Raw genomic sequence first — 144,179 nt, 5'->3', positions numbered from 1 at the left:
TTCCCTGATTCATTGATTGATTGATTGCAGCCTTGAGTGGGCAGTTTTGAACTGGCATGTTGACCTGGCAAAAGAATCTTTTTGCAGGTCCAAATATTCATCTTTTAAACATCTTTGTCACCCCTAGGGTAGGCCCTACACAGGCCGGAGTGCAGGGTGTAGCGTGTTTAAAATCCAAGACATGTAATTTTTAAATTTTACATGTGCTGGAAGTGAAAAACTCTTTTGTTTTACACTACTGTGAGGCCTACCTGTACGTAGGATAACATTGAAATTACCTTATGTTATTGAATACGCTGTAACTTTCAATTGGGAGCAGGTAGACAGATCGAGTTTGGTGCAAGGTACACCTTCCTGACATAAACAATCATTCATGGCTATTTGCTGTTTCTATGTGTGCTGCACAATGCAGCACACATAGAAGCAGCAAGAGGGAGGGACATTATTTAATTTCTTCTCATTGTACCATGTCAACACACATCTCTAAAAAGGATACCTGTGATCTGGTTTGAATTTGATACAGCCAAACTGATATAAACAAACAATATGACCTTTATAGCACCTGGCAAAATACTTTCTCAATAGCAATTGAAGCAAATATGACACAAATTCCTCATGCTGTATTAAGTTGCAGTCAAGGCTCGGTCAGTTTCAGAGGAAAAGACATGCTCAGTTGGGGTTACATTTATCCCTGTCGTTGTGCATGTCAGCAGACTTCAAACGCCAAGTAGTGATCATTCTATCAGCTGCCTTCATTGATTTATTTAGGTCATGCGCTTTGGTATAGGGAATTTCATTTTATCCTGCTTCTGAAATAAAATGTGGAGCTATTGGTCTAATGAACAATGTGCACAGGCAGTGTGATCCTGGCATTGGATCAATCTTCCCTAAATGAATCTTGAAGGCTTTCCTGATTATATTAATGCAACACTGAGCGGTCCATCACAGCGTCATAGTCCATCACAGCAAACAGTCATTAAGTGAGTGACAAATCAGTCATATTGTGTGCCTTATACTTATGCAGCAGATGCTCTAGCCACATGGAAACAGGGCTTATTGTGAATGCAATCTTGTTGTCATGCATTGGGTGCATTCAGGCTGCTAACTAATTTAAAATACTGCTTGTCTTAATTGTGAGAGCCTCGGGTGTGGTGTTGTATGCAATGATGTGTTTATGAAGAGAGGGGTGTTTTTTCTTAGTTGCTAGAAAGGCCTTGACTTAACCTTTACAAAATCTGGAAAAAAAAACTTGGGTTGAGGTATTTTTAGCCTGGCACCTTTACCACCAAACCAGTCCCACTAGTATGTCAAAAATCTAAATCCAACACAAGAAGGCACATTCTTATTTATACTCTTTGCTTAATACTTTTACTTTTGGCCAGCTGGCTGTACTTTTAAACCAAATATAGATGTATTACAAAAAGTAGGAATACAGTTCTAATAATTGAATAAAAGTTTCAAGTCAAACTCTGAACTGATGAGAAAATCACTGTCTGGCACGAAGTCTGAAATACAAATGCTGTGCACTGCTAGCCATCGAATAACAAGACTCTAGAGACACTATGAACCCATTTGGAAGTCATCAAGAACTAGTCTGACTCTATGTAGGCGTTGATTGTGGGATACTGCTCAGGATGTGCGTGTAATACATTACATAGCCAGTAAGATGTATGTTGAAGAAGGCACGGCAAGAGCTGACTCCCTACCATAGAGCCAATGCCTGTTCTCAAAGCTCCTTTCACCCAATGTATATGTTGTGTACCTAAACCCCACAGCCCTCATGCTAGTACAAGCACTGAAATAGTGACGTTTGTCAGTTCATCACATCTGGTGTACAAGGTTTTGGAGTGATATTAAAATATTATGCTCATGTCTGAGATATTTGTGCTTTATTCAAATTGCTGCACTTACTTGTGTGAGAGTTACACTTTGATGTTTGTTTTTGAATATGTTAATAAGAGAAAACAATTAGTCAATAAACGAACATTTGTTTATTGAATTATGTCTTAACCATATATATTGGTGACAGCACAATATACAGCGACAACCACACAGGCACCAGATGCAAACACTTGTTCATGTAATCATGTCTAGTTTAACAAAAAGGAGTGATAATTTGAAGAAATGCGCAAACATTGGCGCATTTTGAATCTGGGTGACGAGAAGATTCCCCCTCCCCTGTTCTCTTTCAAGAGAGGGACCAGTCTAAGGGACAATCTCATACACACACGACCTAAAGTCAAAGCCAACAGCAAAACACCAACACTGTGGGACTTGCCACCGGTACAAGGCCATTACCCTTGCGGTTCTTGTTCGGTATGCTCACAGACTGAACCCACCAAATCGGTAGACATTGGTTCCTCAAAACCCTGGATTTTGCGAAAACACACCAACTGTAATTCAGAGAAAGTCATCTATCTGATTACATGTCCTTGCTCACTTAAATATGTAGGGATGACCACACGGAAAATTAAAGTGAGAATCAGTGAACACAAGAGCACCATTAGGCGTAAACAACAAGCCACCAGAATGACTAACCATTTTGTGACACTAAATCACAAGCCAGAAGATCTGAAATGGCTCATTTTGGAACAACCATTTATTCCTCCACATGTTACAGATGTCACCAGGTTCCTTTTTCTTAAGGAACAAAAATGGGTATTTAAACTCAAAAGTGACTGCCATGGGCTAAATGACGATATTCCATGGTCTTCGCTTTAAGAGAAATCAAGTCTTTCTTCTCAAATATCCATACATAACGACAGTCTGTATCATCAGGTATTCATTAATGTATGCTGAGTGGTATGCTAAGCGCACTGATACTGATTACATGTGACTCCTACATCACCCGTAATTATATGAGGAACAATGACCAGATTGCGTGCCGAATTAAAATATCACAAACTGAGGGCTAAGATCGCCTCCCGAATTAAGACATCACATACTGGGGGTAATTAATAATATTAAGTGGAATATCTATTGGAAACAAACTCCGCAAATGATTCTGAGATTTAGAAGTAGGATTACTTCGATCACAACTAGATCTAGACAGACCACGCAAATCTGTCCTGGATTCCGGTTTGGTTGTGTGGAAAGACTACATTTCCCAGACTCACTAACGTGACGGCATGACGAAATCCATCCGCGTCCTAAGACCGACGCGCACTTGGTATCCTGGGCAACCAAGATCATTCTTTACTTAAACTAAGAGCTCACAACACGCCGGTTACCTCCCCTTCTAGCTCAGCTTCGACAAGAGGTACCGACGGAAAGGTGAGCAGAATTATTACCATTCTACCTTACTCTTATGTTTGGGAACATGAGTTTAGAGGGATACATTAATTCTTTTCCTTTTTGACTGAAACGGGGTGTAAAAATGAACCCTTTTTAAACGCATTCGAACGCCTTTACCAAATAGTACCTCTGGTTTTGTAATTTGCAGACTTACTCCTACTAACAGATTACCAATCTTTACTAACTTTGGTAATCAAACTGAGTTCAGTTCAGGGTTTTAACCAATTTTCCCACAATCAAAAGGCTTACGGTGAACCTCCAGCTATTTTTAGAATTCACGCGGTGTGGGTGACAGCGGTTTTTCTACACAATAACCCAGTAAGCGGGTTTTTGATAATGTTGAACCCTCTTATTATTTTACAGAGCGGTGCCTCCATAACCTGAGCAGTTGCCAGGTGAGGCGAGGAGCACACCCACTACTAATTGTGTAAGTGCCGAGAATTTTTTCTAAAATGTACTAATTTAGACAGACTTATTGCAGTCAAGATACATTTATGAGTATTAGCATACTAGATATATCTCTCTGGATGCATTGTTTTTGACCTCACAAGATCATGATGTTATTGGTTATGCTGTGTTGTGTTTTCATTTTGTCTTTATCCGTGCAGGTCAATGAAGTAAAATTACTCCCCACGGAGCCTCTTGGCCCATTAACTGGGTTCAGGTTGTATATATAAAATCTTTTTGTCACTTTGGCACTAATCACTCATGCAGTAGCTTCTTTGGTCCTGACGAAAGCTTGGATGAACCCCATCCGATAGCTGAAACATGTAGACCATTTCTAGCACAGTTATTTGTTGAAACTGTTGTAGCACTGTTTTTATCTATTGTCATCAAGGTAGCGTTATAATAAAGTCTATTTTGTGCCCTGATAGACAATTTTTAAACAGCACTTGCTCACTAGCACCTTTCACTAGCACTGCAGCCATCATCCTCAACTACCATTATAACACCCTGCCTTCATCAACAAAAATAACACGATACCATTTAGAGGTCTGGGACATTTATGAGACCAATATCTACAATTTCTAAGTAGAAGATGGTTCTCAACTAAGTCCCGGTTTTCCCAGATGATGAAGCGAACCACATCTTGTGGATGATGGGAACCATATTCATATATATATACACATACATATGAATTCGCAGCTTCATTTCACTCAGCATTACCCTCACATTTGTGTTTAGGTCTTCAACGTCACCAGACTCATAGTTTTCTTTGTGTATTATAATATTGATTTGGGGATTTTGAAACTATTAGAGTCTTTAAACCTTATCCCTTTGACCCCTACTCGTCACTGAGATACTTTAATATAATGATTCCAAACTGCATACATATTACATTTTACAATAAAAATTAACATAGGTTTTCTGAGTCAGTTGTGTATTAATGCCCCTTTCCTGTGCCCTATGTCTATTTGCAGGCCCACTCTGTCATTGCCTTCTATATTGCCTTCAATCTGTGGTTCAGCATTATAAAAAGCAGGTTACATCCGATTGCCACTTTGTGCAACATGCAGCACAATAGGATTGATGCACCAGATCTTTTCTGGTGAATACAGAAGGTTCCCACCCAACACATTTACACACAGAAATAAACATTTTAGAAGTCCATAAGTCCTTTCAATGGCGTTCTTTGTTTTTATATGAGCTCTTTTATCATTCTCCTCTGTGTTGTTATTGTGTTCTTGTTCACCTGCTACATGTTTATCATGATGTGTGCAATGGTGATGCCCTGTAGGAAATATGAGTCAAGTGAGGACCAATCAAAATTGTTGCAGCAGTGTGTGATGATTAAGGGCCTGATTTAAATTCTGGTGGACGGAGTATTCTCCCTTGGCCTGGCGGAGGGCTTTACGTTCACCAGGCCAAGAATACTCCTTCAGCCATGTTTAGTAAAAGTAATGCTCCCCTCGCCATGGGAGGCTTTTACCATAGAAGGGGGAACATTAGAATGGTTTTACTTTTCCTTACCCTCAGTTTTTACCTGGCAGAAGGAACAGTAAAATATGACTACATGTCCATCCATCTAAATTGGGAGGACAGACATGTAAGTATTTCTCTAATGGCCCTGACTCCCCAGGGCAGTCAGAGGGGATTAATCACGGCAGAGACAGAGTAGTCTCCACCATGACTAAACTAATGGTCATCCCGCATGTAAATGAGAAAAGTCGACCACTTTTATTGGTGGGGAGGGAAAACCGTCTCCATTGTAACAGACTAATCGCTACACTAATATGTAAACTAGGCCTCAAGTCTCCATCACAAATCGTTTGGACATTCAAAGAGTATGTACCGCTTCTGTGCAAAATGTTTGATCCTTTGCTTTTGGAGAGATAATATGCATGCACATCTAATCAATAATGCCAACCACATGAAAAAATGAAGCTACAGCATAGAAATCAATTTTATGAGGAGTCAACATCACTATGCCTTTAAGAAATTGAAGATAGTGAAACGTGACTTGTAACATGGCTTTGAGCACTTTCTTTTAGATCCTGGAAAAAGTTGGTTTAGAAGTTCAAGCAGAGACAGCAACAGTCCCTTGAAAGGAGTCAGCCATGCAGAAAAGAAGCGCACCCAATAGCTTGACTAATGGGGATACTGCCATATAAATTCTTATTCATGCCTTCATTTTGTATTGCTCTATTACAGAATGCGTTTCATGAGCTGGGTGTCATCGGCATAGGAAAGGATGTGTGTCCTAATGATCTTGGCCAGGGGGGTAAAGTATGTGTTAAAGAGGGTGGGGCTGAGGGATGATCCTTGAGGTATGGCGCAGATGATCTTCTCGGGTTCAGAGGTGAACTGTGTGAGATGGATTCTCTGGGTTCTGCCAATGAGGTATGAGACGATTCATTTGAGAATGTGTCCCTGGATTCCGATGTGATGGAGTCTGTTGATCAAGATGTGGTCGGAGACAGTGTCAAAGCAGCTGATAGGTCCAGGAGGATGAGGGCTGCCATTTCGCTTTAGTCAAGGAGGGCCTTGATGTTGTCAGTGGCTGCATTCAAACCAATCTGAGTGCTTTGGTTGGCTTGGAATCTGGATTGAGAGGGGTCCAGGAGGTTGTTATGTTCCAGTTGTTTGGTATTTGCTGGTTGATTGCCTTTTCAAGAACCTTCGCTGAAAAGGGGAGCAAAGAAATGGGTTGGTAGTTCTTAGTTTCACCTGGGCCAGCGGATGCTTTCTTCAGAAGGGGTCTTTCTTCTGCATGTTTCCAGTCCTCAGGGATGGAGGCAGAGGTGATAGAGATGTTCAGGACTTTCTTGAACTCGTCAGCAATCATCTTGCTCCCGAGGTAGAAGACTAGGTGGGGACACGGGTCTGTGGGCACTCCTGAGTGCATGGCGTTCATGATGGAGATTGTGGCTAGGGTTGTGAGAGGGTCCAGTGGGGGAGCATGTGTTCGGGTTTGGTGTTCATGGGCTAGAGCAGGCTGATGCTGTCGGTGGCGGGGGGTTGGGCTTCGAAGGTTTTGTAGATAACTGATATCTTCTCATGAAAGAAGTTCGCACGGGTGTCACACAGTTCTTGGGAGGGGGTGATGATGTTTTCAGCAGCTGATGGCTTGGAGAACTCCTTCATGATGGTGAAAAGCTCCTTGGTACAGTTTGTGCTGGCTTCTATGCAGTTTGTGAGTGTGTTCTTCTTTGTTTCTTTCAGTAAGCGGTGAAACTGGTTCAGTGCTATCTTGAAGACGGTGAAGTCTCCTGTTTGTTTGCTGGTGTGCTACTTCCTTTCAAGTTGCTGGCAGTGGCGTTTGGTGGACTTCAGTTCTGCTATAAACCTGTTGGCTCTTCTGGTGGATCCTTTGGTTTTGAATGAGGTGGCGGAGGCAACTGTTTCAGTTCATTCTGAGATCCACTGGGACAAATTCCTTGCAACCTCATCTGGGTTGGATGTTATGTCTGGGCGGTGGGAGTTGAGAGCGTTGTTCCACTGGTCTTCTGTAACCTTGTTCCAGTCTCTGAGCCTGCAGTTGTGGGGCACTGTGCCCGTGTTGGTTGGCCCTGAAATTCTGAAGTGGGCACTGTAGCGACCGGTCCAGGTGAGTTGTTTGAAGTGGCTATACTTGACTCTGTTGCTGGACATAAAAATGGGGACGAGCGTGTGTCCAGTGATGTGGGTGGGGTCGGTGACCGGTTGCATGAGGCCAATGTTGTTCATGCTTTCTAGGAGGTCGGTTGTGTTGGTGTTGCTGTAGTTGTCGAGGTGGAAGTTGAGATCCCCCAGGATGAGGTAGTGCTCAAACTTGAAGGCGATGGGATCGATGAGGTCAGGGATGACATTGCAGAAGCTGGGGCGTAGTTTATGAAGCTGTCAGTCCAATATTTCCAATAATTTAAATACTATGTTAAAAAGACTGCTGTAACAAAAGAGGTTCTGAAGCATAAATTATTTACAGTTACCCTAGCAGCTGTTAAACCATTCATAATTCGACAACCTTTTGAAAAAAGGGTGCGCCATAAAGCATTGCCTGGTATGTATTGGCGAATGACAAAACTTAAATATATCTGTAATAAACAAACACACCGAGATGGCTACTATGTATGCTAAAGTATGCTCACTCAACAGAAGTCAGACTATCATTTTAAAGCCTCCTGAAAGTTGGAGCCTACCCATTTTTCTGACTTGAAATTGTATTGTATTGTATTGTAATTGCATTTATATAGCGCTTACTACCCCTGACGAGGCGTTGAAGTGCATTTTCAGTGAGTAGCACGCTACTCCAGGACCCATAGAGGATTAATGTTGAATTAGTATAGTGAAACAGGCAAGTAAATTTTAAGTAGTGGATAGGTTAGTCAGTTATTTGGATGCAGAAGGATAGAAGAGGAAAAAAAAGGTTTGTATTTATGTAACGCTTGTTACCCCTAATGGGGTGTTGAAGCACGCTACTCCGGAAAGGATTAGTGCTGAATTAGTATGGTGAAATATGAAAATAATTTGAGTGGTGGATAGTAGTCAGTTATTTGGAGTGAGAAGGGTAGCGGAGGGATAAAAGGGAAGAAAGGTTTGCATTCATGTAGCACCTGTAATCCCTGATGAGTGTTGAAGTGCTTTTCTGGCGAGTAGGACGCTACTCCGGTACCCATAAAGGATTATTAGTGTTGAAAATTAGGATAGTGAAGTATGAAGTAATTTGAGTGGTGGATATGTTATTCAGTTATTTAGATAGAGAAGGGTAGGTTGCGGGATAGAGGAGGGAAAGAGGTTTGTGTTTATATAGCGCTTGCTACCCCTTGATGAGGTTTTGAAGCGCTTTATTGGCGAGTAGCACGCTACTCTGGAACCCATAAGGATTACTGTTGAATTAGTATGGCGAAACATGAAAGTAATTTGAGTGGTTTATATGTTAGTCAGTTATTTGGATTGAGAAGGGTTGGGGAAGGGTAGAAAAGGGAAAAAGGTTTGCATTTAAATACCGCTGGTAACCCTGATGGGGTGTTGAAACGCTTCATTGGCGAGCAGCACGCTACTCTGGAACCCATAAAGGGTTAGTGGTGAATTAGTATAGTGGAATATGGGGCCTGATTCACAGAACTAACTTAAGACAAAATCCTAAACTTACTACCATTTTGGTATTCACAGAAGGCACTTACTCCTTTTGGTATTCACAGAAGTTATGAGTCCTAACTTTAGGACTCCTAAATGCCTTCTGTGCATACCGAAAGCGTTAAAGTTAGGGTTTTCTCAGTTTAGGAGTAGTAAATTTAGGACTCCTAACTTTAGGACTCCTAAATGCCTTCTGTGAATACCGAAATTCTTAAAGTTAAGATTCTTCTCAGTTTAGGAGTAGTAAAGTCAGGACTCCTAACTTTAGGACTCCTAAATGCCTTCTGTGAATACAGAAGGTCTTAAAGTTAGGATTTTTCTCAGTTTAGGAGTAGTAAAGTTAGGACTCCTAACTTTAGAACTCCTGAATGCCTTCTGTGAATACCGAAAGTCTTAAAGTTAGGATTTTTCTCAGTTTAGCAGTAGTAAAGTTAGGACTCCTAACTTTAGGACTCCTAAATGCCTTCTGCGAATACCGAAAATCTTAAAGTTAGGATTTTAATCAGTTTAGGAGTAGTAAAGTTAGCACTCCTAACTTTAGGACTCCTAAATTCCTTTTGCGAATACCGAAAGTCTAAAAGTTAGGATTTTTCTCAGTTTAAGATTAGTAAAGTTAAGACTCCTAACTTTAGGACTCCTAAATGCCTTCTGTGAATATCGAAAGTCTTAAAGTTAGGATTTTTCTCACTTTAGGAGTAGTAAAGTTTCTGTGCCTGCCTGGTGGTGTTTCCTTGCCGCTTGCTATACCACATCCAACTAGACATTCTGGCAAGTATCCCTGGTGGGACCAGGGTCCCAGGGGCAACGCTACCACCGTCGCGCCTTCCACGCTGGTCCCTAACCCCCAGAGTACACCGCTGTTTTTGCCGTTCCCCGCAGCTGCTGCGAGTGAAGAGGAAGCCGGGCCAATGCGCTCATAGCGCAGCCTCTCCCACCATGACACGGGACGCGTGCGGGACGCAGCCCGGACGAAGCCTGGACCAAGGGCGGGCCCGTCTGTGCCCGTCAGGGGCCGGAGGAGGCCGTGCTGGGCCACCCCCTTTGGCTATGGTTTTCTGTTTTCCTCTTTTTTTGCAGCTGTAGGACATAACTGAAGTATTGGCCCGGGACATTGACTTTGACCTCCCCGTGGCGGCCCTCTTGGAGAAGTTTATAGGTGTAGTATTTTATTGTGAGGGCAGCATTATTTAAACGGGCTTCCTTATGCTCTCTCTGTTGCATGTAACGATCTTTTAAGGTTGTTAGTGTTTTTATTCTTTTAATTAGTGAACCAGGTGCTGTGTTGATACTTCTGCCTCTATTTTTGGGGGTTCATTTGGGTATTGCATAATGGGGAGGCAGAAGACCGAAGTTAGCCAAGAAGCGTTAAAACCTGTAACTAGGGCTAATGCTTCAACTATGGATGCTTTCTTAACGAGAGCTGCCTCAGTTATAGATAAAGAGATCGAATTAGTGAACAGGCGTCTCTCTAGATCCCCCTTACACGGTCTAACTTCCCATATGGTTGGTTTTATCAGCCCCCCCAGGGAAGCTGTTATTGAAACTCCTAGTTTACCCTTGTCTTTTGTGTTGGGTGCTGACTCACAGCCCGATGAAGCTTCATCTCCCTTGCAAGGAATTTCTGGGGTGTTCCCACGTGGGTCACTTTGCCCTGTTATCACTATTGCTGATAAGGAGAATGGTGCTTCTATACATACGATAGGGATTGGTGGCTTTAACAATCATAAGTCCCAGGAAGTTCATACCAATGTCGGCCCCCCTCAACAATCTAGGGTGGCCCAAAGGTCATCTGGGAGTACAAAAAGAAAAACGAAGCCCTTCGGAAGTCAAGCTAAAAAAAACAAACCAAACATATCCTCCAGGATCTTGGTATCTGCCCCGCCAGTAGCAAATACAGTCCAACCGGCCATGATGGAAGATTTTATAGCAACTATGAGTTGCATGTTGGATACAAAGCTGAGTCCTATCTTGGATAGGCTAAACTCTATAGAGAAAGCTCTAGCAGAACATAAAAGGTCTGCACCACCCACTCAAATTCCTCAATCCTGATAACACGGCCCCAGGAACCACGCGTATGCCTGGGCTTGTTCTATCATCCTGGCCGGCCAGTGGAGTCCAGCCCTGTGGCAAAAACGTGGGCTCTAAAGTCCCAGGGGGGCTGGTTGATATTTCAAGAGAAAGACAGGTCCCCAATGTGCCCACATCTATTCATCCCCAGGGTCTGGCTTCCCAAAGTTCAGGAATCCCACCAGAAGAGAGACAGGGTCATCTAACAAATGCTGTACAAAATCTAGAGGTTATTAATCTCCCACCCCAATCTACACCCCGTGTGATAATTTTGGGTAATGTTCCTCCACTCTCACAAGGGTCCAATGAGGATTTCACTCAACTCAAAAACAAGGTTACCCACTGGTTGTCGAAAAACACCTCTTTGGGCCCAATGGTGGCACGTAATATCATCATGGTGCGTCGTGTGGGGTGGATAGAGAGTTCAAGGAAATCTGGAGGGGTGACTGTATCGTTGTGAACTTTAATAGCCCTTCCCTTGTGGATAGAATTTTCCAGGAGGCTCACCACACCCACACACAACGTGCTTCTGGTATTCAGGTTCTCCCACTGGTTTTTTTCTATAAGGCTGACTATACAAAGCGCTCAAACAAAAGTACTTCACGTGATAGGTGGTTTCAAAAACCCCGTGAGGTTATGGGTGGGAGTCCCCTGTTATCTCAGGGGGATTATCCACGATCGATTGGGTACCAGCCTGTCACTCGGCTAGAGCTATCCAACAGATTTTCAGCTCTATCTAGGTTGGACGAGTGCGACTGACTAACTGTGAACTCAGAGTCCGTTGGTGAGTTATCACATCAACAGGGGTCCTCTTGCGTTCCCATGGGAGATGTTGTGCCCAGTGCTATGGAGAGTTCTGGGAAGTCCAGCACTCAGCAGCAGCTGCTTTTACCAGTTTTAGATCAAGGGAAGAGTGCAAGTGCAGATCTGTACAATGTTCTGTCATGGAACATAGCAGGACTGACGGGAACATTTCAGGACCCTATTTGGATGCAGTTCATCAGACAATTCCCTGTGATTTGTCTCTAGGAGACTTGATTTGTGAACTGTAATATGTTCTTGGAGGGCTATAAAGCCTTCTTTGTTTCCGTATCTCCGTCCCCATGTGGTAGAGCTAGGGGTGGGCTGGTGATCTATATATCGTTGGCTGTGCCCTGTAGGTTACAGCAACTCTCTACTGATAATAAGGATTTTCAAGTAATTGTCCTAAGATGAAATAACAACAGTATGGGCATTATTAATTTTTATAATGCAATAAGTGTGCAGGGGGAGTGCAAGATCGCCCAGTTGGGTTGTCTTAAAAGACAGTCCTGCGGCCCTGTTGCACATAAGTTTATGGTGGCGGGGGATTTTAATATTCACCCCTGTGGAGATCGTAAATCCAGAAGCATGGCTGAGTTGGGATGTGCCAGGATGCGGGGTTTCCATTTTGAGCATTCTGTCCAGGGATATGATTTAAACAACTTGCTTAATTAATTTGATCTGCTTTCATCTGCCCCCGTTAGCAAACAGCCCGTCCCTTCTTTTAAAGGATGTAGTAGCGGTTCTTTTATTGATCATATTCTGATCTCCACTGGTCTTCAGTCCTGCTTCCGCGGGTTTAAAATTATGGATAGTATATTTAGTGACCATAACCCTGTCTGTATGCACCTGGAAGTAAGGCTGCTGTCAACATTAGCTAGGGTGACAGTCCCAGGCACGTTGAGACCCGTGGAGGGAAGTTGCCGCTTAAAATGGTCGCAGATATCTCCAGACTCATTTTTTGGCAAAGTTCAAGGGTCTTGTGCATCAGAATTAGCCTATTGTGTGTCATCTGATTCTAATCCGGGGAAGTCCTTAAGGCTTTTGATGGCATTATCACCAAGGTATGGTCTCTTCTAAACATTCCCTCAAACAAGACGGTGTCATCGGACCCCAGATGGTTCAACCCACTATGTTCTAAGGCAGCGAGACAATTAAAAGATGCCCTAAAAGCCACTCCGAGAAACCAACCTTTGATTTGCGTCCATCGTCTCGAATACAAACGAGCATTGGCCACCCGTAAGAGTGAATTGAAGGAGGAAAGGTGGAGAGACCTTCTGGAGGCAAGCAACTTTGGGAATAGTGCAAGGTCTTGGGGCATTATTAACCGACCTCTATTTGAAAGGGCGGGGGATGGAGAAGTAGGCACTAATATAACTGAGGACGAATGGGTGTTTTACTTTCAATCCACCTTCGCCTGTCCCATGGCTCACCACCATCTCCTTGGTAGGGCCAACACCAACGATCCTGTAATGTTTGAACAGAAAGAGGTGAAGAAGGGTATTTTAGGGCTGACATGTAACAAGGCCCCAGGCCCGGATGGTATTCCCCTGGATCTTTTCAAATCAAACCCACTCCTATGGGCTCCGGTCCTGATGGCAGTGCTTAATGCGGCAGCCAGGATCGGTCGCCAAGTCTCCTGGGGCACCTCGACCATTGTGCCGCTCTTCAAGAAGGGCGATCGAGATAGCACCTTGTGTTATCGCCCGATCTCCCTTCTTGATTCCGTGGTTAAGGTTGTGGGTGGGGTGTTATTGGGAAGATTATCCTCCTGGGCGGCAGAGAATCAAATCATCTCTGACATACAATACGGGTTTCGCCCAGGGCGGTCTACCCTGGCCAATTTCTTAACCTGTATATGATCCTGGGGAAGTATACAATCGCCCGCCAAGGTACAATCTACATGGCCTTCATGGACCTTTCCTCCACTTTTGACTGTGTCAATCGGGGAAAATTGTGGCAATCCATGAGGGCCATGGGGGTGGAGGATAACTTGGTTGACTTCCTGGAGGATCTACATAGGGACACCAAGACCAATATTAGATTTGCCAAGGATCTTCGTGTATCCAGGGATTTTAAAATAGAGAGGGGGGTTAGGCAGGGATGCATCCTGGCCCCCTTCTTATTCAATCTATATATCAACGATCTGGAAAATACCTTGTTAAAAACAGGGGTCGATTTCCCTTACGTGGGGCGACAGGGTATGCCCGTCCTGCTATATGCGGACGACGCGGTCCTCGTCGCTAGGACGGCAAGGGGACTCCAGACCCTGCTTGATACATTCCGAAGATTTATGGAAGATCGTGACCTTGCAATTAATAACTCCTAATCTTATATTTTGCAGCTCCGGATCCGCCCGAAGAAACAGTACCTTTTCAAAGTGGGTAATGAGAATGTTCCGGTGACCACGATATTTTTTTACCTGGATGTCTTGGTGGATGACCGGATAAACTGGGGGGCCCTGATCTAGAGGGAAAAAGGGGAGTTTATAACGGCAAATGCCGCAATCTTCAACTTTGCGGGGAAGATGGGTAGGCGCTCAATCGCGGCAATGTTGAAGATATATCAGGCCAAAAGTGTTGCCATTGCTAGTTATGGGAGTGAAATTTGGGGCTATGTAGCAACTGATGCTTTGCAGGTGGCGGAGAATATTTTTTTTAAACGCATTTTAGGAGTGCCCAGCGGAACATCAAATTTGGTAGTTCATGAGGAGCTGAGGGTGCCTTATTTAGGGGATACTCTGGCTATGCGCCCCTTGTTGTTCTGGCTTAATTGCTGGTTAAATAAAGATCTAGCTCTTAACCATCAGATTTTAAGAGAGAACATGAGCCTTGATCATATGACACGCATTCCATGGTTAAACAATATTAAGGGATGCTGTGAAGAGCTGGGACGGCCGGACCTGTTTTTAAAGCCTGATTCGATTACCCTGAAGGATGTGGAATTTGTAAAGAGAACTTTCACTACCTTAAAAAAGTTTGGTAGAGATGACATCGCCATCCATTGAGCCCTATCTTTTGTGGCCACTTTCATCTCATGAGCGTTTTTTATTGATCAGGTTTCGTTTAGACTATTTTCATTTGATGCTTGCCGTCCCTAAAGGGAGCTGCAGAAGTCAGGTGTTAGCATCCTGTTGCTGCAATGGAGTGTCTCCTCAGGATCTGCTACACTTCATGTTTTTTCGCAGATATTTTTTAACACCTCTTTTAAAGAAGCTGAATTTTATCCAGGTCTGCCCAGCCCTTTTTTATCTACAATTGTTGAAACCAGAATGTGTATCTTTTATAGTAGGTTTTTTTAAATCGTCATTGCGATCCAGGATTTGTACAGAGAGCTAGTAAACCCCTATCATTGGTAGGAACTCCTTTTTGTGTGCTTTCTCCGTCCGATCAGTCTTTTGTACCAGATGTATATATTGCTGTTTTTAACAGGCTTTTTATTTATTTTTATTGTTATTCATTGTATGTTTTAACTGTTTTATGGATTTATGTAACTTTTATGGTTTTAATTCTAAAACCGAATAAAGTATATTTGATTGATTGATTGAGTAGTAAAGCTAACTTTACTACTCCTAAACTGAGAAAAATCCTAACTTTAAGACTTTCAGTATTCACAGAAGGCATTTGGGAGTCCGAAAGTTAGGAGTCTTAACTTTACTACTCCTAAACTGAGAAAAATCTTACCTTTAAGACTTTCAGTATTCACAGAAGGCATTTAGGAGTCCTAAAGTTAGGAGTCCTAACTTTACTACTCTTAAACTGTGAAGAATCTTAACTTTAAGACTTTCGGTATTCACAGAAGGCATTTAGGAGTCCTAAAGTTAGGACTCCTAACTTCTGTGACTACCGAAATGAGTAAGTGCCTTCTGTGAATACCAAAATGAGTAAGTGCCTTCTGAGAATACCAAAATGGTAGTAAGTTTAGGATTTTGTCTTATGTTAGTTCTGTGAATAGGGGCCCACGGAAATTGAGAAGTGAACATGTTAGTCTTTTATTTTGATTGAAAAGGATAGTGGAGGGACAGAACAGTGAGATTTCTTTTTTTTCTCTTTTTTTATTTGAGGTCATAGTAGTAGGAGGAGGCTTTTGGATGAGTAAAAAGAGGTTTTTTGAGGGGAAGAGTCAAAGGGGAGAGTTTATAAATGTTTGTTTTGGGGGATCGGTATAGTAAAAAGAGGTGTCAGATGATGCAAGGAGGGGAAGAGTAGGAGAGAGTCTAGAAAGGTTTATTTTGGGGATCATAGTAGTGGTATTGGGTTTGGGATAAATGAGAGAGTGGATGTAGATGATATATTGATAGATGTATAGGGTAAGAGATAGGGTAGTGCATTGGAAAGAGTAGTAGAAAAAAGTTTGAGATGAGCAGAAGGTTGGGCCAGAGGATATATTGAGAGAAGTATAGGCTGAGAAATATAGTAGTGCATTTCAAATGCTAAATTAGAAGAAAGTGATAAATATATAGATCTATAAGTACATTGAAAGTTTATAGATGCATAAAGGAGGTAAGTATATATAGATTAAAGATATTGATAGAGGTACAGGATGTGAAATAGGGTAGTGCATTGGATATGCTTTGTCAGGAGAAAGGTAACAGACACACAGATCCAAGTACATGGAAGGTACAGAGATCCACAATGGAAGTAAGTACATATAGACCAAAGATGAATTTTTATTTATTTATTTACAACAACATAATTATTCTACATGTTTATACAAAGCAATACAAAAAGATAGGTACATATCTTTAGTGAAAATAAATGCTTATATACAGAGGAATATGCTGTAAATTTCTGTTTGCGTATGGTGCTTATGTGGGGAAGAGCCAATTCTTGAGTAGTTTTCTGAAGATAAGGTGGTTGTCGGTGGATCTTATGTTGGGGGTAAAGAGTTCCATAGTTTGGCTGCTTGAACAGAGAAGGATGTGCCACCCATGGTTTTTTTCTTGTATCTTGGGATTTTGAGGCGAGATGCCACTTTAGAGCGTAGGTTCCTTTGTTGAATGCGTTTGGTGATTTTATTCCTGATGAAGAGCGGTCCCATTCCATGTATTGCTTTGTGGGTGATACAAAGTAGCTTGAACATGGATCTTCTGGCAACCGGTAACCTATGCAGGGCTTTCAAGGCAGGTGAGATGTGGTCTAGCGGTTTTATATGCAAGAGTAGTCTGGAAGCCGAGTTTCAAATCTGTTGTAGTCTTTTCATAGTCGTTAAAGGTGATCCTTGGTAGAGGCTATTGGTCTAATCAAGTTTGGACAGAACAAGGGAGATGGTAGCTTGGACCTTGTGTGGAAATCCCAAATGAGGGAAAATTCGTTGCAGCGTTTTTATAGTGACAAAGCTTGATCTTGCTAGTTTGTCCACTTGGGCATTCATCGACAGCTTGGAGTCTATAGTCATTCCGAGGTTTCTTTCTGCCTTCGATAATTTAGGTGGTGATCCCAGTTCATCAGGCCAGGCGGCAAGCGGGTTGTAATGTTTCCAATTGCCACACGTGAGTTTTTCCATTTTTGAAGCATTCAATTTGAGATGGCTTCAAGTCATCCACTGATCCACGGCTCTGAGACAACTGAAAATTGGGGATTTTTCAATGTCTTTGGGGAATTCCAGTTGAAGGAGTATTTGCGTGTCATCTGCATAGTTATAGCACCTGAGGTGAAATTGATTGATCAGTACCGGTAATGACTTCATGTAGATGTTGAAAAGCATGGGCGAGATGATGGAACCTTGAGGGACCCCAGCTTTTGTGGAGTATGGTTTGGATGAGAAAGGTGGGGTATGGATGACATTAGCTCTGTTTCAAAGGTAGGACGTGATCCAGTCTAGAGCAGTTCCCTCTATGCCGGCTTAATAGAGTCTTTGTTTCAGAGTGTCATGGTCAACCGTTTCAAAGGCAGCCGAGAGGTCCAAGAGGAGTAGCGCAGCAACCCCACTGCGGTCAAATGTATTCTTCAGGTCATCCCAGATGGCAAGGAGGGCAGATTCAGTGCCACTTCCCTGATGGAATTCTGTTTGAAAATCTGAGAGTATGTCATTATCTTCAATGAAATGTGACATCTGGGCGAACGCTGCTCTTTCTATCAGTTTGCACAGGAAAGGTCCATTTGTAATGGGTCTGTAGTTGTCAGGGTTCAGAGGGTCCAAGTTTGTTTTCTTAAGTAAAGGGCATATGTGTGATTTTTTTTAGATCTTCTGGAAATATTCCGGTAGTTAAGGAATCATTTATGATTCTTCTTACTGGAGTGGCAGCAGAGGTTGTTAAAAGAATTGTCTTGAAAGTTTGTGGTGGACAGGGGTCAGAGGGGCTGCCGGCAGGCCTGCTTGCTTTGACCAGGTCCATAAATTCATTGTGTGAGATGTGTTGGAAGGAACGGAGAGGCTGTGTTAAAGTATTCTTGGATTGTTGTTTTGTACAGGGGTTAATGCTGGTGCTTTGTTTCTGTCTTGAGTACGAGTCTAATGTGTCTGCTTTGTCTGTGTATTGATTTGCCAGTTTGTCTGTGAAATCTTGAGTAACAGGATGAGTTCCTTCTAGGCAATTTGGTTTGCAAAATTAATTGAGTATTTTATAGAATTCTTTATTTGCACATTTAGCATTTTGAATTCTGTCTGAATAGTACCTTTTCTTAGCTTTTTTGATAGCTGACTTGTATAATCTGTTAATTTTTTGTAGGTGAAGTTTGTCTTGTTTGGCGTTTGTTTTGAGCCAGGTACCTTGCAGCTTTCTAATTTGTTGTTTTATGTCTTTTATTTCTAAGTTTCTCTTTTGTGCTGTTGTGTGGTTTTGAGTGCTATCAGGATGTCAACAGCTTCCTGTAGCCACTCATATAGATTTTGAACGAAGTTATTGTTTCCAGATTTTTACTTGATGTTAGTTGTGTTTGCAAGTGTTCCAAATTGAGTTTGTTCTATGCCCAATAGATGGATGGATGTAAGCTAGTTTTAGGTAAGTCCCTTAGTGTTGTTTTATGTTGGAAAGCAAGCAAGTGGTGGTCTGACCATGTGACTGGAGTTATAGTTTGAAAGGTAACTAGTTCAGTATTAGCAAAAATGACATCTAGGATATTTCCAACGATGTGTGTGGGTTTGTGGACAATCTGATGCAGGTTCAGTGCCTCTAGGCCAGTGATTATTGTTTTTGGACGGGTCATATTGGGTATGTCAAACCAAACGTTGAAGTCCCCCATATAGCATAAGTTTGAGTGCATTGTTATAAGGTTTGAAACTGTGTCTAGAAGTGCGTTTAGGAATGTCGCCTTGCTAGGTAGAGGTCTGTAGAGGAGCAGGAAGTTATAGGATGCAGACGGTGTAGTATTGCATCTTGTTATGTAAATGTAAATGTAAAGGTACTTATAGAGCGCACTGTCACCAGACGGCCACCTTGCGGTGTCACCTTTTTGCGGTTTCCTGGCACTGATACTCATACCGCTGTGGAACCCCTCCTGGCTTTCCCTGTGAATTGTCCACTCCTGGGCACCCCCAGGGTGAAGCCAGGCATCCTTAGCGCTGTGGGGGCCGGTGTGGAGGCTAAGCAAGCTATTGCCCAGAGTTGCAGCGTGGGGCCCATGATTAGAAGAGGCACCGAGGCGAGAATAGACAGGTCCGAGGAAATTGAGCCCGAGCCCCGCCGAGGCGGGAATCGAACCCTGGTCCCTGGCCAGAACTCTGCTTCAGGGTCTGCCGCTCTAACCATTGAGCCACACTCCTCCTTGTTAGAAGAGCCTCACAATTCTTTATGGAGATGTCGTCAACTTTAGTGATATGTAATGTTTGCCTGAACACAACAGCTAGACCACCTCCTTTTTTGCCTATACGATTTTGGGTGATCGTTTCATAGCCTAGAGGAATGGCTTCATGCAGGACTGGAGCCATATCATCTCCCAACCATGATTCAGTTATGAATAGTATGTCTGGTTTTGCATCTGTGAGAAGGTCGTAGATGTGATGTTTGTTTTTAGAGAGGGATCGAGCATTTATTAGTAGACCGTTTAGAGAATGGCCTTTGGTGATAGTGAGACTTTGTTTTGTAGTAGAGTGAACAGTATTGTGTGTGTTTGAAGCCAGTGTGTTTTTAGTGCTGGCATTAGCTGTGTTAGGATAGCAATCATGTAGCTGTTCTGTATCATCTTCATCATCCAGCATGCTAAGAAGGCATTTTGATGGGTCTGCGGTATATGTAGTGTCGACTGTGTTTGAGAGTGAGTTGGTGTGCTCTGTTGTTTTCGCGGTGTAACATTGTTGTGCAGTAGACATGGGGAAGCAAAGTTGTGAGGTGTGGCACGTCGCTTATGTTGTTTGCGTGTGTTTATTGCGTAAGGTGTATGAGTCAGGGGTGGAGGTCCAGCATGTGGGTCATGTAGTAAGGTTCTAAATTGTCCAATGGATGAGAGGCGGTTAGAAGAGAGTTGCTGTGTTGCTGTATCTGTGTTAGGTGTGGTGGAAGAAAGTAAGCTTGGCATTGGAGTTTGTTCCTTTGTGTGGTTTGAAAGGTGGGTGTATGTTTGTATTTTGTGATGTTGAGCTTTGAAGATCTTGTTGTGCTGGTGTGTGTGATATGTTTTGTTTTTGAGGAGTAGTGAAAAGGGGTGCTGGTGTATTTGTTTCATGCAATTGATTTGGTTGTATAGTATTGTTTGTGAGAGGAGGTTGTAAGGTAGAGGGGGTGGTGATGTGTTTATGAGTAGAGTGTATGTTGTGTTTAGGAGGGAATGAAGTAGAGGTAAGTGTGTTTGTCTTAGACTGGTTTGTTGCATGAGTTAAAAAGTGTGGTGGTGTGCAGTGTGTGTGTTGTGCGTTAATGTTATTATGGTAGTAGGGAGAGGAAGGTGTTGATTGGACAAATGATGGAAGGATGAATATATGTTAGTGATACAAGGTGGTCTGTTAGGTGTAATTAGAGCAGGAAGCGTGTGTCTGGATGGGATAAAGTTATGTATGGTGTTGAATGGGGTTGTGTTAGTGATGAATGGATTGCTTAGTGAAATGCACTAATTTCATTTTTTGTTTGTGTAAGAGATATGTGTTTAAGCATTGTAACTCCAGTAGAGGAAAGAGAAACTCAGTGTAAAATGAAATTCAAATAATCTATTGGTTTTTCCAACTGCCCAATTTTCTAGCATTAATACCAAATGATGATCTCTAGTTAGTAGCTTCAACATGTCATCTACTGTGAGTAGCTCATTTCAGATTGTGGCATTCCAGTTTATCTGAGCTCCTTCGCTCACTGGCAACGTTAATGACTGCCCTAGTACCTCACGACTTATGTCTCCACTCTCCACCCTTGTTTCCAATCACAAAACCTGAAACTGTAAGACAACCAACAGAAGACGAACAGGCTTCCCTCAGTCAATTATCAACTACGCACTCCCATTACTTACTATCGAGAACATTAAAAAATTACCTTACACTATGCTTTCCACACCTGCTGTTCAGAGCAGAATAACTGCAATAAATAACATCCCCTACTTCAAATCGTATAAACCTAACCCAAAACTGCTCATGCAACCCTCACTCTAATGCAGTTTTGAAACTCTTCTCCTTTGTACTCCCTATACCCTGATTGAAATACAGTGGAAAGTTTAGTCCTTTCCCACAAAGCTGAACCTGAACTACTCACAAATCATCATGCCATCAAACACATCTTTTGAACTTCTGACTACCTTCCCAAACACTCGCCTAAGAATAACTTTCCATTTATGGAGTAGATCAAAATGATAACCAAGCAAATATCACTATCATGCTTTAGTATCTTTCTAGAAGACTTCCATCTAGACCTGGTTAAACCTGGTCCCCAACCCATCTGCAGGTTTGCCAATCTATCACATTATTTAATGTACCACAATATTGCCCCTTACTAATATGGCAGGCGAATCAATTGACATTTAATTTTACGTCCTTTTTATTATTAGGGTCAACTTGAAACAACAATTCACTTGACATTATAATCTTCACTTAATTCCAACCAGCCTTTCGCTAAAATGGAAAAGAATGATCAAAATGTATTGGTCATACCAATAGCGGACCACCTCTTCACTCAGGAACGAGGAAACCAACAGTGAAAACCACACAAAACCCACACAATATAAGATAAGGCTGTGGAATTTGGTTTAACCATATTTGCTAAATAATATGGTATAATTCGATTTCTCATTAAACATGACTACAACAAACATCAAAATCTAGTACATGGTACAGTGATGTTACCTTAAGCATGGTATATATGGTGTTCTATACCCATAAAAGACTATGAAACTGAGTTGCTCTTGCACACATATAGCACCAATATATATGTTTTTAAGTATCTTTTGCTACTTTTCTGTCTCAACTCTTGCTGGTGCTCCTGTCTGGTGCTCTATTCCCTCAAGTGATTAGCTCCAGCTCCTCTTTGGCACTTATGCTAGGAGGTTGGGGCAGATGAGAGCATATAGGGGGCTATCCATATTACATAAGGTGCCCCGGGGGTGAAACGGGCGTTTGCGCCAGCTTTGCACACCCCTGGGGCACTTTGGTATTGTAGAAGGGGGCGCAGAGGCTTGTGCGTCCCCTTCTATAATACTGATAGCACTGGTGCACTAAATGCGCCAGCGCTACCTTCAGAGGGTGCTCCCTCATTTGCATAGGGGAGTGCCCTATGCAAATGAGTACATTCCTTTGACTCTGCACCCGCGCCATATTACAGACATGGACTTAGTGTCAACTAAGCCCTCAGGAGGCGCACTAACAGTGCACCATTAAAAAGGTGGCGCACTGTCAGTCAGCCTCCTGACAGCAGCCCTCTGCAGGGGGTAAACGGGGCCCCATGGACCTCCCAGTAATCCCCTTGCAGGTGCAAGAGGATCTCTAATCCCACCTGTACAGTGTAAGGGGATCTCTAATCCCCTTGCACTGAAAATACTTGGGTCAGCCATAGGTGGGACTTCTAGTTTTGGGAAAATTAATTGTTCAAAATTGGTTTACATTGCAGCTGTCCATAGGTGTCTTTTTGAAGTGAAGTTTATTGAGTGAACATATTAGATGAAGCTATTTCAGTGTTCTGTGTCCTGTGGAGAACCCTAAAAAGAAATGTGTCAGTGTTCGAAACGCGGCAACAGCTTCTTTCTCGGACAAAGATGTGTTCAATAAATGTGTAACCACTGTTGCTCAAAATTAAGTATTTTTAAAAAGTTTTCATAAGAATATTGCTTATGAGCCCAGTAAGGTCACTATTTGACCATTGCTCCTGCCAACACTATTGTATCTTCCTCATTTAGGTAGCCATCGGGGCACCATGGTATTTGTGCAGTTTGAACTGTACAGAACCTGAAGTTAAAAAATATTTTTGTTATGTAGTGTACATGTATTACATATATGTGATGTAATTTGTATGTTTGTCCATATACTTTTGTATTTTGAAATTTTGTGATCCTTGTGTATGTTAAAAAGTAATGAAATTAAAAAATTAATCAAGTTTTCACCCCAAAATTTAAAAAACAAACTTTTTCCAAAATAAAAAATAGATTTTTCTGAATAATATTCAAATGATCATAGTAATTGGGTTATGTGATCATAAGATGAATGGGTGATTGAATGAAAATCAGTATTGGCATTTTTTATGAAGCTTTGTATTTATAGCCCAACCTTACTGATTGTAGGCCAAACCCTTTCTTGGTACGAAATTTATATATTCAGCATGGTAGAAAAACCAAACATGAATCCAGAAAGAATTAACAAGCCCAAAATATGGCTTCTGACGGCTATATAATCAAGCATCAGCAGCTTTTGATTGTATTTCTCTTGTTTCGTTGAGTTAATTTCATTCTTAAAAAGATGGAAAATTTCACATCTGCAGCACTGTGTAGATAATCCATAGGAAGAGACAATGATGTTCAACAAGTCTTGCATCAGAAAAGTTAGGTATGGTGGATAATTACAATAATCCTGGTACTCGCCAACAGTAGATGATTGAAAACCAGGTTGTGATCAAAGATTGAAAATGTTAAAAATACCGATGAATATTGCATAGGAGGTAGAGTCAAAGGTGCATCTGCTGGAATTGTGAAGCTACATGGAATTCCATCTGAAAATTATGAGATTGTCGGTTCCACACAAGATGGCACATATGTCAGCAAAAATTAAGAATTGTGATGATGGGCAATTGTGCTGCAGTACCCAGCACTCAACAGGAAGCACTGCTTGTTGTTCCAATGGAATATTCAAACTGACATACTGAAAACAGTTCAGTCATTGAAACATAGCACCTACTTGAGGAAGGTGAAGTTTGTGACTCCCAGGTGGATTTAGCTAAACCAGCAGCTCTCCTGCAACATAGCATGCAATAGCTTGAGGCACTGAAATGTGGTTGGATATGATGCATTGCTGGTCCTGTTGATCTTATTCACTTCAGCCAGACATAAATAAAAATTGTGTACCACACAATGAGAATGATAGAGCGCCACGTTATTCTGAAATTTGTAGGGGTGCATCATATTCATTGTTAGTCCGCCCCCACATATTATTCGAATTAGTTTACAGGTGGCATAGAAATTGTATTATTAGAATCGTTTAACATAGAGGTGATTAGAAATTTAACCATGCTTTTCATAAAGAATAATGTCGTAGAGCATTGCAAATGTATTTTAGTAAATGCATAATGTTTGATTTTTAATGTAATGCAACGTGTTGGGTTAAACATGTGCCATGTTAAAGTTGCACGTGTAGTCTGCTTATTCACGCATAAAAAGAATAATGAACTAATGCTTAAAGGGTGATTTAGGAGTGTGTTTAACGGTGCAAAGGCCTGATCGCATATACGTTTAAAGAGAAAGGCCTGTTCATTTCTTATGTTACCTAACTGTAGGAGAGTGGAATCTGACTAATGGTTGCCCCCAACTCTTTGCCTGGTATTTAAGTGGTTTTTGACTAGTCTGGCTGGGATCCTGCTATCTAGGACCCCAGCCTATCTGCTTTCTCCCTAAAACTGTTGTGAGTACTCTGGGTACAAACCTAATTGGATGCTGGGCATGCCCTACCAGTCCCTGGTAGATGGTACCCTAGGTACCCAGGGCATGGGTCCCCCAGTAGGCCTACCAGGGCTGCAGCACTTATTGTGCCACCCTGGGACAGCCACCCAAACTGACACCACCAGGCCACTACTGTAGCCTGGGTAAGGTGGTGCTAACACCCCTTACAGGGATGTAGGTACCCTATGTCCCATACCATACAACACATATACTCTCATAGGTCACCCCTATGGCAGGCCCTGGTAATCCTACAGGGCTGGGTGCTGAGGTATGTGTGAGGGGGGACCCCTACGTGAGTAGGACCGCTCTGCAACCTTTGTAAAATCGTTACTGGGTTGTTTGTAGTGTAGCCATACCATATACTCTTAACCGCATTATAAGTTATTGCGTCATCGCTGTAACTTAGGAATGGCTACACAGAACCATATCGTGTTTGGTGTCAAACATGAAGGAATCATACCCCCAGTCCAGCCATGGGCATGGGGGCACGATTCCCCCTTGCTAGGAGGGTGATATGGGAAAAGCGGTAGAATTTGGAAACCAATTTAAAAGTGCACATGTACCACAAAATGGCTACTGTTCGCCACCTACACGACTCTGGCTGGCTGTTGCTGGGGAAAACCCCAGCCTCGCCATCTGGACAATAGGGCTCCTGTGGCAGGGAGGTGCCAGCACCTCCCCAGACAGGATATGTGGATTGGAACAGGGTGGGTGCACCAAAAGTCCATTCAGAGTTGCACGTAGGCAGCTGCAGAGCCCCAATTCTGCATACACCGCCTGGAACCGGTTCAGGGGCATCCTGCCCCTCGCCCAGGCGGGAAACACACAAAGGGGAGTGGGTGTAGCCACCCTTTCCCGCCTCTACTCTGATTGGTAGGCTCTATTTTGGACCATCCCCTAATCTTGGGGATATATGGGAATAACTTTGCCCTAGAGCCTTAGATTCGTACAGGACTTCACAGAACTGACCTTCGACGAGCTGCTGCCCAGCTGACTGAAGAAATCTCCCTTGGGATAAAGGAGTTATCCCCCTGCTTGGCAGGCACCTAAAAGACTACAAGATACCCGGTTGGAACTTCGTTGCTCTCACGACCTTCGACGCCTTCCAGCAACCTCGAGGTGGGTCTCCAGTGCATCCCAGCGTCCTGTGAGTGTGCCCAGCAAGTCTGAGCACCCTGGACCACGTGGGTGTCGAGATCCCCGCATACCCCGAGACACCGGCCACCTCTTGTCCAGCACACGACCCCGACCAGTGGGGAAGTTGTGCTTTGGCCAATTCTTGAGCCAACCTTCAAGCAGCATTTGTGCCGACTCTCAGCTCCCTGGCCCGCTCCGGTGGCCCGTGGGAGCCCTTTTACGCACTCCATTTTGCTGCCTTCCACGGTCCCTTGTCTCTCGACTTGTGGGCCCTGACGGAGGACAATCTTCTTTTATAAGAGTTCCCCTGGTTGCTCCAGGCCTGCTCTACGCTCCCTGCAAAGGAGAGCACCCTCAGACCTCGTGGGTCTGCACCAGCAGCTGCTTTGTTCATCTTGCGTGGGTTGCGGTTGCCAATGCTTAGTGGATCCAATCGGGACACTAACACCGCAGCGACCCTCAGCCGACGTGGGACAGTCGCCCTCCAGAAGCTGGCCTTCCTTGAAGCCTCCCGGAGCCCGTGACTGCAGAGCCCAGCTGTACCTTCCACACCTGAAGCACCCGACATCCACGAGCTCCTTCCTGTGAGCTCCCTGGTTACTATGCTGTGACCCAGACTCTGTCCCCTCTGCTTTCAGGTTCATCTTTGTCTTGTCTTCAACTTTAATCTTCACGACTTCAGCGACACTTCCAGCTAGCAGCAGTTTGGACTCCTTTTCCATAGAAAATCAGCCCGCGACCCGACACCAGAATCGACCTATGCACCCGGCTTCCCTGGGGCAGGTAACAGTGGTACTTCGGTACTTCCGTGGTGGTGGGCTCTCCAAAGCCTTAAGTCTCAAGCCTTAACTTTGTACTGTTGTTAGAAGTGTCCTTAAACCTTAATTATTCAACCGCGACATTCTCCATAGGCTAACATTGCGATCCTGATAGCAACTTCTCGCACTGCACACGCCTCCCGTGGGTCCCCTTCCTCTTAACTGTGGGTGGATTCTTAAGGGGCCAGCGATCCTGAATGCCCTAGGCATTGCCTGTAGAATTGTCGTGGTTCTTATACCACTATTTTAGTATATGGTTTGGTCCCCCCCTGGGGCCCATTGATTTCTGTGCTATTTATTGTGTTTAGAAATGCTTGTTTGAATTGTAACTTTGCCACTAGCCACATAAAGTGACTGTGGGATTCTGTCTAGAATAAATACATATATTTTATATATATACCTGTGTGGGCTACTCTTTCATTTGGTTATTCAAGAGGTTATTATGGTAAAACAATAAGCTTAACACTCCTTCAAGACTTAGCCTGAAGGCTGCTCTCCACAGCTACCACTAGGATAGCTTTCTTTAAAGGTTGTCTTAAACCTATCATCAATAGGAGTCGAATTGGACTGGTGCAAGGTGTCCCTATAACTAGGAACAGCATATGCCAGGCCAACTTCTCACATTGGTGTGCAGCGGTTGGATTCAAGCTTGCCATTGTTTTACCAGATAACAAATTGAATTTCTAAAGTGAAAGCCACAAGGTACCAAAGGTACATATAAATTCAAGCTAGAATACAATAAGTTCTACTGAACTTGGAGTTGTGTGTAGAGGGTCTAGCACACCTTGACTACAACTCAAGAGAGGGTTCAGTAGGCCACACTTAGTGTAGGTAGATACATCACTACACTAAACATGTCTTCAGGTGGCACTAAGGCTATGGAAGGACCCCAGAGGGTCCCTATAGATAAGTATGATAATTTCACCTTTGCAGAGCTCAGGGAAATGTGCACCCTTAGGGGACTGAAGACAGAAAGAGGTGCCAACACAAAACGTCTCAAGGAGATCCTGCTCATAGCAGACTTTATGGAGTCCATAGGATCCAGAGGGACGGACAGAGTGGGTGGGCACCCCTCAGAAGAGGACACTCCCATAGTGGAATCTGATGGGGAACAGGAAGAGGATGAAAATCCTGACCTGGAAGAAACAGACCACTCACAGCATGGAGGTGATGGCCCAAGAGGCACTCCCTCCACCCTTAAAAGGAGAGTGGTGGATCCAAGAAGGAACAGATCCCCCTCAGTGGGATCCAACCATTCTAGGAGATCCAAAGGGTCCTCTGCCTCTTCTCAGAGAAGAGAAACCTCTCATGAGAGGAAATGCAGACTGATCAAATTTGAGCAGGCTAAGCTTGAGCTTAAAAGAGAACAGTTAGCATTGGACAGGGAAACCCTGGAGCTTCAGAAAGCTTCAAAGAAATGGGGTCTAGAGATCCCTGGTGGCAGTGATGAAACCCCTAGAGTTAGAGAGAGAGTCCCTGACAATAGGAACCTCCACAAGATTGTGCCCCCCTATCAGAATGGGGATGATATCCACAAATGGATATCTGCTCTTGAAAGGGCCTGTAGAGTACAGAGGGTCCCTGTAGAGCAGTGGGCAGCAATCCTGTGGCTCTCCTTTTCAGATAAAGGTAGAGACAAGCTCCTCTCTGTAAGAGAAGAGGATGCTGATGATTATTACATCTTGAAAGCTGCTTTAATAGATGGGTTTGGCTTAACCACTGATCAATACAGACTTAAGTTCAGAGACACCCAGAAAGCACAGAATCAAGATTGGGTAGACTTTGTGGATTGTGCAACCAAGGCACTGGAAGGTTGGTTAAATGGCAGTAAAGTTAATGATTATCAAGGATTGTATAATCTCATTATGAGGGAGCAGATTCTTAATAATTGTCAGAACCAACTTTTACACCAGCACCTGGTGGACTCTGATCTGACCTCTCCCCAAGAATTGGGAAAGAAGGCAGACAAATGGGTCAGAACCAGGATTAGGCCTAAGAACCAAGTTGGTGACCAGAAGAAGGATTCCACTAAGCCCAAAGAGAAAGGTGGGGATGATAAACAAGAAAAGTCCTCTGAAGGGCCCCAACAACCCAGTGCTGGGGGTGGGTCCCAAAATACTTCCTCTAATAACAAGAAACCATATTGCCATGTGTGTAAGAAACCTGGCCACTGGAAAACTGACTCCAGCTGTCCAAAGAATGGCAATAAAGAGAATGTCCCTCCAAAACCAGCTCCAACACCTCCTGTTACTACTAGTAGTAATCCCCCAGGTGGTGGGAGTGCACCCAAAAACTTAGTTGGGTTCTCTTTGGGGACACCAGTGGACTCTGGCCTAGCCAGGTCCCCTGCATTAGCAACTATGGTCTGTGATGGTGGCATGGGGTTTGCCAACTTTACCATGAGTCCCAGTATTCTGGGCAGGTACAGACAAGAACCAATAATCAATGGTCAGAAGGCTGTGGCCTATAAGGACACAGGGGCCAGTGTCACCATGGTGACCAAGAGGCTAGTGCCCCTAGATCAGCTTTTACCTGGGTTTAGCTACCAGGTGACCAACATAGATGGAATCAGGACAGATCATCCCATGGCAGTGATAAATCTCAGCTGGGGAGGGGTCACTGGCCCCAAGAGAGTGGCAGTGTCCCCAAACTTGCCTGTAGATTGTCTACTGGGGAATGATCTAGAAATCTCAGCCTGGGCTGAGGTTGACCACAAGGCCCATTTGAAAATGGTAGGAATCCCTGAGAGAGTGGATGAGACCCTGGGGGCCTCACCCCCACCCCAGGAGAAGATAGAAAGAGTGAAGCCTGAAACTATGGATCACTCTACCCAAACAGAGAGCATAGGGGAAGAGGAACAGTCCTCCCCCCACCAGACTACAGGTAAGGGTCAAGTTTCTCAGGGAACTGATCCTGCCCCTTGTGAAGTAACTGCCCCAGAAGTGGACAGGCCTGACCTGCCCACCTCTCTGATGGCAGGGGATCCTTCCAAGGTGGTACCCAGTCTGGAGCAGGTATCCTGCCCCTCTCTACCCTGCCTCAGTCAGCCCAGGGCTGCAGAGGTCAGGGAGGTCAGTGGACCCTTATTGGGCCCCTGCCCAGAGGAACCCCCTCATCAACAGATTAGGGACACCCAGCAGAGTAGTTTCAGCCAGGTGAATATTCCTCTACAAACTGAGGGATCCCCCTTACCCCTAGGTATAGGCACCCCTCAAATGGATGTTGTTGAGCACAGGGAAACCTGGGGCCTAGCTGCCCCAAACCTTCCAGTGCCCTCCACTATTCCAGCCATAGGGATCCAACCCCCAGCTGTAGGCAGCCAGAGGTTGACCCTTAGGGCCAGATGTGACACAGTCATGGGCAGAAAGGCTTCCATAGTGGCCAGTGATCTGAGGAGGTTGAGACCAACCCAAGTAGGGTCTCACTTCCAGACTCAGACACCCCACCAGCCCACCTCTGACCCAAAAACCAATACAGGTAATTTCCCTAGACTTTGGAGAAACTCTAGAACCCCTTGGGGTAGGATTTCCCAAGTGGACCATGACACAGGGAGCAACCATGTTAGTACAGGTTCTTCCTTATATGGCCACTCAGGAAATAAAGGCTTATCTGGACAAGGTTTGCCTTATCTCCTTTCGTTTGGGGGGGGGTTATGTAGGAGAGTGGAATCTGACTAATGGTTGCCCCCAACTTTTTGCCTGGTATTTAAGTGGTTTTTGACTAGTCTGGCTGGGATCCTGCTATCTAGGACCCCAGCCTATCTGCTTTCTCCCTAAAACTGTTGTGAGTACTCTAGGTACAAACCTAATTGGATGCTGGGCATGCCCTACCAGTCCCTGGTAGATGGTACCCTAGGTACCCAGGGCATGGGTCCCCCAGTAGGCCTACCAGGGCTGCAGCACTTATTGTGCCACCCTGGGACAGCCACCCAAACTGACACCACCAGGCCACTACTGTAGCCTGGGTAAGGTGGTGCTAACACCCCTTACAGGGATGTAGGTACCCTATGTCCCATACCATACAACGCATATACTCTCATAGGTCACCCCTATGGCAGGCCCTGGTAATCCTACAGGGCTGGGTGCTGAGGTATGTGTGAGGGGGGACCCCTACGTGAGTAGGACCGCTCTGCAACCTTCGTAAAATCGTTACTGGGTTGTTTGTAGTGTAGCCATACCATATACTCTTAACCGCATTATAAGTTATTGCGTCATCGCTGTAACTTAGGAATGGCTACACAGAACCATATCGTGTTTGGTGTCAAACATGAAGGAATCATACCCCCAGTCCAGCCATGGGCATGGGGGCACGATTCCCCCTTGCTAGGAGGGTGATATGGGAAAAGCGGTAGAATTTGGAAACCAATTTAAAAGTGCACATGTACCACAAAATGGCTACTGTTCGCCACCTACACGACTCTGGCTGGCTGTTGCTGGGGAAAACCCCAGCCTCGCCATCTGGACAATAGGGCTCCTGTGGCAGGGAGGTGCCAGCACCTCCCCAGACAGGATATGTGGATTGGAACAGGGTGGGTGCACCAAAAGTCCATTCAGAGTTGCACGTAGGCAGCTGCAGAGCCCCAATTCTGCATACACCGCCTGGAACCGGTTCAGGGGCATCCTGCCCCTCGCCCAGGCGGGAAACACACAAAGGGGAGTGGGTGTAGCCACCCTTTCCCGCCTCTACTCTGATTGGTAGGCTCTATTTTGGACCATCCCCTAATCTTGGGGATATATGGGAATAACTTTGCCCTAGAGCCTTAGATTCGTACAGGACTTCACAGAACTGACCTTCGACGAGCTGCTGCCCAGCTGACTGAAGAAATCTCCCTTGGGATAAAGGAGTTATCCCCCTGCTTGGCAGGCACCTAAAAGACTACAAGATACCCGGTTGGAACTTCGTTGCTCTCACGACCTTCGACGCCTTCCAGCAACCTCGAGGTGGGTCTCCAGTGCATCCCAGCGTCCTGTGAGTGTGCCCAGCAAGTCTGAGCACCCTGGACCACGTGGGTGTCGAGATCCCCGCATACCCCGAGACACCGGCCACCTCTTGTCCAGCACACGACCCCGACCAGTGGGGAAGTTGTGCTTTGGCCCATTCTTGAGCCAACCTTCAAGCAGCATTTGTGCCAACTCTCAGCTCCCTGGCCCGCTCCGGTGGCCCGTGGGAGCCCTTTTACGCACTCCATTTTGCTGCCTTCCGCGGTCCCTTGTCTCTCGACTTGTGGGCCCTGACGGAGGACAATCTTCTTTTCTAAGAGTTCCCCTGGTTGCTCCAGGCCTGCTCTACGCTCCCTGCAAAGGAGAGCACCCTCAGACCTCGTGGGTCTGCACCAGCAGCTGCTTTGTTCATCTTGCGTGGGTTGCGGTTGCCAATGCTTAGTGGATCCAATCGGGACACTAACACCGCAGCGACCCTCAGCCGACGTGGGACAGTCGCCCTCCAGAAGCTGGCCTTCCTTGAAGCCTCCCGGAGCCCGTGACTGCAGAGCCCAGCTGTACCTTCCACACCTGAAGCACCCGACATCCACGAGCTCCTTCCTGTCAGCTCCCTGGTCACTATGCTGTGACCCAGACTCTGTCCCCTCTGCTTTCAGGTTCATCTTTGTCTTGTCTTCAACTTTAATCTTCACGACTTCAGCGACACTTCCAGCTAGCAGCAGTTTGGACTCCTTTTCCATAGAAAATCAGCCCCGCGACCCGACACCAGAATCGACCTATGCACCCGGCTTCCCTGGGGCAGGTAACAGTGGTACTTCGGTACTTCCGTGGTGGTGGGCTCTCCAAAGCCTTAAGTCTCAAGCCTTAACTTTGTACTGTTGTTAGAAGTGTCCTTAAACCTTAATTATTCAACCGCGACATTCTCCATAGGCTAACATTGCGATCCTGATAGCAACTTCTCGCACTGCACACGCCTCCCGTGGGTCCCCTTCCTCTTAACTGTGGGTGGATTCTTAAGGGGCCAGCGATCCTGAATGCCCTAGGCATTGCCTGTAGAATTGTCGTGGTTCTTATACCACTATTTTAGTATATGGTTTGGTCCCCCCCTGGGGCCCATTGATTTCTGTGCTATTTATTGTGTTTAGAAATGCTTGTTTGAATTGTAACTTTGCCACTAGCCACATAAAGTGACTGTGGGATTCTGTCTAGAATAAATACATATATTTTATATATATACCTGTGTGGGCTACTCTTTCATTTGGTTATTCAAGAGGTTATTATGGTAAAACAATAAGCTTAACACTCCTTCAAGACTTAGCCTGAAGGCTGCTCTCCACAGCTACCACTAGGATAGCTTTCTTTAAAGGTTGTCTTAAACCTATCATCAATAGGAGTCGAATTGGACTGGTGCAAGGTGTCCCTATAACTAGGAACAGCATATGCCAGGCCAACTTCTCACACTAACGTTATAGGCCGAAAATGATTTCCCTTGGTATAGGCTTTGGGTTTCAGGAGAATGGAAAATCTTAGAGAAGTGAAAAGTTTTTCGTTCCCATGTTTCTGTTGCAGACGCAAAGACATTTAGCTCGTTAGAGAGACTAGGTCTTTATTTTAGGAGTTAGGATGGTACGAGAAGCCAACAGGGGAGTGCATCGGAATTTACAGATGATACTTTCAGCGGAGAAGATGCCTAGGACCCAAGGTCAAGCTAACCGTCGTTGGATGGAGTACAAGTTTCACTGGGAAAAGTACTAGAAGAAGACCTGGCTGAAGAGGTGTGCCGAAGGGCGTGTTCTACGTTTTTGGGATTTTGTATTAGGGACAGTGCCCCGAGGGTTGAGGAGTTGAGGTTTAGATTGGAAGCTAGAAGGAGCATCTTAGAACGAGCTCTGACTAAGTGAATGTACTTCTAAGGAAGTCTTTACTTCTGGCACCTTTTTACTCTCTTGCTTGGGAGGGAAATGCTAAGTAGGGACGTCACCTTAGAGATAGAGTAGGGATAGACTAACTATTTTCTTTTAGGCTAATGATTCCTAATGTAGACATTGGACTAACCATTGCATTTCTTATGCTCCTGGAATTCGTTATGAGACTCTTACGTAGACTTGCGTTTGTTTTAGTGCCCATTTATCTGCTTCACCATGTGCTAAGGTGTCTGTATGTGCAGTTATTTTTGGTTGTAATAAAATCTTACAAATTTTAGCGGTGCGGCGGATAGCAGCAGTTCGTGGAGGAGTGAGTATGAATAGGGTGAGATGTTTTGTCGATTGCGGTGTTGATTTGAATGTGTGATGTCTTGCGGAGTTGGAGAGAGTGTTGAGTGATTGTGAGATCAGGCTGTAAGCGCGCGCAGCCCGGGAAAATCTTAGGCTCAACGAGTAGCTTAAGTGATTGTGGTGTAGAAGACACCCAAGGTAGATTTTGTTGTTCACCGAAAGGGGATTGTGAGACGTCCCAGACCGAGATAAGGGGAGTGAATGTGTGAGTGCGTGAGTAACCGACGCTGGTCGTGGGTTGTTGTATGTGGAACATTGAGTGATTGAAACCTATCAGTTGAGGCGATTGTCCGTCGTTTCGTGGACAGACAGTTGCCAGTTGAGGTCGACAATTTCAAGAGACTGTCGGAGGCAGTCAGAGAAGTGATTGTCCGGTCGTTTCGTGGACAGATAATTACTTCAGCGTGTGAATGGGACGAATGCAAGGGTGAGACGTGAATTGTGAAGGAGGGGAACTGCTGCGAGCGTAGGAAGCGTGACGTCAGAAGGTGTCGCGCTACGATAGGTCAGTTGGTGTGAGTCGCACTGCTATTGGTGGATTGATATCAGGAAGTGAACGAAAACATTGTGCGCGATCAAAAATTTGTTCATCATGAAATGTTTTAAGATTTTCTGAGAATTATGTAGAGGTGACAAGCATGTGGTTACTCGAGGGGGAGAAGAAGCCCCTCCCGAGGATACTCCGGCGCATTAAATGGAAAGAAATGTGGGATTGCATACTATAATTTGGCTTGAAAATTGGCATAAAATGACTCATGGTGAGGGAGAACTTGCTTTTCCACAATATGGTACCTTTAGGTTGGAGGTGTTGTATCAGCTGAAATCTGTAATGTCTTCGATACGACCTTTGCCGAAACCAACTTAGTTTGAGGCGTTGCATGCATGGATTAGAGCAGCGCATGACAGGAAAAGAGATCGAAGTCAAGAAAGGGTGAAGAAGTCAAGTAAGGCATTCCAGGATGCAAGGTGGGATGCACAAGAGAAGAGGTGGAGAGTAGAAACAATAGAGGGAGACAGGTTGTACCCGCTACTGGAAAAGACAGACAGCGCTAAGGCAAAGAGTGTGGATGACGATGACAGTGATACAGATGACAGTCTAGTAGAGAGGTTGTTGTCTGAGAGACCACCTCCATACAATCCAGATTCTTATGAAGGGCAATCGGCTCAAGCGGAAGGAACTAGTGGATTACAGACGCAGTCAGAGGTGAGAGTAGAAGGGAAGATCTCGACAGGAACTGAGGGCACGAAAAATCAGTCCGTAGTAAACACAGAGGTTGGGAGAGGTGTGAGGTTACCGGATTCTTTAAAGGTACTGGTTACCATTGGACCCATTGTCTCAGTTTACGACCCAGATCAAGAGAGAGTTGGTAGTCTAGCACAGTCAGCTGTAGGATCAAGGAGTGTGGTTGAGGGAAATGGATCAGTGAATGGGATGGAGCAGACTCCAAAACCTATAGAATGGAGCACGCCTCTGCCAGCCACCGCAAACTCCTCTAGGGGACAGGTGGATGCGAGGTCAGTGAGACCGAGGTCTTTGGTTGAATCAAGATCAGATTTGCGGATGTGGGCACCGCCGGTGAGGAATCAGAATCAGAGTGAGAGAACTGTAGAAAGTGAGCAAGGCAATTTAGGAAATCGTTCCGGTTCTAGGAGTATGACAGAAGGGTTTGGACCTCGAGAACAGGACTGCGAGTATGATGAACCGAATGGGGCAGCTTGTCGAGAAATACTGAAGGGAGCTCTGAAAGGGAGAATGCTAGATGTGGTAAGGTTGAAAGCTGAAGTAGACGAAATATTAAGTGGAAATCTGCCGCGTGAAAGGGTATACTTGTGATAGAGCGTTACAGATGCGAAAATTGTAGGGGTGCACCATATTTCTCGTTAGACAGCACCCGCATATAAAGGAACATGTTATTTGAGAATAATAGAAATGTATTAAAATGAAATAGTAAAGTAGAAATGTAACAGGCCTCGAGAGAAGAGAAAGGCCATTAGTTATTCTGAAACGTAGTGAAACATGTGATGCTTAGTATAAAAATGTTGTGCATAAAGAGACATTAAGTCATGTTATAAGGATAAAGAAGGTAACTAATTTCATCAGTAGATGAATATGTAGGTTGTGATAATGGTAGTATGTTTAGTTTGAGGCCTAAACGGTGTATGTAAAGAGAAGGCCTTCGTTTATATTAGCCATGTTTTATTGAGGCGGCAGGATTTTAGCAAAGCTCGAAATATAGTGACTTGTGAAATCTCATGATGTTAGGGGTTTTTCCTATTCAGCATTCGGCGGCAGGTACAAGGCCATGTAGCTCGTTAGTAGAAAGAGTCTTTGTTCGATGGAAAGGAGAAAGAAGGAGTAGACCTGAAGGGAGTGGATCGGAATGTAAAATTGCAACTCCTGGTACAGAGAAGGCCTGGGACCCAAGGTCGAATTTGTGAAAGAAAGAAGAGTCGATCCAAATGGAATTATACTGAAAGAAGAACCTGCCTGAAGGGGTGTGTTGAAGGGCGTATACAGTATTTTGGGGTTATTGTATTAGGGACAGAGCCCCGTGGGTTGAGCAGACGAGACGTAGGAGAGGGACGGATAGGAGCAAAATAGATCGAGCTCTCAAATGGTGAAGACTTCTCAGGAAGTTTCACTGCTGACACCTTTTATGAGATCCTTACCTGGAAGGGAATGCTAAGTAGGTATGTCACCTTAGAGTAGAGTAGGGATAGAATTGATTTGATTGATGACTTTAAACTTTGATATTACGATTGCCATAGGGTATTTGATGCTCTTGGAAGCTGTAATTCTGTTTATCTTTAGTCGCATGCGAATGCTTCGCAGACTAGCTTTTGTATTAATCCCCATATATCTTTTGTGTTTGGTATTGAGGTGCCTATATATTCAGATGTTCTTGCTGATAATAAAAGGTCAACCTCCCAGATTATGAGTCCTCATTTCTGAGAATGTCCAATTGTGGTAGATACGACCTGATAATTGTGTTTCTTCCCTCTACGCTATTCTGCAAGTAAAAAGATCCTGGCGACCTGAGTAGGTTCTTGTAGATAATTAGATGAGGTCAAGAACCGGCGTTATCAGTTTGTAGCAAACGAGGATGGTTTCTTACTGATAGCGAGGGAAGACTAAGAATAGGATAAGTGATCCTTGAGGCCCATCCATGATAAGTGAGGTTGAATCATCGGAGGGAGAACGGCAGACGATCTGGCGGACGGACGTGGATGGAGAATAACAGTGCGGCAGCAAGCAGAAGCTCGAAGAGTGAGTATGAACAGGATACGATGTTGTAGATTGCGGTGTTGTATTGGATGAGATGTTTTGCGGAGTTGGTGTGAATGTTGTGTGAGTGCGAGATCAGGCTGTGCGCGCGCACAGCCCGGGAAAGTCTTAGGCGATGAGAAGCCTGAGCAAGAGGGTGTAGAAGACACCCCTGGTAGATTTTGTTGACCACCGATCGTGAGGTACCATCGATCAATTGGACCGAGATAGGGGGAACGAATGCATGAGTGCGTGGCAACCTAACGCTGGTCGTGGGTTGTAGTATGTGGAATTGAGTATTTGAAACCTATCAGAGGCGATCTGTCTGCCTGAAAGGGACAGACAGTAACCAACCGAGGTCGACAATTTCGAAAGACTGTGGACGGACAGTCAGAGGCTGTGGACGGACAGCCAGAGGAGTAACTTGTTTGAGATCAAACGGTTGTTTAAACTGTTTGGGATCAAAACGGTTATTTCAGCGTGTGAATGGGACGAATGTAAGGGTGAGACGAGCGGTGAGAAGGAGGGGAACTGCTGCGAGTGGAGAAATCGTGACGTCAGAAGGTGTCGCGCTGCGATAGGCTGGTTGGTGTAGTTCGCGCTGCCATTGGCGAACGAAAGTCAGGAAGTAAACGGAGGTTGCGTGCGTTTAGCTCTTGGTCAAAATGAAATGTTTTAAAGTTTTCAGAGAATTGTGTCGAGGGTATGAACCTGTGGTTACGCGAGAGGGTGCGGAGGCCCCTCCGGAAGACTCGCCAGCACATTACATGGCAAGAAAAGTAGGGTTACATACTATAGTGTGGATTGAGAATTGGCACAAAGTGACTCAGGGTGAAGGAGAGTTAGCATTCCCACGATATGGTTCATTCAGACTAGCAGTGTTGTATCAGCTAAAGACTGTGATGGCCGCTTTACGGCCTCTGCCAAGGCCCACACAATTTGAAGCACTACATGCGTGGATTAGAGCAGCGCACGATAAAGAGAGAGGCAGGGGTCAAAAAAGGGTGAAAAGGTCGGTTCAGGCGTTCCATGATGCTAGATGGGATGCTGCGGAAAAGAGGTGGAGAAGACAGGCAATAGAGGGACATAAACTATATCCCTTAATAGAGACGACAGGAAAACCAAAAGAAAAGACAGTAGATGGAGAGGAAGACAGTGATACGGATGATAGCCTGGTAGAAAGGTTGTTATCCGAGAGACCACCTCCATACAATCCAGATGCCTCAGAAGGCAGTGAGACGAAAGAAGAAGAATGTAGGGGAACAGTACCTAGATCAGAAGTAAGAGTAAAAGGAACAATTTCTATGGGAACCGAGAATATCAGGTATTAGTCAGTAGGCAGCACGGAGGTGGAGAGAGGAGTGAGGTTACCAGATGCGCTGAAAATACCTGTTATCATCGGACCCATTGAGTCGATGTATGAGCTCAAGCCAGAAATGGCAGGGAGTTCAGAACGATCGGAGAGTAGAGCAATGGTGGAGACAGAGGAAAGTGGCTCGGTGAGGAGAGTGGAATGGGCTCCGAGTCCTATAGAATGGAGCACGCCGATGCCAGCTACAGCAGACTCCTCAGAAGGACAGGGAGAATCGAGACCTAGACCGAAATCTTTAATAGAGTCCAGATCAGATTTGAGAATGTGGGCAGCACCAGTGAGAACCCAAAGTCAGGGTGTCCTAGACGCAGAAAGGGATCGAGGGTCGGTTGTAAATCGCTCGATTCCTATGGGAAGATCAGAGGGTGTTCGGGATGCAGAGAGGGATCGAGGGTCGGTAGTAAATCGCTCGATTCATATGGGCAGAACAGGAGAGAGTGGGTCACAAGAAAGAGAATGCGAATACAGCGACAGGGACGGTACAGCATGCCGAGAAGTTCTGAGGGGAGTATTGAGAGGGAGAATGTTGGATATTGTAAGGCTGAAGGCGGAATTGGAAGAGATAATAAGTGGAAATCTACCTCTAGAAAGGATACTGACTTACGAATCAGATGAGTTACTCTTTGTAGCGAAAGATGTGACTCGCAAGGCACGCACAGCTCATGAGAAATTGGCAGAACTAGCAAAAAGATATGGGATAGATCTGTCAAAAACTAAAACGTTGCAAGGTGATCACCGGCTACAGTATAGCGATCAGGAATTGGAAGACAAGAGAATCATGGGATTAAGAACCCATGTTAAAGATTTGATAATAGCGATGCGGGCATGGTTAATGCTCGATAGATGGGAGGAAAGATGGTCCAAAAAGAAAAGTTCTAGAGGAGTAGTGGGAGAGACGCCACCACCGGGAGGAGGTGCGATGGCAATAGGGAGTTTCCCTTTAAGGGAGGTACAGAATGGAGGATATGTACATGTACCCTGGAGTAGAGGTGATTTGGCTGCGTTCACAAATGATTTTCCCCGGCTAAGGGAAAAGCCTGTAGAGTGGTACAAGCAAGTAGACCGCTTTGTCAAAATTTCGAAGGTATTGTGGATTGATTTGAATACCTTGTTTGACATAGTGATCCCGGGGGATCTGTGGACGGCGTGTAAAGTTGCGATTGAATGGCCCGCCTCAGAGCCCGACAGAGATTTGCTTACGCATGGCCCGTCGCCTTTAGTGATGAAAAAGTATGAACAGGTAATCACTTGGTTGAAATCGAAGGTCTCACCACAAGATACCGATTGGGTAAAGATAGATAGAACTGTACAAGAGCCCAAGGAGACAGTGCATGAATTTTACGAGAGACTTTTGCAAGCTTTTAAACAGTACAGTGGTTTGGAGGCGTTGGACACCAAGGACATGGGGCAGTTTGTGTCCAAGTTTGTGTTGGGATTGAGGCCAGAGGTTAGCCTAATGATACAGCAACATTTGATTTGTTGGCAGAACAAGCCAGTGGATGAGATTCTCCGATATGCTAGGTATTGTAGTGATGAAATTGAGTCTAAGCATAAGAAATTGAAAGATAACCTGTTATTGGTACAGATGCAGACTGCAGTGCAGGGACAGTCTACTGGAGGAACGTTGGGAAGAAGACAGGGAAATTACCAAGGAGGAGCTCAGAATGCTCAGGGACAGTTGAGGCCGAGAGGAGTAGATCCTAAGACTGGGATGGATGTGACAATACTGAAAAAGACCACAGCTTGTCACCTTTGCCATCAGATTGGACACTGGAGACGCGAGTGCCCGTATAATCCATTAAATCAGATACAGCAGGAAGAAGAGTTGACTCATGTTCCAGAGGCAGATACACTCCCTGTAGTGACGCAACCTAGAATGACAAAAGGGGGGACGAATGTTCCGCAGGTACAAGTTCCCCGACCGCCTAGGATACAGAATACGCAGCAGGGAGCTCGGACGTATGTACAGATGCCTCTATTCGAAGTGAAGGGGGAAGATGATTCCGATCCAGCAACAAGATCTTACTGGGGAGGAGATGATGACTGTGCTCTCAGGGCAGTTCTAGAAGTAGAACAAAGGGGGCCATTTGTAGAAGCAGAAGTTGACGGCCACCCTACGACCTTTTTGGTTGACACGGGGGCTACCCGGTCGACTGTAAGGTCTGCAGTTATCCCGTATCTACCCCTTTCTGGCCAAACAATCCAAGTTGTTGGAGTAGCAAACAGGCAATTGACTAGTCCACTGACGGAACCAATCCCGATTAGGATTGGGAACTTCAGTGATAGGCATCAGTTTGTAGTGTGCGATTCTAGCCCAGTTTGCTTGCTGGGAAGAGACTTATTGTGCAAACTCAATTGTACCATTTATTGCACACCGAATGGGGTGGAAGTACAGACAAGAGATGATGATGCGACCTTTAAGGTTGCGAATCAGCTTTGGTGCGTGGAAATGTATCCCGCACTTACAGTGGAGGAACTCCCATGGGATCTGAGGGAGTCTGTGGCAGTTGATGTATGGGATCTTAGTGGGGAAGAGATCGGACTAGTTAAGGGTATAGATCCAGTGAAGATAAGAGTCAAGGCGAATGTAGAATACCCGAGAACTCCCCAGTACAAATTGTCACCGGATACGATTGAGGGCATCAGACCTGTAATTGATTCTATGCTGAGGCAAGGAATCCTGAGAGAGATCAGGGGTAGTCCGTGCAATTCACCCATAATGGGATTGCAGAAGCCCAGTGGGAAATTCAGGATTGTGCAAGATTTGCGAAGAATTAACGAGATTGTTATCCCGTGTTGTCCTGTGGTACCGAATCCGTCCGTGATCCTGTTCCAAATCCCATGTGATGCGGAATGGTTCACCGTGATTGACTTGTGTCAAGCATTTTTCTCGATTCCTCTACATGAGGAGAGCCAATTTCTTTTTGCATTCAGGCTGGAAAGTCGTGTGTTAACATGGTGTCGTATCCCACAGGGGAACACTGAGAGCCCATCTATTTTCAATCAGATTTTGAAAAAGAATCTTGAAGGTTTAGTGCTCCCCCAGGAGTCTGTTCTCGTCCAGTACATAGATGATTTGCTAGTGGCGTCAAAAACTGAGGACGCCTGCAGGATTGATACAGTAGCACTGTTGAATTTCCTGGGAGAGAATGGCCATAAGGTGTCCCCAAATAAATTACAGTACTGTCTGAGTGAGGTACAGTGTTTGGGACATCGGATCGAGAAGGGTAAAAGGAAAATATCACCAGATCGCATAGAAGCGATTTTGAGAATGCCCGTTCCTACGACTCAGAGGGCAGTTCGAATGTTCTTGGGAATGGTTGGCTACTGTCGCCAATGGATCCCAAACTTCTCCTTTGAGGCAAAGCCCTTACAGAGGCTGACGCACAAAGATGTGAGTGATCCGGTACCATGGGATGAAGATTGTTTAAAAGCATTTCTGAAATTAAGAGAAGCCTTGTGCTGTGCACCAGCATTGGGAATGCCTGATTATAAGAAGGCATTCGCATTGTTTTGCTGTGAGAAAGAAGGTTGTGCATTGGCAGTGTTAACCCAGGTCCATGGGAATGTCCGTAGACCAGTTGCCTATTTTTCGGCTACACTAGATCCAGTAGCCTCTGCGTTGCCCGGATGTCTCAGATCCGTTGCTGCAACAGGTGTCAGTATCGAGAGATGTGAGAGCATTGTAATGGGTCATTCGCTTACTGTGCATGTGCCACATTCTGTTGAATTGTTGATGACCAGGACTAAGACACAACACCTCACGAATAACAGATTGACACGTTATGAACAAGTCATACTAGCTGCTGAAAATGTAACGTTGAAGAGGTGTTCTGTTTTAAATCCTGCTACACTGTTGCCAATACCGAACATTGATGATGAAGATTGTGAGGATCATGATTGCCTCGATGTGACTGAATTGTGCACCAAACCCAGACCTGATATTGTAGATGAACCACTTTCTGAGCCTGATGAGATATTCTTTGTAGACGGTTCATGCCTAAGAGACAATATGGGTCAGTTGAGAGCAGCCTTTGCTGTCTGTACCATCACTGGGGTGGTCGAAGCTGCTTGTTTAGAAGGAGTATACTCTGCACAGGTGGCTGAGCTAATTGCTTTGACTCGTGCCTGTGTGGCCGCTAACCAAATTCGTATAACGATTTATACGGACAGTCAGTACGGGTTTGGTGTCGTTCACGACTTCGGACAGTTATGGTCCCAGAGGGGGTTCATGACATCATCTGGGTCTCCCATTAGAAATGGAGACTATGTGAGACAATTGCTGGAGGCTTTGCAAGGCCCCGATGAAATTGCAGTAGTGAAATGTGCAGCTCATACGAGAGGAAATGATTTTGTATCCCTTGGAAATAGCTATGCCGATGAGGTAGCCCGATTTTGTGCAGAACAAGGGTACAGTTTTACAGAGCGACACATGAGGGGAATTGAGGAGACTACTGATCTCAGTATGATGTTGGCAATGGCCGATACTTGGGAAGAGTTAAAACAGTTGCAGGACGAGGTGTCTGATGAAGAACGAGATGGTTGGGTACGCGCTGGATGTGAAAAGGGAGATGTGGATGTTTGGGTTCCAACGGATGGAAGAGCGGTGTTGCCAGAATGTTTGTTAAACCCAATGGCACGACTGATACATGGTGCTGTGCATCTTGGCAGGGACGCAATGGTGCGAGTGTTCCGCCAGACGTGGTACAATACGAAGTTTCGGGCAGCAGCCGAAGCTGTATGCCAGAGATGTGTCACCTGTCAACAAATGAATGTGGGGAAGAGGACAGCTGTGACGATGAGTCACATAGGGAGGTCAGGGGGCCCTTTCAACAGGATGCAGTTGGATTTCATAGAGATGCCAAAGTGTAATGGGTTGAGATACATATTAGTCGTAGTGTGTGTCTTTTCAAGATGGGTGGAGGCTTACCCTACACGAAGGTGTGATACTCTAACTGTAGCTAAATTGCTGTTGAGAGAGCTCATCCCGAGGTTCGGGGTTCCGACCTCTTTGGAATCAGACAGAGGAACGCATTTCCACAGTGAATTAATGAAATTGCTTTGTGCTGCCCTGAACATAGATCAAAGGTTACATTGCAGTTATAGACCAGAGGCTTCTGGGATTGTTGAGCAGGTAAATGGGACATTGAAGGCTCGCATGGCAAAGGTGTGTTCCTCTACTCCCCTGAAGTGGCCAGATGCTTTACCCTTGGTGTTGATGAGTCTCCGTAGTGTGCCAGATAGGAGGACTGGACTGTCTCCCCACGAAATATTAATGGGGAGAGCAATGCGTGTGCCAGCAATACCAGCTTCGGCATTGATTAATATCACTGATGATGTTATTCTGGACTATTGTAAAGGCCTGGCTGACGTGGTTCATTCTGTGTCTCGGCAGGTGCAGGCGGTAGCGGTTCCAGCTGCAAGTGACCTGTGCCACGACTTGTGCCCAGGTGACTGGGTATTAGTCAGGAAGCACGCGAGGAAGAGTTGCTTGGATGTTCGCTGGAGGGGACCCTACCAGATCATTTTAGTCACCAACACTGCAGTGAAGTGTGGGGGACTACCGAACTGGGTGCACGCCTCCCATACCCGTAGAGTTCCAGCACCCTTGGAAGATACAGCCCCTCTGGTAAACGAAAATCCAGCTGAGGTGGCAGGGCCATCTGAGAGGGCAAGTCAAGCTGTAAGGGTGGCTGAAGCAGCTGGTTGTGCACTGGAACAAGCTGAAAGCGAAGGAGAGAGAAACTCCGAATCAGAACTAGAAGCGGAGGAAGGTGCATTTGACAGAGTGGAGCCAAATCCTCCTGGAGAAAGAGACAGTGCACAGGGTATCCGAAGGGAGAGCAGAGGTGTCGCAGAAGCAGAAAGAGTTTGGCCCGTGAGTTTGAGACGGGAAAATTCAAGAGAGACACCGAGAAGAGATCTTGCCCCAGTGTCGGAGGAGCAGGAGTCGGAGCAGAGTGAGGAGGAACAAGATCCGGAGGCTCCGAGGAGATCGAGGAGCGCCAGAGTACCGTGTCACAGGTACGCTTCACCTGAGTGGACATACGTGGCAACGAATGCCAGAACAGATGAGTACAGGGAGGCTGAGATCGATCACGCTTGTCAGCGGTCCTCCGAATCTGAGGGTGGATGTGGTGCTGAAAGTCCCAGGATTGGAGATCGAGGGTATTTTGACTCTCTACATTCCAGACCCACCACTCCTGAGTAGCATTCGTAGTCTGATTTTGGATACATTGGCTTTCCCGCATTTTGCAATAATACCTTCTCCCCAAGAACTGGGAGCTCTTAAATTTGAAATCTTGGAAGGGGTCCTGGAGCTGTTGGGACCTGCAATTATTGTGGATTAAAGTTGGACTTTCATAAAAGAAGCTGAAGAAAGGGAGCCTTTGTAGATCCGAAAGAAATAGAGACTGAACATTAAAGAAGAACACATTTGCGAGAAGAAGAAATTGTTGCCATAAAGAGATTAATCTGAATGAGAAGGAGACTCACACTCATGTCTATAGACATTGTATTAGGCTCTGAACGTAAGGGAAGGATGGCAGAGATTAGAAGTACACACCGGAGGGCAAAGATAGTGATAGGTACACTTTTAGGAGTAGTCATAGCTGTTATTTTTGCAGTGGTCATATCTTCGTATGTAGTGGCCTACCGAGAAGAGGGGAAGATGTTGGGAACACCTACACCTGATACCACCAGTACTGAGGAAGACATCTCGTTAGATAAGAGGGAGATGATGATAGAAGAAAGTCGTAGGCTACACATGGATTTGTCGAAAGGTGACTTCAAGCTCAATGCATATGCGAAACTGTTGTATGAGTACGTTGGTGCGATGGATGCGAAAGATTGCTATGTGTGCATGCAGTTGCCTGCTTCTGTGGAGGAGGGTATCAGATACCATCACCTTCCATTGACTTATGGAATCTCTTGCAGTTTATTGCTTAGCCTGTTTTACGAAAGGAAACAGTTCGAGTACTATTTCTCAAATTATGATACAGTACTTCCTGACGTACCAGCATTCAAGAATTTGAATAAATATGATTATTATAAGTCGCAAGATAGACTGCAGACTTATTTTATCCCGACTCAAAGTTTGGATACTGCTTATGCACATAGAAACAATCTGACATGCTCGGTGTCGGATATTGAAAAGAAATTTATTGAACAAGTAGAGGACAGATATAGAAAATTAACCCAAGATAAGGATGGGAGAAAGAAATCAACTGATTGGACAGATGAAGAGAGGCTACATAAGTCAAGGGGAAGTTATGGACCCATAGCTTTAGACGAGGTACAGAGAGGAAATCTATGTATTGCTCGTCCACAGTCGAGTAAGGATAAAATCTGGGTGGGACATAGTACCTGTGCCCATACATTTACTATAGAAGATTCAGCTAGAAACTTTTTGCAGAGTAAGGTACAGGTTATCCCAACGGTGTATTATGTGTGTGGAAAGAATGCATACGTGAGGTTGCCTGAGCAGTGGTACGGAGTGTGTTATTTGGCTGTGATTTTCCCAAAGATATACCATGCCGAGGATTTGAAGTTGCTAGAGACTGGACAACACCCCAGAGTACGCAGAGATGTTAGTGCAGGAGCGGTGATTGGTGATATCTTTGGAGCAATCATACCTGGTCTGGGTGTGATTTTAAATGATGTGAAAATACGAAAATTAGCAACTGTGGTTGATGAATTGTCGATGAATACGGCAAAATCATTGTTGCTGGTGGATGGAGAGATGTTATCGATTAGGACAATGGTTTTACAAAACCGTCTTGCCTTAGACGTGCTATTAGCCAAAGAGGGCGGAGTCTGCAAGACTTTGAAGGTCCAGGAATGTTGCACTTATATTCCAGACAACAGCAAAGAGCTGAGGAAATATATAGTCAATATTACCACACTTCATGAAGAAGCTGCAGTATTGGCAGAAGAGAATGTGTGGGAAAAGATTGGAAAAGGATTTGGACATGTGGGAAGTTGGTTTGGTGAGTTGGGAAGTGGAATTCTTGGATATGTGCTGAAGCCAATTTTGATTGTGGTGGTTTGTGTGGTCTGTTTGTGGGGACTCGTGAGAGCCCACAAGTGGTACCGAGGGAACAAAGCCGAGAGGATTCTCAGGGGATATGAACAACGAGTGGCATTTATGCAAGATAATCAGTACCAAGAGTTGAAAAGAATGGAGGGTTTCAGACACCATGGAATGGTTACCACTTCTGTATAGATAGATTTGTGTGATGACAAGCTGTCATCAAAGGGGGGAACTGATAGAGCGTTACAGATGCGAAAATTGTAGGGGTGCACCATATTTCTCGTTAGACAGCACCCGCATATAAAGGAACATGTTATTTGAGAATAATAGAAATGTATTAAAATGAAATAGTAAAGTAGAAATGTAACAGGCCTCGAGAGAAGAGAAAGGCCATTAGTTATTCTGAAACGTAGTGAAACATGTGATGCTTAGTATAAAAATGTCGTGCATAAAGAGACATTAAGTCATGTTATAAGGATAAAGAAGGTAACTAATTTCATCAGTAGATGAATATGTAGGTTGTGATAATGGTAGTATGTTTAGTTTGAGGCCTAAACGGTGTATGTAAAGAGAAGGCCTTCGTTTATAGTAGCCATGTTTTATTGAGGCGGCAGGATTTTAGCAAAGCTCGAAATATAGTGAATTGTGAAATCTCATGATGTTAGGGGTTTTTCCTATTCAGCATTCGGCGGCAGGTACAAGGCCATGTAGCTCGTTAGTAGAAAGAGTCTTTGTTCGATGGAAAGGAGAAAGAAGGAGTAGACCTGAAGGGAGTGGATCGGAATGTAAAATTGCAACTCCTGGTACAGAGAAGGCCTGGGACCCAAGGTCGAATTCGTGAAAGAAAGAAGAGTCGATCCAAATGGAATTATACTGAAAGAAGAACCTGCCTGAAGGGGTGTGTTGAAGGGCGTATACAGTATTTTGGGGTTTTTGTATTAGGGACAGAGCCCCGTGGGTTGAGCAGACGAGACGTAGGAGAGGGACGGATAGGAGCAAAATAGATCGAGCTCTCAAATGGTGAAGACTTCTCAGGAAGTTTCACTGCTGACACCTTTTATGAGATCCTTACCTGGAAGGGAATGCTAAGTAGGTATGTCACCTTAGAGTAGAGTAGGGATAGAATTGATTTGATTGATGACTTTAAACTTTGATATTACGATTGCCATAGGGTATTTGATGCTCTTGGAAGCTGTAATTCTGTTTATCTTTAGTCGCATGCGAATGCTTCGCAGACTAGCTTTTGTATTAATCCCCATATATCTTTTGTGTTTGGTATTGAGGTGCCTATATATTCAGATGTTCTTGCTGATAATAAAAGGTCAACCTCCCAGATTATGAGTCTTCATTTCTGAGAATGTCCAATTGTGGTAGATACGACCTGATAATTGTGTTTCTTCCCTCTACGCTATTCTGCAAGTAAAAAGATCCTGGCGACCTGAGTAGGTTCTTGTAGATAATTAGATGAGGTCAAGAACCGGCGTTATCACTTGTATGAGCAAGATGAGTTACTTTTTGTAGCGAAAGATGTGACTCATAAGGCAAGAACTGCGCATGAGAAATTGTCAGAATTGGCCAAAAGGTATGATGTGGATCTGTCCAAAACAAAGTAATTGCAGGGAAGCCATAGGTTGCAGTATAGCGACCAAGAATTGGAAGAGAAGAGAGTCATGGGATTGAGGTCCCATATCAAGCATTTGATTATAGCAATGCGTGCATGGATCATGCTTGTCAAATGGGAAGAAAGGTGGTCTAAGAAGAAGAGTTCTAAAAGGATGAAAGGTGAAACGCCACCTCCAGGTGGGGGGATGGTGGATGTAGGAAATTTCCCTTTACGAGAGGTACAGAATGGAGGGTACGTGCATGTGCCTTGGAGTAGGGGTGATTTGGCTGCATTTACGAATGACTTCCCCCGCTTGCGGGAGAAGCCCGTTGAGTGGCATAAGCAGGTTGATTGGTTTGTCAAGATCTCAAAAGTATTGTGGATTGACTTGAATACATTGTTTGACATTGTGGTTTCAGGTGATTTATGGTCTGCATGTAAAATTGCGGTTGAATGGCCAACTTCAGAGCACGAAAGAGATCCTGTTTCGAATGGTCCGTCACCCATAGTCATGAAGAAGTGATCACATGGCTAAAGTCAAAAATTTTACCTCAGGATATTGATTGGGTTAAGATAGATCGGACAGTCCAAGAACCAAAAGAGACAGTGCATGAGTATTATGAAAGGCTCTTATAGGCCTTTAAACAGTACAGTGGAGTGGATGCCTTATAGACTAAAGACATGTGACAGTTTGTTTCAAAGTTTGTGTTGGGGTTGAGACCGGATGTTAGCCTTATGATTCAGCAACATCTGATTTGTTGGCAGAATAAGCCTGCAGATGAGATCTTACGGTATGCTAGGTACTGTAGTGATGAGATAGAATCGAAGCACAGGAAATTGAAAGATAAGTTGATGCTTGTCCAGATGCAAACGGTTCAAGCTCAGTCTAGTGGAGGGACGTTAGGAAGGAAGCAGGGAAATAACCAAGGAGGAAATCAGAATGCCCAGAATCAGGGAAGACCAAAGTCAGTTGATCCTAAGACAGGGATGGATGTGGCGACATTGAAAAAGACCACTGCGTTTCATCTTTGTCACCAGGTTGGACATTGGAAACGTGAGTGTCCCTTGAACCCAATAAATCAGGTGCAGCAAGAAGTAGAGATAACTCAGGTACCTGTACCTGAGGTAGTTCCCACAGTGACTAGACCTAGGATGGTGAAAGGGGGGACTAGTAGTCCGCAGTTGCAAGTTCCTCAGCCACCTAGGGTTCAAAACGTTAAGCAGGGAGTCCGAACTTATCAACAGATGCCCTTGTTCGAAGGGTGTGAGGAGTTCGGTCCAGACCCGTTGGCATGATGGTGCCTGAGGGGGGAGGAAGACTGCACACTTGGAGCAGTCTTGGAGGTAGACCAGAGGGGACCATTTGTAGAAGCAGATGTTGATGGTCACCCTACCACCTTTTTGGTTGACACTGGTGCTTCCCGGTCTACTGTAAGATCAGCAGTAGTCCCCAACCTACCCCTCTCGGGACAATCGATCCAAATTGTTGGCGTAGCAAATAAGAGAATGAATAGCCCATTGACAGAGACAATTCCTGTGAGAATAGGAATATTCCGAGATCGACACCAGTTCGTGGTGTGTGACTCGAGTCCAGTTTGCCTGCTAGGGAGAGATCTGTTGTGCAAGTTGAATTGCACCATCTATTGCACACCAAAGGAAGTTGAAGTACAGACAAGAGATGATGACGCAACCTTTAAGGTTGCAAATCAGCATGTGTGCATAGAAATGTACACAGCGCTGACAGTGGAGGAACTTCCACTTGACTTGAGGGATTCTGTGTCACTTGATGTGTGGGACTTCAGTGGAGAAGAGATCGGATTGATCAAAGGTGTAGAGCCAGAAAAGATACAGGTCAATCTGAACGTGGAATATCCTAGGACACCCCAGTATAACTTGTCACCTGAGACTATTACAGTGATCAAGCCTGTAATTGAGTCTATGATCAAGCAGGGAATTCTGAAAAAGATCATGGGTAGCCCATGTAATTCACCTATCATGGGACTACAGAAACCAAGTGGGAAATTCAGGATCGTACAAGACCTGCGAAAGGTCAATGCAATAGTTATTCCATGTTGTCCAGTGGTACCGAATCCATCTGTGATGCTGTTTCAAATTCCATGTGAAGTTGAGTGGTTTATCGTGATTGATCTGAGCCAAGCATTCTTCTCGATCCCACTCCATAACGAAAACCAATTTCTTTTTGCTTTCCGGCTGGAGAACTGTATGTTAACGTGGTGTCGTATCCCACAGGGGTATACAGAGAGTCCATTGATCTTTAATCAGATCCTGAAGAAGAATCTTGAAGGTCTTGTGTTGTGCAGAACTATGTCCTGGTGCAATACATTGACGATTTGCTCGATGCTTCAGAAACAGAAGATGCTTGTAGAATTGATACCATTGCTTTACTGAATCATTTGGCTGAGAATGGAAACAAGGTGTCCCCGAATAAACTGCAGTACTGTCTGAGTGAAGTGCAGTATTTCGGTCACAGAATTGAGAAGGGCAGGAGAAAGGTGTCACCAGATCGCATTGAGGCTAGTATGAACATGCCTGTGCCCACCACTCAGATAGAAGTCAGAATGTTTTTGGAGATGGTTGGTTACTGTCGCCAATGGATTCCCAACTTCTCCTTTGAAGCGAAGCCTTTGCAACGGCTGACGCGCAAGAATGTGAGTGATCCGGTACCATGGGACAATGGCTGTTTGATGTCATTTTTGAGGCTGAGAGAAGCCCTGTGTCGCGCTCCAGCTTTGGGGATGCCTGATTACAACAAGGCATTTACATTGTTCTGTTGCGAGAGAGAAGGTTGTGCATTGTCAGTTCTGAATCATGGAGGTGTCCGTAGACCAGTTGCCTATTTTTCAGCTACATTAGATCCAGTCTTTTCTGCGTTTCCCGGATGTCTTAAATCTGTTGCTGCAACAGGTGTCAGTATTGAAAGATGCGAGAGTGTTGTAATGGGACATCCACTTACAGTTTATGTCCCACATTCTGTTGAACTGCTGATGACGAGGACCAAAACACAGCACCTCAGGAACAACAGGTTAACACGTTATGAGCAAGTTATACTTGCTGCTGAAAATGTGACTTTGAAGAGGTGTTCTGTTTTGAATCCTGCAACATTGATGCCTATTCCAAATGCAGATGGTGAAGATTGTGAGGATCATGATTGTCTCGATGTGACTGAACCATGCACCAAACCGAGACCAGACATTGTTAACGAACCGCTCCCTGACCCTGATGAAATTTTCTTTGTGGACGGTTCATGTCTAAGAGACGATGTTGGTCGATTAAGAGCAGCATTTGCTGTATGTACCATCACAGGAGTGGTTGAAGCTGCTTGTTTAGAGGGAGTACACTCCGCACATGTAGCTGAAATCATTGCTTTGACCCGTGCCTGTTTGGCTGCTGATCAGATTCGGATAACGATCTACACTGACAGTCAGTACGGGTTTGGTGTGGTTCACGACTTCGGGCAGTTATGGTCACAGAGAGGGTTCATGACATCTTCTGGTTCGCCCATTAGAAATGGGGAATATGTGAGACAGTTGTTGGAAGCGTTACAATGTCCGAAGGAAATTGCAGTTGTCAAATGTTCAGCACACAGTAAAGGGAGTGATTTTGTTTCCCTGGGAAATAATTATGCGGATGTAGTTGCCTGGTTTTGTGCAGAACAAGGATGCATATTTACAGGAGGGTACACTGGAGAAAGCCAAGAAAGAACCGAGCTCAGAATGATGTTAGCCATTGCCGATACTTAGGAGGAACTAAAACGATTGCAGGATGAGGTTCCTGATCAAGAACGAGATAGCTGGATACGAGCGGGATATGAGAAGGGAGATGTGGATGTGTGGGTTTCGAGTGATGGACGAGCTGTGCTACTGGAAAATCTGTTAAACCCAATGGCAAGATTGATACATGGTGCAGTACATCTTGGTAGAGACGTAATGGTGCGAGTGTTCAGACAGACATGGTACAATCCGAAGTTTCGTGCGGTTGCTGAAGCTGTATGTCAGAGGTGTGTTACATGTCAGCAGATGAATGCAGGAAAGAAAACTGCCATAACTTTGAGTCACATTGGGAGGTCAGGAGGGCCTTTCAATAGGATGCAGTTGGACTTTATCGAGATGCCGAAGTGTAATGGGTTGAGATGCATCTTAGTTGTGATATGAGTCTTTTCAAGATGGGTGGAGGCTTACCCATCACGTAGGTGCGACACACTCACTGTAGCTAGGCTGTTGTTGAGGGAACTTATCCCTAGGTTCGGATTTACGACCTCTTTGGAGTCGGACAGAGGGATACACTTCCACAGTGAGATCATGAAATTGCTCTGTGCTGCCTTGAATGTGGACCAGAGATTGCATTGCAGTTATCGACCAGAGGCTTCTGGGATTGTGGAACAAGTTAATGGGACTTTGAAAGCGCGGATGGCCAAAGTGTGTTTTTCTACATCCCTGAAATGGCCTGACGCACTGCCCTTGGTCCTCATGAGCCTTCGCAGTGTTCCTGATAGGAGAAATGGGTTGTCACCTCACGAGATCCTGATGGGGAGGGCAATGCGATTACCACCGATACCTGCTACTGCTTTGATTAACATCACAGATGATTTAATTCTCAACTACTGTAAGGGACGGGCTGACGTAGTCCGTTCTGTGTCCCAGCAGGTGCAAGCAGCAACTGTTCCAGCCGCAAGTGACCTGTGCCACGACCTGTGCCCGGGAGACTGGGTGCTTGTCCGCAAGCACGTGAGGAAGAGTTGCCTGGATGTTCGTTGGCGTGGCCAGTACCAGGTAATACTGGTCACGAACACGGCAGTGAAGTGTGGGGGACTGCCGAACTGGGTGCATGCCTCCAACACCCACAGAGTTCCAGCACCCTTGGAAGATACAGCCCCTCTTGTGAATGAAAATCCAGCTGAGGTGGCAGGGCCATCTGAGAGGGCAAGCCAAGCTGTGAGGGTTGCTGATGCAGTTTGTTGTGCACTAGATCGAGCTGAAAGGGTTTGCGCAAATCAAAGCCCCAAATTTGACTCGGACGGAGAAAGTGTTGCTGTGGGTGGAGTACAGTCAAATTCTGTCGAAGGAAGTAGTGCACAGGGTACCCCAAGGGAGAGCAGAGGTGCCGCAGGAGCAGAAGATGTTTGGCCCGTGAGTCAGAGACGGCTGAACTTGAGATTGGCACCTGAAAGAGATCTTGCCCCAGTTTCTGAAACATCTGAATCTGAACAGAGCGACGAAGAGCAAGCTTGAGGTGGTTTGAGAAGGTCCAGGAGGAGAAGAGTGCCGTGTCAAAGGTACGTCTCACCAGAGTGGGCATACACTGTGACTGATGCCAGGAGTGTTGAGCTCAGGGAGACTGAGGTCCTTGACGCTGGTCAGTGATTCTCCGAACCTGAAAGTGGATGTGCTGTTGCTGGTTCCAGGGGTGGAGATCGAAGGAACACTGACTCTCACTATTCCAAATCCACCACTTCTGAGCAAGATTCGTGAGCTGATCCTGGAGACGTTGGTCTTTCCAACCTTTGGTTATGTACCACCGCATCAAGAATTAGTGGTGCTTCGTCTTGAACTTTTGCAGCATGTTTTAGAGATCTTGGGAGCTGATCTTATTTTGGACTGAAGGTGAACTTTCTTGTACATAAAAGTCTGAAAGAAGATAACCTAGACACAAGTGGAAGAAGAATAACTTAGGGACTTTCCATCGAGACAACAAAAGGCTAGGGAAGTCTTTTTGTGGACTGTGTAAATAGGGAACAGAAAGTTGCAAGGGTATTTCCAGCTCTTGAAGTATCGTTCGAACTGGTTGACAAGCGATATCTGGAGGAGAAAGAGACTCTTAATTGTTGCTGAAACCAAGAAATTTGAGAATTTTGCAAAGATGGTAGATGCTGGAAATACTCACCGTAGGTCCAAATTAGTGATAGGTACACTCATAGGGTTGGTAATAGTTTCTATAGCCATAATAGTTATAGCCTCGTATATCACATGAGCAGGAAGCGGAGGTACAGGGAACACCGACGCCTACCACTCCTAGCCAAAAGGAGGTCACTATAGGAGCTAAAAGAGCTTTACTAATCGAAGAGAGTCGTAGATTTCACATAGACCTGTCTAGAAGTGATTTCAAGCTTAATGCGTATGCGAAGTTGTTGTACGAGTATGTTGATGCGATGGATGCGAAAGACTGTTATGTGTGCATGCAGTTACCTTCTTCAGTAGATGAGAGTATTAGATACCAACACCTTCCACTAACAAATGGAATTTCTTGTAGTTTGTTGCTTAGTATCTTTTATGAAAGAGGTCAATTTGAGTATTTCTTTTCCAATTACGATGCAGAACTTCCTGAGGTTCCAGCTTATAAGCATTTGAATAAATTTGATTATTATAAATCAGAAGACAGACTCCGGAAGTATTTCATACCGTCTTTGGAACTGGATACGGCTTATGCTCACCGACATAATTTGACATGTTCATTGTCAGATACAGAGAAGAAGTTCATAGGTCAAGTAGAAGATAGATATAGAAAACTAACACAAACATGAAATACAGGAGATAGTCCAGTAGACTGGACCGATGAGGTAAGATTACACAGGTCTAAGGGGAGTGATGGACCCATAGCATTGGACTAGGTGCAAAAGGGGAAGTTATGTGTGAGACGTCCTCAGACCTACTATGAAAAGGTCAGTGGTCCTTTTAAAATGAGATTTGAGTCTGGGTATTATGTATCGAAAATGTAATTTCCTCCTCTCTACACTATTTAGCAGATAAAAAGATCCTGGCGACCGGAGAGGATTCTTGGAGAGAACCAGGTAGGCAAGAATCCGGTCCTATCAAGAATGACAGTTGGTATTTCATAAAACATGCTTGAAAACAAGGAACTAAAAAAAAGAATGGATAATTCCAAACACAGACTTGAAGCTAGTCAATAAGTCAGATCCAACAGTTTCAAAACATGTCATGCCAGTTGTGCTCAAAACAGGGAACACTGTGTGAACAACATTAGCAAAATGTGTTGGAAATTGAGTTGTCAGGGTTCGTTGAATCTCAGAGGCAGAATGGGCTGTTTGGAGAATAAATGTCTGAGCCACAAAGTTCAATAGTACCTCTTTCTGAGTTAGAACTGCCATGAGCTAATTTAGGTTTTCAAGGCATGTATCTATCATGTTGATTTTGGGTCATGAAACACTTTCAAAGACTATTACTGGGGGGAAATAAAATGTAATTCCATAGCATTTCAATGCAGCTATCAAATACACAAAACCTTGGTCTAGCCAACAAAAAGAACTGTTTTCTCAAAATACATAGCTACCGTTTCTTAACAAAGTGTAACACAAGGAATAAAAGTCACTTGAGATGCAGAGCTTCAGTGGGAAAAAAAGAATGCAATCTTTTTATTGGATGGAAGGAAGGCTGTAGGTGACTCATTTTAAAGTTTGTTATCTGTCTGGAAGGGAGATTGCAAGTAAAAAAAGTACAAAATCAAAAGAAGCGGTGAGATGTAGAGGGATAAGCTAGGCCCACCCTCCTATTCAAGTTGTAAACATACAAAAAATCCGAAATCTCGGATAGATGACCTAGTAGTAGGGGTAGATTTTCGCTCACTTTGAGCTAGAAAATCCGGTACAGAAGGAAAGATGTCCTTTCTTGAGTCCCCTCACTCACCGGGGTTTCCCCACGGTGACCCTGCGTTGTCCTGAAGAAGAGCATTGGGGTAGTCCGAAACATGTTGACCTCTACTAGGGACCCGTGACCAATAGTAACCAGGTACCCTAGAGACCAACCCCGGTTTTAACATATCAACTAGGAGCAAGAATAAAGTTAATTCGCCCACTAGTAAGATATTTTTAAGTCACTCCACTCCACACACTCCACTGCACCACACATAGTTCCTCACTAAAGTGCTCCTACGTATTACGCAAGTCGCAGCACGCCCCAAACCCGCAGTGGGTTGGGATTGCCCCAATGATGAAGCATGTCACTGTGGGGAAATCCCGGTGAGTGAGGGGACTCAAGAAAGGACATTTTTCCTTCTGTACCGGATTTTGTAGCTCAAACTGAGCGAAAATCTACCCCTACTACTAGGTCCTCTATCCGAGATTTCGGAATTTTTGTATGTTTACAAGTAAAAAAAGTAGTCATTTGGTTTATCAATTACCAAGGCACCTTAAGTGTTTGTAATGTCTAACTTAATTGTGGCAGTGCACACATTTGAGCTTGCCCATGTTGCAAAGAATTTAAGTCTTCTTGCAAAAGATTTAAAACAGAAGGAGTGATCAAAGGGGCAGCAGTTTTATGTTTAGATAGAGTTTGAAAGCCATTGTGAATAACTTTGAAAGTGACCTGTACCATTTCCTTGTCACCTATGCTAATTCTATCTGAAGTTTCTTTCTCTGAGAATGTGTGCTCTTCTTTTATAGCTGCACGCATCATTGTAGTTGTTAATCTTTTATCCTTCACATTATGTAGTCCTAAAAAAGATCACTAAAAACCACATCTACATTTAATTTCAACATATATTTTATTCACAGCATTCAGACGAGATGGTGACAGCCACCTTTCAAACAACATCTATACACTACAGGTAATCAATGACATAACTGATGATGTATTATGCATGGGATCTATTCTATTTGCATTTAGATCTGTGGATTTAGACAGAAATAAGTACATACACATATTAGTATCTGTTGGACATAAGGCTATCCCATCCAAACCAAACAATGTTATATTGTAGGTTCCATTCTGAACCATCTAATTAAATTTATTATCAGTAATGTTTTATTTGCATTCCGAATCCGCAAAATGTGTCGAATTAATTGCCACAAATTATGGTGTCTTTAAATCTGAAAGGGAAGCACAACTCCTGCAAGTCGTCTGATGAACCCTCTCATTTGAAAAGATAATATTTTAGTAATCATTCATGCTCCAAACAAGGTATCTGGTCCCCCTGAATTTTCCCAAATGTAGTTCTTAAAAATGTTTCTAATTGATATTTTCTTTCCACTATGTGTAACCTTGTTCTAGAAATGAATCATTAAATTGTTATAACTATATAAATCTATGATAGATAATCAAAATCTTTTTAAACTTCTCTAGGAGACAATAAAATGCAGACAGGTCTTTTCTGCTATTAGTACTAATCCCTTTCTGCAGGATGATCCCCAAACTTTTTGTCTTCACCTCCCAATTTATTGAACCCATTTATGTTGGCTTTTATGACTCTGCCCAGTTTCCCACTGCTAACCAACTGCAAAAGTGCTTATGCGCTATCATCTAAACAAGCCTGAATTGGCTTACACCCAATTGGCTTATTTAATTTACTTGTAATTCCCTGGTAACATGGTACCACATGTACCTAAGGCCTGTAAATTGATACTAGTGAGCCTGCAGCACTGATTCTGTCACCCACTTAAGTAGCAATTTAAACATGTCTCAGGCCTGCAGCAGGCTGCACTATGGAAACGCACTCTACACCGGCATAAACAAGTCCCTACTCTGCAAACTCCAGACGATACAGACTTGTCCTCGGCATCCCTCGACAGGAGCACATCAGCCAACACCTACAGAAGCTCCACTGGCTCCCCATGGAGAAGAGAGTCACTTTCAAGATCCTCACCCATGCCTACATATGCCTACACAACACCGGACCCCAATACCTCAACGACAGAGTCACCCTCCACGTACCCAAAGGAAACCTCCAATCAGCCAACCTCGTCCTCGCCAAAACCCTGCGCATCCACAGAGCCAAAGCAGGTGGAAGATCCCTCCCCTACATCGCAACCAAGACCTGGAATGAGCTCCTAACAGACATCAGACGCGCCCCCTCCCTGAACACCTTCAGGAAGACTCTCAAGACCTGGCTCTTCGACTGAAAAGCACTGCTGACCCCCGGCACCTTGATAGCGCACTTACAATTCCCTGATTGATTGATTGATTGATTGCAGCCTTGAGTGTGCAGTTTTAAACTGGCATGTCGGCCTGGCAAAATAATTTTTTGCAGGCCCAAATATTCATTTTTTAAACATTTTTGTCACCCCTAGGGTAGGCCCTACACAGCTCAGAGTGCAGGGTGTAGTGTGTTTAAAATCCAAGACATGTAATTTTTAAGTTTGACATGTTCTGGAAGTGAAAAACTCTTAATTTTGTTTTTCACTACTGTGAGGCCTACCTCTACGTAGGATAACATTGGAATTACCTTATATTATTGAATAAGCTGTAACTTTCAATTGAGAGCAGGTAGACAGTTCGAGTTTGGTGCAAGATACACCTTCCTGCACATAAACAATCATTTATGGCTATTTGCTGTTTCTATGTGTGCTACACAATGCAGCACACATAGAAAAAGCAAGAGTCAGGGACATTTTTGAATTTCTTCTCGTTGTACCATGTCAACACACATCTCTGAAAAGGATACCTGTGATCTGGTTTGAATGCACTACAGCCAAACTGACATGAACAAACAATATGACCTTTATAGCACCTGGCAAAATCCTTTCTCAATAGCAATTGAAGCAAATATGACATAAATTACTCATGCTTTTTTTTTTTCATTTGTTTTCATTGATTTTACAGAATCAGTGAGCCAGACATCATAGAAAGGATATAATGACATACAGACATATGGCATAGCGTGACATGTGTACAACCAATGCAGGATAATATACTTAACAATGTCGGGCACCTATAAGTGTCCTTGCATGCATTATATATTGGTCCAGGCTCATTAAAATAAGTCACTAACGGTTTGTCAATACAGATTATTCACAGCATTCTCGTCTATATTAGGAGTTCAGCTAAACAAAAGACTACCTGTCAAAGCTATCAACAATCAATACAATTATAACATCCTAACAAAAAAAAGATAACCCCTTCTCCATCCCCACTCCCTCTTAGCGCGCTTGGGTCACAATATCCAATAGTAGCATTTATGTATCGATCATGTTCACAGGTGTGTGTAAATCGGTTCCAGAGTCTGTCGTATTTAAACTGCACATTCCTGCCATCTTACCCAGAATAGCACACAAATAATGTGAGGGGCCCCAGTGTCCTGTAGCCGTGTATCAGGCTCCTAAGTGACAGACCCAACACCCCTCAGTAGGACAAAATATCTATCGCAGCGTATTCCTCCAACATTGTATACCAGCACAGCGAAATCAGTGTTTTTCTAAGGCCTCTGTATTCCTCTCTTTTAAGTTCATCCCCTTCTGCTTTACCCCATCTCAACATTTCCGTGTGCCAGTCCTGCAGCGATGGGGCTCTAGTGGCCTTCCATCGTGTAGTTATGGCCCTCTTAGCTAGAAGTAGCGCAAGGTTAGTAAATCGGGAGGCAGGGTTCCCTTTCTTTTCACGGGGTCCGAGTCCTAGTATACAGTATTCTAAGGTGTCATTCAGACGTGTCGGGGCTATCGTTGTCAATATTTTGCATACCGCCACCCAGTAATGCCCTAGTCTAGGGCAAGACCATACCATGTGTACCAACCCCGCATTGGGTGCGTGGCAGCGTGGGCAGTCATCAGCCGCCCCCGGAAACATAGCGCTCAGTCTGTGTGGGGTTAAGTACGCCCTGTGTAACAACATCAGTTGAATACATTTAAATTTGGGATTACGAGAGACCTTCTTGGGGAACCCCAGTATTGTGTCCCATTCCTTGGCTGTAAATGCACGGACCACATCCCCTTCCCACTTGTCGCGTAGCGGCTGCAATGAGATCGCTCTATCAGTTCGGATCCCGTGAGTTAGCCATTTTATCAGTCGAGCCCCATTGCCCATTAGGTGTTGCATGGTAAGTAGTGTGTTCGTGGGTGGTTCAGTATCTTTGGGCGACCATGTGGTGCGTATATATCTGAAAATATGTGCATGTAATAGGAACAACGTATTGGGGGCATCATGTACACGCACAAACGTTTCATGTGACATTAATGCACCCTCTGTAAAATAGTATCCCAATGTGGTGATGCCTGCCCCAGCCCATTCCTGTAAGGCATGGTTAGAGCTAAGCCCCGCACGTGTAGAGATACCCAGCAGCGGAATAGTGGCGGTGCCGTCTGTCCAGTGTACCGTACCGCACTCCGCCAATATGCAATAGCCAATTTCAGTAAGTGGGGTGTTGACGTCGGTAGGGGGGCCTGCAGTAGCAAGAGTCTATGTATGATCCCCTTGTCCCTATCCCGCAATGACATATCCAGTTCATACAAGTTGCGTCCTGCAAGCCAATATGCCAACCATTGCAGCTGGAAGGCATAGCAGTATGCGCGTAGATGCGGCACTCCCATCCCTCCCTGTTTCGTGTTAAGTTGCAAATTCGCTAGACCAATATGTCTACGCCCCGTACCCCATATTAGGTCTGTCACCAGAGAGTTCAACGTTTTAAAAATCCTTGTGGGGACAGGTATCGGTAGGTTGGTGAAGAAGTAAAGGAGCCGCGGCAATAGTACCATTTTCGTGATGACCATTCTGCCCGCTAGCGATAGGGGTAATGATACCCAAAACTGAATTTGGGATTTGAGAGCGGCAATCGCACGCCCCAGGTTACCATCCAGGACGTCCGAGGTGTTGCGATAAATTTGTATCCCAAGGTATTTGAAGGTATCAGGTGCTATGTGAAAGGCTCAGGGACCAAACTGGAAGTGTCTGTTCCTCCCAGTACTGTCAAAGAAATATGCATATGACTTGGCAGCATTGATAGCCAGGCCAAAGAGACCTTGGAATGAGTCAAATATGAGGGGCATTGGGCGGGGATTAGCGGACAAGTCCCTGATGTAAAGAATGAGATCATCCGCATATGCTGAGACAATATGGGACGTACGGTCACGTGTTATTGCTGCAGATCGGCGCATATAAATCCTCCCTACTTCCACGGACAGAGTAAATCTACAGTCACACGCACATACACTCTTCATACGCTAGGGCCCTTCACACTGAATTCACACTATTACTCTATCCACACTGAATATAGAAGAGAAACCTAAACCAATCTGCATCTAAAGCGAGGTCAATGCGACCATAAAGAAATTGTCCTGAGTCATGATTTTAAACATAGGAAATACATCTGTAACTCAATAAATGACAAAGAAAGATTCGAACAAATGCTTATTTATCTAAATTAGTCAAAATGAAAGTCAATTAGCAAATCATTATTCTCATAATTACCTATTCTAGCTAAATGGGTCAGGACTGGTCTCTCGGTAAAGTCTCTCGAGCTGCCGTCCTCAGCATGAAGTCCAGAACGCGATGACCGCAAGGGACATGATGAATGTAAAAAGCGCAATGAACATGGACCCTCTCTAGTCTAACATTTTTATAGGGAAAATAACAAATAAAAAGTTACAAACAAATGTTGAATATCCGTTGAACCACTGAGCAGAGCGAGCAGGGAAGGAAGTCTCTTGGTTACATTTAGAAAACCTCCGCTCAGGAAAAATCACAAAAATAAAAAATACGGAAGAAGGAAACTCGAGTTTGCAAATGTTACTTTCGTAAAAGCTCTTCCTTGATATCTTAGCAGAGCCACCGCAGGCTAGTCATTGTTCATTGTGGCTTTATCCTTCTCCAAGGTCTGTTGGAATCGTTCCCGGAGCTGCTGCCCTCACGGAAAACTTTCTACCCAGGCAGAAGCTGCGGTCAGGTGACTCTTGACCATGTTCAGCAAAGCCTCTCATCAAAATTCAATCACTCGAGTGCAGGCTGTAAATGGCAGCCATCTTGTTTTAGGCCAAAACGGACCATCTTAATTAAAAGAAACACAAAACAACGTTACCACATTATAATGATTAAACAGTGTTATTCCCTACTAATACCCCTATGTGTATGTAATTATCTAGCCTTCAGCAACGCAATAAAGCATTAGTACACGTTATTTTAAACGCACAAACACAAAACAAATAGCACTTACAACACTCATTTAATAAACCCGCACATTATTATTAAGCAACATATATGCATCCCACGTGTAGTTTCTCTCATTAGTAAATGTTGATTAATTTTAGACAAAACAAACTATTAATTAATCATTACAAATTAGTAATTTTAAATCAAAACATACAGACGAAACCGGAGCTTAAAACTCGATAAATTTTCAACAGAAAACTCTGCTCCAGCAATCCCCCCTTTGGTGATATCTTATCACCACAAAAACCAACCCAAAAAAGAACATTTTAGTCCCAATTTTGAGGAGAAATTGAAAATGTCTTTCATGAACATTAAACACCAGACTCTCTCACATCATCCCTCTTAGACTCCAAGTAAACACTCTCCCTCAATTCTTCTAATTCTATTTCTTGTGGGTCTCTCCTTGACCTCTTTTGTTTCTTTTCAGTATCCCTTCTGATTATTCTCCTTTTCCCTCCCCTGTTTTTACAACACAAACACCCCAATCTTAGTATCAATAAAGCAACAATTACACATGTCAATGGAAATAATATTTTACCAATAATGGTACTACCTATCTTAGCAATAAAACTCTTAACAGCAACTATTTTATTAGCTATTTTAGTCCAGATACTTTCAGCTTCCAGCGGTACTAATTTTTCATGCAAATCAGTAATATTTTTGATATAGACCTTTAGGTCTCTGCTTTCGTCAGGAATGTAAGTGCAACAATGTTGAACTTTCTGCATTCCGTAGACTCCACCCTCTTTGGCTAATAGAATATCAAGGGCAAGTCGATTTTGCATAGACATGGCACGTACGGCAATCATCTGCGTATTTACCAAAAGAAACCCTCCAGCGGTACTTGTCGATAAGCGATCCACCACTGTTGACAGTTTCCTGATCCCATATGCATTCAAAGAAATTCCCACTGCTGGAATTAAAGCTCCAAAAATATCACCTACGATTTCTGACCAAGTTTCCCTCTTAAAACGTGTTAGTAAATTAATGTGTTCCACATCCTCTAACCTATCTATATGAAAAATCTTTGGAAAGACCAGGCCAACATAACACGTGCCATACCAATGGTCAGGCAACTTGTAATAAGCCTTGTTCCCACAAACATAATACACCCCTGGGAAAACTGGATCTTCTCCACCTTTAAAACCCCATCCTGTTGCAATGAAGTATGTATCATGACACTCACTAGTCCCAACAAAATATGTATCATATTGGGATCTCTTTCTGGTAATGCATAGTTTACCCTTCTGTGGTGCATCTAAAGCCAAAGTTGGACTGGCCCCATTCTTTAACTCCTTTCCCATCTCAATGTCCCATATTGTCTCACTCACTTTGTATTTCCCTGCCTTCTCATGCATGCTCATTCTCCTTTCCTCTACCATGTTTAGGAAAACCTTCTCCTCTTCTTTCAGACTGCATGTTAAATTGTTTCTAAAAATGTAATCTAAAGTTAATTCTTCTTTCTCAATAAAAATCTCACCAAAAATGTTAGCTTCTGTAGCTGGATTCAGCCTTTTGTCCATAGGCAATTGCCCAAAAATGTTATCCCTGTTAGACATCTCATAATCTATTTTCCCTAACAAATAAAAAACATTACTTAGCACACTACATGAAATTCCATACGTAGCTGGTAAATGGTGATAAGTAACACCCTCTGAAACGGATGCAGGTAATTGCATACAGATGTAGCAATCCCTAACTTCCATTGTCTTTACGTATTCGTACAACAACTTTGAAAAAACATTGCTAGAAAAATCATTAATTGACCTATCTTTATGTACGTAAATGTTACTAATTCTAGTTGGAACTACTTTTTGTGAACTCTTCTCTACATTAGTCACATTCTCAGTATGCATTCCAAAAGTGTCTATTGTAACTCTAAAAGTAACTAATAAAGCTAGTACACCCCATAATAGCATTAATAATCCAGTACAGCAGCAGCACATTTTACACCATCTTTTCAAGAAGGCATATCTACTTTGATTATTCTCTGTGTTAGCCATTTTACTACTTTGACAGTGTCTTTTGACTTAGCCTCTTCTACTCCACTACTGAGTTTAAACTCTAGATTATTCCAAACAGCTAATTTCAGATCTTTTCTTTTCACTTTCATCCAAGTGACTCTTTTAATTCACTCAGTTTGGATTTTCATCACTTTTCACTTCTTCTTCAGCAACATCAAATTGTATCAGATCATCAACAACATCCTGTGCATCCGACTCTTCTCCAATGTCAGTCAGGATAACTTTCAGGATCCCAACAGTTTTCTCCTCAACCACTTCTCGTACGGTCCCCTCTGGATTTCCTTGACTCTCTGCCTCTTCACCTTCAGACAGTGCCACGTACGTCCATTCCGGTGACCTATACTTCTGGTTAGGTTTTCTGATTCTCTTGATCTCCTCTGGTTCTTTTGAGACCTTCTGTTTTTCACCTTTCGCTTGATTTTGACTTGACACCTCGTTCACCTGTTCAGCTTTCGATGAATTTGCTCGTGTCAGTCTATAGCTTAATCTCTTGATCCTATTGGGCCAAAGATCTCCTCTTACAACCCTTTTTGGTCTCACTTCTTTATTATTTCTCTCTCCGATCCAAGTTCTCTTTCTCAGAACTCGACCCTCTGATTTCTCATTTTCACTCTCATCTGATTCCGTCTCATTCCCCTCTTGTTCTTCAACAATTTTCTTTCGCTCCACAGATTTTTCCACCACCGATTGAGATTTCCCTAATTCTGTCCCTCCTCGGGTCTCCGACACGCAATCTTCTTGCTGTCTGCTTGTCCCTTCACCTAGCTTATCAGGAATATTCCCTACACCTCCTCGGGGGTCTTCCGCAATCTGTCCCTCTCTATCTTCTTCTGACCCTGCTTCTTCAGGTGTAATCTCAAGTGGATTTTCACCCTCTTCATCTGATTCAGGTGTAATTTCTGTGGAACTGCTCTTTTCTCTTCTACTGCTTGTTGGAACCTCAGGCACTCTTACGGAATCCGATCTCTCCTCTGAGACTCTCAATGTTTCTCTTGAAGCCTCTCTCGGAAAAGGGAAAGAATCACTCAACTCTCTTTCACCTTCACCTCTTTCAGTATTTCTCCCCCTTCTCACTGGTTCAGTTTCTGCATCATCACTGGAATCCGACTCTTCAAAATACTCCTTACCAGTCCCATCTTTTGGATTTGGAACTCTCAGAGTATGACTCGCATGCACCCAGTTTTTCACACCAGCACACTTTACTGCAGTTGTTGTAGTCAAAATGACTTGTCTTGGCCTTCCCCACCTTGGAACCAAGCAATTTCTTCTTCTGTGCACCTTAATCCTCACCCAGTCCCCTGGACTCAGATCATGAGCTTGCTTCTTCTCAAGTGTCGTAGCGTCTTCTCCAACCTGGTGAAACACAGAATGAACTGCGTCAGCCAGGCCTTTACAGTAATCCAAAATCATGTCATCAGTTATTGTCATCAACTTGTTGACAGGCACAAATGCATGTCTCATCGCACGTCCCATTAAGATTTCGTGCGGACTCAAACCTGTGGTTCTATCTGGAGTAGACCTAATAGTCATCAGCACTAGCGGCAAGACATCAGGCCATTTCTAACCAGTGGCCAAACACATCTTACCAATTCGGTTTTTTATTGTGCCATTCATCTGTTCAACAGCGCCAGAAGCCTCTGGTCTGTATGCACAATGTAGCGTCTGCTCTATGCTCAATGCTTCACAAATTAAACCCATGAGCTCATTATAGAAGTGTCCACCTCTATCAGACTCAATAGTTACTGGGAACCCGTACCTAGGAATCAACTCTCTTAACAGTAACTTTGCAACTGTTATTCCATCATTTCTCCTAGTCGGATAGGCCTCCACCCATCTTGAGAACAAACAGACTACCACTAAAACATACCTCAATTTGTTCACTTGGGGCATTTCAATGAAATCTATTTGCATTCTGGTAAATGGACCTCCTTCTCTGCCTATTGTTCCTAGACTCACCACTGTCTTTTCCCCAGTATTGAACTGTTGACAAATCAAACATCTCTGACAGATGCTCTCTGCAATCAACCTGAACTTTGCATTGTACCAGGTTTGCTTAAAGGACCTAATCATTGCGTCCCTCCCCAGATGTCCTTGGCCATGATACATTCTTGCCATTGTCGACAGCATTGAGTTGGGCATGACTGGTCTACCGTCTCTGTAGATCCAAACATGATCTGTTTCTCTTTGGGCACAACCTGCCTTGATCCAATCTCTCATTTCCTCATCTCCTGCCTCATCCTGCAACTGCTTCACTTCATCCCACGTTTCCAGGACATTAGTAAACATCACAGAACAAAAAGACATTTCCCTCTCTCGTGCCCTATTAATCGAATGATTGTTTTTAGCACAATACTGTGCTATATCGTTGGCAAATCTATTACCAAGAGTAACAAAATCATCTCCTTATCCATGAGCAGCACACTTCACAACTGCTAACTCTGCAGGCAGCTGTATCGCCTCAAGTAATTTTCCAATCACTTCAGCATTCTTTATTGGAGTCCCACTCGACGTCAAGAAACCTCTCTGTAGCCAAAGCTGGCCAAAGTCATGAGCGACTCCAAATCCGTACTGGCTATCAGTCATCACAGTCACTCTCAGATTCTTCCCAATCTTGCAAGCTTTCGTCAATGCCACCAATTCAGCCACTTGAGCAGATCTCACTCCTTTCAAAGGCGAAGCTTCCATAACTTCTGAAACCTTGCACACCGCATATGCTGCACTCAGCACACCATCATCAGTTCTCAAACATGATCCATCCACAAACAGCACATGATCACTCTCAGACAACGGCAGATCTCTTATGTCTGGTCTTGGTTTTGTGCAGTAATCAAGCACATCCAAACAATCATGATCAACATCATCTCCCACATTCACATTGTCAGCATCCGGTAACAACGTTGCTGGGTTCACATTCACACATCTCTCAAGAGTCACATTTGATGCTCCCAGAATGATTTTCTCATATTTAGTCAACCGACTATGTGACATGTACTGAGTCCTGCTTCTTGTCAAAAGAATTGCCACATCATGAGGTACAAATACCCGTACAGGATATCCCATTATTATACCCTCACTCTGTTCCAAGCTTCTGCATGTAGCAGCTACTGCTTTCAGACAACCTGGCAAACCCACAGCTACAGGGTCAAGTGTCGATGAGAAGTAAGCAATCGGCCTTCTCAGTTGTCCATGCTTCTGAATTAACACTGAAAGTTCACAACCATTTCTCTCACTGCAGTACAACTCAAACTCTTTCTCATAGTCTGGCATTCCCAAAGCAGGGGCTTCACACATTCTGCTCTTTAACTCTTCAAATGCTGCCATTTGTTCTCCATCTAGTTCCAATGTGTTAGAGTCGGGGATCTCTGGTTGGCGCAAGGTTGCCCTTGTGTCAAGCAGGAACCCTCTCCTCCACGTCAGGGCGCAGGATAACCCCTCGCGAATGACCCTTGCTCACCCTCTAGGTGCGTGGCGTGAGCAGCCAAGGCGATTCCTCAGGCGTTGTTGGTTAAGCACTTACAATCATACACACAGTAAATACATTAATCCCCCCAGAAACGGACACCAGACTTGGATATATATAAAAATACGATTCTTTATGTAAAAATAAGGTATATATATCTCAGCAGACTTATCACAAGACCAATAACGTTTTCGCTATGCCACCAGGTTGTAAAGCAGGCAAATGTTCTTGGTTCGTAGTTTCAAATGGATAGTTCGTAGTCTCTTTACTTGTAGTTCCAGTACTCACAGAGATCGGTTCCTGCGAACGGGGAAATAAGGCGTTGCGGGCCCCGAGCCCGATACTGGAACTTCTTTCGTGATGGGGAGAGTCGGCACAGGTCGGTGCGACTCTCAGCTTGGGACGTGTTCTTGGGTCCTCAATCAGCAGGTGTGGGCAAGTAGGCAGGCGCGGCCCGCGACCCTTTGGCACGGCGGTGCAGGAGGGTCTCCACAGCGGGGGCGGCGCGGCCTGAGATGTCCGGGGATAGCGAAGCGGGGCCACAGGGCACGGTCAGTGCAGCTGGATGACCCGGCGTAGATCACAGTCGTCGGACGGCTTCCGGCGGGAGGGGTGATAGCGCGGTCAGCGCGCTCCAGTAGCAGGCGGTGACAGGGAGGCAGGCGGCCTGGCCCGGGGACAGGGAGCGGCTCGGGACGGAGCGGGGCTCTCACGGGTTTGAGGCAGGCGAGCTTCTGAGTGTCACGGCCCTAGGAGGGGCGATGAGGGGCGCAGTCTCTTTTCCAGCGGGATGCCCACACGGCTCGAATTGGAGGATGAGCAAGAAGCACAGAGAACCCACTGTTCCTGGGGTTCAGTTCAGGGGGCAAGCTCAGATCAAGCCCTTGGAGAATGTTCAAGCACAAAGTAGCAAAGTCTTTTCAGTAAGTCTCTTCCCCTCCTTTCTCAGCAAGGCAAGCAGCAGGCCAGCTCCTCCAGCGTCTTCTTCTCCTTCTAGTCGGGCAGAGGTTCTTTGTGGTAAACAGGATTCTGATTTCTTAGGAGCCAGGCTCCTACTTTTATACCATGATTCTTTTGTTCTTTAGCGCCAGGGGGCCTAGGCCTGGCTCAGTCCAGTTCTGGAGCACTTTGTTATGGTGACTCTGCTCTTTCCTTTCAGCAGCAGGGCAGAGACATCAGCCGCCCCACAGGGGGTGGCGCCGGCTTTGTGGTGGCAGAGCACAGGTCTATTCAAGAGTCAAGGTGTACTCCTCCCACCCATCCAGGTGTAATCTCTCTACCCACCACCTGGCAGCCAACCTGTCTCTGGGGATTCCCCAACCCTGCTCCTTACTGTTGCCAGGCAGAACACATACACACAGCAGAGGCGGACTGAGATGGTCAGGTCAGTAAATACTAACTTTCTAAAAGTAGTATTTACAAACCCAGGATATTAAAATAAACTTGACTACAAGAAGTACTTTATCATCCTGAGTTCAGGCATACTAAACTTGACACTTCTACCATGCTCTCTGAGTCCACTGGGGTCACAGCGTTGGCGTGATCCCAGCAGCCCATTCTGGCCTATGGAGAGCAGGTAGCCTTCAATAGTGAAAAACGACAAGGGCTGTAATTCACTACTAAGACATGCCACACACATCAGGGCATGTCCTACCTTATGCCTACAATGCACCCTGCCCTTGGGCCTACCAGAGGGGTGGCTAATATGTAGGTAAGGGAAGGTTTAGGGACTGGCAAGTGGGCACTTGCGCAGTCAGCGCGACGGTCCCGGACCGCGCACAGGGTCTGCGGTGGCAGACCCTAGACACACTTTACAAGGCCGCTTCCGTGGGTGGCGCAACCAGCGCTGCAAGCCCACCAGCAGCATTGGCATTCACAAGCCCTGGCACCCCTGGTGCACTTTACTGGGGACTGACAGTGAATCCAATAAACCAATCATGGACATCAATTACAGGTACACTTTACTTAGGGAGCACTTGCACTGCGGCACGGATTAGCCGTGGCGCAGTGCCCTGAGCGGACAACACCAGCAAAACAATCGTGGCACACCATCAAAAAGTGGAAGGGAGACTCACGCCAAGGTGCCAGGTCTAACACAATGGGTCTCTCACTTCACTTTTTGTCAGCTTAATCAGTGGCTTTGCTATCAGGGAGAAATTACTTATCCACTGACGATAATAACCCACCATCCCCAGAAACATCCTCACCTCTCTCTGGGTCATCGGGGCTCTCATTCCTCTGATAATCTTGATCCTGTCATCAGTCACCTTTCTCAGACCTTTTTCAATATTGTGTCCAAGATAATGCACCTCTTTCTTGCAAAATTGCAATTTGGCTGGAGATACCTTTAACCCTCCATCTGCCAGATGATTCAGTAAAGCTATGGTATCTACTTCACAAGCTTCACGTGTCTTTGATGCCACAAGTAAGTCATCGATGTACTGCACTAGTACTGAGCTTTCAGGCATGATCAAACTCTCCAATGACTTTTTCAATAACTGATTGAATATCGAAGGACTCTCTGTATACCCCTGTGGGATACGACACCATGCTAAAATACGCTGGCCAAACCGGAATGCAAAAATCGGCTGGCTATCATGATGCAATGGAATTGAAAAGAAAGCATGACACAAATCAATCACAGTGTACCACTCAGCATCATGTGGAATCTGATACAAAATCACTGAAGGATTTGGCACAATGGGACAACATGCCACCACAATTTTGTTAACCTTTCTCAAATCTTGTACAATCCTGAACTTTCCATTAGGTTTCTTTAGCCCCATTATCGGTGAATTACACGGGCTACTTAGTAACTCTCTCAAAACACCTTGTTGAATCATCTTGTCAATTATAGGAGTAATTCCCTCAATTATCTCTGGTGTCAATCTGTACTGAGGAATATTAGGATAAACAATCCCCTCTTTCACCGAAATCTTCACTGGATCTACATTATTCATCAATCCCACATCTTCTCCAGTAAAATCCCAAACTGCTGTTTTCACCGTGTGTCTCAACTCCTGTGGCAAATCATCTGGATTAAACACAGCATATGTACCAACAATCTCACTCTCTCTATTATCTAGAGTCATTCGGTACAAAACATCCTCATCTGGTGTCTCAAAAGCTATTCCATCCGGAGTACAGAAAATTGTACAATTCATCTTGCACAATAAGTCCCTACCTAACAAGTTCACTGGACTAGTGTCACAGACCACAAATCTGTGCATGTCTGAAAATTTCCCTATTCTTACCCTTACTGGTTCGGTAAATCGAGTCTTAATCTGTGTATTGGCCACACCAACCACTTGGATTGCTTCGTCCGAGAGAAGAAGATTTCTAATATCTGCTGACCTGACAGTTGATCTTGTCACTCCTGTGTCTACTAAAAAAGTAACACTCTCCCCATTTATTTTCCCATCTACAAATGGTCCTGCCTGGTCTATTTCTAGAGTTGCACCAAGTATGCACTCCTCCTCCTCTCTTCGGCACCGTCAATAGTCCCCTTCAGACTCACTTCCCTCATTCTTTAACCAGTACTGCTGTACCAGGTTAGAACGTCTCGGTTTGTTTACCTGCTCATCATTGTAGAATCCTGAGTCCTGGTTATACTTTTGGGACCCTCTATTCTGTGGCAAAGGCGGTTTTGGCTCTTGACTCTGCTGTCTGACAACCTTCTGCTGTTGCTGCTGTTGATTACACCCCTCGTTCTGCACCTGTTGATTTAAGGGTTTATTTTCATTACTCACTAATGGTGGATTGGTACACTCGGATCTCCAATGCCCCAATTGTCCACAGTTGTGACAAGGGGGGAACTTCTTCTTTGCTTCCTCTAAATTCCCCTTTCCTTTTCCTGCAAATCTGGGTCTAATTCCTGGATTATTTGCCTGTTCCATCAACTGTGCTTCTTGTCTCTCAGCAACTTTCACCTGTGCCCACATTGCTTTCTCTTTCAGCTTTCTCTGTTTTGCTTCAATCTCATCACTGAAGTACTTTGCATGTCTCAGGATTTCATCAATCTTTTTACTGTGCCAATCAACCGTATGCTCTCGTATTCTTTCACTTATTTCTGGTCTCAGGCCATATACAAACCTGTATACAAAATGACTCAAATCCTTGTCACCCAGGTGTTCATCTCCACTGAACTGTTTAAAAGCCAGTATCAGCCTTTCGTAAAAAGCATGAACTGATTCTTTTGCTTCCTGATGTGTTCGATCTATCTTAACCCAGTCTGTCTCTTTTGGGGGTACTTTATTTTTCAGGAACACAATTACCTGTTCATATTTTTTCATAACCTCTGGATCTGGTGCTCATGTTTTCGGATCTCTTGGATACTCCTTAGCAGGCCAATCTACAACTATTTTACACTCAGCCCACAAGTCTGCTGGAACAATTATATCAAACAGACTATTCAGGTCAATCCACAGCACTTTTGACAATTTCACAAACCTGTCTACCTGCCTAAACCACTCGACGGGCTTTTCTCTCAGTCGAGGGAAATCCTTCGTAAATGATAAAATATCCTGTCTAGTCCATGGGACATGTACATATCCTCCTCTAGGAATCTCTCTCATAGGATAAGCATCCACTGTTTTCTCTTTTTCTCTCATGGGAAAAGCTGAGTAAGTCCTGTCCACTGAATCTTCCCTTTTCTTGTACCACCTATCCTTCCACTTTTCTACATCACCCCATTTTCTCAATAAGGCAATCATTTCCTTAATCTGTCCTGTTCTGCCAGTACCATTTAAATTTTCAATATCTTTGTCTGAAAAATCCACCCTGTAAGGTTTCTGCAAAGCTTTCACTTTGTCCATGTCAACTCCTTGTTCACTCGCTATTGCCCTTAACCTGTCATGTGTACTCTTAGCCCTCCAGGTGATACTTTTGCACATAAATAACAACTCTCCATCATGATGGTTTTTGAGTATATCTGTAGGAATTGTCCCTGCAATAAGCTCCTCCAATTCTATGCGCAACCTAGCTACATCAATTACCTGTGAAACTTTATCCTTCTTTTGAAGAACTTTCAACCAATCATTCAAATCTTCAGCTGTTATTTCAGCAGACTTTTTCACTGCACCCACTTGTTCTGTCATTCTCTGTGGTTCCAAAATTGTTCCTCCCAAACAACCAGTATTCAATCCTGAATGAGGCTGCACATCTAATCCTCCACTGCATGTGTCATGTCTCGACTGTCTCAAATTATTTCCTCCTGTTCTCATTCCTGATTCCTCCAAAGTGCAAGTACCAACCAAACCATTTCCAACATAAGGAACCGTCAAACCATTTTCACCCATTCTTTGTTTATCAAAAATAGGCACAACCGGACCAATAGTTACAGGCACTGTAACTGCTTCAAGATTTTTCGTTAGCTCTCGGATTTTCTCAGTCAGCTCAGATATTGTTCTGGCTAATTCTCTTGTTTTCTCGTCACTGACTCGATTCTCTCTCTCTCGCTCTCTCTCTCTCTCCCTTTCCGTGAAAGAGCTACCACTTTTCAGATCAGGTGTCACAACCTTAGTTTTAATAATTCGCAAAGTATCTCTTACATGAGTAGCAACTGGCGTGCTCTCTTCTGGTTCTGGTCTATACGGAGGTGGTCTCTTGTAAATCATGTCATCCAAGACCTCATCCTCATAATCATTAACTCCATACCTTCTCACTTCTGCATCAGGCACCTTTTCTGCACCTTTCCTCCCTTCCGCTTCTTCAACAGTCCTCATAGGATATAATCCCTCTGACATACTAGCATCTCGCCATCTCCTCATTCGATCATGATGAGTCTCACGATCATATTTCCTCCCAAAAAAGTACCTATAATTGCCTCCACTCCTCTGCTTTTCTCGCTCATGCACCTCATCTTCCCATTCCACCAACGCCTCAAACTGTGTCGGCCTTGGTCTAGGCTCTAGACACATCATTTTCTCCCGTAAATTTCTCAACACGGCCAAATTAAATGAACCATGTTCCGGAAACGCTAAGACACCATCTTCCTTAGTATACTTAACCCAGTTATCCAACCATATACAGGTATGATACCCATATTTCGCAACCATGAAGGATGCAGGAGTTCTCGTCGGAGGTAGCAATTCACCCTCTCTAGTTATCACGTTTTTATCCTTGTCGAACCACCTTTTTATTTTACCGAACAAAGATTTTTTCTTCTTTTCCTCCGGTTGATAATACATTTTAACGTTTACCAATATTCTCTAGTCACTTCCGCAACTGTACGATCTTTTGTCCAATAACAGCGCGACTCACACCAACGCACCAATCCTGGAGCGTCTACGTCACTCTGTATTCCTTCCAATCCCTGCGCGGCTCACACCAACGCACATATCACAGCGCGAGCACTGTTCTGATCCACTGCCCAATCACGGCGCGGTCTGTATGACGTCAGCAGTCGCTGCAGTCGCTTCTGCTCCTGTCTCCTGTCACTCGTCTACCCCTCCTTTACAAAGCTTTCTCAGTAGACCTCGTTTCAAATTCTACAAAATCTATTAGTTACAACATATAAACATCTCCATTGTCTGCTTCGCTAACCACAGAATAGTAAAGAAAATCTTTCTCACAAGAATCCCGCTTCTCTCTAGAACAGCGCTTACCTCTGCTCCACCACGGAATTATTACTTTCGTTGACACAGTAGCACATCCCTCTACTCTGCCCTTCTAACATGCATCCATTAACTGTTTCCTCTAGGACTGCTCCAAAGAGTCTTACAATCAATTAAATGCTTATACATTCACGCACTTTCACACCAGAGAATGTAGCACATGCACACAGAATCCTGCCTTTCCCGAGAACAGCAAACAGTCTGTCCCACTACAGAATTATAACACACATTAACCAAGCAGCACTTACCTCTGCCCAGTCCTACAGACAAGCTCAGAGAATACCTATTACTCCTCCCGCGATAAGCTTTAACGTCAAACCTTACGGATCCCTGGGACTTAAGACCAGAGTTTCACAGATAACCCTTTGCTACCATACACACTCCTTTTATACTGAAAATATGTCCCTAATAGTAACACACGACGATGTCACTGATTCCGAACCCAGACAATGTGACGCGCAACTTCGATTGTCACACGTTTTTCCCCGCATACGTACAGGGCCAACAATCCCGTTTTTCCCGAGAGCAGCACTCACTTCCCTCTGCCCTACTACGGAACCGTCACCAGCTCCCAAGTTCCAGAAGCCGTACACACTACATAAAACTTAACACGACGACTTCAACATATAGTATTAGTACATATACCAACATTAATCAATAAATCAATTAATCAAAGCCCATGTACAAGCAATCTAATCAGATCAAGACAATAATCTAAAACCATCATACTGCTACCAGGAAACTGCTGCAGATCGGCGCATATAAATCCTCCCTACTTCCACGGACAGAGTAAATCTACAGTCACACGCACATACACTCTTCATACGCTAGGGCACATCACACTGAATTCACACTATTACTCTATCCACACTGAATATAGAAGAGAAACCTAAACCAATCTGCATCTAAAGCGAGGTCAATGCGACCATAAAGAAATTGTCCTGAGTCATGATTTTAAACATAGGAAATACATCTGTAACTCAATAAATGACAAACAAATAACCATCCGACACCGATATTCGAACAAATGCTTATTTATCTAAATTAGTCAAAATGAAAGTCAATTAGCAAATCATTATTCTCATAATTACCTATTCTAGCTAAATGGGTCAGGACTGGTCTCTCGGTAAAGTCTCTCGAGCTGCCGTCCTCAGCATGAAGTCCAGAACGTGATGACCGCAAGGGACGTGATGAATGTAAAAAGCGCAATGAACATGGACCCTCTCTAGTCTAACATTTTTATAGGGAAAATAACAAATAAAAAGTTACAAACAAATGTTGAATATCCGTTGACCCACTGAGCAGAGCGAGCAGGGAAGGAAGTCTCTTGGTTACATTTAGAAAACCTCCGCTCAGGAAAAATCACAAAAATAAAAAATACGGAAGAAGGAAACTCGAGTTTGCAAATGTTACTTTCGTAAAAGCTCTTCCTTGATATCTTAGCAGAGCCACCGCAGGCTAGTCATTGTTCATTGTGGCTTTATCCTTCTCCAAGGTCTGTTGGAATCGTTCCCGGAGCTGCTGTCCTCACGGAAAACTTTCTACCCAGGCAGAAGCTGCGTTCAGGTGACTCTTGACCATGTTCAGCAAAGCCTCTCATCAAAATTCAATTACTCGAGTGCAGGCTGTAAATGGCAGCCATCTTGTTTTAGGCCAAAACGGACCATATTAATTAAAAGAAACACAAAACAACGTTACCACATTATAATGATTAAACAGTGTTATTCCCTACTAATACCCCTATGTGTATGTAATTATCTAGCCTTCAGCAACGCAATAAAGCATTAGTACACGTTATTTTAAACGCACAAACACAAAACAAATAGCACTTACAACACTCATTTAATAAACCCGCACATTATTATTAAGCAACATATATGCATCCCACGTGTAGTTTCTCTCATTAGTAAATGTTGATTAATTTTAGACAAAACAAACTATTAATTAATCATTACAAATTAGTAATTTTAAATCAAAACATACAGACGAAACCGGAGCTTAAAACTCGATAAATTTTCAACAGAAAACTCTGCTCCAGCATTATTTCCTGACAAACTGCAAAAGTACGGAGTCTGTGTAGGAATGGTTCCAACGCCAGGATGAACAACAACGGTGACAAGGGGCAGCCCTGTCTTGTCCCTCGGGCCACTACAGATTGCCCTGAGACGTGTCGAACCATGAGCGCCCTCGCCGTGGGATTCGTGTACAACAAGCGCAGCCATGCTATGTATTCTTCAGGTATACCAAAACGTGCGAGAGCATAGAACATATAATCCCAACGTAAGGAGACAAATGCCTGCCTCAAATCAAGGGATATACAGCCTTCTGTAGTTCCCGTGCCGCGTGCTCCTAGCATAACTGTGTGCAGCCGTCTGATGTTGAGTGCTGTGCTTCTACCAGGTACAAATCCGCATTGGTCGGAGTGTACCAGCGCGGGAAGAAACTGATTAAGGCGAGTGGCCAACAGCTTACTCAGGATCTTATAGTCCATATTGAGGAGTGACAAGGGTCTATAGCTCGAAATAGGCAAAGCATCCCTCCCGGGCTTTAGTAGTGAAACCACTAATGCTTGCAAGGTAGCAGTGGGGAGCCACCCTCCCTCCAATGATTCGTGATAAAGACTTTGCAAATGAGGAGTGAGCAAGTCGGCATACATCGCGTAAAATTCGGCCGGTAGGCCATCATTCCCTGGAGTCTTATTACGGGGTAAGGTTTTAATCGCCTGCCGTATTTTCGCTCCTGTTATTGGTCGAAGTAAGTCATCACGTTGGTGTTGTGTAAGTTGGGGGATGCATAAACCATCAAAGAATGGATCAAAGTCAGTGTCAGTAGGTCCGGGCGACGGACCGTAAAGGCGTTCATAGTAGTCCTTGAACGCGTATTGATGTCTAATTGCGTGTTTACCACCACATCTACGTTGTTCCGGATTTCTAATATGGGTGTGGGCAAGGGGGCGTTTTGGACCAATCGTGCCAGCAGGGGCCCTGACCTGTCAGCTTGTGTGTGTAGCTTTTGCATGTACAACCGGTAATCAACAACACTTAGCTCCTCAAGTAGCTCCGCATATTGAATATTAGCCTCACGTAATTGTGTCAATTGTTTGTTTGTCCCTGCAGCCTCCCACTCCAGTGTAGCTAAACGACTCTCTATCTCCGTGAGTCGCTCTATCAGAGCGAGCCTCACTCCTGTCTTAGTGCTAATCGCCACTCCCCTGATGATCGGTTTAAAGCCATCCCACTCAATTTGTCGGGAGCCAGCAGACCCCGTATTCTCTGAGAAATAATGGACGATCGCCTCTGAGAGGGTATTACGGAAAACCTGATCCTCCAGCATTTCAGGTTGTAGTTTCCAAATCGGTATCGGAGTTGGAACCTTGCCCCATTGCACAGTCAGTTCCACAGGGTTATTGTCTGACAGGGTTTTCCCCATATGGAGCACCGAAGTGAAGGACCCCAATAGGGCGCTGGAACATAGGAACTGATCTATTCAAGTGTGTAGTCTGTGTGGTGGCGAATAAAAGGAGTATTCCCTATGCCCAGGGTGTTTTGCCCGCCATGCGTCATGTAGTTCCCAAACCTCCGTCCATCTCTTAAGCGCCTTTGCTTGTTTCTTGCTTTCAGTAACATGCAACGGGGGATGAGACCTGTCTGAGTCAACATCTAACACAGTGTTGAACTCGCCCCCTATCACCCAGGGATATGCAGCCCATTCTGTCAAGGCGCCGCCCAGTGTAGTCAGATATTTATCCTGGTCAACATTTGGTGCATATATACAGCCCTTTACCACGTGAGTTCCATCCAACAAACCATGGAGCAGCACATATCTATAGTTGACGTCTATTTTCTGTTCAAGGAGCTTGAAAGGGACAGTATTCCGCATCCACACCGCCGCCCCCCTGGAAAATGCCGAGTATGTTGTAGCGAATAATTGCCCTCTCCATTTTTTTTGCAATGTGGCTGCCTCAGCCGCATTAAGATGAGTTTCTTGTAAATAGGCTAAAGCAACCTTCCTTCTAGTAAGTTGCGCCAAAACTCGGTGTCTTTTATGAATTGAGCCTAAACCCCTCACGTTCCATGTGCAGTAGGTGTATGTATTATGTAATGCCATCACGGTGTAAAGAGCAGAATTGCAATGTGATCTGTGGAGACCGAAACCCTGTAGAGAAAAACTGCTGAGGAGCCAAGCACGCCATTACATAGAAACTCCCCAATACTAGGTTCCCCCATAAAACACAAGAGGACGAAACGTGAAACAAAAGTCCAACATGGACTCCAAACAGTAAATGCGTCATCGCAGTCGCCTGGGGGGTGGAGGCCTGAACTGTGTCAGTTCGTAAAAACAACGTGAAGCACATTCGAGTATGTCTTGATTACAGTAACACACTTCCCTGTAAAGCATATGTACCCTGGACCCATAAATAAATTCTCCACGCTGTATTAAGGTGCAGTCAAGACTCAGTCAGTTTCAGAGGAAAAGACATGCTCAGTTGGGGTTACATTTATCCCTGTTGTTGTGCATGTCAGCAGACTTCAAAAGCCAAGTAGTGATCATTCTATCAGCTGCCTTCATTCATTCATTTAGGTCATGCGCTTTGGTATAGGGAACTTCATTTTATCCTGCTTCTGAAATAAAATGTGGCGCTATTGGTCTAATGAAAAATGTGCACAGGCAGTGTGATCCTGGCATTGGATCAATCTTCCCTAAATGAATCTTGAAGGCTTTCCTGATTATATTAATGCAACACTGAGCGGTCCATCACAGCATCATAGTCCATCACAGCAAACAGTCATTAAGTGAGTGACAAATCATTCATATTGTGTGCCTTATACTTATGCAGCAGATGCTCTCGCCACATGGAAACAGGGCTTATTGTGAATGCAATCTTGTTTTCATGCATTGGGTGCATTCAGGCTGCTAACTCATTTAAAATACTGCTTGTCTTAATTGTGAGAGCCTCGGGTGTGGTGTTGTATGCAATGATGTGTTTATGAAGAGCGGGGTGTTTTTTCTTAGTTGCTAGAAAGGCCTTGATTTAACTTTTAGAAAATCTGGAAAAAAAACCTTTGGGTTGAGGAATTTGTAGCCTGGCACCTTTACCACCAAACCAGTCCCACTAGTATGTCAAAAATCAAAATCCAACACAAGAAGGCACATGTTTATTTATAATCTTTGCTTAATACTTTTACTTTTTGCCAGCTGGCTGTACTTTTAAACCAAATATAGATGTATTACAAAAAGTAAGAATACAGCTCTCATAATTGATTAGAAGTTTCAAGTCGAACTCTGAACTGATGAGAAAATCACTGGCTGGCACGAAGTCTGAAATACAAATGCTGTGCACTGCTAGCCATCGAATAACACGATTCTAGAGACACTATGAACCCATTTGGAAGTCATCAAGAACCAGTCTGACTCTATGTAGGCGTTGATTGTGGGATACTGCTCAGGATGTGCGTGTAATACATGACATAGTAAGATGTATGTTGAAGAGGGCACAGCAAGTGCTGACTCCCTACCATAGAGCCAATGCCTGTTCTCACAGCTCCTTTCACCCAGTGTATATGTTGTGTGCCTAAACCCCACAGCCCTCATGCTAGTACAAGCACTGAAATAGTGACGTGTGTCAGTTCATCACATCTGGTGTACAAGGTTTTGGGGTGATACTAAAATGTTATGCTCATGAGATATGTGTGCTTTATTCCAATTGCTGCACTTTCCTGTGTGAGAATTACACGTTGATGTCTGGTTTTGAATATGTTAATAAGAGAAAACAATTAGTTAATAAACAAACATTTGATTATTGAATTATGTCTTAACCATATACATTGGTGACAACACAATATACAGCGACAACCACACAGGCACCAGATGCAAACACCTATTCATGTAATCATGTCTAGTTTAACAAAAAGGAGTGATAATTTGAAGATTCCAAACTGCATACATATTACATTTTACAATAAAAATTAAGATAGGTTTTCTGAGTCAGTTGAGTATTAATGCCCCTTTCTTGTGCCCAATGTCTATTTGCAGGTCCACTCTGTCATTGCCTTCTATATTGCCTTCAATCTGTGGTTCAACATTATAAAAAGCAGGTTACGTCCGATTTCCCATTTGTGCAACATGCAGCACAATAGATTGATGCACCAGATCTTTTCTGGTGAATACAGAAGGTCCCCACCCAACACATTTACACACAGAAATAAACATTTTAGAAGTCCATAAGTCCTTTCAATGGCGTTCTTTGTTTTTATATGAGCTCTTTTATCATTCTCCTCTGTGTTGTTATTGTGTTATTGCTCACCTGCTGCATGTTTATCATGATGTGTGCAATGGTGATGCTCTGTAGGAAATATGAGTCAAGTGAGGACCAATCAAAATTGTTGCAGTAGTATGTGAGGATTAAGGCCTGATTTATTCTCCCTTGGCCTGGCAGAGAGCTTTACGTTCACCAGGCCAAGAATACTCCTTCAGCCATGTTTAGTAAAAGTAATGCTCCCCTCGCCATGGGAGGCTTTTACCATAGAAGGGGGAACATTAGAATGGTTTTACTTTTCCTTACCCTCAGTTTTTACCTGGCAGAAGGAACAGTAAAAAATGACTACATGTCCGTCCATCTAAATTGGGAGGACAGACATGTAAGTATTTCTCTAATGGCCCTGATTCCCCAGGGCAGTCAGAGGGGATTAATCATGGCCGAGACAGAGTAGTCTCCACTGTGACTAACCTAATGGTCATCCCGCATGTAAATTAGCCAAGTCGACCACTTTTATTGGTGGGGAGGGAACTCCGTATCCATTGCAACAGAGTAACCGCTCCACTAATAGGTAAATTAGGCCTCAAGTCTCCATCACAAATCATTTGGACACTCAAAGAGTATGTGCCGCTTCTGTGCAAAATGTTTGATCCTTTGCTTTTGGAGAGATAATATGCATGCGCATCCAATCCATAACGCCAACCGCATGAAAAAATGAAGCAACGGCATAGAAATCAATTTTATGAGGAGTCAACATCACAATGCATTTAAGAAATTGAAGATAGTGAAACATGATTTGTAACATGGCTTTGAGAACTTTCTTTTAGATCCTGGAAAAATTTGGTTGAGAAGTTGAAGCAAAGACAGCAACAGTCCCTTGAAGGGAGTCAGCTATGCAGAAAAGAAGCGCACCCAATAGCTTGACTAATGGGGATACTGCCATATACATTCTTATTCATGGCTCTATTTTGTATTGCTCTATTACAGAATGTGTTTCATGAGCTGGGTGTCATCGGTATAGGAAAGGATGTTGAGTCTGTGTGTCCTGATGATGTTGGCCAGGGGGTTCAAGTATTTGTTAAAGAGGGTGGGGCTGAGGGATGATCCTTGAGGTATGCCACAGATGATCTTCACAGGTTCAGAGCTGAACTGTCTGAGATGGATTCTCTGGGTTCTGCCAATGAGGTATGAGGTGATCCATTTGAGAGTGTGTCCCTGGATTCCGATGTGATGGAGTCTGTTGATCAAGATGTGGTCGGAGACAGTGTCAAAGTAGCTGATAGGTCCAGGAGGATGAGGGCTGCCATTTCGCTGCAGTCGAGGAGGGCCTTGATGTCGTCAGTGGCTGCATTCAAACCAATCTCGGTGCTATTGTTGGCTCGGAATTTGGTTTCAGAGGGGTCCAGGAGGTTGTTGTATTCCAGTTGTTTGGTATTTGCTGGTTGATTGCCTTCTCAAGAACCTTTGCTGGAAAGGAGAGTAGGGAAATGGTAGTTCTTAGGTTCTGCTGGGTCAGTGGATGCTTTCTTTGGAAGGGGTCTTTCTTTTGCATGTTTCCAGTCCTTAGGGATGGAGGCAGAGGTAATAGAGATGTTCAGGATTTTCTTGAACTTGTCACCAATCATCTTGCTCCTGAGGTAGAAGACTTGGTGGGGACAGGGGTCTGTGGCCACTCCTGAGTGCATGGCGTTCATGATGGAGATTGTGGATAGGGTTGTGAGAGAGTCCAGTGGGGGAGCATGTGTTCGGGTTTGGTGTTCATGGACTACAGCAGGCTGATGCTGTCGGTGGCGGGGGTTGGGGTTGGGGTTCAAAGGTTTTGTAGATAACTGATATCTTCTAATGGAAGAAGTTCACAAGGGTGTCACACAGTTCTTGGGAGGGAGTGATGATGTTTTTAGCAGCTGATGGGTTGGAGAACTCCTTCATGATGGCGAAAAGCTCCTTGGTGCAGTTTGTGCTGGCTTCTATGCAGTTTGTGAGTGCGTTCCTCTTTGTTTCTTTCAGTAAGCGCTGATACTGGTTCAGTGCTATCTTGAAGGCGGTGCAGTCTCTTGTTTGTTTGCTGGTGTGCAACTTCCTTTCAAGTTGCTGGCAGTTGCGTTTGGTGGATTTCAGTTCTGCTGTAAACCTGCTGGATCTTCTGGTGGATCCTTTGGATTTGAATAGGGTGGTGTAGGCAACTGTTTCAATGCATTTTGAGATCCACTGGGACAAATTCTTTGCAACCTCATCTGGGTCGGATGTTATGTCTGGGCGGAATTGAGAGCGTTGTTCCACTGGTCTTCTGTAACCTTGTTCCAGTCTCTGAGCCTGCACTTGTGGGGCACTGTGCCCATGTTGGTTGGCCCTGAAATTGTGAAGTGGGCACTGTAGCGATCGGTCCAGGTGAGTTGTGTGAAGTGGCTATACTTGACTCTGTTGCTGGACATGAAAATGGGGACAAGCGTGTGTCCAGTGATGTGGGTGGGGTCGGTGACCAGTTGCATGAGGCCAATGTTGTTCATGCTTTCTTGGAGGTCAGTTGTGTTGGTGTTGCTGTGGTTGTCGAGGTGGAAGTTGAGATCCCCCAGGAGGATGTAGTGCTCGAACTTGCGATGGGAGCGATGAGGTCAGGGATGACATTGCAGAAGCTGGGGCGTGGTTTATGAAGCTGTCAGTCCACTATTTCCAGTAATTTAAATACTATGTTAAAAAAGACTGCTGTAACAAAAGAGGTTCTGAAGCATGAATTATTTACAGTTACCCTAGTAGCTGTTCAACCATTCATAATTTGACAACCTTTTGAAAAAAGGGTGCGCCATAAAGCATTGCCTGGTAAGTATTGGCGAATGAAAAATCTTAAATATATGTTTAATAGACAAACACACCGAGATGGCTACTATTATTAAAAACTCTGAAACATTGTCATAAAGATGGCATTCAAATAAGGGTCAGAGACTAATGTATGCTAAATTATAATCATTCAACAGAAGAAGTCAGACTATAATTTTAAAGCTTCCTGAAAGTTGGAGGCTACCCATTTTTCTGACTTAAATTGCACTAATTTCATCTTTCGTTTGTGTAAGAGTTGTGTTTAAGCATTGTAACTCCAGTAGAGGAAAGAGAAACTCAGTGTAAAAGGAAATTCGAATAATCTATTGTTTTTTGTGAATTTTTCCAACTGCCCAATTTTCTAGCAGCGTTAACTTCTGCCCTAGTACCTCACAATTTATGTCTCCACTCTCCACCCTTTTTTCCAAACACAAAACCTGAAACTGTAAGACAACCAACAGAAGACAAACATGCATCCCTCATTCAATTATCAACTACGCACTCCTATTACTTACTATCTAGAACATTAAAAAAAATTACCTTACACTATGCTTTCCACACCTGTTGTTCAGAGCAGAATACCTGAAATAAATAACAGCCCCTACTTCAAATCATATAAACCTAAACCAAAACTGCTCATGCAACACTCACTCTAATGCAGTTTTGAAACTCTTCTCCTTTGTACTCCCTATATCCTGATTGTAACACAGTGGTAAGTTTGGTCCTTTCCCACAAAGCTGAACCTGAACTACTCACAAATCATCATGCCATCAAACACATCTTTTGAACTTCTGACTACCTTCCCAAACACTCTACACTCATAAGTCATACTATGGCTATCTCACACACTCCTAAGAATAACTTTCTATTTCTGGAGCTAGATCAATATGATAACCAATCTAATTTCACTACCATGCTTTGGTATCTTTCAAGAAGACTTCCATCTAGACCTGGTTAAACCTGGTCCCCAACCCATTTGTAGGTTTGCCAATCCATCTAATTATTTGATCTACAACAATATTGCCCCCCACTAATATGGCAGGCAAATCACTTGACATTTAATTTAATGTCCTTTTTATTATTAGGGTGAACTTCAAACAACAATTCACTTGACATTATGTTTCCACTTAAATTCCAACCAGCCTTTCGCTAAAATGGAAAAGAATTATCAAAATATATTGGTCATACCAATAGCGGACCACCTCCTCACTCAGGAACGAGGAAACCAACAGTGAAAACCACACAAAACCCACACAATTTAAGATAAAGCTGTGGAATTAGGTTTAATCATATTTGCTAAATAATATGACATAATTTGTTTTCTCATTGAACATGACTACAACTAACATCAAAATCTAGTACATAGTAACATGGTGTTACCTTAAGCATGGTGTATGTGGTGTTCCATACCCATAAAAACAATGAAACTGAGTTGCTCCTTTACACACATAGCACCAATATATATATATTTATTTTTTTAAGTATCCTGTCCGGTGCGCTTTTCCCTCAAGTGATTAGCTCCTGCTCCTCTTTGGCACTTATGGTAGGAGGTTGGGGCAGATGAGAGCATATACAGGGCCTTATTACATAAAATGCCCCAGCGGCGAAATGGGCGTTTGCGCCTGCTTTGCGCACCCACGGGGCACTTTGGTATTGCAGAAGGGGGCGCAGAGGCTTGTGCTTCCCCTTCTATAATACTGATAGCACTGGCGCACTAAATGCGCCAGCACTACCTTCAGAGGGTGTTCCCTCATTTGCATAGGGGAGTGCCCTATGCAAATGAGTAAATTCCTTTGACTCTGCACCAGTGCCATATTACAGACGTGGGTGTAGAGTCAACTAAGCCCTCAGGAGGCCGCTGACAGTGCACCATTAAAAAGGTGGCGCACTGTCAGTGAGCCTACTGACAGCAGCCCTCCGCAGGGGCTGAAGGAGGCCCCATGGACCTCCCAGAAATCCCCTTGCAGGTGCAAGAGGATCTCTAATCCCACCTGCACAGTGCAAGGGGATCTCTGATCCCCTTGCACTGAAAATACTTGGGTCAGCCAGAGGTGGGACTTCTAGTTTTGGGAAAATTCATTGTTCAAAATTGGTTTACATTGCAGCAGTCCATAGGTGTCTTTTTGAAGTGAAGTTTATTGAGTGAACATAGGAGATGGAGCTCTTTCAGTGTTCTGTGTCCTGTGGAAAACCTCCAAAGAAATGTGTCAGTGTTCGAAATCGGCAACGGCTTCTTTCTCGGCCAAAGATGTGTTCAATAAATGTGTAACCACTGTTGCTCACAATTAAGTATTTTTGAAACGTTTTCAAAAGAATATTGCTTATGAGCCCAGTAAGGTCACTATTTGGCTGTTGCTCCTGCCAACACAATTGTATCTTCCTCAGTTAGGTAGCCATCGGGGCACCATGGTATTTGTGCAGTTTGAACTGTACAGACCCTGAAGTTAAAAAATATTTTTGTTATGTGGTGTACATGTATTACATATATGTTATGTAATTTGTATGTTTGTCCATATACTTTTATATTTTGAAATTTTGTGATCCTTGTGTATGTTAAAAAGTAATGAAATTCAAAAATTAATCACGTTTTCCCCCCAAAATTTAAAAAACAAACTTTTTCCAAAATAAAAAATTGATTTTTCTGAATAATGTTCAAATGATCATAGTAATTGGGTTATGTGATCATAAGATGAATGGCACTTTTTATTAAGCTTTGTATTTATAGCCCAACCTTACTGATTGTAGGCCAAACCCTTTCTTGGTACGAAACTTATATATTCAGCATGGTAGAAAAAACAAACATGAATCCAAAAAGAATTAACAAGCCCAAAATCTGGCTTCTGATGGCTATATAATCAAACATCAGCAGCTTTTGATTGTATTTCTCTTGTTTTGTTGAGTTAATTTCATTCTTAAAAAGATGGAAAATTTCAATTCTGCAGCATTGTAGAGATAATCCATATGAAGAGACAATGATGTTCAACAAGTTTTGCATCAGAAAAGTTAGGTATGGTGGATAATTACAATAATCCTGGTACTCACCAACAGAAGATGATTGAAAAGGTTGTCATCAAAGATTAAAAATGTTAAAAATACAGATGAATATGGCATAGGAGGTAAAGTCAAAGGTGCATCTGCTGGAATTGGATCACTTTGTGAAGGTACATGAAATTTATAACTCACCAAAAACTTTGAAGGTGGGTCCAAGGGTATAAATATTTAAAGACCTGCAAGAAGTTGTACCCCTATAAACATATACTATAAACAATGTGAACTTCTCGGGTCTGGAACGACTTAGAACAATAAATCAAAGAAAGAAATTAATAGTGAACCTGAGTCTCATTAACAAAACCCTAATGGGTGAAGAAATCCCTTTTTAGGACGAATGCCCTCACTCACCATAGGTGACATGCTTCATCATTTGGGCTTTCTCCTCTCAGTGGGATAACCTAGTCCCACTGAGGGCTACAAACACCTCACTGAGAGGTGGGAGCTCAGGGATGTTTTAAGTTGTGCCTGAAGTATGGATACTAAAATCCCAAAGACGAGCAGTGGTAGTGATGCAAGGGTGCAGCGCAATAAGTGAGTGAAAACATGTGTGAAACTAAAACTGCCTAGTGCAGATGAAAAAGAATTTTATTAGCTCAACTGTACTGGCAGGATTAAAAAGCAGTGCAAAGCAGGAACTATTGAAAACTGCTAGATTTAGAAAGAGGTCGACATGTTTCAGCCATTAACCATCTGACAAGTATGTCTGGCTTTCTTCAGGACCGGTAAACAAAGCTGCTGCTGTGAAGTGTAAAAAATAAGTATGTATAAAAATTCTTAATACAAAACCAGTAATCCAAAATTATGAGATTGTCAGTTCCACACAAGATGGCACATATGTCAGCAACAATTAAGATTCAAAGGCAGAAGTGTGATGATGGGCAATTGCACTGCAGAACCCAGCACTCAACAGGAAGCACTGATCCTTGTTCTAATGGAATATTCAAAGTGACATATTGAAAACAGTTCAGTCTTTGAAACATATGATATGATGCATGGCTGGCACTGTTGATCTTATTCACTTCAGCAGGAGATAAATAAAAATTGTGCACCACACAATGAGAATGACTGTTGATATTTCATCAAACATGCTTGAACACAAGGAACTAAAAAAAGAATTGATAATTTCAAACACAGACTTGAAGCTAGTCAATAAGCCAGATCCAACAGTTTTAAAACATGTCATGCCAGTTGTGCTCAAAAGAGGGAACACTGTGTGAACAACATTAGCAAAATGTGTTGGAAATTGAGTTGTCAGGGTTCGTTGAATCTCAGAGGCAGAATGTGCTGTTTGGAGAATAAATGTCTGAGCCACAAAGTTCAATAGTACCTCTTTCTGAGTTAGAACTGCCATGAGCTAATTTAAGTTTTCAAGGCATGTATCTATCATGTTGATTTTGGGTCATGAAACACTTTCAAAGACTATTACTGGGGGGAAATAAAATGTAATTCCATAGCATTTCAATGCAGCTAGCAAATACACAAAACCTTGGTCTAGCCCACACCAAGAATTGTTTTCTCAAAATACATAGCTACCGTTTCTTAACAAAGTGTAACACAAGGAATAAAAGTCACTTGAGATGCAGAGCTTCAGCGATAAAAAAAGAATGCAATCTATTTGTTGGATGGAAGGAAGGCTGTAGGTGACTCATTTTAAAGTTTGTTATCTGTCTGGAAGGGAGATTGTAAGTAAAAAAATAGTCATTTGGTTTATCAATAACCAGGCACCTTAAGTGTTTGTAATGTCTAACTTAATTGTGTCAGTGCACACTTTTGAGCTTGCCCTTGTTGCAAAGAATTTCAAGTCTTCTTGAAAAAGATTTAAAGCTGAAGAGGTGATCGAAGGGGCAGCAGATTTAGATTTAGATAGAGTTTTAAAGCCATTGTGACTAACTTTGAAAGTGACTTGTACCATTTCCTTGTCACCTCTGCTAATTCTATCTGCAGCTTCTTTCTTTGAGTATGCGTGCTCTTCTTTTAAAGCTGCACGCATCACTGTAGTTGTGAATCTTTTATCCTTCACATTATGTAGTCCTAAAAGATGATCACTAAAAAACCCCTCTACACTTAATTTCAACATATGTTTTATTCACAGCATTCAGACGAGATGGTGACAGCCACATTTCAAACAACTTCCCTACATATAGGTAATCAATTACATAACGGAATATGTATTATACATGGGATCCAGTGTATTTGCTTTTAGATCTGTAGATTTAAACAGAAATATGTCCATACACATATTAGTAGCTGTTGGATATAAGGCTATCCCTTCCAAACCAAACAATGTTATATTTTAGGTGCCATTCAGAACCATCTAATTCAATTTATTGTCAGTAATGTTCTATTACCAGTTTCCAATCTGCAAAATGTGTCAAATTAATTGCCACAAATAATGGTGTCTATAAATCTGAAAGGGAAGCAAAACTCCTGCAAGTCATCTGATGAACGCTCTAATTTAAAAAGATAATATTTTAGAAATTATACATGGTCTAAACAAGGTATATGGTCCCCCTGAATTTGCCCAAATGTAGTTCTTGAAAACGTTTCTAATTGAAATTTTCTTTCCAATATGTGGAACCTTGTTCTAGAAATGAATCGTTAAATTGTTATAAATATATAAATCTATGATATATAATCAAAATCTTTTAAAACCTTCCTTGAAAACAAACAAAATGCACAGGTATTTTCTGCAGTCATTACTAAAATAGGAAAATCTTTCTTGAAAATGTTTAAGACTGTTATTTAATGCTACCACTGTGAAAAATGATTTACTCATGTTGGACTTGGCCAAACATTTTGTCATTACCTCCCAGTTTACTGAACCAATTTGTGTTGCCTTTTATGACTCTGCCCTAATTTACTTGTAAGTCCCTGGTAACATGGTACTACATGTACCTACGGCCTGTAAATTGATACTAGTGATGCTAGTGAGCCTGAAGCACTGATTGTGCCACCCACTTAAGTAGCCATTTAAACATGTCTCAGGCCTGCTATTGCAGCCTTCAGTCTGCAATTTTAAACTGACATGTCGACCTGGAAAAAGAATCCTTTTGCAGGCCTAAACCTTCATTTTTTAAACATCTTTGTCACCCCTAGGGTAGGACGTACACAGCCCAGAGCACAGGGTGTAGTGTATTTAAAATGCAGGACATGCACTCTTAAGTTTTAAATGTCCTGGAAGTGAAAAACACTTACTCTTGTTTTTCACTACTATGAGGCCTTCCTCTATATTGGAGTTACCTTATTTCATTGAATAAGCTGTAAGTTTCAATTGGGAGCTTGTAGACAGATCGAGTTTGGTCTCTATAGAATTGTAGTTAAAAGCCCTCTTTAATGGTAAAGTCAGATTTTTAATCCCAATTCTGAAAATGCAGCTTTTAGAAAGGTGACTTTTTTTGTCCTACCCATTTGGTGCCTGCAGTCTGATTCTGGGTCGCATGACTAGGTGTAGCTGGCAGTCGGTCTTTGTGTATTGGTCCCAGATGGTGAAACAAAGGAGAGATAGGTGCTGGCTGGATGGGCCACTCTGAGTTAACAAGGGGAGGAGTTTTCACCTCCAACACTTGGACATCACAAAAGCTCTGCCTGAGGAATCTCACAAAGGGTTTGTCACTAGTCTTTTGTGACACCAGGCAAGCTAGGGCCAGGAGAGGGAGGAAGGGGATGCCTGCCACCTCAGAGGGGTGGAAACTTCTAGAAGCTTCCTCCAATTCAAATTGGGCACCAGGTATAAATGTTCTACCTCTGACCCCAAATCTTAAGAACACTTCTGGACCTGTGGAGCCTGCCAGGCAGAAGGATTGCTGTGCTGCTGAAAATTCTGTCACTCTACTGGACTGCTGTTCTGAAGGACTGCTGCCTCACTGTACTGACCTACTGCCCTCCTGCCTCTTGCCTGGATGAGTAGGACTGGACCTGCATCTCTAAACCCAGGACCCCAGAATGACTATAAGGGTGTAACGCCCTGAACGTCTCAGGATCGTTTAACAGACACGACAATGAGGACGCAACCACTAGTGAAGGGTTAGTTGTTTTAATGAAGGCAAATATAATACAAAGAATAAACAAGTTATAGTCACTGGAATCCTCCAGGCTAAGTACGTTACCAGCCCACAGCACGGATGGTCCTAACCGTCCTCTGCATATACGCCGGTCCCGGCGTATGCCAACAGAGGGCAGAAATGAAATGGCTGACAATGCCAATCGGTAGGCTGTGAGGGGCACGAAGAGTGTTGGGGAGAATCGAGGAGTCAGGGAAACACCCAGCCGGGGTCTCTACCTGAAGGGAGCAGCCGCTCAACCTCTTCCTCAGACTGCACCGGGACGCGGAGTCACCTCCTGGTGATGCGTCACCGATACCCCAATCACAAGCAAGAAGACTGAACCGAGAGCAGCCGCTCGATCGATCCTGTGGACTTCCGAGTCTGTAACGCGGCAAACACCTCCTGGTGTGCGTTACAGCTGGCAGTCCCTGTGTCTCTGGTCGGGCTGGGAGTTACGACTCCAACCAGCAAAAGCGCCACTGCGCTTGGACTCAGCCGAGTCAAAAAGCGAAGCTCAATGTTTGACCGGTAGAGCTTCCGGGTCCTTCACAGGTGACGATGGGGCAAGACACGGCCCAGGGAGTAACGACTCGACCTACCTCCGTTCTTGCCTTACTGGAGCACCACTCCGGAACACTGCTCTTCACGAAGCAGGTACGTCGGTGTGAACACAATATCCGACAGCGTTGTACCTCCCGGTTCCTCCCTTTATAGGGCGTGTTTTCCTTGAGTTATGTAACAGCTCTCCTGTTTACATAAGGGCGTGTTTCCTTGAGTTATGTAACAGCTCTCCTGTTTACATAAGGGCGTGTTTCCCTTGAGTTATGTAACAGCTCTCCTGTTTACATAAGGGCGTGTTTCCCTTGAGTTATGTAACAGCTCTCCTGTTTACATAAGGGCGTGTTTCCCTTGTATGACAGGAATTCTTGACAGTACATCCTCCCTCTCAGCGGCTCCCCACGGGTCCAGCGCTGGCAGGAAAACGCCGATGGAACAAGGAGACCAAGCGCGGAGCATGAACCCCTTCAGCCGGTTCCCATGAATGCTCCTCCGGGCCATAGCCTTTCCACGCAACCAGGTACCACAGCTTCCCCCTGCGCCATTTGGACGCCCGTATGCCCGACACTTCATACTCCACCTCCGACTCCACGCATACCGGCCGAGGTGTCCCAGACGGCTTGGAGGGTGCTGGTTTGAGCAATGATACATGAAAGACAGGGTGTATCCGCAATGACTGGGGCAAGCACACCTTCACGTTCACGGGACCCATACACTTGGTAATTCGATAGGGGCCCATGTACTTGGGATGGAACACACTGTTCTTTCGAAACCTCATGTTTCTTGTGGATATCCAGACGTAGTCTCCAGTGCGGTACAGTGGCCCGGGCCTTCTCTTCCTATCTGCCGCAGCCTTGTATCTTCTCTTGGCCTCTATTAGGACAGCCCTTGAGCGCATCAATGTGTCTTTTATGTGTGCCACCCTGTCCGCTGTGGCGGGAATCCTGTCCTCTCTGAACGGATGTAGAAATGGCAAGAACCTGGGATGTTGGCCATAGTTGCTATAGAACGGAGATGACTGTGTGGAGCTGTGAGTGGCGTTGTTATAGGCTATCTCTGCAACCCATAGCAAGTCGACCCATTCTTCCCTGCCCTGGTCCACAAAACATCGCAGATACTGTTTGAGCGTTTGGTTCAGGCGCTCGGTTTGGCCGTCCGTTTGAGGGTGGTAGCTGGTGGACAGGGCGGTCTTAACATGCAGCGCAGTGCACCAAGTCTTCCAGAATTGCGCAGTAAACTGCGACCCCCGGTCCGACACGATCACCCCAGGTAATCCATGCAGTCGTACCACATTCTTTAGGAGTAGTGACGCCAATTCCCCGGCCGTAGGGACTCTCTTGCAGGGGATGAAGTGCCCCATTTTCGTCAAGTAATCCACCACCACCAGTATTGCCGTCATCCCCTGGTCTACCGGTAGGCCCACCACGAAGTCCAGTGATATGCTATCCCATGGTCTATCCGGGGTTGGAAGTGGATGTAAGAGCCCTTGGGTTCGGCCATGGTCGGCCTTCATGGTAGCACACGTAGGACACTCCTGTCCCCACCTCCTGACATCCACTCTCATGGTTGGCCACCAGAAATGCCGTCCCATGCTAGCCACCGTTTTTTCAAAGCCCAAATGACCTGCGCATGGAGAGTCATGGCACCAGATGAATGCTTGTTTCCTTAGCCTAGGCGTGGGTATCAATAGGCACCTGCCCTTCAGGGGTATCCCGTCCTTCAGCTGCCATTCTCTGTGACTGAGGAGCCACCTCCGCCATGCGAATGACCTGATCCCTCTCTTTATTCCCCTCAGGAAAGTATCCAGTTGGATAACCCCCAATACCATCCTCGGGGAAATGATGGAACGCTCGGTCGCAGGCAATGGTTCCTTAACTGCAGATTGACGGGACAGGGCGTCCGCCTTTCGGTTTTCTGTCCCCGGCCGATATGTGATGCGGAAGTTGAACCCCGCAAAGAAGATCATCCACCGCAGCTGCCTGGGAGAAAGGTGTCTAGTGGCAGTCATGAACTGTAGGTTCCGATGGTCCGTGTACACCGATACCACATGTCTTGCCCCCATCAACCAATGCCTCCATTCGGTGAAGGCGTCCTTGATTGCGAGAAGCTCCTTCTCCGCAATATGGTAGTTGCGTTCGGCGTCGTTGAGTTTGCGGGACATGTACGCAACGGGATGAAGCACCCCTGTGTCGTGGTTGCGTTGGGACAAGATAGCCCCCAGCGCCACAGCCGACGCGTCCGCTTCCACCACGTAGGGGAGATCCGGATCGGGGTGAGCCAACACCGGCGCCTTACCAAAGGCACTTTTCAGGGCCTCAAAGGCTTTGTTCGCTTCAGGGGACCAGACAAACTCCTTGGACTTCCTCAGTAGCTGTGTGATTGGGGCCACCACTCCTGAAAATCCATCTATGAACCGCCTGTAAAAGTTGGCGAAGCCAATGAAACTTTGGACGTCCTTCACGCTTTGGGGCACCGGCCATTCTTTCACCGCCTTGATCTTTCGTTCTGCCATCTCCTGTCCCTCTGGACTCAGCATCACTCCGAGGAATTCCACGGATGTGACGTGGAAGTCACACTTGCTGAGTTTACAAAACAGCATGTTTTCCCTCAGCTTTTGGAGCACAGCTTTGACGTGGTGTACGTGCTCCTCCACACTGGACGAATAGATGAGGATGTCGTCGATATATACGACCACGTAGATATCCAACTCCTCTCTGAATACCTCATTCAAAAAGTACTGAAAGGCTGCCGGGGCGTTGCACAGACCGAACGGCATGACGAGGTACTCAAAAAGGCCGAACCTGGTCTTAAAGGCGGTCTTCCACTCGTCTCCGTCCCTCATGCGCACCAGATGGTATGCCCCTTTCAAATCCAACTTGGTGTAGATACGAGCTTTCTTGACCTGTTCCAGAAGTACACTGATGAGAGGCAAGGGGTACCGATTTTTTATGGTTATCGCATTCAATGCCCTAAAGTCCACACAGGCTCTCAGCTCCCCATTAGCCTTCGGGATGAAGAAGAGTGGCGAGGCGGCCGGAGACTTGGACGGGCGGATGAATCCTAGCTTGAGGAGTTTATCCAGGTACCCCCGGAGATGCACGTTTTCAGGCTCCGTCAGGGCATACAGCCTGCCGCTGGGAACGCTGGCCCCTGGCACCAGGTCGATCTGGCAGTCAAACTGTCTATGTGGTGGTAGCACTTCCGCCTTCACCTCATCAAATACATCCTCAAAACTGTGATAAGCCTGGGGGAGAGCCACATCTTTTTCTGCCGCTGTAGCCACCGTCTGACTCCCGCTCTCATCTGCGTCAAGGGATTCCGTTCTTATTCCACAATGCAGGATGCAATACGGTGACGTCATTTCGATGCGATGTGTTGGCCAATCCACAAAGGGGTTGTGTTTCTGTAGCCACGGCAATCCCAATATGACGCCATATTGGGGCGCTCGGATGATGTTAAAATCGATTTGTTCCAAATGGTTCCACCCATATCTCATCGGAAGGACCCCCGTGTGCTGCCCGATGGGCCCCGTCACCAATCGCCTTCCGTCTACAGCATAGACGTCTTCGGGTACAGCTTTGGGAAGAAGCACTAGCCCTAGCCTGCATGCCTCGTTGTGGTCCATAAACATGCCAGTGGCCCCTGAATCCACCATGGCCACAACGGGTATCCACTGGTCATGCACTCCCACGTGCACCGTGATAAACAGGTGTCGTTGTCCCTTAGTGACCGAGTTGGAAAGTGAAGGGATGGATGAGTGACTCCGAGATGCCCCTTCTCTGGTCTTGGAGTCCTCTAGTTTTCCGCCGGTATGTCCACCACGGCTGTTACCGACCGGTTGGCCCGATAACGTGACGTCTTCGGTTTGGCAGGGCATTCACGTACGTAGTGGCCTTTTTTGCCACAATATAGGCACAATCCTTGTTTACGGCGTGACTCTTTCTCCGTGGCTGTGAGGCTCGCTCGTATTGCGCCGATGTTCATGGGTTCTCCCTTGGATGCGGTGGAAGTTTCAGGACTTCCCACCGTCACATAGGATGGAAGGGATTTTCCTTTTCTCCCATGATCCCCCTTTCTTTCACTTAGCCTATGTTCCAGCCGTAATACCAGGTTGATAAGGCCCTCACATGTCTTGGGTTGAGGGTCAATATGAGCCACGGCGTCCTTGAGCTCATCGCACAGCCCTTGATGGAAGAGCGCCGTCTGTTTAGCAACAGGCCACTTGGTTTCCGCAACCAGCCTTCGGAACGCGTTGAGATACTGCACCAGGTCGTTGGATCCCTGTCTCAACTCAAGCATTTCACGGTCCGCCGTGTACGAGTCAGCCCTTCTGTCGAATACCTTCAGGAATTCCTCGCGAAAAGCACCCCAATCACATAAGAGGGGGTCGTCCCTGCTCACCAGAGGTACGGCCCATTGTGCCGCGTTTCCAGCCAAATAGGATATAAGGAAAGCCACACGAGCCTGACTCGTGGGGAACGCCTTTGGTTTGCACGATAAATGTAGCGCCACTTGTGTGAGGAATACCTGCACTGTGTTAGGATCCCCACTGTACCTCTCTGGTGTCGCCAAGGGGATGGCTACCGGCATTTCCACTACTACCGCAGGGGTCTGATTCGTGAGGGAGGTGCTGGGCGTGAGCGGGTCCAATTGGATAGCATCCAGTCTGGCTTTTACATCGGCTGTTTCTTGCCTAGAGGCAGCCACTTCAACTTGCATGGCCGCTAAAGCAGCCAGCACATCATCAAGTGTTGCCATGTCTGTTATCGACCGGGAGACAGTTAGTGTTATTAAGGTCGGATATTTTGTAACGCCCTGAACGTCTCAGGATCGTTTAACAGACACGACAATGAGGACGCAACCACTAGTGAAGGGTTAGTTGTTTTAATGAAGGCAAATATAATACAAAGAATAAACAAGTTATAGTCACTGGAATCCTCCAGGCTAAGTACGTTACCAGCCCACAGCACGGATGGTCCTAACCGTCCTCTGCATATACGCCGGTCCCGGCGTATGCCAACAGAGGGCAGAAATGAAATGGCCGACAATGCCAATCGGTAGGCTGTGAGGGGCACGAAGAGTGTTGGGGAGAATCGAGGAGTCAGGGAAACACCCAGCCGGGGTCTCTACCTGAAGGGAGCAGCCGCTCAACCTCTTCCTCAGACTGCACCGGGACGCGGAGTCACCTCCTGGTGATGCGTCACCGATACCCCAATCACAAGCAAGAAGACTGAACCGAGAGCAGCCGCTCGATCGATCCTGTGGACTTCCGAGTCTGTAACGCGGCAAACACCTCCTGGTGTGCGTTACAGCTGGCAGTCCCTGTGTCTCTGGTCGGGCTGGGAGTTACGACTCCAACCAGCAAAAGCGCCACTGCGCTTGGACTCAGCCGAGTCAAAAAGCGAAGCTCAATGGTTGACCGGTAGAGCTTCCCGGTCCTTCACAGGTGACGATGGGGCAAGACACGGCCCAGGGAGTAACGACTCGACCTACCTCCGTTCTTGCCTTACTGGAGCACCACTCCGGAACACTGCTCTTCACGAAGCAGGTACGTCGGTGTGAACACAATATCCGACAGCGTTGTACCTCCCGGTTCCTCCCTTTATAGGGCGTGTTTTCCTTGAGTTATGTAACAGCTCTCCTGTTTACATAAGGGCGTGTTTCCTTGAGTTATGTAACAGCTCTCCTGTTTACATAAGGGCGTGTTTCCCTTGAGTTATGTAACAGCTCTCCTGTTTACATAAGGGCGTGTTTCCCTTGAGTTATGTAACAGCTCTCCTGTTTACATAAGGGCGTGTTTCCCTTGTATGACAGGAATTCTTGACAAAGGGATAGTTGGCTCGCCCACTGATCAGAAGCCTCAGGGACAGAACAGGCTTCCAACGACCTTGTACCCACCTGGACTCTGCCATCTGTGAGTCCTGCCCTCTCAAGAGGTGCCACCCCAGTCCTGGACCCTTGGAAGTGGCCCTGAAGGTGCTCTGCCAGCCCATCTGTGGATTCAGCAGAATGGATGCATCTACTCCACAGCACATTTCCCGCAGAACTGGCGCATTGCCTCTGCTGCTCGATGCATCACTCTCAGAATCAACACATCACCTCTGCTGCGCAGTCTTCCCTAATGCAAGGATTTTGTCTCACCCATCACAGCCCATCACAGCCACTGCATCCCCACAAAAGGACATTGCCCACCCAACACCAATCCATTGGAGGTTTTTGCTGAGCAACGTACCTCCACAAAAAGAATATCACCTCGCTCTTCGAACCATCGCTATGTGACGCATCACCCTGCCCAGACCTCACATCGCCTCTGCTGCATGATGCATCCCAAACGCAGGACTCTTCGACTCTGGTGCATCTCTTCGCAACCAGGATTAAGGTACTGGGTTCAGTGTATCAAAGTGGGTTCTTGTAGCTGGCCCATTTTCCATAGCGGTCAGTCTGAACTTGTGAATTTGTCCCGGTCAAGCGCTAACAGATAAACACTGTTAGAGGTTTGTGCTTTTTGATATTATTTCACAGCATTTTAAAAAACTGCATATCTCCAATTCTACTGATTAGATTTTTGTTGTTTATGCCTTGATTTATTTATTAGAATATACACGATCTTTCTAAATTGGTGCAAGATTGTTCCTGTGTTGTTCTCACTTTATTACTGTTTGAAATGCACAAATACTTTACTCATTGCCTGTAGATTAAGCCTGATTTATTTGTGCCAAGCTACCAGGGGGTTGAGAACAGATTAATTTAGGGTTTTCTTGTGACTTGACCCTAACAAGGATTGTGTTTTTTGCTTGAGTAGCGTTTCACCCCCCCCCCCCCCCCCTCAACTGGTAAACCAATTTCTTACAACTTCCCTCGGGCTGTTTTATCGATAAATGAGGGGAACCAAAACAACTCCTGATGACTTTCTGCATTAAGATGCAGATCTGTATTGTCAAGCTATGCATATGGAGTCAAATCATTCACTAGTTGTTTAATAGCACTAATGATCCATGAACTTGTAAAATGAGCTGCAGGAATCATGTTACCCAATACCCTTTACAAATCACAAGGAATTTGAATCATAAAGTACTTCTGTGCCATCAGCAAAATTATAATCAACATTGAAAGTCACAAAAAGAATGGTGATATTACAGCAAAGATCTAAATGCAAGACCTTTCTGGGAGGATATACCTGTCCCCAGCAGGAGATAAGACTATAACTGTAGTGTCCACCAAGTGCAAAAGGGGACGGTTCTTGTTTCTTGGAGAGCCGGAAGGAAAACAGCTCTGGTTTTAGGATCTGAACTGGGTTTATTTCAAAGTAACATAATGGTTTGCATCAGTATCATTTCAATTGGTGTAGATTCTTTCAATGGTTCACATACGATTGCAGTTGCAGTTATAGTGCAAGTAGTAGCAATTGTAGCTAAAGTTGCCTCAGGATCAGTTGTTGAAGATGAAGTTGGAACTACGTTCTGATCAACACTTAATGATGAATGTAAAGCTTGACACCCAGGAGGCTCATCAATCCTGCAAAATTGGCCAATGACTTAAACACTGCTGTACTCTGTTTAAGGTAACTTAAGATAAGCCCAGTCTCTTGTGGAACTACCGTTGGTGGTGGACAGCTGAACAGAATTGCACACATAGAGATTTTCGATGTGATCGATTGACACCTTGCGGAGTTCTACGCATCAGGAAGGGGGTGCCATGATTACACTGTGTGTGCCTTCTACTTCAAGAACAGGTTATCTATAGGATGGTTCAAAGACTTCCTGAACTATCTCTCCAACTTTAGGGAGCCACCTGTCAGCAGTTTCATTATCAGTAGCAGAGTCCTTTAGAGTAGAGGGTCTCTCTGAGTCCTTAATTACTCTGCAACAAATTTAATCATGAAACAGGGTCAGATGAATACATTTTAGATTTCACCATTCTTCCAGAGAGATTGAGTTCAGGTACATTATTTGGATCACCAAAGAGCATGTGGTATGGAGTTCAGCTACCTAATACTCCTCTAGGCTTGTTATTGAGGGCTCACTAATTCCTGTGAAAGTTGTGATAGCACAACAACCCTGAGTGAAACACCCTAGCAGACAAGGCGTGTTTATGCATTCAGTTGGCTTGCTCGGCCACACTGTTTGATTCAAGACAGAGAGGGTGCGAGTATGGCAGTCAGACTCCAGAGCAGACATAGCATATGTATAGCAGCAAATTTAAAACAATTGTCTAACTAAAAAGTATGAAATACTCCGATCACTACTAGCCACTGCAAGTCTTTTATTACTGCTCGGTCAGTGGCAGTCTTTCATGGTCACAACCAAAAGTACCTAGAGAAGGAATCAACGGCAACCACCATTTAATTACGTTGATTAACTCTTGGCAATGTGCCAACATGATTGAGGAAACTGATGCCGAAGGGTTTATCAGCTATTTTGAGAAGAGTATGTGCAGGTCTTACAGCAGTAAAATGCTTCATCTATTGGCAAACGTTAATTTGCTGAATGTACTTTTTTGCATTCTTCAGGAAATAAGGGCACCAGTATGTTTGCTGAAGCATTGTCCAGCAACATTAATGCCAGCAGGTCCCGAAGGTAACCATTCATGAGTGTGCTCTGCTCTACTCTAGTGCTGTAGTAACATGAACTAAGCCCAGAGCAACATCTCTACTGTTATGATCCATCTCTGCCTAGAGGGTGACAGTAGGTATGGCCAGCATAGCTATAGCTTTTGGCCAGCCAGCTGCCCATTCAAACCCATTCATTCCAGAAAGGTGATGGTGTTGTCTGTACCTATGTGTATGTGGCTCATCCTGTAATGTGCTCTACATTGCAGTGATCACTTCTGTAAAGTGCGATACCATAAGACAGTGGTTCATAACTTTTTTTATTTGTGTTGCATACTGCATGCTACCCTTTCTTCATATGTATGCGAAATGCAACAAATCTCCTACTAATGCCCTGCAAAGCCTTTAATTGTTGGTGCTGCACACCAAGAAATGAAGACTCTAGTACTCTAAATTGCCCTGATATTGACACTTACCCACCGGGTCATAGGAGCCTTGAGGCTTCATTGTAGCAAAGTGCATACTTAAAATAATGCTTCTTGCAGGAAAGATAGCCCTTTTGCCCTGATCACCCCCATTTTTTATGCTGGTGGTTACTGACTCTAAATGTGCCCTGGCTCTGCTAACCAGGCCAAGACAACCTACTTGTAAGTCTTCCTATATGGTAGGGCATGTAAGTTTAGAAACCCCAGTGGACTTAATGCACTTAATTGTGCACTGTTCTGGTGTCAAGTGTCACTTTAAAGACAGGCCTGCTTTACAGGCTGGCTTTAAATTAAAACTATGTGTAAATTTGACTTTGAAATTAAAAGTACTTCCAAAGTCCATAATTATCTTATTATAACTTAGAAGTCCCCCCTAATGTCTGCCCTTGGTGCCCCAAGAATAGAGTACATTGTTATAAAAAGTAGGGACAATATGAAAGATGTTTAAATGCCCTGGATGGGAAAAACTGCCAAAGACATTTTCCCAATTATAGTGCTACTAGCCCCATAGGCTAACATGGGAAGGCTTTATTCAACTTAATAAAGTCTAACTTTTGATTGCAGTATGATTCAAAGAATAAAAATAATACTTTGAAAAAATCTAACAACTTGCCAAAATCGGATTTATTATAACTATTACAGGAAAGTCGTTTTAGAACTTGCTATCCTGAAGTTACCTAAAGCAGCCCCTTCTGATTGGCTAGCCTTTAACAGATTAAGCCAAGCTGCTTCCTGAGCAGGTGTGAAGTGATCTGGAGCTAAAACAATACAGCCATTTGTTAAGAGTAGATTTGCTTCCTGGGGAAGCCAGGAAGAGGAAGGGGACTGGGGAGATAAGCTGGACTTCAAAGGCAGGGAAACAGACGGATGTATGACGTTACAACGCATACTTTTACAACGCATGCACTTACAACGCAATTTTTACAACGCAACATCCACTACAACGCATTCCATTACATCGCATGACACTACAACGCATTTTTAAAAACTACCTTTACAACGCATTCCATTACATCGCATACTACCTTTACAACGCATACCATTACAACGCATAATATTACATTGCATTTAAGGTAAGTATTGGATAGTATAGGGGTAAAAATTACTATTCTAACTCCAGGGGGTGCAACAGTAGGGTAAGTGTTGGATAGTATAGGGGTAAAAATTACTATTCTTACTCCAGGGGGTGCAACAGTAGGGTAAGTGTTGGATAGTATAGGGGTAAAAATTACTATTCTAACTCCAGGGGGTGCAACAGTAGGGTAAGTGTTGGATAGTGTAGTTTAATATTATGCGTTGTAATGGTATGCGTTGTAAAGGTAGTATGCGATGTAATGGAATGCGTTGTAAAGGTAGTTTTTAAAAATGCGTTGTAGTGTCATGCGATGTAATGGAATGCGTTGTAGTGGATGTTGCGTTGTAAAAATTGCGTTGTAAGTGTAGTGCGTTGTAAAAGTTGTGTTGTAAAGGTTGTTCCCCAAACAGACATCACATGACCCAGGCCAGCCTCCACTTCCTTGATTCCCTGCAATATGGGAGTCCCACTATTTAGATTAGGAGAGGGTCTGGAAGGGGAGTGTATTCAGATGTAGCCAAACCTCTTGATTGGATTACACAGACACACACTATAAGGAGAGAATAATTCCATTTTGTTTTTTGGAGAACAGTGCATTCTGGGTCCAAAATATGCCACACTTCACAGGAGGTTGTTATAGCAGAGGAAGGTAACTTTATCCCTATTGGTTGGGGTGCCCCCCCCTCTTGCCAGTCCATAATGGAGTATAAATATGGCAGAGCTCAGGAGCTCCTCACAACACTGCCTGGAACAGAGGAAGAAGAAGGACTTCCCTGTTGGACCTTCGGACTGCACCACAGAAGGCTTGCACTCAGAAGGACTGCACCTGCTGCACTCTCCAGGGTCCACAAAGAAAGGATTATGCCTGACACAAAGGAAAAGAATTGGATTCCCTGAGCAGCATAAGGTACACAAGTGCGGAAGGAAGTCACCTGCAGGACCAAAGAGAGGCTCACCCTAGATGGCCAGTGGAAACTGGATTTTCCCTGGACTGTGCGAGTGCATTGTGTGATCTTGAGTCCTAGCCCCCAAGAGGCAATCCAGAGTCTCTGAACCCTTGGCTGGTGCTGCTGGACACTTCTCTCCCCAAGTAGTATGATGATATAAACAAATGGATGACAGCTTTTATAGCTTAGTGAGAAGGTTTGGTCTCACGCTGAGCAGTACAGGATGGCATTGGACAATTCTCTCCCCAAACGAAACAAAAAGAACATGTTATGAAAGTTTGGAAACTTTCTACAAAGTTTTGCTAAAAGCTCAGAAGAAGACCGGCTCTTCGGCGAGAGTCAAGCAGGCAACATCGAACCACGAATCGGCCTTTCCATGCTGGTTTGTCCCAATAAAAGCTCCAGAGCTCCACCCTGTTGATGCCAAAGACAAAGATTTCAGGGGCTCAATGAGGCATTAAACTGCAGCAGACTGCCGCTGTCAAATTGAACTCCGGATCAGAGGAACCTGAGGTCTTGATGTCAAGAGAAAAGCTCCAAGAAAAAGACTAAGTCCACAGGTAAACTTTTGAAATGGACCTAGCCATCAACCTATCCGACCCGTGCTCCATCATGGTCAGCCTAAAACTTTGACTTTGCCCTGGTCCAGCGAGACCAGATAGCTGGGAGTAGCGCTTTCATCTATTTGGGGCTAGAATGCACATTGTTTTGTTTAAACTTTAAAAATTCACATTTCCAGGTCTCTACATTGGATGTTTGTCATTTTGGTGTAATTTTAAAGATAAAAGTATTGTATATGTTTAAAAATTTGTGTTGGATTTTTATTGTCTTTTGCCTTTTACCTATTTACTGTTTTGGTGATATTAAATGCTTTGCACTTACCTGTCTCCTAAGTTAAGTCTGACTGCTCATTTCCAAGCTACCAAGAGTTGAGCAAGGATTCATTTATTGAGACTTAACTGGTTCTTATTAATTTTTTGGAAAAGGAACGGGCCACTGTATGTAGGATGGACGTACCCTAACAGGGAGAATACTACTTTGGGAAACGACAACACCTGGGCACGGTGAATTTCACATTAAGCAGACACAGAAGCTCTAGACTATGTGTATTTAAACGTACATGTAAAAACAATTCATACCCAAATGATAAGTTTACTCAATTTATTTTTTCATTTTTCTTGTTATTTCCTTTTTTGAAAAAAAATGTTTTTTTCAAAAATGTAAATGTCTTACAGTGATGATTCTTATTGATAGACCACATACGATGTACTCTTTTGACAATTAACACATCTGATATCCTAATTGCTCTATATGCCAAGTAGCAAAGTTGTCATATTTTCATTTCATTTTTACATACAACAATTTATCAACATTTAATTTGATCAAAAAACATTGATGTGCATTGACTGGCGGCTTATGAAAAAATAAATTGAGTAAACTTGTCATTTGGGTATGAATTGTTTTTACATTAATGTTTAAATACACATAGTCTAGAGCTTCAGTGTCTGCTTAATGGGAAATTCACCATGCCCAGGTGTTGTCGTTTCCCAAACTGGTTCTAATTAATGACTGCGGTATTATTACTAGCTGAAGTTGAATACTCCCACTTACTAATAATCCACTTTCCCACCTCGAGAATAACAACGACACCAACTCCACCACCCTGATCAACAAGCTAGCCAACCTCTGACTCAGACAACTCGTCACAACACCCACTCACTCAGCCGGCCACACTCTCAACCCCATCTTCTCCGCAAGCCCCCATGTCTCCTTCAACCACACCACCGAACTCCACTGGACCGACCATCGCTGCATCCACTTCACCTTCCAGAAACCCACCACGCACCACCGCTCCCAACAGATGCCTCGCTGCCACTGGAGCTAAGTCACCGAAGACCAGCTAACCACCACCTTCGCCCAGAGCCCACCCCGAGCCCTCCAACGCCGACACCGCTGCCCGCAACTTCAGACAGTGGAGCGACGACTGCGCCAACACCCTCGCCCCATTCAAGAAACCCTCCAACAGTCACACCAGCAAGAAAGCCAGCTGGTTCACTGAAGACCTCCAGGCCTCCATTCAAACCTGCCGAAATCTGCAGAAGAACTGGCGCCGTGAATGAACACCAGACAGCTACGCAGCCCACAAGAACGCCACCTGCAGACACCATCACCTCATCAGAACCGCCAAAAGGGCCTCCTTCAAAGACCGCCTAAACAACAACACACTCAACAGCAAAGAGCTCTTCAACATAGTGAAGGAACTCTTCAACCCCAGCGCCAACACCAACGACATCCTACCTTCGCAAGACCTGTGCGACTCGCTGGCCACCTTCTTCCATCGCAAGATCGCAGACATCCACGACAGCTTCAACAACACGACCACCACAACAACCACTGAGACCCTGCCCCCATAACCACCAGCCGCACCAACCACCTTCTCTCCTGGACCAACATCAACGACGACGACACCATCAAGATCATGAACACCATCCACTCCGGATCTCGGTCAAACCCCTGCCCACACCACATCTTCAATAAAGCCGGCACCGCCATCGCACCCCATCTCCAGAAAGCCATCAACATCTCCTTCGAGACAGCAACCTTCCCGGAGAGCTGGAAGCACGCCAAGATTAACGCCTTACTCATGAAACCAAAGGCAGACCCCCAATGACCTCAAGAACCTCCGGCCCATTTCCATGCTCCCGTTCCCAGCGAAAGTCATCGTGAAGACCATCAACAAACAACTGACCCGCATCCCTCGAGGAAAACATCATCCTGGACCCGTCCCAGTCCGGGTTCCGCAGCAACCACAGCACCAAGACTGCCCTCATCGGTGCCACCGATGACATCAAGACCCTGCTAGACAACGGAGAAACCGCGGCCCTCATCCTACTGGACCTGTCAGCCGCCTTCGACATGGTCTGCCACCGCACACTTAGAACAAGCTCCACGACGCAGGGATCCAGGAGAAGGCCCTGGGCTGGACCACCTCCTTCCTCTCCGGCAGAACACAGAGTGTCCTCCTTCCCCCTTCCGCTCAGAAGCCACCGAGATCATCTGCTGTGTACCCCAGGGCTCATCCCTCAGCAGAATGCTGTTCAACATCTACATGGCACCACTCGCCCACATCGCCCGACTGCACCACCTCAACATCATCTCCTACGTCGATGACACCCAGCTGATCCTCTCCCTCACCAAGGACCCCCACACTGCCAAAACCAACCTCCACGAAGGAATGAAGGCCGTCACCGAATGGATGAGGATCAGCCGACTGAAGCTGAACTCGGACAAGACAGAGGTCCTCATCCTCGGATCCACCCCTTCGGCCTGGAATGACTCCTGGTGGCAGACCGCACAGGGAACAGCTCCAACGCCCACAGACCACTCACGCAACCTAGGGGTCATCCTCGACTCCACCTTCTCCATGACCAAGCAGGTCAACGCCGTCTCTTCCTCCTGCCGCAACACCCTCCGCATGCTCTGCAAGATCTACAGGTGGATCCTCACTGAAACAAGAAGAACGGTCACCCAGGCCCTCGTCAGCAGCAGGCTGGACTACGGAAACACCCTCTACGCAGGAGCCTCAGCCAAACTCCTGAAACGGCTTCAACACATCCAGAACGCCTCTGCACGCCTGATCCTCGACATCCCTTGCCGCAGCCACATCACACCCCACCTTAGAGACCTGCACTGGCTCCCCGTCAACAAGAGGATAACCTTCAAGCTCCTCACCCACGCACACAAGGCACTCCACAACACCAGACCAGCGTACCTAAACAACCGACTCAGTTTCTACACCCCCACCCGCCAGCTCCGCTCTGCCGACCTTGCCCTGGCCACAGTCCCCCGCATCCAAAGAGCGACCTCCGGTGGCAGATCGTTCTCCCACCTCGCCGCCAAGACCTGGAACACCCTCCCCATCCACCTGCTGTCCTTCAGATGACTCCTCAAGACCTGGCTCTTTGAGCAGTAGCAGCATCCCCGACCCCCAGCGCCCTGAGACCCTCACGGGTAAGTAGCGCGCTCTAAAAATGCCATGATTGATTGATTGATTGATACTTCTATGCTGCCATGGCCTATCTAGGGTCGGTGGCTGTTATGTGTTAGCAGTACTACAGCTTGCATAAGTGGGCTTGTGCTTCACAGTTGATGTTAGTTTGATGAGCCTGTTTTGTTAGAATGCATCTGTGCTAAAGTGGGCAATGACTTACTTGTGGACACATTGGTTGTTGGCGGCTGTAGGGAGACCACCAAGGTCCAGACTGCTCTGAGTCTCTTGGAGGAGGTTGACTCACAAAAGATATCCTTTGATCCTGTTGCGCTAGATCTGCTGGTTGGTGGCAGCTGGAGGGAGAACCAAAACATCCACTCTGCCATGAGCCCCCTGGATGAGGTAGAACTCACAAAAGTAACCCTTCAGTCCCACTGCTCAGGGTATGCCCAGGCGAAGACGGGGGCAAGAGCGCGTCCGCGTACATCTGGTCGAGACTGAACTGATCACCCTCTCTTGGCCCTGAACTAAGTTACTGGTGCCCTCCATCTAGTTGCCTGTGAATGGGTAAAAGGAAGTTAAGTGTCCCCCTCAACAATGTCCCAGGTAAAACACCAAGGTCTATAACCACTTTTTAAACTAGAGCTGTGTATGTAGTGACCCATTAATAATTAAGACCCTTATAAAAAATATCCCAGATAACCCAGAGACTCCCCAACCAAAAAGGAAAAGGAAAATAGATATTACATTCTTGTATTAGGCCATTTCTCTCCACAAACATGCTTTATTCAAAAGCAATCACAGACATTGTTGTCTGCTGACCTCAGCAGGCCACCATCCCTGTGATGGCTGTGATTCCTAATGGGGCTCAAATGATGTCCTACCTCACTAATATGCATGAGGTTGGTCTATTTGCAACTCACTAGGAATCACCAATGACATGCATAAGAGTTTCATATAGTAGGAATGCCGATTTCCTCATTGCGATTCGAAGAGAATCTCAATTAGAAAATCATTATTCTTAATGTTAGTACATCTGTCCCAAAATGAATTCATTCTGATCCTGTCTCTGGTGATTTTGCCCCTGTTTTAAAAGGGGATTGTGGTGATAGTAAAAAAATCACTGGACCCAATGATGTCTAGATTACAGGTGGTTGAAAAACTTGCAATGGCCTCAGATTAATCCAAGACATAAAAGTATTGATGTTTAATCCAGAAAATCAACAGACAGATAATTACAGTAGAGTGTCTGAGCCAACCTTTAAGGATGGGCAGGATGTCCCTGGTAAACCTGTATATGCAAGGACCAACACCTTCCACAACTTTCCAGACAACAAGACCGCCTTTTATTAGGAAATGGCCTAATCCAATGCCGGGGAAGAAGGAAAGGAGTGAGCTGGAACAAACAAGACTGACAAGTTCTAACATGGAGTATGTCGAAAGACCAGGAGAGCTCAGGATTCAGCACAACAAATCGCTAATAGTAAACCTCACGAATCATACATACCAACAGAGATTTCTTAATAAAGGACTAGGATTTGTACCCACTCCATCATTCGACCAATTCAAACTCCACTGCGAACTAGCAGAGTTCTGCCCTAAAATCAAACTAAAGGCTTATTTCAAAGACAAAGACAACCACACAACTGATGGAGACACAGACCTAAGAAAGAAATACACCTTTTGCTCTCCGAACAACCCAATACCAGTAGAAATACTGGCCTTTGAACAGGCCCAATTCAAAGAAGTAGAATCTCTGAAAGAAATAACAAAAAAAACATACATGACATGACTAAAAATGAACAACGAGCCCTTGATGAACTAAGAAAACAAGACAGCTTAATAATAAAACCAGCTGACAAAGGAGGAGGAATTGTCCAACTGACAACTGAAAACTACCACACACAATGTACACCCCTCCTGTCTGATGAAAGGTACTATACAATTCTCACTCAAGACCCAACACCGAGCTGGAAACAGACCATAGAGATAATGGTCAGGGAAGCCGAAAAAACTTCTGGATATCAAAAAATGAAGCAGACTTTTGAAGGACAAAAACCCCAAGAACACCATATTTCTACTCACTACCAAAAATTCATAAGAATAGGATACCACCTTCAGGACACCCTATCGTTTCCAGAACAGGCTCCATACTGGAACAACTATCCCAGTTGGTGGAACATTAATTGAGACCATTGGCTCAAAACACCCCTGCATATCTAAAAGTTACTCGAGATCTTCTGAACCAGCTAAAGGATCAAACATACCAAGGAGGGGCTCCATGCATGGTAGGACTTGACATAGAGAGTCTGTTCACGAGCCTACCCCAGGATGCTACTTTACAAACCATCAAAGACATCCTTTTCATACAAAACGGACACACAACACCCCAAGACATTTCATCCTGGAATGCTGCCGTTTAGTCCTGACAGAGAATTTTTTCATATACAAAGGCACAATATATCTCTAAACACATGGAACATTGATGGAAAGCACGTTTGCCCCAAGCCTAGTGGGCCTCTAGATCAGCACCTTCGAAGAAAAACACATCATAAACAACACCAATCCATTCAGAACCAACATCCTATTCTGGAAACATTATATAGATGATGTGCTGATGATTTGGAAAGGAACATCAAGCACATTACCAGAATTTAATGAATGGATAAATACACTAGGGGGCCGATTCACAGAACTAACTTAAGACAAAATCCTAAGCTTACTACTTTTGGTATTCACAGAAGGCATTTACTAGTAGTAAAGTTAGGATTTTGTCTTAAGTTTGACTTAAGAAAAACTTAAGACAAACTTACGACAGACTTAAGACAGACTTAAGACAAACATAAGACAGACTTAAGACAGACTTAAGACAGACTTAAGACAAACTTAAGACAAAATCCTAACTTAAGTCTGTCTTAAGTCTGTCTTAAGTTTGTCTTAAGTCAAATTTAAGACAAAATATAGGGCCCGATTCACAGAACTAACTTAAGACAAAATCCTAAACTTACTACCATTTTGGTATTCACAGAAGGCACTTACTCATTTTGGTATTCACAGAAGGCACTTACTCATTTCGGTATTCACAGAAGTTAGGAGTCCTAACTTTAGGACTCCTAAATGCCTTCTGTGAATACCGAAAGTCTTAAAATTAGGATTTTTCTCAGTTTAGTAGTAGTATAGTTAGGACTCCTAACTTTAGGACTCCTAAATGCCTTCTGTGAATACCGAAAGTCTTAAAATTAGGATTTTTCTCAATTTAGTAGTCCTAAGTATAAATTTAGGACTACTAAATTGAGAAAAATCCTAATTTTAAGACTTTCGGTAATCACAGAAGGCATTTAGGAGTCCTAAAGTAAGGAGTCCTAACTATACTACTACTAAACTGAGAAAAATCCTAATTTTAAGACTTTCGGTATTCACAGAAGGCATTTAGGAGTCCTAAAGTTAGGAGTCCTAAACTTAGGACTACTAAATTGAGAAAAATCCTAATTTTAAGACTTTCGGTATTCACAGAAGTCATGTAGGAGTCCTAAAGTTAGGAGTCCTAACTATACTACTACTAAACTGAGAAAAATCCTAATTTTAAGACTTTCGGTATTCACAGAAGGCATTTAGGAGTCCTAAAGTTAGGACTCCTAACTTCTGTGAATACCGAAATGAGTAGGTGCCTTCTGTGAATACCAAAATGAGTAAGTGCCTTCTGTGAATACCAAAATGGTAGTAAGTTTAGGATTTTGTCTTAAGTTAGTTCTGTGAATCGGGCCCCCTAACTTTACTACTACTAAATGCCTTCTGTGAATACCAAAAGTAGTAAGTTTAGCATTTTTGTCTTAAGTTAGTTCTGTGAATCGGGCCCATCATGAATTTCTGAACCTCACCTATACTGCAGATGAGAAGAAACTGGATTTTCTCGACATCACCATCTACATAGAGAACGACAACATCCATACCAAAACTTTCTACAAATCAACTGACAAAAAGAGTCTTCTATCATTCAACAGTTTCCACCCCGCCCTCTGAGAGAAAACCTCCCATACAGCCAATTCTTATGCATACAATGGAATTGCAACAACATACATGACTATATAAAACAAGCCAAAGACTTGAGTAAAAAGTTAAAAGAAGGAGATTGCCCTGAAGAAATCCTTCAAAAAAAGCCAAAAAAGAGCAAGGGACCAAAACTGGGATAACCTCTTGGAAACCAATAGCAGAGAGAAGAACACAGATGTCCTGACCTTCGTAAAAACCTACAGCACAGCCACAAACATGGTGAAAAATACAATCAACAAACATTGGCGTATCTTGACATCCGGAACTCTCAAATGTCCAAAACCCAGATTTGCCAATAAAAGAACCAAAAACATTTGTGATCTATTAGTTCACACTAGACCACCAACTAAAAGGGCCCCAAGAGAGACAGTATCAAAAAAGTGGAGCATGAAACCCATCACTGGACATTATCTATGTGGATCCTGCTCTGTATGTAAACTCACGAAAGCCACCAAGAGCCTACAACTAACCTAAAATTTGGAATGGACTCTGAGACAACACACAAGTTGCAACACTACCCATGTCATTTACATGATCACCTGTCCTTACAGTTTAAATTATATCGGAATGACCTGCTGCAAAGCTAAACAAAGAATCTGCAAACACCGCAGAAAACTCATGTGCGGGAAATCCACCACCCAAATGAGTAACCATTTTTTGAATTTGAAACACACTACTGATTACATCACCTGGGTCATCTCAGAAACTTTAGACATGAAAGGTAACAATGCAGAACATATCCTTTTTGAGAAGGAACAGCGGTGTGGTGTATTGTCTGAAGACATATGACCAAGCATTGAATGACAACATAACTTCGCTGTCTATCATTCATTGAAAACTCTGTAATCCAGAATCAATACACGAACAACGCAGTTCTAGATTATGTGTGTATACAGGGGTTCTCTTTGCTGACTGAAAAACAACACAGTGAAAATATGCTGAACTCAAGAATTCCTGACTGCATTAAATTGAAGAACTTATATTAAATTGAACTGAGGGCCCACACTACACCTAAACCCTTGTTGTTCTCTCTCAACAGAACAATTCCCACCATATACTCAAATTCAGAAATAGTTGAGAGCAACCCTACAATATACACAACAACAAACGCCTCCTCAAAACCATTTCAGAATCATAGGGGCAACAGATAAATACAAAAATAGACAAATTGGAGAATACAAAAGGCACTCTTCGATCTTCCCAGCCTTTTTTTTGATCTCCATAAATTAATTAATATAATAAATGTTTTCAATCTCCATAATTTAATCAATTTTTATTAAATGTCGACATTATTTAAACATAATCCCTTTTTGCGAAGAAACATTTCCACAGAAGTCATTCTTCTATGTTAACTACACTCCTGTGGTTAACAAGCACACATCAAGAGCTTGAATAAGCATCTACTTCCTGCCTGCCTCTTCCATTTCCAGGGCATAAAGGATGGAGTCAGTACAAGCACAGACGAGACATCGCAAAGGTGAGAGGCAAGTTCATAATCTCTGCTCTGAAACCCTACTTGTTACCAGGTAACCCAACTCACTGAGACTGTGTTGCTCCTACAGGGTGACTCCCGCTTCCATCCCCTAAGGAGAAACAGTCATCTCCTTGTAAAGGTAACAATGAGAGCAAAGCAAATCAATATATATATCTAATCATATTGCTACCTACATATCAATCCGATTAGATAATTATGATCAGACACGGGACTGTCGATCCCGACACAACTACCTTACAGTGCGCTTATTAAATCAAGATGGCCATACTTACTGATGTGTTAGTCACAGGACTCAAAATGATCTCCTTCTAAAATTAATAATGAGTGTTCAGTAACCATTACGCTCTATCAGTTCCGATTTTACTTAAAAATTAAATCAATTATGACCAGACACAAAACTGCTGGTCAGAATTCCGCCAATACTCATTTTTAACAAGACAACCTAACAGTTCTCTCATTTAGTCAATACTGCCAGATCAAGACTTTGAACACAATTTAACAGCACAATAGTCGCAGGACTTGAAACATTCTCAGTAAGAGACAACACCAGACCCTGCGCATTTATGGACTTTCTTCATGCACATCATTATCACCTCACTGGTATTTTATAATAATATCCTGGACCATAAGTGAATTGTGATTACATCACCATAAGTATCCACACATATGGAGACATGCAGAGTCATGTCTCCATTGATTCTTATGGAGAAAAGCATTAACAGCCCAGATACCCACACCTATAGTACCCAGCAGCACCCAGATAAATGATAATCTATGATGAATACTAGATAAACAGCATCCCATTGAGTGTCAACTAATGTATGAACACAAGCAATGAAATCTATTTTTCTGCTGTTTTGTCTACACGATACCTATAACACACATAAGAAATTGAGCGATTAAGCTCACTGATGAAGAGGGGTAAGTGATTCACTTACTCACTGCAAGCGACCTAAAAGGTAGCCAGCTTCACTTTGGTCCTGAAGAAGGCCCACAGACCCGTTAGGACAACTGAGGGCTGAAACATGTCCACCTACCACAACCTAACACCAGGTGCAGTAGATCATTAACACATCCACCACAGCACCATCCACCCTTTTTAATATTGCCCCTTCCTGGTTAAATAAAAGACTGAACAAAGGAATGGAGGTAATTTTAATCTTCTCACCTTGACACTATTCACTCTCTAATCACAACTGTCTAAGAACCAGACGGTCTCCCTCCGGGTGGAGGAACTCAGATTACTTGGAGAACTGAACACTCAAGTGATAAAAGACTCAATGATGATGCTATTCATCAAACTGACAGAGCGGAGAACCAACATATACCGCACCCTGAGTTATATGTGAATGTGGGTCTCCAAAACACAAGATCGTAAGACCCTGGCAAAAACAGGACATGTGATTCATCCTCCTCTGATTCTAACTGTTTCTGGTAAGGCCAGAGGCCATAATCCAGAGTCTAACACATAGAGGCCCATTACGATGCCGGTCGGACAAGAGTCCGACCAACATCGTAGTGGAATTGCGACCGACCGACAAATAGTTGGAAGTGCCACCCACCTAATCATGATGCGACCGCCGGGAATCATAACCCCCAGGTCAAGAGCTCTGGGTTAAATCCACCGTTCTTTTGCTCACCATGCCACCCCATTTTTGACCCAGATATATGAAAGTCAGTCTTGACCCTGTCCCTCATGGGAATAGTCCAGCTCGAACTGCCAAGCCAAGTCCTCCCTGGACCGGAAACAAGCATCCTGGGACTGTTTCAGGGCATCACCCCTTATCAGCCAGGCTAGATTTAAACCAGTGACAGAGTGAGCCCGGTACCCACGGCTGGGCATACCTGGCGCACTTAGGACGGAAAATCAAGAGACACACAGATGACGGACAGAATTCAGAGCAAATCCAACATTCACCCCAGTTAACAGATCCGGGTTAAATCCATTGTTCTTTTGCTCACCATGCTAGGGTAGACTTGGCCTGGCAGTTTGAGCTGGACTGTACCCATGGGAAAAAGGGTCAAAACTGATTTGCATATGGCTGGGTCTTAAGTGGAATGGCGTGGTGTGCAAACAAATGATGGATTTAACCCAGATCTGTGATTGGGGGTGAATGTTTGATTAAGTCAGCATTCCATCCATCATCTGTTCTTTTTGCATTTGTCACTCTAAGTGGGAAGGGTATGCCCAGACTTGGGTCCCGTGCTCGCTATGCTACCAGATTGAATCTATTCTGGCTGATGAGGGGTGTTACCGTGAAACTGGTCCCAGGATGCTTGTTTCTGGTCCAAGGAAGACTTAGCCTGGCAGTTTGGACTGGAATGTTCCCATAGGAAACAGGGTGAGAATGATTTGCATATGGCTGCGGCACATTATAATGCGGTGGACGGATCGCGGCACCAGATGTTGGGCGGACTGCCACCGACAGGCCGTAGTTGGCAGTCTGTCCGACATCATAATCAGGGCCATAGTCTGGAGTATCTGAGATCCAAAGTTTTAATTCTAACCCATCACATAATACTATATTCGTTTAAGAGCATGACACTAGTTATCAGCACAGTTTAAACCACCCTCCACTTACAGGCTACTTGGTTCATAAATGTGCTGAAAACAAGCATATGAAACAGCCTTTTGGAGATGTTAATATGGTCCGCTGAGTAAGCTGGGTGGGAAGAAGCTCCGAAGCTGATCCAGGATATTTTATAGTGATACATTATAGACCCCAAACTTGGCTGTGTCACTCCTGTTTAGACTGGGAACATTGTTGCCCTCCAACACGAAGATCACTGCAGTGACCTAACACAAAATGATGGGGCTCCCATTCAGAATGCGATGAGGGGCCCCTGAGTCTTTGATATTTCAACGATATTCAATAGCATGGGGCTGAATAAGTGGCAGGAGCTATAGTGGACTGATTTACACCCCTGGATTACTGCTGTTCCATTGGACTATTTCTATACACCTTCAGACTATGTGGGATAGCGCTTTATCACATCACCTGATCTCGATTGGAACCACAAGAGTAATCTGTGGCGGCTCGCTGTGGGAGTGCTGTTCGGCGGTTGGCGGGGCGGGGGAGGAGCAGGGTGGGGGGTAGTGGAGTCCGACATACGATGGACAAGTAAGGTAAGTAATTAAATAAATGAAACAATTTATATTACGCGCGCAGCATCGCCTAGTTGATCCTGGTAAACTGCTTTCCACAGACAGACTGCAACCCCCAAGAATACAACTGGTGGAGTACACGGATCAACAACATTGTCAGTTGTCTACCATGTGGGTTTTGGACATAAGTACCAAGAACAATATTCCTATTCAGATATATAAATACAGTTTATTGTTTTGGATTATCACAAGTCTAAAAGGGAAAATACAGAATCGGATTGGCTTATTTTTGTTAGCAAGATTTTAATTATATGTCTAAGGTACACATTAGCAATTAATTGCCACTATATAAATGGGTTCACAACTTACTCTACACCATTGGGACACCATCGCCGGGAGAGCACGGGAGGATTAGTTACATATGTATCAACAAAAGGCCTAATTTATGTGTTTTTATTGAAGGGCAGTGCAGCAGGTCTCCCTGCTGCTCTGCCCTACGGCAAAAGAAAAGGGCAGGAATGCACCGTATCTATGAGATACAACGCATTCCTGCCCTTTTCCCCTGCGCCAGCACACAATGGGCTGTCTTGCGCCACACAAGTACCTTTGCACCATGGTGTAAGGGTGCCCGCATTGAGGGGATGATTGTTTTGTTTGTGCAGGAAGGGAAACCTTCCTGCACAAAAGCAATGACAAGAGGCTTTTTACTTTTTCTATGTGTGCTTACATAGAAAAAGTAAAAACAAGGAGAAATAAAGATATTTCTCCTCGTTGTGCCTCCTTTATGCCTCCCCTGGGGAGGTGTACGTTTTTGTTGCTGCCTCAGATTTATGATTTCTCGTCAATCTGGGGCAGTGTCAAAATGCCATAGATGTTGCTGGCAACGCCCCTGCAAACACCCGTTAAAGGGGACAATATTTACGAGGCAGCATTAAGCCATAAAAGTTGCTTAGTGCTGCCTCCTAAATATGGAGCAGGTTCCTGTGCCATTGAAGGTCAGAAAAAGTGACGTTCCGAGGGCACAAGGGGCCTCATAAATGAGGCACTAAGGTTCCTGGGTTATTGATATATAAATATCTATGTTCCCCCTTCCTAGTTATAGGTTTTAAATGGCAGAAGAACATTTGTATCTACATAATCAACTTTTACAATAATGTTTTTAGTGCAGAGAAGGCACGTGTGATTGCTACTATTGATAGATAATTGGAAGCTATCTACTCACCAAGGTCTGGGTCGTATTATGAGATCTGGGGTGGGAATTTTAATTTCCATGTATGTTTATAACCGGCAAAGGAAGTTTGTGATTATGTGCTTAACACACGGTGCTTATGAAGGGCATGGTGGTAATATAAATATTTTGGGGCAAATTTACAAGGAACTGATGCATCTCCATAGATGCGTCAGTTTCCTTGCGACAGTGCCAAATGTCCTTGCGCCACCATGGTTGTGCTGTATTTACAATACAGTGCTCCATGGCGCAAGGATTAACAGATGTGTCAGAAATACTGACGTATCTGTTGGCACAAAAGTGACGCAATGCTGGACTTTCTCATGAAAGTGACGAATCTCCAGCAAGGTGCCACAACAGATAGGTGAGTCCCATACAAAAAGCCTTGCGTCATTACTTATGCCTGGTCTCAGCAGACATAGGGATTTTGATGCAGTGAAGGCATAAGTGAAGCTGTGAAATGTTGTAAATTTCACTGCGTCAGTTCTACATGGCTTTTTGCATGGGAATGCCCACCCTGCATACATTATATGTGGCGCAGGTATAATGTCACGCAGAGCTTTACAACGTGACGCATCTCCCTAGATGCGTCACGTTGTAAATTGGCCGCATTATTTGTGCATCTAAAAAAATTACGCGATGGTGGTGCAAGGTGGCGCAAGGAGGCGCAAGGGACTTGTAAATCCGCCCCTTTATATTTAAATGTGGTATGCTTTTTGCTCATGAAATCAGTGTCGCCTACATTCTTTTTTAACGTACTTTCAGGGGCAGAGAGTGTAAAGCAACAATTGACTTCATTCTAGTCACAAATAATCTGGGGCAATTGATGAGCAATTTTAAGACACATTCAAACTGGTAAAGTGACTACAATGCTCAAAGCATGGATATTAATTGTCTAAGTAGTCATGTGCAGCCTAGTGTAGTAAAACGCTGTATAGATATATAAATTAACCCTGGGCTAGTAGTTTGCGTAGTTTGTGCAACTATGCGTTACTCAAATTGCACGTAGCACAGTGCAAAAACGCGTAGCGGGCATTTTTTGCTTGGTCGTGGACCTCAACGTCAAGTTGGCGACCACGAGCGAGCAAAATAACATTCCGGCGAGACTTTTTCCTCGTTCGCGATCAGCAACATCAAGTTACTGATCACGAGCGTGGAAAATAAACCTCCCAGCGAGATTCTCAACGCGGGGAGGTCAGGTTTCTCATTGCGAGTGGTCGCGTATGCTCGCGACGAGAAACTACCAGTCCGCGTTGAGAAAGCTGCCGCTCGAGTACAAATCTACTCGAGCGGCAGAAAACGACCGCTTGCACTGTGCAAGATGCCGTTTGCAATGATTGCACAGTGCGAACAGAATTTTGCACAGTGCACTACGCAGTTCGCGTTGCTACACGTAGCTTGCGTAGCACAAAGTGTACTTCGAGCAGCTACGCGTAGCGCTACTACACGAACTACGCCCATGGTTAGCTACTGTAGCTACCACAAACAGTATCATCCGATGGAATGTTTTCAAAACACTCATAAGAAATTATTACATGCAATACAATGCATACTTAGATAAGGAAGCTGAGGATGACAATATTAAAAATGCCTTTAGTATGATTGCTATGAGAGTAAAAGAGCAGCTAAAGACTTCTTTATCTAATAATAACAGCAAACACAAGGGCTGGTTTCATTCCAGGTGTGCTAAAGCCATCAGATCCTTAAAGACAACACGAAATAGGCGCAAGAGAATTCAAGATGAGGTGCTAGCACGCAGACGAGAATATAAGGATGGGTTAAAAGATGAGGCTGGCTAGCACTAATTAATGTCAGTAAGTTAAGATAGCACCGCATTTTGGAAAAAAGTTAATAAACCTTTTTTAAAGTTTTGATTAACCCCCGATTGAGGTTGCAAATCTACAAGATGAATGAGTTGTACATTTTGCTAAATTTCATGCAACCAATGTAATTGAGCTAAGTGGGCAAGGGGACACTACTAGTGGAAACAAGGAAATGCTCCTCTTGTCTTCACTTTAGAGGGACTGACAGCAGCTATTTATTGCAGTCATAGTGGGAAGGCCCCCAGCCGGATGGGGTCCCACTTGACCTTTTCAAAACGAATCTGGTTTTATGGGCCACACTTCTGACAAATGATCTGAGAGGGGTTTGTTGTTCTGGCTTTTTAAGACTTGGACAACGTCCTTAATTGTTCCAAAGAAAGGAGATCGTGCTGATCCAACATGTTACCTGCCAATCTCACTTCTCAGTTCTTTGCTGAAGGTGACAGGTAGAATTTCACTCTTCAGAGTACAGAATTAGGCTGAAGAAAATGAAACATTTTTTGACATACAATGCGACTTCTGACAGGTGATAGAGAAAGTAGAACAGCATCTAAGTGTAAGTCTCTTTATAGAAAAATATACACTAGCAAAGAGAGGACCCATCTATATGTCATTTAGGACCTTCCACTGTGTCAATTCCAGCAAATGTTTTCACTTGATAATAGAGATGGGAGTGGAGCAGTCAATGGTTAACTTTTCAATAGAAATTTACACTGATGCAAAAGCCATGGTGAAATATGGTATGAAGGAGGAACGTGCACACAGATTTGAGATTTGCAGAGATATTGTCGGACAAGGCTGTGTTCTGACCCCATAGCACTCTGTACTTAACATACTAATCTGAACAAGGTGTTAGTTGAATAAAGTAGTGATGCCTCTCAGATTATGCAACGCCCAGTCCATACACTCCCCCCGGTGCTAAGCCTTTTTTGGGGGCTATTTGGGGTAGTTTGCACATAGGCCCCAATAACGTTTTGTCCACACAAGGTATCCACACCAAATTTGTGTCCTTTTTTCAACATCCTGGGAGATATTAGGTACCCAGGGTTAGTCAATTCCCTAGAGGTGACCAAGAAATTGGCCAAAATAGAGCTAAGGTTTGGTGTTTTGGGGAAAAATGGGAGAAAATACTGCAGAAGAAAGCATCTGTTTCTTTCTCTGCAAATGGTATCACCAAAGGGTTTATGGTGCTAAAATCACAGTTTTCCCAGCTTTCAGGAACAGGCAGACCTTTGTCAGGAAACCAAGGGGCATATTTACAAGGGCATTATCGCCGCTTTAGCGGCATTTTTGTCGCTGAAGCGGCGATAATTTCATCGCCCTATTAGCAAGGCGGCGCTAACATGCATTAGCGCATGTTAGCTGCTGTTTTTGTAGCGCCACGCATCTTAGCGATATACATCGCTAATGAGATGCAATGTAGGAGTACCTTCCTGTAACACCATGACAAAAGGTCGCGAACAGGACCACGAAGCGATGATGAAAGCCGCGCTAACTGCGGTTTTTGCAGGGTCCTTAACGCCTGGTCAAAACTTGACTTAGGCATGTTTTTAATGGGAGGTGGATTGTTTGGTTACGTCCACACTCCCCTATTATCAAGCTTTTCATTAGTGTGTGAAATCATCGCTTGATTTCACGCGATAATGATGAATATCGCCGTCTATCGCAGGTTTGTAAATCTCCTGTGAGCAAGACGTTGTAAATACGCCACTAACACGGAAATGTAAACCAGCGATAGGCGGCGAGATTCAAAATCGCGCTAAGCGTGATTTGCGATGTTTACCGCGAAGTGATGATAATATCTCCCCAAATGTTTCTACACATCCCCTATTTTTAGGTCTCGCCTGACCCAGCGCATGCGCTGGTCTGGCGAGACTTTTTGAGAGGGCTGCAAAAAGTGCTACCAGGCCAGCCTAGAGCTACAGTGCATGTGCGCGGGTGCGCGTGCCGCGCTTGACCGCGATTACTTTCACTTTTGCGGCCGCACAGCCGCTTTGGTGTTTGATCGCAATCACTTTTGCGGCCGCACGGCCGCTTGGCATAGCCAATAGGTCTCACTTTTGGGGCCTTATAAGTATTTAGTTATGCAACTGTTGCATGGCTAAACACTTATAAGGTCCCAAAGGCGAGACCTATTGGCTATGCCAATGCTTGTTCCTATTTTTTGTTTGTTCAGCCTCCTTCTAATTAGTGGTAGACATAGGCATTACTACAATGATAGATCATAGAAATCTGTACATTTCAAAGATGTAGATACACTTCTGAATTCAGCGTTAGTGTAGATCCTTCAAAGTTTTCCTATAGAAAGTATCAGTTGAAATGAAAACATATGGAAATTGAGTTGAAAAAACATCCATTTGTGCCTACATTTTCACATGTAGCTTCTTCTAACTATGGCAGATTTTAAAAGCAATATACTGTTATGTCCACTGGACCTTTCTAGTTGCGGGGATATGAAGGGCTTGTACATTCACCAAGAACTCGAGGTACTATAGCCAGTGTAAACCTATGTATTTCTGAAACAGAAACAAAATATGGAGTTTAGAAACAGTGGTTATTTTGTGCATCTCTGAATTTGTGGGTACCTATGCTAGCATGTGAATTAGAGGGCATGTTTTTAAATGACTTCTTTTTTACACACTGTCTTACATTTGGAAGGCGCAAATACAGAGAAATTCAGAGAAAGACAATGGGTAATAACAATTGTTCTACCCCTAAGTCTCCCAGTAAAAATAGTACCTAACTTGTGTGGGTAGGCCCAGTGCCCGTGACAGAAAATGGCCCAGAATGCAATATAGATACCACATTTTTCCACTGAACGTACCCTTTTTTGCAATGTGTCTAGCTCTGGATTTTGGGTCCTAGCTCAGCCGGCATCTAGAGAAACCTAGCAAACCTGTACATTTCTTAAAACTAGACACCAAGGGAAATCTAGGATGGGGTGACTTGTGTGGCTATCACCAGGTTCTATACTCAGAAACACTTGCAAAGCTCGAAATGTGTTTAAAAAAACACATTTTCCTTACATTTCTGTGTAGGAAAGTTCTGGAATCTGTGAGAAGCCACAAACTTCCTTCCACCCATCATTCCCCTAAGTCTCCCAATACAAATGGTACCTCATTTGTGTGGGTAGGTCCAATGCCAGGAACAGGAAATGGCCCAAAACCCAACGTGGACACATCTTTCTACTAAAAACTGAACCTTTTTTTGCAATGTGCCTAGCTGTAGATTTTGGGTCCTAGCTCAGCCCACACCTAAGGAAACCTAGAAAACCTGCACATTTTTAAAAACTAGAAACCTAGGGGAATCCAGGATGGAGTGACCCCCAGAATCCCTTGAAAATCCCACAAATATGCCTAAAAAAACACATTTTCCTCACATTTCCCTGATGGAAAGTTTAGGGAGCCACAAACTGCCATTCACCCAGCACTTCCCCAAGTCTCCTAATAAAAATGTTACCACACTTGTGTGGGTAGGCCTAGTGCCCATGACAGGAAATGGCCCAAATCGCAACATGGACATGCCACATTTTTCCACTGACAACTGACCCTTTTTTTTTTGCAGGATGCCTAGCTGTGGATTTTGGGACCTAGCTCAGCCAGTATCTAGGGAAACATAGGAAACCTGTCCATTTTTTTAAACTAGACACAAAGTGGTATCCAGGGTGGGTTGATTTGTGTGGCTCTTACCAAGTTTGTTTAACTAGAATCCTTTGCAAACCTCAAACTTTGACTAACAAAACACAATTGCTCACATTTCTCTGATGGAAATGTCTGGAATCTGTGGGGAGCCACAAACTTCTATCCACCTGGCATTTCCTCAAGTCTCTTTATAATAATGGTACCTCCCTTGTGTGGGTAGGCGTAGTGTCCACAACAGGAAATGGCCCAAAATGTATTGGCATAACATCAAAATTATATGTCACTCATGACGTGGTTTTGCAAGGGAGTAACCTGAGTTTTTGGTCCCAGGATCAGTGGCCATCAAGGGAAACCTACCAAACCAAGACATTTCTGAAAACTAGACAACCTGGGGAGTCCTAGGGAGGTGTGGCTTGTGTGCATCTCTCAATTTATTCTTACCCAGAATCCCCTGCAAACCTCAAATTTGGCTGCAAACAAATCACATTTTGCTCACAGTTCTGTGATCACCAGGCCAGCACTAATTTCCTGTCACCTAGCATTGCCCCAGGTCTCCCTATAAAAATGCTATCTCACTTGTGTGGGCGAGCCAAGTGCCCGCTACAGAGAAGGCCCCAAAACGTTTTGTGGAGACATGAAAATGATCTTATCACAAAACAACCTGGTTTTGCAAGAGGGTCGCCTGCATTTTTGGTCTGAGGCTAGGTGGCTGTCTAAGGAAACCTACCAGACCTATGCATTTTTGATAACTAGACTCCCGGGAGAGTCCAGGAAGGTGCAGCTTGCATTGATTCCGCATTGTTGTCTTGCCCAGAATCCCCTGTAAACCTAAAGCTGAGCTAAAAATAATCACATTTTCCTCACAAATCTGTGTGGGAAAGTTGTGGGATCACCGGGCCGGAACACATTTTCGACCACTTAGCGTTCTCCAGGTCTCCCGATATCAGAGGACACTGTATCTAATATTTCATCACATGATCATGTCGGGCCCCCCCTCCCTCGTGGCGAGCCTTGCGGGGGCCTCCGGGGCTCTGTCGATTCCACGGGGTTTGGGGCCTTCCTGGTTGCCTGGACCTCCAGCCGGACGCTCCCTGGGTGTCATCGGGGAAGACTTCCATCCCCCCCCAGCCAATAGATGACGCTGCACAGTACTCGCAGCAACGGCGAAACCGGAGAGGAGGTTGTCTATCCGCTCCCCCTGGAGGACCGGGATTGTGTGCTGCTGCGGGGGAGCCAGCTGCGAGACGCGGGCGAAGCGGATCGGCGCAAGGTACAGCGGGAGGTGCGCCGCGGAGGAGCTAGGGGGCTGGGGTGTGCCTTACCCGTTAACCTGGCCTTCTGCTGTGGTGTGCTCCGGTAATAGAGGCTGGGGCGACACCTGTAAAATTTGGACATCGGCGCTGTAGCTGGACCTGGCTTTTGAGCCTTGGAAGGCGCCCTATCTATTGTGGAGAGCCTGGTATCGACTTCTGGGGTCCTGGGCACTGCATGCAAGTGGCGGGATCCTCTTCTTCTATGACGGTGGTGCAGATTCTCCGCCAGGCCCTCTCTGCCCACGCGTTATAGCAAGACGCTGTTGGGTGGCGCTTCATACCCAAGCCGGGTGCTGGGTGGCAACTGTCTAGTGCTTCTCCTTGTTGGCATCCTTCACTTTGCCCCCGACTATACAAGCGAGCTTCGTTCTACCACGGACTGTACGAAGGGACCCAGCATGTCTAATGTGAAGGGAGCAAGGGCGTCCCAACAAAGTAAGCTCAACCGGTACGCCTGCATGAAGTCAGACCCGCATGACAAGAAAACGGGGGGCGAAATGCCCAGCAGCGGCGCGGAGCAGGACCCACCGGAGCCCACTATGAAAGACCTCCTGGCAGCCATAACCGGAGTTCGAGCGTCTGTTGATACCCTCACCTCTGAAATGCCACTGATACGAGCGGATCTTGCTAACTATCGTGAAAAAGTAAAACAACTTGAGACCACCACTGCGGATCTCTCAGGGGATGTCTCTCAAGTGCAAGCTGAGGTAACAGAGCTGCAAGCCTTCCGACAAGCCACTGAGGGTAAGCTTGATGACTATGAGGGACGGCTGCGCCGCAATAGCATACGCGTCCTGGGGGTGCCGGAGAAAATGGAGGGCCTTACAGTGGACCTTTTTAATGAAGACCTTATCATGACTAAACTGCAACCCAAAGGCCTTTCCAAACTCTTTGTTGTTGAAAGGGCGCACAGGGTGCCTGGGGGTCGTCCGCGGCCAGGAGCCCCACCTCGCCCGATACTGGCCCGATTGTTGAACTACCAAGATAGAGACGCTATCCTCCAGACCGCCAGGGTGGCCTCCCCGATACGGCTTGAGAACGCAGTCATTTCATTTTTCCCTGACTTTACGCGCGCAGTGCAGATGCGTAGACGCTCATTTCAAGACATTAAGAAGCAACTGCGTGAGAGAGAACTGAAATACGCTATGCTGTTTCCTGCGCGACTACGTGTAGAAGCGGATGGGAAAATCCACTTTTTCGACTTTCCAGAGGCCGCGTCGGACTGGCTCGAGAGACGAGGAGACCTCCCGAAACCTGGCCCCTCTGGTAGCTTATTGGGACACGGTGCCGCCATCACAACACCTTAAATGACTGCGAGGCCGCTGGTTTCCATTGTAAACAGGTACTTGCCGGGGGCTTCTATGGACTTACTGGCCCTGAACTGCGCATTTTCTTATTTCACAGACTATTGATGCCCCATCTGGCCTCCGTGCGCACTGTTTCAGGTGACTTATTATAATGGGGGGGGAGCGGCGGAGTGCCAAGGCCTCCCCCTACGTTCTTTCTTTAGCTAATTTACCTTTTTCTTTTTGATGGGCGACAGGCGCTCTGCATTTTATGTTCAGCTAGGTAGTTTGAAGCCCAAAGTGCAGGGAAGCAGGGAGGGGGGGTGTTGGGAGGGGTGGTTTATTAATGTTATTTGTTCTATGTATGTTTTCGACGGCATAGTCCCTGAATGTATAATGCGGAGGTATAATCTATTGACACACAAATGGCTATGCAGCGGAATAGGGAAGCTAGGATATTAAATTGGAATGTCAACGGGTTGGGAGACAAAATTAAAAGAGGTGTATTGTCCCAGTATATAAAAAGACTGTCCCCTGACGTAGTGCTTCTTCAGGAAACGCATTTAATTGGCAACAAATGTGGAGCAATGGCTAGGTGGGGATACTCGATGGTTGCACACGCGGGCTTCACATCCAATTCGAGAGGGGTGGGCATTCTCACGAAAAAATCATTCCCACTATTTGTGGAGTCCACATATATAGATGATCGGGGGTGATATGTCGCTATCACGGGCGCATGGGAGGGTCACACCATAACCTTACTTTCAGTATATGCGCCCCCTGGATTACAATCTACTACCTTTAATGACCTTAGTGCTTTGTTGCTTACATTGCCGGAGGGGCTCCTCATAATCGGTGGGGACTTCAACTCCGTCATATCGGGTGAGCTAGATAGACACCCGCCCCGAGTGCTACCCCCAGCAGCACAATCCTTTCCTAGCTTTCTAGATGCAATGGGCTTAGTGGACATATGGAGAACCTACCACCTACACAAAAAACAACACACTTTCTACTCTAATGCGCACCATAGCCACTCCCGCATGGATTACATCCTTGCCCCCGCCTCCCGGGTCACTAACTTTCATGAGATCAGACACCTTGCTATGGGTATATCGGACCATTCCCCTCTGTGGGCCCACATTGTATTAGACTACAAACAAGTAGGGCGCATCGCCCCCATAAATTCCTGGTATCTCAAAAACCCCAAAATACGCAAAGACCTCATCAAATCTATCGATGATTGTTTTACAGAAAATGACCACACAGTTGATTCCCCCCAGACGCTTTGGGAAGCCTTCAAAATGGTGGTAAGGGGCCAGGCCCTGTCCCTCATAGCTGGAGCCAAAAAAGAAAAACTAAAGGACATATCTGACGCTGAGCAGGATATCTACCAACTTGAGCAGGAGGCTGGCTCGAATCCCACACCCGAAGCACTACATGCACTCCAACTCCGCCAGGACGAGTATAGGGCACTGGTTACTGACCACGCCAAACTCATGGCTCAGGAAAGGCTAGGTCGCATCTACGATCTAGGAGATAAAACAGGGAAATTGATTGCCTGGCTGGATCGGAGGGAGCGCGCTAGCCGACTGGTCCCGGAGCTCAGGGGGGCGGAGGTTGATTCCATAAAGGATCCTCAAGAGATAGCTAACCAGTTTGCAGGCCACTACCACACGCTATATAACTCTGTCGCCCCACATACAACTGCAGACTCCCTGAACCTACTAGAGGATATCTCCCTCCCTGCCCTCCCGGAGGCAGATCACCAATTCCTAGATAGCCCTCTCTCCACGGACGAAATCGCACTGGCAATACGAGCACTACGCTCGGGCAAGGCGCTCGGCCCAAATGGTATCCCTATTGAGCTGTACAAGCTTCGCCTAGATAAATTAAGCCACTATTTGAAATCCATGTACTCCGCTAGTCTTGAGGAGGGGGTGTTGCCTTTCGATCAGCGTCTGGCGACCATAGTCACCATACATAAAGAAGGTAAACCCAAGACTGACTGCTCCTCATATCGGCCCATCTCCTTACTCAATGCTGAGCCTAAAATCCTAGCTAAAGTTCTCGCCAACAGGCTAGTGAAGGTTATAGGGGACCTTGTACACCCTGACCAATCCGGATTCATGCCTAGGCGAAACACTGCACTGAACCTCCGTAGAGTCCATGGGGTGTTGGGTAGGGCCTCTACCATACAAGAGGACGCAATCATAGTGTCGTTAGATGCAACTATGGCATTCGACACCCTTGAATGGCCCTATCTTTTTGCGGTACTAACTAAAGTGGGATTTGGCCCGATATTCGTCAGATGGATAAAGCTACTCTACACCGCACCGCTGGCGCAGGTGGTAGTGAACAACAAAAAATCCAACGCCTTTGGCCTTAGTCGTGGCACCCGACAGGGTTGCCCCCTCTCTCCGCTGTTGTTCACTCTGGCCCTTGAACCACTGGCAGCTTGGATCCGTCAAGATGTTAGCATTCGAGGGCTGCAGTGGTTGGTAGGCTGGGAAGATCGCATCTCCCTATATGCAGACGATATTCTTCTTTACCTATCTTTCCCAATCGGTCACTGGTTGTTGTATCCGACATCTTAGAAGTTTTCGGAAGATACTCTGGGTTCCGAGTCAACTGGCAGAAATCACTTATATATGTCTTGCATGGGAAATCTCTGCGACGGCCTCGAAATTGCCTGATCTCAATTGTTACTGAGGGATTTAAATACCTCGGTATATTTGTCTCCCTTGACCCCACACTTAGACATGACCGCAATCTGGGCGCGCCCATGCAACGGCTTAAAAGTGACATCGTACATTGGAAGTCGCTACCGATCTCTCTATTAGGCAAGGCTACCTTGTTTAAAATGATGTCCTTGCCCCGTTTCCTTTACGCATTACAAAATGCCGCAGACCCAGTCCCCAACTCATATTTTAAAGAAATAGAAGGACTTCAAAGGGATCTCTTATGGTGTGGAAAACCCCGCATTGCCTTGCCAAAACTTACGCTCAGTTGGTATGATGGTGGAATTGGGCTACCGGATATCAGAAAATATTACTGGGCTGCTCACCTTACAGCCATAAACCACGGCATCTATGGCCCCCCTGACGCTCCAGGGTTCCGGATGGACCGCTGGATCCTCCCTAATGGGGCCAATGCCCGAGCTCTGTATTCCAGGCCTGACAAGTACACACTTACAGGGCCCACCAAACACACAGTCAAGATCTGGCAAGCTGCGACGCAGTCACTAGGTTGGAGTAATAGACTAACGCTCGCCACCCCGCTTTGGGACTCGCAAAAACTAGGTTACTTGGGAAACACCAAAGGTTTTAACAAATGGGACCTGATCGGCATATCCAAGATTGGAGATCTGTGGGGTGCAGAGGGAGTGAAATCGTTCAGCGACCTTAAGAGCCAAAACTCATTGGCGGACTCTGAGTTGTTTAGGTATCTTCAAGTTCGACACACACTGCAGTCCGCAATCACTAGGGACGCCCCCTTACCGGACAGCTCCCCATTAGAAGACAGACTTTTGGACGGGCACATGCCTGAGCGGGCTATCTCCCTGACCTACAGGAAGCTTATTAACAACATGAGCGACCCCCTGGCCTTGTTGCGAGAGAAATGGACAAAAGACGGTATTGAGTTGGACGATGAGGGATGTCAGGAGGCGGTCTCATCCCCTAAAATGGTCGCAATATCAGCGCGGCTCCTGTTGGTGCAATTGAAAATTTTACACAGAATATACCTAACAGGGCCCAAACTGGTACACATGGGGGGGCCAGACGGATGGGTCTTGCAGGCGGGGTGCACACAACCGGGCATTTTTATGCACACTTTATGGCACTGTAGGCTAATTCAGGACTACTGGTGTACGATACACGAAATCATGAGTGACACTCTAGAAATTGAGATCCAACCAGAAGCCCCCAGATGCCGCCTCAATATTTGGGAACCAACCGACCTTAACAATTACGCCATACAATGGGTCACACTCGGATGCATGGTAGCCAAAAGAAATATTGCGCAGCTCTGGGGGGGCCTCACACGCACCCACAATTGCGGACTGGGAAAAAGACCTCGATTGGTGCATGCAACGGGAGAAGTCTGTCTACAGTGCTCGCGGCTGCCCTCGCAAGTGGTCCAAAGTATGTGCCCCCTGGAACACATAGCGTTGTAATATATGTTCCCCCCCCCAATTGTTAGAGGAAGATGTCTCCCTCACCGTGTAATTCCTACTGCATGAAGTCAATGTATTCTGATGAACCTCTGTTTTGCTGCCGCCTTTGCTATGATTCTGTGATACTATGCCATGTTGTCGAATCAGTTTTAATAAAAAGATTTAAAAAAAAAAAAAAATCTATGTATTGTTGTTCGTGAAATATTGTGAAACCGTAGCGAATAGTTCTTTGCACCTTCAGCAGTGCGGGTAGGGGCAAGTGAATGTTGACACTTGCATCAGGAACTCAGTTGACTAACAGGGGTTGGCTACCTCTTTCCCACCCAGCACGCTTAAATAATGTATACAGAGTACACAGGATAAATTAGTGTACATATAGATAGGAGTGTGCAGTCCCACCCATTACAATTCATTAATCGTAAGCAGCCTCATTTGAGCCGCAGCACTCGCCAATGATAATGTCATTCAATTCAATTTCTAACATCACTGATAACAGAGCAAATACCAAAACTGATACTTCTGCACAAGTAAATGACATATATTCTTTAATACAAGAGACTCAAACGTTTAGCACACAAGGAGGATCTATTACACAACAACTCCGGCAATTGGAATTTTTCTCGAGAAGAGCTTTGAATCAAAGACTCCGTGTGTCCACATTAATTCAGTATCATAAAGTACAGAGAATTCTGAGAGGATTATGTCTACCAATCAAGCCCCATGTTATTCCATTTTCAATTCAACAAACATTTTATGGAGAAATGGCACGCCATTCTAAACTAGTGCTCACTCGATTTGATCTTGTTATTAGTGGAGGAATTATCCAAATCAATTAAAGAATTGGAAGAAGAAATAGACACAATCAAAACAGATTTAAGCACGAGATGTGAAGCAGAATTTTGGCAAGTTACTCTAAAGGATTTGAATGAGAAATTGGACCGTTATGGAAAAGACACACAAGAACGCAAATTACGCAAATATAAACGAGATACAATCGATTATAAACTTAATGAGGTGTACACCTGGGCGGAGGCATACGCACAAAGGAGACCTCCACCAAAACATGTAACCTAATCCCAGGAAAGTGTGGTCTCGCACCAAGATGTATCATCAACAAGACAGCCAATCAATGTGGATTCTGTTCAAACTGCTCCACCAACAACCTCAGAAAGTTCAGCTACAGCTGGCACTTTGAACCAACAACAACCGGGTTTTTTAGAGATGGGACCATCCATTGGCAGACCATCAGACACAAGCAGTTCAAAAAAATCTATTGAGGCCAGAGAAACCATCAGTCAGAATCTCAGGAGCAAAACCAGACCTTAGTTATCAACATTTCATCCAAAATGCTAAATACGCAACAACTGCATGTCCTTAACAAAGAAACTTCTTTCGTGCTCACATATCACAGCAATAAAATTGAAACAGAAGTTTGTCTGTTTAAATTTGTGCGCAATTTAAGATTACAACATTTCTTCAACAACATTGTTCTAACTTTGCCTGACAGCAACCTTCAAGCAGAGATCAGGGACACACAAGAATACCAAGAGTTTAAACCTTGTAGTACATTTATGGCTCCTATTTCCCACAAGATACTTGATGTGTTTGAAATTTTGGTCAAGCAAGATGTGAACAAATTGAACTTCAGGCCTAAAACCAAAACTAATCTGAACAAGCATGAACAACACATCATTGAAGAATTGGCAGATGACACATCATTAACTTTCCAAACAGCAGATAAAGGAGGAACATTGGTCATCATGGACACCACCTTCTATATAACAAGAGTACAAGAACATGTGAATGATCAGACGACCTATGTGAAATTAACACAGGATCCGATCAATGACATCAAGAATACTTTCAATGACGTCTTAAATGGAATGGATCAATGACAATACTCTTAAATACCTATCTACCAACCATGCCAGATGTCCCAGGCTATACATGCTTCAGAAAGTTCATACAAATTTGGCAAATCCACCTTTCAGACCTATAGTCAGCGGATGCAGGTCTATATTTGAACCATTGGGAAAATACATTGATCGTTTTTTGCAACCCTTCATTCAACAATCGACATCGTATATTCGTGACACTACACATTTTTTGCGACTGTTAAAACAAATGGAGAATACAGACACTTCCAATGTGATTCTGTGTACGATCGATGTGACAGCACTTTATACATCCATACCATTGGTGGCTGAAGGTATGGTTGCTGTGAATGGGCATTACTACAAAAAACTAATGTAGCAGCCAACAAAGTGTTCATCCATGAGTTACTACAATTCTGCCTACAGCATACATACTTCAATTGGAATGAGGAATTCTATTTACAAATCAGTGGAACATCCATGGGTTTTTCCGATGCCCCAGTGTATGCCAATACATACATGGCTAAATGTGAAAATGAAGCAAAACCAAGGGGGATGATGAACGGAGTGTTGAACAATGCAATCACTCAACCACAGTCAACTGATCTGGGTTTAATCCATCATCATTCTTAAGCTCACTCCGCCACCCCAGTTCAGGCATGGCCATATGCAAATCAGTCTGACCCTGTGCCTCATGGGGACAGTCCAGCCCCAACTGCCAAGCCATGTCTTCCCTGGACCGGAAACAAGCACCCTGGGAGCGGTTTCGGGCTAATCAGTCGTCATCAGCCAGGCTAGCTTGAATCCAGTGACAAAGTGAGCAAGGGACCCACGTCTGGGCATTCCCTGCCAACTTAGGGCGAACAAAGTAAAACCAAAGGGGATTAATGACGTAGTGTTGAACAATGCAAGCACTCACCCCCAGTCAACTGATCTGGGTTAAATCCATCATCATTCTTTAGCTGACTCCACCACCCCAGTTCAGACATGGCCATATGCAAATCAGTCTGACCCTGTGCCTCATGGGAACAGTCCAGCCCGAACTGCCAAGCCATGTCTTCACTGGACCCGAAACAAGCATCCTGGGACCGGTTTCTGGCTGATCAGCCATCATCAGCCAGGCTAGCTTGGATCCAGTGGCAAAGTGAGCAAGGGACCCACGTCTGGGCATACCCTGCAAACTTAGGGCAAACAAAGCAAAACCAAAGGGGATGATGGACGGAGTGTTGACAATGCAAGCACTCACCCCCAGTCAACTGATCTGGGTTTAACCCATCATTATTCTTTAGCTGACTCCGCCACGCCAGTTCAGACATGGCCATATGCAAATCAGTCTGACACTGTGCCTCATGGGAACAGTCCAGCCCGAACTGCCAAGCCATGTCTTCCCTGGACCGGAAACAAGCATCCTGGTACCGGTTTCTGGCTAATCAGCCGTCATCAGCCAGGGTAGCTTGAATCCAGTGGCAAAGTGAGCAAGGGACCCACGTCTGGGCATACCCTGCCAACTTAGAGCAAACAAGGCAAAACCAAAGGGGATGATGGACGGAGTGTTGAACAATGCAAGCACTCACCCCCAGTCAACTAATGTGGGTTTATTCCATCATCATTCTTTAGCCCACTCCGCCACCCCAGTTCAGACATTGCCATATGCAAATCAGTCTGACCCTGTGACTCATGGGACCAGTCCAGCCCGAACTGCAAAGCCATGTCTTCCCTGGACCGGAAACAGGCATCCTGGGACCGGTTTCTGGTTAATCAGCCGTCATCAGCCGTCAACAGCCAGGCTAGCTTAAATCCAGTGACAAAGTGAGCAAGGGACCCACGTCTGGGCATACCCTTCCAACTTAGGGCGAACAAAGTAAAACCAAAGGGGATGATGGACGGAGTGTTGAACAATGCAAGCACTCACCCCCAGTCAACTGATCTGGGTTTAATCCATCATCATTGTTTAGCTGACTCCGCCACCCCAGTTCAGACATGGCCATATGCAAATCAGTCTGACCCTGTGCCTCATGGGAACAGTCCAGCCCGAACTGCCAAGCCATGTCTTCCCTGGACCGGAAACAAGTATCCTGGGACCGGTTTCTGGCTAATCAGCCGTCATCAGCCAGGCTAGCTTGAATCCAGTGACAAAGTGAGCATGGGACCCACGTCTGGGCATACCCTGCCAACTTAGGGCGAACAAAGCAAAACCAAAGGGGATGATTGACAGAATGTTGAACTATGCAAGCACTCACCCCCAGTCAACTGATCTGGGTTTAACCCATCATCATTCTTTAGCTGACTCCGCCACCCCAGTTCAGACATGGCCATATGCAAATCAGTCTGACACTGTGCCTCATGGGAACAGTCCAGCCCGAACTGCCAAGCCATGTCTTCCCTGGACCGGAAACAAGCATCCTGGTACCGGTTTCTGGCTAATCAGCCGTCATCAGCCAGGCTACCTTGAATCCAGTGGCAAGGTGAGCAAGGGACCCATGTCTGGGCATACCCTGCCAACTTAGGGCGAACAAAGCAAAACCAAAGGGGATGATGGACGGAGTGTTGAGCAATGCAAGCACTCACCCCCAGTCAACTGATCTGGGTTTAATCCATCATCATTCTTTAGCTGACTCCGCCACCTCAGTGCAGACATGGCCATATGCAAATCAGTCTGACCCTGTGCCTCATTGGACCAGTCCAGCCCAAACTGCCAAGCCATGTCTTTCCTGGACCAGAAACAAGCATCCTGGGACCGGTTTCTGGCTAATAAGCCGTCATCAGCCAGGCTAGCTTGAATCCAGTGACAAAGTGAGCAAGGGACCCACGTCTGGGCATACCCTGCCAACTTAGGGCGAACAAAGCAAAACCAAAGGGGATGATGCACAGAGTGTTGAACAATGCAAGCACTCATCCCCAGTCAACTGATCTGGGTTTAATCCATCATCATTCTTTAGCTGACTCCACCACCCCAGTTCTGACATAGCCATATGCAAATCAGTCTGACCCTGTGCTTCATTGGAACAGTCCAGCCCGAACTGCCAAGCTATGTCTTCCCTGGACCGGAAACAAGCATCCTGGGACCGGTTTCTGGCTAATCAGCCATCATCAGCCAGGCTAGTTTGAATCCAGTGCCAAAGTGAGCAAGGGACCCACGTCTGGGCATACCCTGCCAACTTAGGGCGAATAAAGTAAAACCAAAGGGGATGATGGACGGAGTGTTGAACAATGCAAGCACTCACCCCCAGTCAACTGATCTGGGTGTAATCCATCATCATTGTTTAGCTGACTCCGCCACCCCAGTTCAGACATGGCCATATGCAAATCAGTCTGACCCTGTGCCTCATGGGAACAGTCCAGCCCGAACTGCCAAGCCATGTCTTCCCTGGACCGGAAACAAGCATCCTGGGACCGGTTTCTGGCTAATCAGCCGTCATCAGCCAGGCTAGCTTGAATCCAGTGACAAAGTGAGCATGGGACCCACGTCTGGGCATACCCTGCCACCTTAGGGCGAACAAAGCAAAACCAAAGGGGATGATGGACGGAATGTTGAACAATGCAAGCACTCACCCCCAGTCAATGGATCTGGGTTTAATCCATCATCATTCTTTAGCTGACTCCGCCACCTCAGTTCAGACATGGCCATATGCAAATCAGTCTGACCCTGTGCCTCATGGGACAAGTCCAGCCCGAACTGCCAAGCCATGTCTTCCCTGGACCGGAAACAAGCATCCTGGGACCGGTTTCTGGGTAATCAGCCGTCATCAGCCAGGCTAGCCTGAATCCAGTGGCAAAGTGAGCAAGGGACCCACGTCTGGGCATACTCTGCCAACTTAGGGCAAACAAAGCAAAACCAAAGGGGATAATGGACAATGCAAGCACTCATCCCCAGTCAACTTATCTGGGTTTAATCCGTTGGGAACTGCCAAGCCATGTCTTCCCTGGACTGGAAACAAGCATCCTGGGACTGGTTTCTGGCTAGCCCCTAGCCTTCCTGTTTCCTGACATGTCTATGGACATACCTTTGGGACAAAATACAGTTGCATCATCAACAAACAGACCACACGCCTTTTTGTGGGAAAACTGTCCTAAATGTATTCATATTCTGTTATACAGTTACACAAGTAGGGCTAAGTTACCAGTGATCATACAAGTGCACCGTCCTTTTAGGACCAACCGCTGACACCCATCCTAAAACAATCTGCAACCACCGGGCATTGCGTTGCCATCTCATTATTTATCCGGTGCTGCATATTTTACACTGGGGCTGTTGCCCAATAATTGTAGGTGCTTGATGCACCCGTGCCACCAGGTAGCAAGGTAAGGCCAACCCCCTGCTAACAGGATACCAACTGTCCCCTACGGGATGAAGAGGTCGCCGTTGAGTTCTCCTCATGGCCCATTATGGCCTGAGGATCTCATATTTAGCGGCCTCATCTTCTTCTGATGGGATATTCATCGCTTTTTGCATTAAGATCACCCTTAAGATGCGTTTGCACACTTGTCGCATCAGGCCCCACCAACTCCCTTCACCACTGTGCAAACGCGCCCTCTGGCTCGTTGTAAGTTGGAGATTAAGTCCCCTTGAATCCTGAGGGTCCCTTGGGTCCAACTAGCCCAACAATTACCTCCAGTATGCACCACAGCGCTGCGTTGCAGAGAGGTGTAAAAAGGGGTGTGACCTTGGACCACGTCTCTGCAACGCAGCTCTGTGGCACTTACTGGAGGTACCTGGTGGGCTAGTTGTCCCCTAAGGATCCTCAGGATTCAAGGGAAATTAATCCCCCAACTTAAAACCTGCCAGGGGGTGTGTTTGCGCAGTGGTGAAGGGAGGGGTTGGGACTGATGTGACATGTGTGTATTTATCCAATCACTCCGCCAAAACCCAAGCACTTGTAAATTCATCATGCACTCTCCTTGCAGTACTCTAATCTTCCAGTCAGTACCCATGTACTCATGGAATGGCCCAGACACTCACATATGCACTGCTACAATCCCCTAAGCACTTACCATTCAGACCTCTAACCACCTACACACTACTGATTAACTCCTCCAATTACCCAGGTAGTACCCATGCGCTACAGAAATTCCTCTGTCACTACCCATGCACTCCTCTAATCACCCAGCCAGCCCTATGTACTTATCCAATGACTCCGCCAAATTCCAAGCAGTTATAAAATCACCATGCACTGTCCTTGCAGCACTCTAATCATCCAATCACTACCCATGCAGTCATGCAATGATCCAGGGACTAACAGATGCACTGCTACAATCCCTGTGTACTTGTCATGATTCGAAACACCGCCCCGCACGGGAGCGGCGCTGGAACACCAACATCCAGAATTCCAGGCGCCGGCCGGCATCATGTGATCTCCGGAAGCACACTTAACGCGGCTCCTCCCAGGAGGCGGGCCAATGATTCCTTTCATCGAGCCTGAGCGTTCGAACTCGGACGCTATCTTGGCTTCCCGTTTTGTCTTCGTTTCCAGAGTGCCTTCGTTTCCTGATTGCTAGGATCCAGGTAACGTTCCTAGTTCTACCAGGGTGTGCTACGCCTCGTGGCACTCCTCCTCCGCTGGCTCCGCCAGCTACGCCGAAAACATTCTCCGCTAGGCTCTCTGCTCAGTATCCAGGCCGAGAACAAGCCGTCCAGAGAACGCCTTATTCTTGCTGGTGCAAAACCCCGCTGCGCTCCTCCGCCCCAGGATTCCGGGCGTGACGTTGAAGCGCAGGGTTTCCGCACCGCCTTCCCTTCAGGTTCCGTCGTCTCCGATACGGGAGTACCCAGATCCGGCTCCTAGCGCTCCTCCGCCCAAGGATTGAGGGCGTGACATAGCAGCACCAGGAACAGTCATCGTTTGACCTTGAACTTCTCCGTAAAGGAACGGAAGAAGCTTAGAACCCTCCGAGCGCTCCTCAGCCTTTACACACTCCGAAAGGCGTTGAGTGGTAGCGCCTACCTCAGGTAAACCTTCACCCCTTCGAGACACTGGGCTCTACGTCTCCGCTACCCGTGAAGTAACGCGGTAGCCCCCGGCCCAAGCCCACTCATGGGACTTAAGTGGTTCTGGTGTGGCACGGACAGACCTCACGCCAGAAGGACAGAATCCCAGGTGAGCAGCAATCGTAGGCACAGGGTGGGAGCTGAGCGCTGGGGAACCGCCTTGGAGTATTCTGTCCTCTCTCTCTTTTCAGGTCTCCATCCCCGCGGTCCCTACCCTTCCTTCCCTCACCCACCTGTCTCCCAAGTCCGAGGGTGTTATACATACGCCGGACTGGGGACGGATGGGAGGTGGACCCATAACTAGCATCATCGACATCCCGAGGAGAGGACCCCAGGGCAGCATAACAGTACTACCCATGCAGTCTTCTATAAGTGGAAAGTCTCCACTTATAAATTTACTTAGGCACTCTCCTTGCAGTATTCTAATCTTTCAGTCAGTAGCTATGTACTCATGCAATGACCCAGGCACTTAACTGATCACTGTTACAATCCCATATGCCCTACCCATACAGCCCTGTACCCACTTACACACTTCTCATTTGCTCCATCAATTCCCCAGGTAGTACCCATGCAGTCCCACAATCACACTGTCACTCCCTGCGCACTCCTCCAGTCACCAAGCCACTACCATGTACTAATCCAAACACTCCTCCAATACCCAAGCACTTATAAATTCACCACGCACTCTCCTTGCAGTACTATAATTATCCACTCAGAACCCATGTACTCATGCAATGACCCAGTCACTAACACATGCACTGCTGCAATAACTTGAGGGCTACCTATGCAGTCCAATAATCTCCCTGGTACTATCTATGCAGTCCTCCAATCACCCAGCCAATCGTATGTGCTTATCCAATCACTGCGGCAAAACCCAAGCACTTATAAAATCACCATGCACTCTCCTTGTAGCACTCTAATCATCCAGTCACTACTCATGTACTCATGCAATGTCCCAGGGATTAACTCATGGCAAATACAGAGGAGGTCATGCTAATCACAGGATTACCCCAATGCATAGTGTTCCCTAGTGTATGTAGGTGTTTTTACTGTATTCTAAGTGTCTTTTAGCATAGCACTGGCTCTAGGCCTGGTTAGTCAGAGTCAGTTACCACCAGTACCCATCGGCAAAAAGTTGGGGGCACAGGAGGTCTTTCTGCTCCTCTGTTGGTTCTTTCTGCACATCTCTTCTTCTACTTGCACTTTTCTTCGTCTTTCTGGACTTCTGTTGCCTCTTTCTGCATTTGTCTTTCTCCTTTGTGTGCTTTTCTTCCTCTTTCTTCACATATCCTACCTTTGTAGGCATAGTTAGAAATTAGTTTTTAAAAAACCTTAGAAATTCGCTGAAAAAACCATAGGTTTCAGGTATGTTATAGTTAGGAATTAGCATTTAAAAAACCTTTGAAATTCAATGAAAAAACCATAGGTTTCAGGCACGTTATAGTTAGGAATTAGCATTTAAAAAACCTTAGAAATTCACTGAAAAAACCATAGGTTTCAGGGGCGTTATAGTTAGCGGGACATTTCCCTCGTACAAAACCATTGAAATTCCCCCGTTATAGTTAGTTCAGCTAACTATAACTCGAGCCCCCGCAATGCACTGCTGATGACGTCACATATTACATCACTCATGACATGGTCAGTGACATCACTGATGACTTCACTGATGACGTCATCCATGTGATAATTTGATGCATCTTCTCACAACCTAATATAACCTTTGATACACCCACTCTAAATTACATACTGCCATTCTCAAAACCATAGACACTCCAACACCAATAAGTACATACCCCATCACAGAGTCTTAGGTCTACACACCCATCCACTCACTCACCCGTACAGTCACTCATACTTATGGTCACTTAGTACAGGACTATCATATGCACTCATACACCTATATAGACACTCATACACCGCTACTCATCCATAGAGGTACTCACTCACGTACTCAGTCATGCAAATAATTAATCATACTGCCATTTACTCACCTATACAGTTATACACACACTAGCTCAATTACTCATACAAATACTAGCACATTCTTATTCTCTTATAGAATCAATGATACAAGCACACACTCATCCATACAGTCACTCACATGATCACACACTCTCACTTATAGTCATTTCTGTACTCCAACACACATATATACTGCCGTTCACATTTGTACTAAATCACACATGTACTAATGAAATATATATTCACTCACTAACACAACCATACACACACTCACCCACACATACAGTCCATCACAGACCTAGTCTTGAAACCATGCACCCAGTGAATCACCCACTCACATATCTATGCACAGAGTCACACACACTCCACCCACACAAACACTCAGGCACCCATACCGATACTCAGACAACCAATCTATAACCCATATAGACAATCATGTAGCAATTTGAAACCCATACAGCTGCTTACACACCAGCAGACAGACGGATACAGACATTCACACAGTTTACACACTAATCCATGCATTCAGTAAGATACGTTTAATCACTCATAGAGTCAGTCACGCACCAACAAAATCATCCATTCACACACTTATACACCCACTCATTCTTCAATATGCCTTTCCCTATCAATAATAAACATATTCAAACTTTACAGGAACACACAAACAGTGGATGATGTCATCAGTGATGACATCAGTGATGTCATCAGTAATGTCATTTGAGATGTCATCAGTGATGTCATCAGTGATGTCACTGGCCATGTCATGAGTGATGTAATATGTGACGTCATCAGCAGTGCATTGCGGGGGCACGAGTTATAGTTAGCTGAACTAGCTATAACGGGGGAATTTCAATGGCTTTGTACGAGGGAAATGTCCAACTAACTATAACGCCCCTGAAACCTATGGTTTTTTCAGTGAATATATATATATATATATATATATATATATATATATATTTTTTTTTTTTTTTTGAATAAACGTCTAAAAGACTATGAGTCCATCATTCGGAAGTGCAAACAAACTAAATTCCTTAGAGATGAACAAGACTATGCTACAGGACGTGTTTTGACTTTTGCAAAAAAGTTTGACGGACCCAGGAGAAAACTAAACCAGCAAGGTACCAACAGAAGTGGAAATGTAGACACCTCGGAATCTGAAGTAGAGACTTCGGAAGGCGAACAAAGTACAACGCCGGCAGAATTAAGCAGAAACATGGAACCACTTCCTCCTCCTTTTTTTCAGGAGTATCAGCTAATGAGAGAAACTCGTCAACGACCAACACCCAGAACCCACCCTCCTCAACAGACCATGCCACGAAACAAAAGAAACGAAAAACCAGGAGGGGAACCAAAGCCAGGGGGAGATACTCTAACCCCGAGAGTAACACGCAGCAGAGGGAGGAAGGGAAAATGGTGAACCAAACCAAAAACGAAATGACAGTAATTAATCTATCTGACAAAACTCTCACACCTGAACAAATTAAGGTCTTACAGTTAGGATCTACCTTTTGTCCGACCTCAGGCTTTGACTATACACGTACTAGAATCGATCTTTTCCGATATATCAGGAAATTGAAATTCCAGAAAATATACTTGTTGCATCCAAAAATTGGAGGCCCTACAACTACTAATGACATTGCGATCAACGTGTCAGATGCCCTGATAGGTCATGATATAGAAACTCTCCTGACGATGAAACAATTGGGCTCCACATCGCCAAACATACAGTTTGATGGGTACCATACAGATGAATGCTTAGCGGAAGCGGGTATTAACCAAGCAGGGGGACATAGCAATCTCAAAAGGAAATCTCGAGCAGTCCCCAAAACACCGTTTGACGCCATTGACGTCTTCAGTGAAGCAGTAATCTTGGACTTGAAAACCTTGGCCAATCGGAAGGACTTCAACAAACGCCAATACAACATCCCAAGGAAACATTGGGAGGCCCTAAAATCCTTAGAGAAAGACCAAACTATCGAAATTAAACCTTCAGATAAAGGGGGAAACATGGTGGTTTTCAATAAAGATCAGTACCAGAAGGAAGCGCTGCGACAACTCAATGACAAGGACTGTTATACACCAATACATAAAACAGTCTACTCTGAAAGCATCGATGCATATCACAATCTCTTGCAACTCTGGGAAAACGATGGCCTACTGAACCATGATGAATTATTATTTTTGAAATGTGATACACCAACAATTCCGACTTTCTACCATCTTCCAAAGGTGCACAAGAGTGTAACCAATCCCCCAGGCAGACCCATAGTGGCATCCATCAATAGTCTCTTAGAGAATACATCTATCTACATAGACTTATTTTTGGCTCCACTAGTCAAAGACTTGGCCTCCTACACAAAGGATACACAAGACTTTTTAAGACGCATTGAAGGTACTGCCTGGGAGGCTGACATGTTACTTATAACCTTGGACATTGCAAGTTTAAATACCTGTACAGACCAACAAAAAGGCATCACTGCCATTGATTGGTTTTTGAACAAAAGACCAATCAAGTTTTACCAACATAATCAGATGCTGTTACAAATGATTACTTTCTGTCTCACAAATAACATCTTTACATTCGCAGGACAACTGTATCGACAACTGCGGGGGACCGCGATGGGAACGTGCTTCGCCCCCAGCTACGCAAACCTTTTTGTGGGCTGGTGGGAGAAGCACGTTGCCTGGGGTGAGGCCAATGAATGTTGGGTGGATAAAACCGCCCTCTGGGCCAGGTACATTGACAACCTTTTTATAATCTGGCGTGGTAGCCGCGCCTCGGCTGAGGAATTTGTGGCATCCCTGAACAGAAATGAACTTAACCTAAGATTCACAGGGGAAATAAGTGATATGTCAGTCACATATCTGGATCTTGAGGTATACGTAGATAATGGCATACTTTCTACAAAACTCTTTAGGAAGCCAACAGCAGGGAACACTGTGCTGCATGCTGATAGCCACCACCCTCGCAGCACCATTAAAAACATACCATTTGGGGAATTCCTACGCCTTAAAAGAAATTGTTCAAAAGATCAAGATTATGAACAGGTCAAAACTGAAGCCACTAAAAGATTCAGGGAAAGAGGATATAAGAATTCTGACCTCTCCATAGCTGAAACCAAAATCAAAAACATTAATAGGAAAGACCTATTAATCTCCAAGAAAAGCACTGAATCTGATGATGGCCAAGTTAGGATCATAACTAACTTTAATGAGAAGTCCAGTCAAATAATGCAGATCTTCAAAAAAAACTGGCACATCCTACAAACGGACAACATCCTCAAAAAAAAGTTACCCGTACGCCCAGTAATTACTTACAAACGAAGCCTATCAATAGGTGACTACCTGGTCCACAGTCACTTTGACCCAGTCCCCAGAGTCAGAAATAAAATAGGCTTAGCAGGTTTTTATCCCTGCAATCACTGTAAAGCTTATAAGTTTAGTGAAAAAACCATCACATACCAAGGCAGACCCAATGACCCAAGACCAGTACGTAAGATTAAACTCTTCCTCAATTGCAACTCGGACTTCACTGTATATTGCCTTATTTGTCCTTGTGCCAAAAGATACATAGGGAGCACTATACATCCCACAAAAAAACATATTTTGGAACATATGCGGGCAATTACTAACAAAGACCCCGCTTATCCGGTTGCCCGACATTTCGAACAGTACCATCAGAGCAACCGTGATCTATTAAAATTTCATTGTCTTGATCAAGTGGGTAGGTCGGAAAGAGGAGGGGACAGGGTATGGAAACTCTGCATCCTGGAATCTACCTACATAATAGATCTCCAGACCAAGACCCCAATAGGGCTTAACAATGAAGAAGAACTATGGGTCCATCTATGAGGATTAGAACATTCCTTGATACGAAAAGGGTATTCCTTTACACATACTTCAGATACCCTTTGAAGCCTTTCTTTGGTCTGCCTTTTGGTTTTAAATTTCAGATCACATTTTTGTTGCACGCCTGAAACATCCATGCACACTCTCTCACAGTAATAGGCTCTATGCCCATTCAGGGCTCTATTTCTTGCATACAAGGAGATGACAGATTAGGCAACATGGGTGAGATGTCAATGGGGTATTTATTTACACCTTAAAACTAAGAGAAATATTTATTTTTCTTTTTCTTTGACACAAACTTCTGTTATTCCCCATATAGCACTGATCTGGAGAATAATGTAAGATGTTCCTGCTATTTTAGGACTTACACATTTGTACATTTGGGAAATGCACATCATTATTATTTTTGAAACACTTAAACATATTGTTTGTATTATTGTATAGCACATCACTTTGTAAATATTTGTCACTACAAGATGGCCGCCATGGATTCACGATCAATGTTGCTGAAAGTCCATCTTTTATGTTATTACTTTTTTACCACGTGACATTAGACCTAAGTTTAAATGTGACTGTGTAAACATAAGGAAACTGACATTGAAAAAGCCAGTCGGCGAAACGCGTCTGTCAGCGTTTCGGGGTATGGAATAAGGGGGGGGAACTTGTTGAATAAAGCATCTATGCTTTAAAAAGAAACATCGTTCCCGGCTTCAGAGTGCTCTCCGCTTTACACGTTTTACGTGTTGGTTGTTTCATATATATATATATATATATATTCACTGAAAAAACTATAGGTTTCAGGGGTGTTATAGTTAGCTGGACTTTTCACTTGTACAAAACCATTGGAATTCCCCCGTTATACGCGCGCCTGCAATGCACTGCTGATGACGTCACATATTACATCACTCATGACATGGTCAGTGACATCACTCATGACATCACTGATGAAAACTCAAATGACATCACTGATGACATCACTGATGACATCATCCAATGAATGTGTGTTTTTCTGAAAATTAAATATGTTTTATATATGTATATCTCAAGGTCGATGGAAGAATAAATGGGTATATAAGTGTCTAAATGGATGATTTGTTTTTGAAAAATTGATTGTGTAACTGACTGATTAAGTGTATCATAGTGAATACATGGCTTAGTGAGTAATGTTTAAATATGTAAATATCTGTATCAGTCTCTCACTTTGTGTATAAGTGGCTGCATAGGTTGGTGAGTAGCTACATGGGTGTCTATATAGGTTATTAGTTGGTTTTTTGAGTATCAGTCTGAGTGTCTGCATGGTTCGGTGGGGGGTATTACGTAGTGCATAGGTGCATGAATGAGTGACTCGCTGTTTGTATGTGTTGAAGACAGCATGTGTGCAGGACTGTATGGGTGGATGAGTGTGTGTATGGGTTTGTTAGTGAGTGAATGACTGTCTCAATAGTGTCTTTATGAGTAACTACATATGTTTTAAACTAGTATATGTGACTATTGGTGTATATAAGTGAGTATATGTGAGAGTGAGAGATTGAAAGAGTTCCTGTATGAATAAGTATGTGTTTCTATAAGTATGTGTAAGTTTCCGTAGAAGTAAGTGTGGTGTTGTGTGTATAACTGTATATGCAAGTAAATGTATGTTTGATTCTTTATTAGCATGAGTGACTATGTGTGTGAGTAACTCTATGGATGAGTGGCATTGCGTAACAGGATGTATAGGTGTATGAGTACATATGATGAGTGAGTACATGTATGAGTGACTGTATAGGACTGTTGGTGAATGAGTGGATGTGTATGTGGATCTTAGAATTACTGAAGAGGTTGTTGTAACTGGTATTGGTATGTCCATTGTTTTGAAAATGTTAGTCTCTATTTTTGAATGTGTGTATCAAAGGTTATATTAGGGTGAGAGGAGGTCTGCCACTCTATCACAAGGATGATGTCATCAGTGATGTCATCAGTGATGTCATTTGAGATGTCATCTGTGATGTGATGAGTGATGTCACTGACCATGTCATGAGTGATGTAATATGTGACGTCATCAGCAGTGCATTGCGGGCGCGCGAGTTATAGTTAGCTGAACTAACTATAACAGGGGAATTTCAATGGTTTTGTACAACTGAAAAGTCCAGCTAACTATAACACCCCTGAAACGTATGGTTTTTTCAGTGAATTTCTGAGGTTTTTTAAATGCTAATTCCTAACTATAACGTGCCTGAAACCTATGTTTTTTTCTGTGAATTTCAAAGGTTTTTTAAATGCTAATTTCTAACTATGCCTACAGAGATAGGACATGTGAAGAAAGAAGAAACAATGCACAGAAAGAAAAAAAAGAAGTGCAGAAAGAAGCAACAGAAGTCCTCAAAGACGAAGAAAAGTGCAGGTAGAAGGATAACGTGCAGAAAGAACAAAAAGAAGAGCAGAAAGAAGCCTTGTTGCAAAATCGGATACTGGTGGTAACTGAGTCTGACTAACCAGTCCTAGAGC

Source organism: Triturus cristatus, chromosome 8 (genome assembly GCF_964204655.1).
Source record: "Triturus cristatus chromosome 8, aTriCri1.1, whole genome shotgun sequence".
In the NCBI taxonomy this organism is placed as follows: Eukaryota; Metazoa; Chordata; class Amphibia; order Caudata; family Salamandridae; genus Triturus; species Triturus cristatus.
This window is presented reverse-complemented; position numbering follows the sequence as displayed.